Raw genomic sequence first — 144,179 nt, 5'->3', positions numbered from 1 at the left:
AGGAACTCCAGAACTGGACACAGTGCTCCAGGTGAGGTCTCACAGAAGCAGAGCAGAGGGGGGAGAATCACCTCCCTCAATGGGCTGTCTGTGCTTCTTTTGATGTGTCCCAGGACCCAGCTGGCTTTCTGGGCTGCAAGCACACATTGATGGCTCATGTTGATCTTCTGGTCCAACACCACTCCCAAGTCCTTCTCCTCAGGGCTGTCCTCAACCCTTTCTGATCCCAGCCTGTATTCATGCATGGGGTTGCCTCATCCCAGGTGCAGAACCTTGCTCTTGGCCTTGTTGAACTTCATGCAGTTTGCACAAGTCCACTTCTGAAGCCTGTCAGGGTCCCTCTGGATGGTATCCCTTCCCTCTAGGGTGTTCAGTCCAATGTGACTTCATCACACAATTTGGTGCCATCAGATATATTGCTGAGGGTGCACTCAAACCCACTGTCCATGTGTCCAACGAAGGTGTTATTATTAATAATGTATTACTTTGTTTTTGACCCCACGTTGTTCTTCCCACCCCCCCCGTGATTCTTGTTACTGAAAGGTACTGATGCAAGAGTCCACCAGGGAAACAAGACTTTGGCAAATGCTTCATCATTTGCCTTAGCTTTGTGTTATTTAAAACTGAATTTCCACCCAAGGAGAAGCATCACTGGTATTACACATCTCTGCCCAATCCTAACAGAACAGCGGGAGACAAGAAAAAGACCTGGGAAGGAGCTTATGGTTCCCAAGATGAGGGGAAGGAGAAGAAGTTAATTGATCTTAGATCATCTCTGTTATTGGAGATCTGACATTTAAAACAACCCCTGGGAAACAGGAGTCTCAGAAGCCATTTGCAGAAACAGCATAGGGAGCAAATAGGAGACAGGGGCCTCCTTCTGAATGTGCTGTACTAGACCATGCCCCCTTCTCTAGGAGGTCTAGAAGCAGAAGTCCTCAGGGTATTTTAAACTCTTCATCTTCCTGCAACACCTGAATTCTGGTCAGCAAATACTTCTTTTCCTGGTAAAAGCTCCTTTCAGGAGATTACATTGAAATGAGGTAATGAGGTGATTAACCTCACTGTGTAGAGACAGCAGAGATGCTTGCCTACTTTGAGGAGTTTAACCTTCAAAATGCAGCCTCTGAAGATCATGGAGAGGAGCCAGCTTTTCAGTAGCTGGAAGGAATGCCTTTGATTTTGTTTTCAGCTAATAGTGATGGATGTAGGACCAGACAACTGAAAAAGAATTAAAACATAGAAGATGAAGAATACACCTTCTCCCATAGCATTTATTCCATATAACTGAAAAGACTACAAATCAGTAAAAGCAGGCATTATTTTCCACAATATGTTGCAAAAATTTGCAAGAAATTTAGTGTGAGGAAGACAACTGCTAGGGACCGAATGACTTAGTAAATAAAATTCTTAACAGATCTCAAAGGACTGACATGAATGGCAGATGCAAAGAAAACCCTACAAAGGTTTGCTGAAGTTGCTGTGTTAACCACCATCCTTTGCCACAAAACCATTACATGCCGAGCTGAAATAATGCTCTTCTTAGCAGTGCTACACAGAATTATTTACTGGTTTTGTGCAGGAAATGTGATATATCCCATTGAAACATTTTGCAGCCCCATGTTAGAAGCAGTGTTGTTCATAAGGTCAGCTCTTGGCCTTAGGCCTGAGAAAAATGACCTAGCAGTTCATTTGTAAACAGAGGAACATATATCTCAGACTTGGGCTTGAGTTTCCCAGTATCCACCAAGATACCTCTTCACACCAAGATACCTCTGCATTGAGATAAATATACTGATTAAAGTAAGGCAACCTGCATGGCTGACAGGGAAGATGAATAATTTTGTTAAGTTCATAAGAAAATGCAGGTAATATTAGAGTTCCCTAAAATATCTAGAAAACTTTATGTGCTAATAGTACTGTGGTGGTGCAAAAACCCACTCACTGAGCCACACTGCAATGTCAACACTGGCCAACATTGTTCCTGCTTTGGTTACAAGGGTGGTGGGCCCAATGTTCCTCTTTTTTCAACAGCAAACGCAGTAGGCTGAGACAATCTGGAACTTTCTGACTTTGCCTACTGGGGCAGTGATTTGGAACAAGACCTTCTTGTCTTAATGCAAAAGCAGTGAGTTGGAGTGATCAGGTACTCCCTAACTGTACCCAAACTTTGTTGTCTGGGAACCATACCTGACACCCCACCTGCTCAAATCACAAGCTCACTCTGAAAGTTGCCAAAGATGACCTCATCTGAATTGTGGACACCATGGAAAAATGCTGACCAGAATCAATCATCTTGTGACCCTATAAATACCAACCTGTAAATGAGGCCCTTTGGAGCTCTTCGGGATTGCAGAGGGATGCTACACCACCTCTCATGAAGGAAGCTGGCCTGTCCAATGCGAAAGAGTGACTGTTTCAGAGGTTCTCATAATATGGCAAGGACTAGCAAGACCTGAGGTTGTTTGCATTGCTAGCACAACTTTGATTTGCTGTTTGTGCCCATTTCCTCAGGGATGGATAAAAATCTGGAGAAGACCGAATTTGGCAGAGTTGCTTTCTTAGCTTACCTCTTAATGCTTTCTGAGATAATCATCAGGGAGAGAAGAGCAGAAAAGCTTTTTTCCCACCCTAAAAAATGTCTTGAGCCTTGAAAAGTGCCTCTCTTCTCCAGCATACCCAGCTCTGGCCCCTGGCCAAGAAAGGGAGAAAAAACATGTTTGGAGGAGAAAGGGGAGTGGTTCTTTAGCTGCCCTACCTGGGACAGCCTCATCTTTTACGCAAGCCTAAGTAAACAACCATCCCCCATGGATGGACACCCCATGTGGGTGGCATCACCAGGAGCCACCTTGCAGAGAAGAACCCCAGGAGAGCTGCTGGTTCCCTGCATTGGGGAAAGTGGTACCTGGGGAAAGATATCGGTGATTTTGTGTGTGCTCACACAGAAATTTTTGGGCAGATGTTGTTCAAGAAGTGGGGCTGCTGCAGAGCTCGTGGAACCCCAGTAGCTTGTGGTGGGACCATGGCCACAGATCTGAGCCCCCAGCCCTGGTGGGACATGGCCATGAACCAGGAGCTCCAGAATTTAAAAATTAAAGTTTGCCATCTAGTGGCTACCCAAACCCCACAGTCTTTCGGTGATGATCACTTTGCGATTTCTGAAGCATAAATTACTTTTTTTGCTAGTTATGGTTGACTGTTCCTGCCCTCACATCCATAAAAGTGACAGAAGGAGGACATTTAACCTCAATACAGTTTCCACTGTGACCGTGCTGGTGATATGTGACAAGGATATGGTCAGTGGCACGGCTCCCTTGGTTGTCACACAGTGCAGTGTAGATGGTCCTGTGCAGTAGTAAATCCTGGATGATCTAAAAAGAAAAAAAAGTAATAAAAAACCTCAAAAACAGAACAAGCAAAACAAAACAGACCCAAAAGCTCCACAAGAAAAACCTTTTACTGTGATAAAAAAATGAAGCAATGAAATGCAATCATTTCCCTCCACTTTATTCTCTTGCTTGGGATAGTGGTAATTCTGAGGGGATTATCTCCCTTTTTACTTTTTTTTTTTTTTTTTTTTTTTTTTCCCAGAGCATTTATTTCCCATTTTAACTGAGCTGCTTCTGTTAGTGACACACTTGCTCTGTGTAAGCATGGCATTCCCTTGGCTCAGACCACAGCTGCCCCAAGCCAGCACATCTGCAGAAGCATGTGCCCCCCTCAGCAGAGTCCCTGTGAGCTTCCTCTAAGCAGCATGTGCAGCCTATATGGGATCATAAGTTCCTATAAGATCTGTGTGGAAACCTTCCCTGGCATGACCAGGCATTTATTTCCATGAGAAAGTATGATGCCAGGAAGCAAGAGTGTAGGCAATTTTTTTACAAAGGGAAGAAGAGGTAAAGAAGCCTCCATGGAGGAAGCCAGCAAAGAATGGCTGTGGATGGAGAAAGGGCCTGGGGAGTAGGGAAAGGGAAGGTCTGGAATGTGATGGGCAGTACAGCGTCCCAGATTGAAATTAAGGAGCTGCAGGCATCCAGCCTGATGCCTGCACAACCTCTCCTCTTCTATACACAATACTTCTATTAACAGAACTCCAGGTGGGATTAGTGATTTTTCCAGCGTAATCACATTGTTGATCATATTTAATTTATGAACCACTATACACACATGATCATTTTCTCATATTGACTCTGAGCTAATTATTTGCCATTTTGTATTTATGCACTTCGATATCTCCATCTGCAGTGTAGCACTTCATACTTGTCATTAGTGAACTTCATCTTGTTGATCTGAGATGATCTCTTCAATTTATCATTTTACATTCTGATCCTTTCTGCCAGACTGAGCTAATTTTGTAAGTGTACTCTATATTTATCTCCAAATCACTAATAAAAATATTGAATAAAATCATTCCTGAAGATCTCTGCACAGCTGCTCAGAATACTCTCTTGAAACTTACTTCTAGTTTGACATTGAGTCATTGGCAATAATGCTTTGAGAGTTCTTTCATCTATTTGTATAAACACTGATAATCACAGTTTTGCATAAACTTCATTTTGCTAGCTTGTGTGTGAGAATTCCAGTTACTAGTGCCAAAAGTCTTCTTAAATATATTGTCTACTGTTTCTTCCCCTCATCAGATATTTATGCCCTGCTACAAAACTGTATCAATGCACCTATGTCATAAGAAGCAGTTTTTACTGCCTCCTTTGAACGTATTAATTTAAAAGAATGAGCATTAAGTCGTCCTCTTTAATGAACTGATGAGGAATAAGACACTCAATTTGTGTTGAGTCCAGGAGAAAAATAAAAAAGCTCTGTACCTCTGCTAGACTTTGTGTGCAGTATCAGCACAAGAAAAATATTTGCTAATGATGTAGACATTCCTCAATATAGCACATAGGACAGAAATTATGGAAGTGTCTATTAATCCTAAAATGGACTTCCTGGTAAAACATGAAAAAAAAAGAAAAGGACTTAATGACCATAACTATATCGATTTCACCACTACCACATGATTGCATCAGAAGAAGGTGATTTTAAAATGTCCAGAGCATAACCATTTAGATGGTATGTTTCTGATTCAGAATATTAAATTAATCTTAATTTTTTAAGTGTAAGAACCGCTCCAGGGTCTATGTCCCCAGAGTGGGAGGGGGAGAATGCTCCTTCCCAGCCTCCATATTTTGTAGTTTGCAGAGGAAAAGTACTAAACTTGTTTAGTAGGATACTAAACAAACAAAACCACAGAAAAGCCTGGTTTGTGCCACAACCCATGAGGAGGCAGGACAGATTTGGGTCCTGCCCTAACATCAAGCAACACTGCTGGGTTTTGGGGGGATGAATAATCGCACTGCCTATCTTTTCAGGCTTCCTATCACTTTTTCTCCTGAAGCCATCCCACTAAGAACAAGAGCAAATATTGTTTTGTAGGTGTTTGCAATACAATAAAAGTGGTCCCAATGCAATATAGCCCATCAAATGCATAACAGCAGACAGAGATGAATCATGCCACCACAGAGTCAGCTTTTACATATAGCCAGTGTAGGTGTTATTATGACTGTAAGAGGCTTCAAAAAAATAAGTCACACAAGAGCTAGCCTGGCAGTGTTTCCTCTTTAGGTAACGTAGGTGATGCTGCTCAGCTCCCCTTCTCACATTACAATCACTGTTCCTTGAAGGTTTGACTGTAAGCCCCGCCGCTCGGTGTTAGTTCCACGGGATAACATGAGGGTCAATTAGGCACAAACATGACTCAGAAGATGAAATATTGCCCTTGGTGGGAAGTCAAGAGAGCGTTTTTTTCTCTGTCTCCACCGGCACACATTGCCCTCCCCACTAGGTGTCCCTGCCAGCCAGGGAAACATCGTGCTGCAGCCAGGGCAGCATCTGCTTCTTAGTGCCTTTCGGCTTCGGATGAAATACAAAAACCAAACACCTCCCAGGAAACACGTCTGAAATAAATTCTATCACTTTTTTTTTTTTTTTTTTTTTTTTTTTTTTTCTTTTTTAAACTTCTTTTTTGAAGCAGCTCCAAATTCATGCACAATGAACAAAATGGAGAAGGCAACTCTCTACTTCATCACAGAGGGTAATGGGAAGGTTTTGGCCCCGAGGAGAATGATTTCCCCTTCCAGGTACCACTGATGTGATGGGCTGCTGTGGCACAAGCAGCACCAGCTCCATATCTCCAACCTGAATTCTGAATCTCTGAATTCTGTAGGAGCCAGACCAATTGTACAGTAGTCCCTTACATCAAATTTGCTCATCTTCTCAATAGACATTAGTCTAATTTGTCTCCTCCACGATGGAACTGTAAGATTATATGAAGGATGATGTTCCTTTTGTTTCCCAGTTAAAAACTTGGTAAATGAATAAATAAATAAAATCAGATTACTATCAATGTGTAGATGTGGAACTCTGAAAAAAATAAGCCTAACTCTAAATAGGGCTAGGTGTACACAGGTATTTCTAACATCAGCATGGATTAAGTATGACAAACATGTTCAGTAGCTGTCTCTGTAAAGAAGAGACCTTTTTGCACAACTAATATTTGCTCCAGCAGCCCCCGGAGAGTTTCTAGAGGTCAGCAAGTAGGGAAGAAAGTGAAGACCTCAAAGGAAGCGCATACTTGCATATTTGGTGGCTTCTGACAGCCAGGGAAGAGGAAGCAGAAGGTAAAAAATTGAAGATATGGTGGGAATTTTTCGTTTAAAAAAATGTTTTGCCTCTTTATATTACTGAATTTGGGGAGAGAAAACAGGAAAAAATACCCCAAAACAAACAAAAATCCCACAACAAACCTGATTGCTCTATAAACCAGATTAACAGAGACAGTCATTTCACATTTCTGTACTTCTGTTTCCTTATCTGTCGAACAAGGGCAACATGGTTTCCCTGTCTCGAGGTCCTCAGAAAGCAGAAGTAAACCACAGCAGAACCGGGTTTTCTGAAGCCGTCTCACCCGACGATGCCATCAGAAGTCTGATCCGAAGGCTCTGAATTTTGGAGCAATCAGCGGAGACCGCGGCCGATTGCGCTGTGCATATTGCAGACACTCAGCGAGAGACAATCCCTGTGACAGAGGAGGACTTGCTCTCGAAATAGAGACGAGGGAGGAAAAGTAAGGGGTGGATAAGAAACGAGTTAACCAGCTCAGGGCTGCAGAGCCCTGGTATTCTGATTTCCAGCCCAGCAATCTGCTCTTATCTCACGGATAACCACCTCTGGCTGCTCCAGTGCTTCGGGGGTGTTAAGGGCACTGAAGATAATTATATATGACTTGGTATTTTTAACTATCGGGAGCTTTACATGCAGGCAGACACCACGCTGAACTCAGCTGCCCCCAGGGACAGCCCCTCCCCTCCGGCCCCAGCAGGGGACTGGAAGGTGACCTTCACAGCAGAAATGCCATGCAAGGAAAAGGAAAGGAGGAGGGCCCGATTCTTGTGAAATCTGCCTGTCGAAACACCTTTACGTCTTCAACACAAAGTCCCAAACCCCTTTGTCTTAAAGATTCAAGAATAGACATAGGAAGAGCTGTATTTATCTCATGTTAATCACCTAGGCAACCAGGAAAGCAGAAGTCAACTTCACTTCCTAGTGGGTTTTACAATCTGCCAGCTCCTTCAAACGCCAGCACACCAGAAATACATGTGGTCCTGCTGCAAATCTGCATTTCTAAGAAGAAAAACTGTATCAACAAACAACTAGTTTGGGCTTGCAGCTTTTTCTTTAACCCAGGCATTGTCTGCCCATATACCCAGGTACTTTGTGGCCCTGGGTCCGCATTAGAAGCAGAGCCTCTCTCCTGATTTTAATTTCTCTTTGGGGTCTTGCCATTGCTGCAGCAAGGTTTTGATAGAGACCATAGCCAAGGAATGGGCTGGGAACTGCCCTTTCCTTTCCCATTTGGTAGGGAACAGCTAAGAACTCACGTCTCAAGACTGAAAGGTGTTGCAAAGGATATATCCTGAAAATGAAATAACATATGGATATGCAGACTGCAAATTCTGTCCTAACACAGCTTTCAGTAAGCAAAAAACAATCCAGCCTGCCAGAGGGTCTTGCAGGATTCAAGTTTCAACTTGTACCTTTATCATGGGCTCAGTCAGGTAGGAGGCAGGAAGGCTGTGCCTCTTAGCAAGAGGGAACAGCTAGGTTGTATTTTTCTAAGCAGTTTACTAGAATCCAGTGTTACTTCCGTAAATAAAGGTTAGCATTAGCATCTGCTATTTTGCAGAAGCATGTAAAAAAGAATAGGTTGAAAATTCTCTGTTGGAACTGAACTTTTGTCAGAAAATGAGACCTCTAAAATGCAAAATATTTAATGGACAGTGTCTACAATCCTTTAAAAAAAAAATTCATTTTTTTGTTCCTATTCTTGTCCCAAGAGCTTTGCTTCTGATAGGTTTTGGTAGCTTTTTCACAGACTGGTTTATTTTCTAAATGGAAAAAATCCCTCCACCCTTGATGTTCCTTTCACAGAACAATATGGTTTTGGTAATGTCTTTATTTATATTGTTTCAAAACCTATTTTCTTTGAAAGGAAATGTTTATGAGGTTTGGCTTTTCTCCCTGTATTTCCTAGGCAGAATTACTGGTGCTTTGCTTTTTCCTGCCTAAGTCCAACATGAACTCCACAACATTGGTATTATTTTATGTAGCACAACAGATATTCTGGGGTTTCCAGGTCATTTACACCTATGCAGAGGAGGTGTGAAACCCTGATATTTGGCCAATATTTATAAAAACTTCCTCCTACTACTGACTTTTCAAAGTTATAAATAATTATACAAAAGGCACAAAGCTTTGGAGAAGCAAGCCAAGTTTATGAGGCCCAGATACCGAGTGATTTAGGAATTTTTCCATTCACTTGGATGAGTCTTGATTTAAACACTAGAAAGTCAGATTCATCTGAGCACTCTGAAAGACTGGAAAAGTTATGAAACTATATACGTCACGATGCAATTCACAGACTACTGAAGAATACAGAGAAGAAAAAGTGCATGATCAGATTGATTACCTATTCACTTTTGCAAAAGAGCACAAACCAAGGAAGAACAAAAAGGAACAGAGCAACATTGTTAACCCTTTTAAAGGGGATAAATTAATGATGAGGGTGACGGGAAGCAGTGTCTGTAGCCATAGCTCTGGAGGCAGAAGAGAGCAGCAAGCACAACCTGGAGGCTGCTGTGCTCTGGGGTATGCAGGATGCCAGAGCCTGCCTTAGTGTACATGGACAAAAGAGGAAACCCTCCTAGATCAAACACACAAGCTGCAAGGTTGGTTGGGGTTTTTTTGTTTCCAAGGTCACGAATGCAGAAGTGAAGGGAAAAGAACTGAAGGCTTGGAAAATTCAGAAATAGAAAGGAAGCAGTTTCGATGTTTCTTAAATTTACAGTTAATAGGAAGTAGAGATATACTGCTTACACACTAAGATGGAACTAAAAATTAAACAATAAAGGTTCACTCTCAGTTGTTTTCATTAACTAGAATTAATAAATAAAATTCCTAATCACGTTGCACCTGCCTTTAAAATATACCAAGGAGCATGACACAGGATAATGTCATGTGCTTTTTAGCATGTGATAGCTCAAGGAAGTATTGCATTCCAATTAATTGCCTGTGGAACACTTCATTAACATCTTAAAACAGGTAAATAAGACTGTCATTTATTCATTAAAAAGGATATGCCCTCAGGAGTCTGATGTAAGTCTCAGGACCACTGATACAAAAGCAAGTTGTGTGTGCAGAGTAATTGTCATCTCCAAACAGATTGGGTGAACCTGGGCCCAGAAATTAAGAATAACGGGGCAGTCTTATGTGCAAAGACAGCCTGACTGTAGCAAACAGAAAGTGGTGGAGTATAGGAAGGGGACATTGAAATAAAAGGGAGAACTTTGGCAAGGAGAAAGGTTCTGTGGAATTTGGGAGCTAGCTGCACTGTAGAAGTCTCTCAGGCTTTTTTTTTTTTAAAGAAAAAGAAGTGAAATCTGCAGGCTGCAAATGGATGTAGTATGAGACAGAAGCCATATGTTGTCATCCCCCCATCTGTCCAACACCCCACCTCCCAAAAAAAGAAAAAAAAAAGACAGCCTCACTAAAGACTTGATTAAGGAATGGGTTGTAAATCACAGCAGCAGCAGGATGCAGAAGTCTGTAATTTCCATTAACTGACACAAGGCTAATAATATAACTGGTAAAAAAGCAGTTTGGGCCAGTTTATTAACTTCTGTTTTGTTGTTCATTATGCTCACAAGTCTGTAACAGAGCACAAGGCAGTGAGATACCCAGCTGCCTATTAATAATAGATTTAATGTGGCACATGAAATGTGAGTAATCCATTTCCTTGTTCATTTGTTTAATATAATCCATGAATCATGGTGACCAGTAAAGAGGTTGATTGACCACATGATGCTAACTCTTTTTTTCTAACTCCATCTGCTGACTTGCATTTAAGAAAACTAAGTATCTAGTAAATACTTTGTGGTTGTAACAGAGATGCTGTGGAAAAGACAGACAATTAGTCATTGGAGTAAGATAAGGTTTGCTTTGGGATAAGCAAACCTGTCACTTTGTAGCTCTGCTGCTGTTTCTATCAAACAGTCCCAAGTCTGCCCAGCACTAGATACTAAAATAATTGCTGTCAAACATTGACCTCTCTCTTTTTGGCCCAGTGTTTTGTTTCTCTCAGACCTAACCAAATGTTTAACTTGCTAGGAGAAGTTCCTTTTATTCTCAACATATTGCTAGATGTATCCATACCGTGATATCTATCCACCCCACAAATCACAAACCATTTCTTACTTTCAGTACCTTTTCAAGGTGAGGAACTGCTACTCCTCTTTTACCAATAGGGAAATAAGGCACCATGAGTGTCTCGAGAACCTGGCTTTGTTAGGGCTTTTAATTATACTATTTCAGAAACTTCTGCTTGTGAACATATGTGTGGTTTTCACCAATATCTAGATTTTCACTCAGTGAGTGTCACTTCCTTTGTGAGCTCCAAATACACAGTTGAAAGAGCATCATTTCTAGTGAAAAATCTCTCAAGAACTTTTATAAATCATTCAAAATTCTGGTTGAAAATGTTTCCCTTCACACACTTCTTCATGCCAAATATAGGCCCATATGGTATCATTATTAGTTCTGTTGAACTGTTTAATTCCAAGTGAGCTTCTTGTTAAAGAAAGACTCAATTCTGGATATTATAGCCATAATTGGATGAGCACATTAAGAATCAACAGCTTATTTTTTCATTCCAGGAAATGGCAAGCAATACATCTTGTATTTAATTAGTTACATTAGTTGAGCAATGCTGAAAAATCTTGTACAGTGTAGTTAACCTCATTTTTTATTTTTCATATACATTCATTTTTCATACATGCAGAAGTTAAAATAGTGTTTGGGAGCTTAAGAAAGATTCCTCAACCGTTTGGAGGACTTTTCTATGCATGCTTCATTGCACACATCAGCCACAGAATTAGAAGAAGAGATGCCCAGGCACAGTGCAAAGCATGCAAATTCACATCAATATGGTTGTTTCTGGTTCACCATCAGGAATGAATGAACTATTAAATTCAGTTTGCAAGAATTGTCTCATTCACTTTTAAGAAAAGAAAAAGACACAAACCAATTAGTGTTTTGGTGTAAATCTGCTTACCTAGTTTATTTTTGCATTGAACGTTGCCCCAGGATTTGTATGTTTAAGGGAAGGGAACTGAAATCTTGGTGTCACTGATATCAATGTCACAATTCCCATTGATTCAGACTCAGGTTAGCTTGGAACTTCTCTGCGTATTTCTCTATCTTCAAGCAATGTGGGAGACACTTATGTTGTGTCTTATATGTTTGGCCCTTTGATGGGTGCACTGAAGAGCATCCATCCTGTGTCTTCACACACGTGTGGGGCTGCACAGCCTGCTGAGTGCAGCCAGGCAGGCTGGAAACACAAGAGCTCTGATGTGTGGCTGGTCAGTGAAGGGCAGAGTTTGGATGTAGCGGGAGGAGCCATTCTTGCTCCTGATGCTCGACGAGCTGCTGGTCTCTTCCAGGACTCCAGCCACCACACAGCGCTTCCAGGGTAGAAGTGTAGTGGGAAGAGCCTTTCTTGCTCCAGAGGCTCGACGAGCTGCTGGCCTCTCCATGCCTCGCACCAGAATGAGCTGAGCTTTTCTCTGTGGGTGTGTGTCCCACCTTTATTGGCCCCCTGGCCTTGCTCATGCCCAATAGGGGCCTGTCCTAATCAGGCACAGGTGGACTCACACCCACTCACTGGCAATTCGAGGCACCTGGTTTGTCTTCTCTACATTTGGACCCACCACAGCTTCTAGATTAAGCACCAGAAGGGTTTTATGTTCAGCTAGAGAGATCTGTAGGTATGGGCCCAGTCAGTTTATAGAGTTATACAACTACAGATTCATAGACAGACTGTCATGATACAAATGAGTACTGGCACTCATTTTGTTGGCAGAATTCCATTTGTTGTTGATGCCTGTTTGGTGGAATTTACTGAAGAATGAAAGATATCAAAAAAACAGATAAAAGGAGTACTTTTCCAAGTGCAAAATTCTCTAAAAGGGTTTGCCATAAACTCATGATAAATTAAGCTGGAAGGGAGCCTTCATGTCTCTGGTCCATACCCCTGATCAAGATAGTGCCAACTTGGAAGTGAGATGTGGTTTTTCAGGGCCTTATCCAGGTAGGTTTTGAGTACATTCAAGCATGGAGAGGCTACAGCCTCTCACTATTCTTGTGCTTGATCATCTTCACTGTGAAGCTTTTCCTTACATCTCATTGGGATTTATCGTGCTGCAGCTGGCGTTTACTGTCCCTTGCCCTTTGCTAGGAAAATGTTCTAGATTTGGATCACTATGTTAGTTAGTCTGACAAGCCCAAAATAAAATAAATTTTCATACAGAAACCATTAACATATTTGCCTAAGAAACAGCGTGCAGAATTCAAGCAAAATCAACACTTTATTCAAGTAAATGCATATTCATAATTATTCTATGTGAAATATTCCTCTCCAAGTTTATTCAGTGAATAACTACATCCCTAACAAATATACAAAAATAACTGTTCTTTTGTTACTATGGAGAGGAGGAAGTACTGTGCTTGAAGAATACTTGTAAAATTGTTGGAGTAAAAACAAGATAGTGTGAGTTCTTCATATACAGTAACAATAATTTAGCAGCCCAAGGTCTTACATTCAAAGTTTTGGAGAGATAATTTGAAAGTTTCTGATAACTTGGTCTAGTGACACACCAAAGAGTTGTTTTATGAGAGGGATATTGTTGATCATTCTGAGATGAATAAGAAGGGAAAGTAATTTTCAGCTGAAGTGAAAAAAAAAAAACCAAGAGAACAGATCTGGCATTACCAAATATGCCACATCTTAAATTTATTCCAGCTCATTGGACACAACCATTGCTATCACAGCCAATCCCTTTTATATCTCCTGCAGCCAAGCTAGCAAAGCCAAGAGAGGATACCTACACCTGATGGAATCAGCACACAAACTTACGGACATACATACCTGCAGACACACAACCATTTGATTCCTCATCTCCATAACGTGATTTTCTTCTAGCAAGGAGAATGCATTTGCTCCACTTCATTATGATGAATTGCAAGGAACTAGCACTATATGCTTTATTACCAAGGGTGCAGAAAAACTGGACTGCAAGTCACACTGATCAGAGAGCCAGTAAGGAGAAGAACAGTCCCTGAGATACGGAGCCTGCAGAAACATTGCCAAGTAATGATGGCAGCATTGCCAAGCGTCACTGCAGCCAGGCACAAAGAGACTCAAGAGTGCATTAAGTAAAGGACAAGGCAAGCTGCACTTCATAATGTAGCTAAAAATAATATTTTACACTTTATCACCCTTTCGCTGAGGATTGCTATGCACTTCATGCACATTAGTGATGTTTAGGTTCCAAACACCAATATATGGTAGCTTTCCATATGTCAGAGGGGCTTTTTCATCCCCAATAGCACGTTGCTCTCATTATCATGCAGCAGATTTTTCGTTTCTATACATAAGGCCCGGGTTCTTACAGGGAAGTGGTTATACTTACCTAAATGGAAATTCTGGTGAGAAGATAATTTACAGTGCTCTGTTGCATAATCATTGAGCAAAGGTCATGGAAACCATTCATATAGCAGAATCAGGGCAGTTGTAAATAAAACACACATCACTCTCTGTCAGAACATACAGAAAAGAAAGAACAAACAAGGAAGAACTTCCATTACTCTCCTCATGGCAAAATCTTATTCCTCTGCCTTGTCTCCAGAGATCCCGTAGCTAAGAAAAGAAAGAGGTATAACTATCAGTATATCTTATTTGTTCTCAAAGGTACATAATTTCTTTACTTGAGAGGCTGGTGAAATGAAACAGCACTACTAAGTTTTTCATTCATCAGCAGGAAGCAGAAAAACTTGGAACTGGGCTAAGATAATTAAGAAGCAGGATCAGGCTCTGCATGTATGCATCTGTGTCTGTACATGGACATACAGGCACGTGAGTGTTTACTGGAGGTAGTAGAAGTAACATGAGGTGGGGAGATACCATACCATACAATATAATACAATAAAATACACACCAATACACAGCACAGCAGGGACGCAGCTGGTCCAGTACCTCCTTCAAAAGGCAGACTGGTCACGATGTATCTGAGGAGCAGGCCTGGGATGGAGCATTGAACTAAATGAGTAACTCTTACTTGAGGAATCAGCTATCCAGCAGAACAACTTCTGAGATTCTCCAACATTATTATTAGTCAGTCTAAACATACAATTACAGAATCACAGAGCAGTCATTAGTCATGGCTGGACAGGATTACTCATCATGTTCCAGGAAAAGCCTGAACTACCTGGTTTGCAGCTCCTCTAAAAAGTGTATAAAGAAATCATCATGGGCCAAATCCTTAAGCCAGTGTAAATCAACACTATTTGCTTGCCTCAGCTGGAACACCCACTATTTCAGTTAAAGACCTAATAGACAGTATCTAAATATGCATTATGTTACTACTTGCACTTTGCAGGGCTAGGCAGATTGCACAGCTGGCACATGTCAGAGCAAATGTCACTTCCAGGAGCTAAGGGACCTCAGTGGAAACTGCCACTCAGAGTGACTTGCTGGCAACATGTGCAACCCCTGCAGAAAAGCCTTCCCACCTCAAGCACCTACTTGTGATTAATCTTTCACATAGACCATGCATACTACTATTTTTAAAAGCTTAATTTTTAAGGACAGAACACGTTAATGAACAGAGGAAAAGCTTAACAAATTAGCAACTTCAAGCACTGCAAGACACAGCAAAAGAATACATAGCCAGGTCCCTTCAGAGACCAGAGCTGCAGCCTGTGTCTGCAGCATTGCCTCCTGGCAGCAAGACTGGATCTAACCCCAGAATTCAGACACCGGGACAATCACTCCAGAGTATTACTAGGATGCTTGGCAGCATGGGAGAATTCAAATCAACATTTCTTCCTAAACTTTGGAGTGGGCTAGGTATAAAAGGTTGACATGAAAAGTGAGCAAGTTACCCAGTAATGATGAGGTTTTGTATCATGCAAGCTTAGAAAATATTCTGGAATAAAGAATGTGCATTATTGTCTTTCATATTGTACCTCATCTTATACCACTATACAACTTAAACAATGAGTATCTTGCAGAATTCAAGATCATTTCACAAAGATCTGTCATCCTCCTTTACCAGATCTCTCTCTCTAAGACATGATGGAGAGGGAGTTGAAATACATCATATTAGAATGAGTATAAATGATAATGACTGTGCTCTTCCCCAACACTTCCACTCTAAGGAATCAGCTAATTAACCCTGACTTGAGCAGCCTTGCCCGTCGGGAATGCAGCAGTTGAATTGATACCAGCATCCTGACTCCTACTTCTCAAGGACAAGATTTGGAAATCCTTACTTATGTTAAAAATTAGCTTACCCTGTGAGGAACCTCCAGAAATTAATGGGGATTGAACTACATGAGTAAGACAGGCAGAATCTGATAGCAATTATAAACTCAGATTGGCCCTCTGCTAGGTATTTTCGGTCTGCTTTTTTCTTTTTTATTATCTTACCATATTCTTCTTCCTGCTTAACTTCACCCAAAAAAATACAGAACCATCCTTCTTAAAGAAGGCGTTCAACTGGTTGCTTTCCCTCTTTCTCTTCAATCCAAGAAGTATGAATATTTCTTGTTACAAGAAGGTAATGTCTGACAAAACTTGGCAGATTTGAGTCTATTTCTAAACCTGGAAAAAGCCCCACCTTTTTGACAAAATGGAAGCAACAATTTGTGGCTTTTAAATGTGAAGTATTTTATTACTGCCTGAACAAAAAAGTGTAACTGAAATCACTAGAAAAAAGCATTAAGAGCTTAATCTGGGCTTAAAAAGGGGGATAGAAGATGTGCAGTTGTTTGTTTTACCAAAGTGTGTGGGGAAGAGGTGGGTAGAAACAAGGGGACATGTTTTCCATTTGCAGTTCGTTTTCCTATATTTTCTCAGAAACAGGACAGTGGGTAGAGGAACTGAAAACCTAAAGATACTGTCAAAGAACACATGATATAGAAGGGAGATGGGAAGAAAAATCCATCAGCCTTTTCTTTTGAGACAGCGCAAGGTTAATTTTCATCTCACTTTGCAGGGAAACCATGTCCCCTGAGAGCTGAAGCTTGGCTTTCTGTGTCTACTCTCAGGTCTGGCCTCCCACATAGGACTCCTTCTCCTAAAATGTCACTGACATATGCTGCATACAGCAGGCTCTTTGTCCCAGCCCAGCCAGAAAAGTACATTTTGCTGCTGGAGCAGTAGCTGGGACAGGGAAGCTGGAAGGCAGTGGGGGCAGCTCCCTGCTGGCCTCACAGAGAAGCAACTCAGATTTCCACTTTTTGGGTTAGCTCCATGCACTGAAGGACTTAACTTAGCTTATGTAACCCTAAAAGCAAGACTGTTTGTTTTTGTTTTTTTTTTTTTTTTACAGCTCCTGATGAAAGAGTTGTTAGTGAGTTGATAGGGTGTTAGAGTGTGGTAGAAACTATATTTTTTAACTCAAAACCATAGTTTTAATGGGAAATTTAGAAGCAGCCCTATTCTTATTGAAAAGGAATAGTCAAAAAACGAACCCCGCTTGGGGTCTCAGGAATTAAATCAAGCAGAAAATGTCCTTCCAATACTGACATGCTGGCACAGTAGATATCAGTATTTTCTGTTACTGAATGACTGTTTTTCACTCTGCCTTTTGTAAAGGCTGACTGAAATATTGTGCTGGAATTAGGTGGGAGGCATTGCTACCTCAAAGCTACATAACTGTCTGTGACTTTGCACCAACAACTAGTTTGAAGTCTCTGTTTCCCCCCAGTTTAATAGCTACTCTCCTATATTGATGCTTTGAGATTTTTGAGCCTGTTTTTTTCAGCAGACACTGTATGATTGCCTGAAACTATTGGATACCTAGCAAGCTGAAAAAAAAAAACGCTCTGTCTGGCTCTGGTGTTTTCTATCATCCTTCTTCAACAGTGTCCTGGTTTCCATGGAAAAGAACACCTGAAACAAGGGAATTGCAGCAGGGTCAAATAGGTCTCTGATATCGATGAGGAGGGAAGGTCTGCAGGCACCTACCCAGCTGTAGGGACAGAGTTAGCAAGTCAGAAGTGTTTTAATCTGTCTTTAGATACACATAAGATTTATAGTTTAGTGTAGTATTGCCTCTGGGGTTGGAATTGGATTTCTCCCCAGACTGTTACTTCATTTCATGTTTCTTTCAAGCTCCTCTTCTGTGCAGAAAATTTTAGAAGGAAATGCCACTGGATTACACAGCTGCTGTCTGCCTGGGCTTAAATGTGCCAATCTGCATCAATCTGTAGGCAGTGCTAAGAACAGGCTGGAAGTGACTGCAGACTTCCTATGTTACTAGTGGCATATTGCTTGTAAAGCTGAAGCAATTGAGGGGAAAAGTAGAACTAGAGCCATCCAGCTCTAAGCTACCAAGAAAAAAAAAAGTAAAAAAAATCTTTCTTTTATTCTGAGAAAAGCATATGTGAAACACAGTACTCTTAAGGGATGCCCTACAAGATGTGAGAATGAAGCTACAGGGGGACAAAAAGAGATTAACAAAGTAAAAATGTCCCCATTTGTGTAACTGATTATGCAGATATTGTTGAAAACAAGCCCTTTGCTAAACACACTGAAAACATTTTAGAGATAAATGGAAACAGTCTCTTGGGAACCAGACAGAGATGCTGGGCAAGGATTCCTACATGAACGGATTGCCTTGCATGTTGGCTTCACATCTTGAACTGGGGACTCATATATATGTGGTAATAAAGCAATTCACATTTAGAATATCCTCAGACTTCCTTTATGCCCAAAAGGATGGTGTGAGCATCTGCTTATACGTATGCTGGGTAGAGCACTCAGATGTTGGAAAACAAGGCAACAAAATTATTGTAATTTGTCCTTTGTATGAGATATTTCTTAAGAGTAGCATGCTGGAAAAACACTGTATTTACTTCCTTAAAGGTAATAAACTCTAAGACACATACTCTGTTGAATCAAGCTAGGAAAGTGTAAGATTACTTAGTAACCAGCACTGTAGATGTGCCAACTTTTACTGAATGGTAACTAACGTTATTCAAGGCATTTCTAAATATATGTATCAATAATTTAATTACTGCAATACTTGCTCCTCTAGAGTACCTCACTCCTCAAGGTTACATACGTCATTTCAGCTGGCACAGCTGAGGACCTTAGTGGTCAGTATCACAATTTGAGCATAAGTTGAAGCACTAAAAAGCCTGAACAAGTAAATTAGCATCCTTGGTTTCCAATGGGTATGTGAGAGGAATAAAAAGGCAGGCTCTTAAATTAGCACTTAAAAACGTAAGTTATATAGATATAGAAGGAATGAGTGAGAAGATAGAGAGGAGATAGAAAGGATGAGAAAGTCAAAAGGGAAAGCACCAAATTAGACACCTGACAGAAGAGCATTGAAACAAGAATATTATATTGCTTGTCATCATGGAATTATAGAGCCCAACCTTCTCTCTTTTGTTCAGGATTCGTTAGGGATGACTGGATAGGGCTGCACCTTTCACAAATGCATGGAGCCTATTAAAAAGGTAGGATGCATTTAGTCCTGTATTTAGCATGCTAATAACATGCAAGGTATAAAAATTATTCCATGAACAATGGAAGTTTCTATGGATTTGTATTTTACATCTCTCCCCCTCATCCTATCTGGATACAACTTTTCCATGTAGTGAGTTCCATTCTGTGAATGGAGCTGTGAATAATCCCATGAAGATGCCACTAAGCATCCTCATAGCTGCTTCACAGGCATTTCTGAAGCCAAGGCATGCATGATCCTCGTGCTTACTTTATTACAGGAATAAATGGATTGGGTGAAAATAATGCATGCATTTTGCTCCTCATTTGCCATTCAGCAGCACTCAAACTTAAGGTGTGGACCTTGCTGATGCAAGATCAGAACATTATGTTTCTTGAGAAAATGCTTGCAAGCATTCAAGATACCATTAACAATTCAGACATATTCCTGTCTTCCTCATTTATTCCTGAATATCTACCAGCCACATACAAGAACATTTCTTTCCATATGTGGGCTGTAGGAGGTAATGCTCAAACACTATGATGCTGAAGAGATTCTAAAAATACATAAAATCTGAGTAGATTAGACTAAAATAATCATGGATCAGGATGTGTTGGGAGATGATTCTCTTACTTTAAACTTTCACCTTAGGGTGGGAAGGATTGAGATTTTTTCTCTCTTTGTGCCTTATATATCCTGCTTTTCTCTCTAGGCAAAAAGATATATTGAGAACAGTGTAAGTAAATGAAAAACAGAAAAACTTGCAGCTTGAAGAGTCATGGAAATTGCTCTTTTTGCCATTGTCTTATGTGAATGGTATATTTGGTTTTGTGCTGGTTGTGTGCCTGACAAAGATATATTTAGTAAATAAAAAGATCAGAAAAACCCATACATCTTTACCTACTGTATGTAGGGAAACTTTCCTTAGGAACAGGCTCAAAGATTCTGAATTGTTTTAAGAAGTTGATTTTTACCTTTAAAACCAATTTTAGATGTATAGAAATTTTGAAGCTGCACTGATGAGTTGTGGAAATATCATGGTAAGTGGACTGACTGATACAATATATAACTATCAGGAACCAGCAGGGTTTTCCTCTTTTCTTTCCTTTCCTTTTTCCTACCCTTTTCTTTTTCCTTTCCCTTTACTTTTCTTTTTTCCTTTCCCTTTCTTTTTCCCTTTCCCTTGCCTCTTTCCTTTCCCACAGGTTTGTATTGACTGGCATATCGCTTTAAAATTTAGCCTGACATAAAGCTCAGTCAAAAACCACTCTTACTAGAGTGAATTCCAAATGGTTTGGAAGATGGGTTTGTATCCAAGTGTCTCCATTCTCTCAAGCACTCCTTTCTAGAAATAAGAGATTGAGTTTTAAATTAATCAGAAACATTAGACAGGGTTCCAATTAATCTGATTTTCTTTCATAAGATTTGATCTACACCTCATAATTTCTCCAGCACATCCCTCTGCATCAGCAATATGTCACATTCCTGTTGCCATGCTGCAGCTGTGGGACTTAATAAGTAAAACCTTTCAGTTATACAGGCATTTTCAGCCTATTCCACTCATTTCTATTTCTAACTCTACATTCATATATATTATATATATATATATGTGTATATATATATATAGATACATACATATTGACAGGAAGCTGAACATGAGCCAACAATGTGCCCGTGTGGCCAAGAAGGCCAATGGCATCCTGGCCTGTATCAGGAACAGTGTGGCCAGCAGGTCCAAGGAAGTGATTCTGCCCCTGTACTCAGCCCTGGTGAGGCCACACCTCAAGTACTGTGTCCAGTTCTGGGCCCCTCAGTTTAGGAAGGAGATTGAGGTCCTGGAGCGGGTCCAAAGGAGGGCAACCAGGCTGGTGAAGGGACTCGAGCACAGATCCTATGAGGAGAGGCTGAGGGAGCTGGGGCTGTTCAGCCTGGAGAAGAGGTGGCTCAGGGGAGACCTCATCACTCTCTACAACTCCCTGAAAGGAGGGTGCAGCAATGGGGGGGTTGGTCTCTTTTCCCAGGCAACTCTCAGCAAGACAAGAGGGCACGGTCTTAAGTTGTGCCGGGGGAGGTTTAGGTTGGACATTAGAAAGAATTTCTTTACGGAGAGGGTGATCAAGCATTGGAATGGGCTGCCCAGGGAAGTAGTGGATTCTCCATCCCTGGAGATATTTCAAAAGAGACTGGATGTGGCACTCAGTGCCATGGTCTGGTAACTGCAGCAGTAGTGGATCAAGGGTTGGACTTGATGATCTCTGAGGTCCCTTCCAGACCAGCCAGTTCTATGATTCTATGATTCCTACTTGATTTACCAAAGGCTGCTCAATGGATATCTACCCAACCTGTGTCTGAACTAGCTCACTGGAAATAAAGTTCTTAGCATACATATTAGAAAAAAGTGAAAGGACAGTGGAAGGAAACTGATCAGAGAAAAGGCAAAATAAGTGTTCTGTACCAGTTAATCTCCAAGACCTTTCTCTTATCTTGTAATTTGTCACTGTGTACCTCTCAAATACTTAACTACTCCAAAATATTTTTCCTTGCTTATTTCCATGTGCAGATTGATCTGGAGGATCTCTGTTTTGGATGCCATCAAGTAAGCATTATCTGCTCATTCTGGCAGCTGATCTATGACAAGAAATAAACTGGTATCATTCTCCTAACTTTATCTTGGGTTCACCTGAAATATTCTCTTTGCAAATTTCAGAACTTTTCTTTATATCTTATATTATGCCACAGATTCTGCCACTCTGAAAAAAAACACAAAAAACAAAATAAAACAAAAAAACAGCTCAGGGTTATTTTGAACATCTTTCATTCAGCCTATTCTTCAATAAAAGTGAAATGTTTATGTATTCAGTGTTTTTATTTAAAACACATCTATACAACAGGAAAGGGCAGTTACAAAGGTGCCACAGTAAGGAGGTTACATTTCAAAAAACGTGCCATGTCATGAAGACTGACTTAGTGTGGTTCCTTTGTATGTTCCTAAAAGAGTAAGTTTATTGCACTTTCAGAACACCCTTATCTGCTATGTGATCTGAACTTATCCTCTCTTATGCCACATCTTCTAATTTGCCTTGCCACACCTTCTATTTCTTTGGCTGAAATAGTTTCCTTGAGAATCACAGTAAGTCTTGTTTCTTTGCTGCTTATCAAGGCCACTGTCTCTCTTGGAATCAAAATACCATAGTGAAATTCTCTGGCTCATTCTCTTTTAGATCTATGTGAGCATCAATTTATAAAGATAAAAACCCCTTTGCCCATTACAGCATGTTTCCCAATCTCCTGAAATGACACTGGGAAAATACACACCGCCCAGCACAGCCTCCTGGCTTCTCTCCAGCTTTCAGCTACATTTTGCAGTTATTCACAGCTCTAGATCAGCCCCACTTCCATCCACAGTCACACTCCTTTCTGAGCTGGAAGATAAGGATGGAGAGCAAAACAAAACCTCACCCCTGAATACAGGAGGAAGCAGTGAACAAATTGCTACAACATCTGGATACACACAAGTCTATTGGGCTGGATGGGACCCACCTGAGAGTATTGAGGGAGCTGAGAGAGGAGCTCCCCAAGCTTCCCTCCATCATTTATCAGCAGTCTTGGTTAGCAGGGGAGGTCTAAGACAACTGGAGGCTTGCCAACGTGACACCTATCTATAAGATGGTCTGGAAGGAGGATCTGGGGAACTACAGGCCTGCAAGCCTAACATCAGTGCCTGGAAAAATTCTGGAGAGGTCCATCTTGAGTGTGCTCACATGGCAAGTACAGGACAGGCAGGGCATCAGGCCCAGCCTGGATGGGTTCAGGGAAGGCTGGTCCTGCTTGACCAACCTGGTCTCCTTCTGTGACCAGGTGACCTGGGAAAGGCTGTGGACATTGTCTACCTGGACTGTAGTAAAGCCTTTGACACTGCCACAGCATTCTCCTAGAGAAGCTGGCAGCTCATGGTATAGACAGGTGTACTCTTTCCTGGGTAAAAAACTGGCTGTATGGACAAGCCCAGAGAGTTGTGGTGAACAGAGTCAAATCCAGTCGATGGCTGGTCACCAGTGGTGTCCCTCAGGGCTCAGTTTTGTCTTGTTCAGTATCTTTAGCAATGATCTAGATGAGGGGATTGAGGTCTTCCTCAGCAAGTTTGCAGACAACACCAAATTGGGTGGGAGATCAGCTTGAGGGTAGGAAAGCTTTGCAGAAGAATCTGGACAGGCCGAATTGATGGGCTGGGGCCAAATGTATGAGGCTTAAGAAGGCCAAGTTCTGGGTCCTGCATTTCAGTCACAACAACTGCAAACAGTGCTTGGGAAAGAGTGGCTGGAAAGCTGCCAGGCAGAAAAGGACCTGGGGGTGGTTGAGTGACATATGGTTGAACATGAGCCAACAGTGTGCCCAGGTGGCCAAGAAGGCCAATAGCATCCTGGGCCAGCCGTAGAAGGGAAGTGATGGTGCCTCTGTACTCAGCACTGATGAGGCTGCACTTTGAGTCCTGTGTTTAGTTCTGGGCCCCTCAATACAAGAAGGACATTGAGGTGCTGGGTTTTGTCAAGAGAAGGGTCTGGAGCACAAGACTTTTGAAGAGCAGCTGGGAGAACTGGGGTTGTTTAATCAGGAGCAAATGAAGCTGAAGGGAGACCTTATTGCTCTCTACAGCTGCTTGAAAGAAAGTTGTAGTGAAGTGGAGGTTGGTCTCTTCTACTAAACAAGCAGGAACAAGAGGAAATGTCCTCAAGTTGTGCCAGAAAAGGTTTAGATTGGATACTAGGAACAGTTTCTTTACTGAGTCTCAGTCACTGGAAGGAGCTGCCCAGGGAGGCAGTGGAGTCACCATCCCTAAGGGTCCTCAAAAAACATGTAGACATGGCACTTCAAGAAATGCTCTATTGGGCATGCTGGTTTTTTCCTGGGCAGATGGTTGGACTTCACAGTCTTAGAGGTCTTTTCCTATTGTGAGCTAATTTTCCTATTCTGTGATCCCTAGCACTGTGATACAAACCTACCCCATCACATCCTCAGTCACTTAAAGGTCACATCCCTCCCAAGACATTTTAACACCTCAAGTGTCATCCTTGTCTTCAGGGAAGACTTCAAAGCAGTGATGGGCTCACGGTTCAGATCCTTCTCTGGAAAAACAAGATTCTCACTGTAGTTTATGAGGATTAATGCAAAGCAACTGACTGCATTTTGTAAAGGCAAAGAGGCTACCCTGTAAACAAATGATTAAAACTATTTGTTGCCATACTGACTCCATGTTCTTTTAGGAGGTATCTTGAAAGATTTTAGGGAGAGACCCATATAAGAGTTGTACCTACCAGGAAAAAAAGCACTGGCTCACACGCTAGAAGACTACCAAGGAAATCTAAGCAGTTCCATATTGGGGACAATTTTTTTCCTTTTCTTGAAATGCATAAATCCTTCTGATGCCACGTGCTTACAAAAATAAGTATAAAAACATCTTGAATTCCTTGGACAAAACCCCTTGACTTCATGCCAATGACATGCTCTAATGGCCTTAAATCTTGTTTTGAAGCTGATGAGTTTATATGTGTTAAGTGTACAAACTAGATCCCTATTCAGGGAGATGCTTACAGTTCTCCAGAGGATGCCAGGTAGTAATACTAAAGGAACATTTGCTTTCTTGCCTTTCAAATACATCAAAATCAAGTTGGAACACCCCAGGACAAGTTAAAATAAGATGTATTTCAGAGAATCTAAATGCTACAATACCGTTAATACCAAAACCAGAAAAATCATGACATTTCAAGAGAAATTAATTCCTTTTCATTGTGGGATTTTTTGGCACACTGCACTCATGTTTTCCAACTTCACGACTGCAGATACAAGAGCTTTTTTTTTTTTTTTTTCTCCAAGAAAGCAATATTCTAACTTTAAATTACTGATGAAGCAGGAAGCTTAGTAAAGCATGAACACAACATTTAGTAAAAACACCAACACTGAGACAAATGCCAATGTTGGTGATGCAAAAAAACCCACTAAGCCATTTCATCTGACTAAACAGTGTAAGAATCCAAGGCCTCTGAATTGCTAACAAGTTAATTTGCAAATTGTAGGTTAAATATTAGAGACCACAAGAAAGATTATTGCAGACTATTAGAGCCGGCATTAATTTGTGCTCAGCTTCTATGGCATAAAGCCAAAGTGCACCCCTGAGAGGGGAAACCCTTGTGCCTGCAAAAAATAAATGTGAACTTTGCCCTGTGGTAAGTTTGCAAGAGGCTGACACAGGAAAAAAGAAGTGAGTGGAAAGGATCAGACTGGAAACACAACAGCAGACTTAAAAGGCTCTGATAAATGAAAAATCATTCCAAGATTACCGTCTCATTCAAAAAAACAAACAAAGATATTTTCTGGTATGAGGCTGAAAATAGATTCCATATGAAAACTCTTAGTAGAGCTTATCAATGTTTTTAATTCTCAGCCCTCTTTGAATAAATGCAGCATTTTTAAAAACTAAAATGGCCTCCCTAAAATTTAGAGTCAGGAGCTACACAATTATTGTTTTCAGTTTTTTAACTTTTAGTTTGAAAATTCTGATGTTGTAATTCCTTCACACTTTTTTTCATTCCATCTGCCTGATCTTGTTCTTACTGCTTGTAAAAAATACAAGTCAGGAAGAAGAAAACAAATTTCCTTTCCTGAAAACTGAACTGACTTAATAGGCAGCTAATTCAAATGTTCCAGAAGCTTTGTGGAAAATTTAGGAACAAAACTGAGAAATGCCGACCATTTTCAGACCATCTCTAGTGTGCAATGAATTAAGGCAATCTCTTATTTCATGAATCTCAGCCAAAATAATAATACCCAGGCTCCCTAGAACAATTTTATTTAAAAATTCACTCCAGACCAAATAGGCAGGAGATGTTGCTGTCTAGCATTACAACTCCTATCATTTCCTTGCAAACTGTACTCTGGATTAAAACTTTGAGCCCGGGTCACTCGCATCCTGGAAACTAAAATAGAGAAGACCGAGTAAGAGAGCACCACCTAGTGACTAATATTGCAAAAATATCACTGGTGAAAAGCACAAGAGAAGAATAAACACCCATCAAACTTTTAAAAGCAGTTGTGCCATGTCCAGTCTCAAAAATATTTTTGTGTCTCTTCGTCCTTGGCGAGATCTCATTTTGACCAAAAACTCTTTTAAGTCAGGAAGCAATTCAATTTAAATTGAAAACATTGGGATTTGGGAAAATAAAACCCCTGTTTTAAAACAGGCGGAACTTCTAGTAGAACTTGCACTTTAAACACAATAAATACACAGTGTAGGAATCAGGGAATCCAAACCACCAAAAACTCGATTCTGCAACCATGACTCAAGTGAATAATCATGAGACATCTATGGGACTACTGCCAGAAGCAGGGAAAGTATATGTCTCCCAAAATGCTTAAAGCAGTATAATTGTGCCAATTTTATCACGAATCTCCTATCTGCTAGTTGAAGCCACAGCTTCTGGAGTCAAAGGCTTCCCTATGAATCTTAATTTTAACCTAAGAAGAAACATGAATGTCTAACTCTGAAGTACAGAGAAAAGCTTAGGAAAGCATGAGACACGTGAATCCCCCAAACTAGAAATCACCTTAAGTAATAAAGTGATTATAAAGTAGCACACTTTAAAATCAGAATGCCACTGAGAGAGCATGCCCATAGGTGTCTGGAGACACCAATTCTGAGCAGACTCTCTGAACCTCTCTCTTGGGTGCAGCAGCTCAGGCAATCAGGAAAGACCATCAGACTCCAAATATAAATTGCCAAACAAACTTAAAACATGGCTCGATTCTTTCATTTCCCCAATGATCCCTGGTTTTTTTTAAGATAGTAGAATGAAGCAACCTGAAGTAGCAAATTTTACGTCTTCACTGTCCTATATCCATCAGGTCTTATTGTTGTAACACATCACAGAAAACTTACTTCACTGTTTCTGTCCACGTTTTCACCATCATGTGAATTTTTTTTCTTGCTGTTCCTACCAGTCTGTATCCTTTAACTGGAAGTCAGCATAGCATCTAGACTGCATCTTCAAAAAAAGGAGTTTTGCAAGCTGATGCCCACTGGCTCTATTTAGAGGTTTGTTCTTGCAAGGGAGCAGGCAGGACATCCTCCTGTTTGCTTCTGAAAGCATCTTCCTTCACTGTACCTTCCATCTGCACTCTTATGTTTATCATTAAGGTCAGTTCTCTGTGGTTTTTTTCCACTCTGTTGTATTAGTGGCAACCTGAAAGTGAGACTTTCTCTGGACAGGAAATGTTTGGTGAATTTTTAAATACCATTATTGATTTCACACTTATTTTCTTTATGAACTAGGAAAAGCTCTTACACAAGGCTGTAAGACCCAACAAATACTTGACAAGTTGTTTAAAATCTATTGCCTGGAAGCAGTCTGACAGATCAACTAACTTATTTTTCTTATTTGTCTGTATATTATTCAAGCACACAATATCTTTACTGATCAGTTATCCACCATCCAGCACATAAGCAATCACATATTAGCTGCAGCAGAGGTGACTATCTCTTTGACTTCACCTGCAACAGGTATGGATATTTTGCCTCAAACTGTCCTTCCTGTCTTTCAACGGCACATACTTAGGACATAATGATGTCCTCTGCATGAACCAACATCACTTCCACAGCTTGTTTTTTAGGGCATCAAACCTGCAAAAGGGCAGGTTTTTTCATATAAGTAAACTTCTTGCTGCTACATCAGTTTACTTCACATCCCTCATCCACAAGCCTCATTCTGACTGCTCTTTGTAACTTTTTTGTAATTTTTTAGCCTCATTATGCCAGAGTATTCATTACAAAAAATTAATGTACTTAAAAAGTCAGCACCTCATGAAAGCACTATATAAAAGAAAAGTAAATTACATTCACACATCATTCAATGTCTAGCATCATAGTACAACAGCTTATATAAATTTTGATGACCTCAATGGAATAATGTCAAAACTGCCTTATTGTGATTTTAGAAAAGGAAAGAAATGTGTTCTCTACCACTGTTCTCAGATAAGACACCTGGCAGCTTGATGGTAATTTGAAATACTTAACCTGAAACATCTTTGATATTTTCTAGTCACAAGCAAAAAAAATGCATTCATAAGGAGCTACAGTCTACACAGAGACATTCATGTAATGTGAGAAAAGTCTTGTGTATCAACTGGGAAAGGATCACTTGTATCGACTTATCCTGGTATTTATGGTGTTTTAAAATGTAGTGCAATATGAATTTCAACCTGAGACTTTTCCATTTCTCACACAGAAGTTCCTCAGACTGTTTTACTTTGTTTAGTAAGGTTAAAGCCTTAAAAAGACTGCATGTTTCACATCACAGGCCAAATGCTCTAGAAAATATTTTAAAGATACTGCCAGCTAATTAAAAAAATCCAGGAGCAGCAGATTCTAATCTCATTTACAGTAACATATGAAGAGCATCAGTCACTTAATCTCATAGACTCAGAGAATGATTTGGGTTAGAAGGTACCTTAAAGATCATCTTGTCCCAGTGTCTCTGCCTGGGAAGGGACACCTCCTATGCCACCAGGTTGCTCAAAGCTCCATCCAAGCTGGACTTCAACACTTTGATGATCAGGCCTCCACAGATTCTGTGGGCAACCTGTTTCTGCATGTTGTCTTACTACCCTCAGAGAAGAGAATTTCTTCCTAATGTCTACTCTAAATCTACTCTCTTTCCAATTTAAAGCCCTTATGCTTTAAATTATGAAATTAAACTTAAAGCCCATTATGGTCTCGCTACCTGCCCTTGTAGAAAGTCTCTCCCCAGCTTTTCTCTTTGCCCCCTTCAGATACTGGAAGGCTGCTACAAGGTCTCCTCAGAGCCTTCTCTTCTCCAGGCTGAACAACCCCAACCCTCCAAATGGCTTTGCAGAAGAGGTGCTCCAGCCCTCTGATCACCTTCATGGCCCTCTGGACTTGTTCCAAGAGCTCCACGTCCTTCCTGTACTGGGGGCTCCAGAACTGGACACAGTATTCCCAGTGGAGTCTCATGAGAGTAGAGTAGAGGGGAAGAATCCTCCCTGGACCTGCTAGCCATGCTTGTTTTGATGCAGACCAGGACATGGTTGGCTTTCTGATCTGAAAGTGCACACTGCCAGCTCATGTTGAGCTTCTCAACCATCACTCCCAAGCCCCTCTCCTCAGAGCTGTTTTCAATCCAATCTCAACCCAACCTGTATTTGTGTTTGGAATTGTCCTTACCCAGGTGGAGGACCTTGCTCTTGGCCTTGTTGAACTCCATGCAGTTTACAGAAGCCTACCTCTCCAGCCTGTCAAGGCCCCTCTGTATGGCAACCCTTCCCTTAGTGTGTCAGCTTTACCACACAGCTTGGTGTCAGCAGCAAACTTGCATTTGGTTTGAGCTGCTGGAAGGGAGATGGGAGCATAGGCCACTCCACAGGCACAGGTACCACATACCTCTCCTCATGTCACAGCACCACATCAGGTAGGTTAGCAGAGATGCTCAATGGCTGGTTCCTCCTGGCAGGAACAAAGTGCCCCAAAAACCCCTTCAGCTCTGAGCTCTCCAAGTCATCAACCAACTTCCTTTCATGGTTTACAACATGACCACAACACAAGTGCCATCTTTCTACCCTTTTAGGGGGAAAGGCACAAGAAGGCTTGTGTTCACAGGCAGGCTTATTGACTGGGCTTTATAAATATTTTGCCTGTCAGAAATAACTGCTAAGTTTAATTCTGAATTAACTGTAGCATGAATTTTAGATGAAAGCATTACACTGCTGACAGATTAGGGATAAATATAATACCAGTTGTAAATCTCTCATGCACTACAATAAAGGAAATATTGTTGGAATAAGGTCTATAGTTCAATTAAATTATATTTGGCAGGCCAATTAGAATTGCTTACTAGCTATAATAGCTAAAATTTTCCCCTCTGAGTGTGCTGCAGTAATGAGTATTTTCCCCTTTGTATTTCATGATATGAGTGATGAACAGGACAATTCTAATTAAAACCAATGCCGAGCATTCCATTCCCCAATCTTCATCTCTTTATGTTCCTTCACTAACTACTCTCCCACACCTTCAAGAAACTTGACTCATAGATCAGACTGCTACCTTCTTTCTCCCACACCTTATAGGTTGAATATGGAAATATTAACTATACATACAACACAGTGTCTTGTAACAGAACATAGTTAGCTGTCAAGACACTCATTCCAGGTTGTGGAAACCGTTGCTGTGAGAGCTGAACCTCCCCAGTCCACCCAAACATGTTCAGAACAAAGCAAAATCACAGCACCGGGCTTCCACAACCCAGCACTGACTAATGCAAGTATTTGGAACATGATTTATGTAAAGAAAATTTTATTTGATGCTTTTCCTTTGCCTCATTTGTTTTCTGCATTATGCATCATTGAAAAAAAAAAAAAAAGAACTAAAATGCTGGCCTCATTTTTTTTAAGTGAACAATCTTGCTATGCTAGTCTATGCTGAAAATGGTTCACAAAAGTAATCTACACAGATATAAATCTAAACAAAAAAACAAAAACCCACACAAACCCCCTAACACTTTGAATCAAAATGTGCCTAGTTTTGCCAAGCAACATTACAAAGTCATCCATTTAATCATACACAGTAATAACATTACCAGATCTATAAAAAAAGACAAAGATCTTAAAGTCAAGAAATTAAGATTACTAACAATGAAGGTTGAACATCTATAAACTTCTAAGCAACAGCTAGTCTGCCTGTCTCAAACATGGAGTTTCAGTGACTATCAATAACCTGTATGCATAGAACAGCAGACACATGACTTCTCTTTATCCCAAACCTAAGAGCAAAATAATCTAAAACATTAGACTGGTCTTGTCTTACTCAAGTTTTCCTTCTTATCTTAGCTGAGGCCTGAAAAGACATTACAATCTTGATTTTCCATTTTCTTCTTCTGCTGTCTATGAAAAAAAGCTATAAAAAAATTGAGCTGAGGAATGAGGAAAGACTTTTAGTGACTCAGTAAATCTGACTTGGTGGTACTGGACACAGAGAAGTGGAGGAAAACAGACTTCATTTAGCATACTTAAAGCGGTTGTTCTTTAAGCTGTCATTACAGTGACTATACATTTATCTATATCACATAAATTTCTTCAAGGCTGAGATCACACTGATGCTCATCACTAACAGTCAGTGGAGAGGATTTTACAATGCTATTGATCTCATTTTCACACACATTCTTCTGAATGGATGATCTCCATCCCTGCTTGTCAGCAAAAAAATGATGGAATAATTTGCCACATACAGCACAGTTATCAGTTAAATTGGCTGAATTCCTGTTTTCATGTCCTTCACATTAATGAAAAGGTCACATACCTTCTGGTATTTAAGTTCTCATGCTAGGTGACATACATCAAGATAAGAAAATATACACCTATAGGGCATATACCACACACATTGCTAAGGAAGCAATGCAAGCACTCAGTTCCCTTCAACTGCAAAATCCTTGAGTCTTCCAGGCATGAAACCTACCACTCACCTTAGGAACCACACACCCATCATCTCCAGATTAGCTAGCTGGTGGTAAATGTTCAAGGCTCATTACAAAGGGCATCACCCTCAAAATGAGGTAAGTTAATATTCCACACAGAATAGCCTTTACTCTATGTCCTGAAGTGTCAAGATGGATGAGGGTTAAAGGACTATGCTTCAAGCAGCCATAGTGAAAGGCATCAGAAGAGTTTGGAGAAGCTGAGAGCTGAGCCACTGAGGACAAGAGAACAGAGTTCAGAGCTCACCAGAGAAAGAGCGATTGGGAAGACAGATCACAACCAAGCCTTTGATGTGTAAGGAAGGAAAACCTTCTAGATCTGGACTAATTTAGGATGACAGCTGAGCAAGAATTAAGATGGAAATACCTGCAGCATGGTATGTATTTTGTCTAAGTCATAATTTGTGAAATACTTTCTGCTGTTGATTAGCTGACTCTTAGGTATGAATATGCTCACATGAAAAACATAATGCAAATAGAAACACAGAAGTCCTCACCGTGAGGATAACCAGAAAAAACAGACTACTGAGTTCATGGTAGGTGTTGACCTGTAAGACATTCCTTGACAACTTACCTGCCTCTTGCCCTCAGCAGTGGAAATCCAAAGCTTCTGGAAGGCGGCATCCAGCATCACCATCACATGGCAGTGAAGAGAAACAAAAGTGCTTAAAATAATTACATCACTTAATGTGTATACTCACTGTGAGATACCAATTTGGTCATCTTTTACAGATATTCTTAAATGTCAAGAAACACAAGGCAGTGCTTCAGCAGCAGCAGACAAAACAGAAAGCAGCTTTGTCTGAGAGCACTCCAGTAAAATATATATAATTAAAGGTGCCTTTCACCCAAAGGCCCAGGGAAGTGCTAGTGGCATGCTTCCAGGACCAAAGGAAGGCAACTGGTGTACAAGTCTCTTCTACTACACAGGGACCATCCTTTCCCAATACTTCTCTGCACTAATACCTGCACATATGCCTGACAAATACCTGTGCTTTCAGCTGGATTACTTTTCAGTAAGATTACCTCCTTGATCTGCCTAACAGTGCTGCTGCATAGATGTTACTTGACAGAATAAAGGGCAGGGGAAAGACAGCAATAAGATGCTTTTCAAGAGCAGGATTGCTTCTCAATGGCAATGACAGTTTAGACCCTAACTGCACAGGGCATTTAAAAAAACCATTCTGAGGAAGTATAGTGTCACGAGGACAACCAGAACTTTTTACTCCCATTAATCAGGTTAAATCACACTGAGAGATCCAACTGAGGCTGTAAGATGGACAGACTCCTCTCTTATAGCTGCCCAGCCTAGAGAGCAAACTGACAAGATGTACACATAGGATGAGTTGCTTTTTTTTTTCTGGGTGGGTTCATGGGAATTAATTTCATAACCTTTCTGCACTGAAAGAACTAAAGAACTGTAAAATAGGATACAGTTTTGGAGCAGGACATTTAAAACTACGTTGGTCTACCAGACAGGAAAGTAAAAACTGTAATATGCCTCATATTCTCTCTTTTTAGCATGAAGAACTTGTTCCCACCAGTAAACAGGATCAGTTGTCAGTAGGGTACAATTGTCAGATAATGCCAATTACACCTATACTCACCTGCTTGCCCCACATGTATTTATGTGCTGATGGTGAGACTACAGATGCTTTCAGTTTCTGGTCTCCTGTACTGAAAGATTACTTCTCACAGCCTACCTTCTTCTGCATGAAGCTACCAAATCCCAATTGGTAAGTATCCTTTGGATGCTCTACAATTCCACCAATTTGACACATTGAAAGGTAAGACTGGTATTTCTGGTGCCCATTTCAGATTTAGCTCAAGCACCCTTAACTGCTCCTGCCCTGGCCCCTCTGTATCTGTGTTGGATAAGCATCAGATAGCGTAAGTGCTTTGTAATGGGGAGCTCAGAATCCCATTTAGAGAACTATCCCCCAAACCAGGGAAAAATTTTTCTAAATAAACATTTTTTTCCTTTGGTAGGTTTAAATCTGGAGGCAGGCCCTCATACAAGCCCAGCCTCTTAGTACTAAACGTGTGGGGTTTTTTGTGTGTTTTGGTTTTGTGTTGGTTTTTTTTTTTGTATGGGAGGTATTTCTTGTAAACTTGTGTTGTTTGGGGTCTGGCACAAATAACTATGTTCAAAGATTTATTCAGGCCGTATCTTCTCCAAGGCAATGTAACAACAGAACACTAGCCATACTTATGGGCAGGAAACCCCAGCTCTAAATTGTCCTATGAATGTACTGCTAAAGCAATGAGCAAACCAAAAGTAGACACTGAGAAATAAACATTGAGTCCAAGGCTAATATAAACCAGAAACTAACAAGATGTGGGGAATATTCCAAAATCTGAGCCACAAACTTGAGAGGAACAAGTATAATGTCTAGCACGTTATCATCTCTGTACATTCATGCTTAAAAAGGAGCAGTAAGAAGCAAACCTTGAATGCAAACACCAAGTAAAAATAGTATCTCAGCATTAAGTGTCCAGGCAGTTCATTCCAGAGAATATGGTATTTTGACAGGCTACTCTCAAAATTAAGTGATTAGTAAAAAACACATTTTAATTTTAGCAATCAAACTTTGTGTCAGTTCAGACCACACGAAACATCTAAATTCAGTACAATCCAGAGGACCTAGTTTGGGAACATCAGTGGAGGGCAGTGGGTGTTGCTGGGAAAACAAAGCTGCAAATGTAGATTCAATGCTTGAGACAGTTCCACCCTCACATGCAGATGTCAGCCACTTTACAACATGAATTTGTGTTGACTGTACACTGGTCTGCACAGCTATCTTAAAATTGCCATCCATGCTTCATGTCTAGTGTAAATGTTGCTCCTTTCACTCTGAGCTCCAGACCTGTTACACTCCTGATACACAGCTGAAACTGAACACACGATTTTTTTCAGAATTCCATTGACACAAAGGTAGTTATTGAGCCCATTTACCACATGCTCCCATATACAACACACCAGGATACACAACCATGTCACCCAGCCCCACTGCAAGCTGGCTTTCGACTCTCAAAGAGCAACAGGTTCCTGTGCCACATCCCTGCCAGAGCCCAGCACCTAGAGCTCTGTGGTAACAGCTCACAGGACCACTCCCAGCCCATCTCCTTCCTTGAACAGTGACCCAAAAAATTAAGACTGGGCATTTTTCCCTATTAGCTGACATCCCTTAGATGGAAGGCGTTTCATAGCCTCCTCTCCCTCCCCTGAAAATACTCCCCAAAAATCCATAAGCAGGTGATGTGTATGTGTCTATCTAGTTATAGTATTTCTACCAGGACAGCCAATAATGCTTTCAAACTCAGACACCATCCCTCCAGGCCTTTTTTTAGCACTTAAATTTTATTTTTAAGAAATAATAACTGAAGTACCATTCAGGCTTCCAGCGAGCTTCTGTTAGGGCAGAATCAAAATGAACACGTTAGATAAACATGTTACAACAGACAGGCAAGCTTCTAGGAAACAAGACACAATTCCCCAGCCCATGTTCTTTACTCTTACTATAGAAACCAGGTTGGTACAGCAACAGAAAACATCCCAGCCACAGACATTTACCCAGAAGGCAACCCACTAAGGTCAGCTACCATCAAACTAGATTTCAGAAGATGTGGATTCCAGGTAAATGCAGAAGAATTTTAAGTCTTTTTCTGTAAAGTGGGAATTTCTAGCTGTATTAGATGTGATGCAAAACACAGCTGAGAGGAACTGAGGGCCAGAGAAATCAACAAAATATTTTTAAGCTGCAGAGCAAGCAGGTTCAACCAGTTCTAGGTATCACTGTTTCTGAAAGGCTCACTTTTCCCAAGGTTCTTACAAACAACCCTCTAGGCTTCAAGAATGTAAAGTCAGGAGTCCACACTGGCCACATCTCAGATCTTCAATGCACTGTTTTTAGTCCAGGAATATATTAACAACTTATGAGATGTTTAGAAATAGGTGAAACTCCTCCACTTTTGAAAGCAGTCATGTGACACTGTGGAGAAGGCCTTATAGGTAAGGACTCCTGTACCTTGGGTTGTATTCCTGGCCCTGTTAATAGCCTGCAAATGCTCTTGGGCAGGTCATTTCAGCCCTTTTTGCTCCATTTTCACCTCTAAGGAGAGCATATGTAGCTCCTTTGCAAAGCTGTTTGAGCAGATTAAAAAGCACAATAAAAACTAACTTTTTGTATTTCTGGTTCAAATTCCTGAGCAGTAGCTAAAGGGTCTGTGGTGGGCTTTGTGTACAAAACTGCAACTGTGCTCTCAAAGTATTTCTTCTTGTCTCACAAATACAAGGAAGCACAAGTGCACCTTCCACTGATTTATGTACCAACAGCTCAGTGGGTTTTACTCAGTTTGCAGTTTATGAAAATTTTTAAATGGAGCTTTAGGCCATCACATACAAGTTGAAGTCTGTTCTTAGTTCTTTCATGAATGCCCTAGCAGTAATCCACAGATCAGCAGTGACTGAAATCCATTACCCTAGACTTATTCTGATCAACTGTTAAAGCAATACTTACATACTCAAGGCAAGTTAGTACCATGATTTACATGAATCTGTCCCACATTCAAAGTGTTTCTAGCAGCCTCTGAAACAAGGCTTTTCAGGTTGCTAGTGGATGTGTACAATAAAGGGAATAAAATAGTGGTCATTTCAGCAGATGAATGGCCTGAATCAGCCTTGCTGACTTAACAGTTTACCCTGCCCCACACCCATTTCCCTGTCTTGCTTATTCTGTGGCCCCCATCATCTCTGGTCTCTCCTCTATTCTATGCTAGGATTCTAGGAAATGAATATTCAACAGACACATTACCTTGAACAGATCTTTGTTTTAATTATCTTCTTCACTTTAGAGAAGCTCAGCAGAATAAAAATCACTAGTCTGTCTCTGCATATCACCCTCACAAATACAAAGCCCCGTATCAGTATTTTCTCCTCTATAACTTGCACTTTTTCTATGAAGTTGCCTTGTTAGCTACAAAGCTCTAACTAATTTTTATGTTAAGATAGTTAACAAGTTACTGTTATTATCACTAAGCATTCTGTAGCAGCCTTTCTTCCATGCAGGAAAGTGATCTCCTCAAAGCAGCAGCCACCTCTTTTGTACATACAGAGCACCAAATATGATTAACATGTAAATGCAAACACATTTGAACCACAGTTCAGCTTAGATGCCACTCTTGTATGATGAGCTAGCACTTGACAACTCCCCAAACTGATTATGCTGTAAATGGTGCAAGTAAACTCTTCACCCTGGTCTTACATCTTTCTGTTCCTAATGCTGTTCATGGGTCACCAAAAGGTTGTGGCCAACCTAACTAGTCTAGCAAGCACTTATATTGGAGACAATTATGTAAAAAAATCTCAGTATAGTTTAGTTCCACTTTCCATTCACTCTCTGTCCAATTTAAAGAATGAAAACACTGTCTTGACAAAGACAAAATTATTTTGCTAGTATAAAATGCAACCACAAATTTATTACTGCACCATACAGGATGGCTTGAAGCACTTCCAGTCATCAATACAATGAGAACTTTACTACTAATTTGGACTGCCAGTGCCATTTCCATCATAGGACAGTTTTTCCTCTCAGAGGCTATACATCAGCAACAGGGGCATGGGATGTTTAAGTATAACCTTTTAAAGAGTGACCTCCAAAACCAAAGTTATCATGAAGTCCCAGTGGTCACAAAGCAGAAACATGTAACATTCCATTCAAAATTGTTCAGATGAATCTTCAGCCCTTCTAAAATGCAATGAAAAATTAGACAAGAGCACTGTAACTATTACTCTATTCCATGTCTCGTAACCTACTAAGGAATGTTTACAGGTATCACATTTTCTCCCAGTAATTTATTTCATAACTTAATCAAGTTTGTCTCACTCAGCATGTGAAGTTCTCATCAGATCAACTGAGAGCATTTTTTCAGAAACTCCTGCATCATCTTCTACAGATTGCTGTCAATCCATTTTGTTTAAGTTGGTGAGACCACATTGGACGTGCTTACACATACTCACCTTTTCCCCATCTACAGGAAGTTTTGGGAGACTCCCACCATCATGTTCCTAACACAAATTACTACCTTAAGAAACCCATTACAAAAACTGTTGCTTTTTATGGTTTGTTTTTTGTTTTAAGGCCAAAAGATCATTTGGTTTCAAACTAGTTCAAGACTTTAAGAAAGTCTAAAGCCTGCTCCAATTCAAGTTTTATTCTCATATCAAAATCTTTACATTTCTTTTATGTTTTATGTAAAAATTAGCTTGCCATTCATCTTGAACCTTGAAAAGATTTTCAAAGATACAGGCAGATTACTAAAAGTTAGGAGTATGCCAATATTGAGCAACTGCAGGTAACCTTGTAACACTAAGAATTAATTTGGTTGTGATCTGTCTTCATTGCCATCTTGAGTGATGAGAGCACAACTAGAACAATTGAACAGAAATGCAATTAAACTAATAAAATACTGTATTTTAAATATAATAGGTTTTTAACTATGTGAAAATTCTTAGCTCAGTAATTTTGAGAGCTATTTGGTACGGTCATTCTTCTCTATCAAGAACTGAAACACAGTACCACAATGCTGCTATTAGAAGAAATATTCTTATGGTATGTAGCTGTAATTGTGTAGCTCTATGGAATGTTCAGTTCACTCACCTGGTAATTGTTTTAACAGAAACTGGATGTAAACAGAATGACATTTATTCTCTTTCCCTATCACAGGACACTAGCTTTATTATTTTTTTCCCCTACTATTAGAGAAAGCAGTAAAAGCTACTTTTCTAAGGCATGGAAGATGATCCTTCACCATTTTTCCAGTCACTCCTCAAGGCCACAACATGGTAAGTTTAAGAAATGTTCCCTAACACCTACTATAAGATTTCTAATGCACTCATTTCTAGTCTGATACAAACTTAGAAGTACAATTTTACTGTAATTTACTTCAGAAGAACACAAATATTTTAAAAGTTGCTTTTGTGCTTGTTTGGTTTTAAGCTGTTCTTTTTAAGCAAATTACAGCTTCATTTGTCAGCTTTCAACAAGCTCCTGCCTAATGGGTTTTTAATCACAACTCTTTATTTACATTTTACAGCAGATAACACTTTTGCTTTTCTGGCATGAACACAGACCCTACTTTCACAGCCTCCAAGTGCACTTTCAGTAGCACTCAACCCAAACCCACCTTTGGAGCACCAGAAGCAGATTCCTTAGCAACCCTGCAAGGAAACGGTATTTTCCTTACTGCTTGGACTTTGCCATCCATTTTATTAAGTGCCTTCTGAAAAAGGAAAGAGAGCACAATTGAATCTTCTCTTACTCTCGGGCCCCCAGCTGAGCACCAATATGACAAACACACGAAGAAGTCTTATACACAGTTTAAATCGCCGGTCCAAGAGAAATAAGGTATTTATTGCATTAGCAAAAGGTAACGCGAACGCGAGTGCGCACACTGACGACGGAATAGACAACATCCCCGAGAAGAGTTGGTAACAACCAGCCGGGAAACAAGCGCCCAGTGCGTGGAAACCAAAACACGCCGGCCCGCCGGCTCCCGGCGAGAAGCCCCCGCCCGAGGCCGGGTTACCAAGGCACGGGGGACACACACGGTACGGGCCGCCGCCGACACCCTCCCTCCCTCCCTCCCTCCCTCTCCCTCTCTCTCTCCCCCCCTACCGCCACGGCTTCAAGGGAGGACACTGCTCGGGCCTTCCCCCGCTCCCTCTCTCCTGCTGCCCTCCCACCTGGCTGCCCGCGGGTGGTCAGGCTCCGTAGAGGTTCCGGCGACACCCGTAGTGCGGGTCGGCCAGTGACAGGGACTCAGGCTGCCCTCACCGAACCGGCTCGCCGCCTCCCTGGCCCACCAACCTCATGCAGATCCGGTGGGACGTGACGCCAAGGCCCCTCCTGACGCCGGCGCCCGCCATTGCCGCTCGCACTGCCCCACGCAACCCGTCCCCCGCGCGGCCACCGCCCTTCCCCCCCATACCCGCAGCCCGACCTTTATATCCTCCTCACGAGGCCCACCCCGCGCCGCGCAGTTCGCCCGCCCCTCCTCATAGAAGCGGCACGGGGATTGGCAGCGCCGCCGCAGCCCGGCTGTGTGGGAGGCGGCGATTGGCGGAGCACGGCCGCCAGCCGCTGCATCCCCGTGAGTGTGTGTCTCTGGCAGTGTCAATGGCTCCTCCTGCCACGGAGCAGCGACGGGCTTGAGACGGGCAGGACCGCGGGGTGCCTTTAAGAGAGGGATTTTCGGGGGGGCCGGGGAGGGGGGTCGCGGCGCGAACGTCCCTTACAGCCAACGCTCGGGAGAGCCAGCGGCTCCTCTGCCTCTCGAGCGAGCCGGCGCGGAGACGGCATCAGCGGCGGTGGGACCCCCGCCCGGAGACCTCCTCCCCCCCCCCCCTCCCCTCCGCCTTCCCCGCTTCCCGCTGCTGTGAGGCGGCCGCTCCGGGGCTCCCTCCTTCTCCCTCCTCCCCGACGAGGTACCGGTTGCCGGAGGATTGCCCCCCTCCCCTACCGCCACCCACACGAGTCGGCAAATGAACTCGGTCCGAGCCGCCAACAGGAGACCCAGGCGAGTGTCCAGGCCGCGCCCGGTGCAGCAGCAGCAGGAGAGGAACAACGCCGCCGCCGCCGCCGGGGATCGGGGTAAGTCAGGCGCCGCCGCGCCGAACAGGGGCCTGCGCGGGGTTCGCCGGCGGCGCTGGGCCCCGCCGCGCCCAGCCGGGCACCGGCAGGAAAAGCCCAGGCTGCTTCACCCTTGGCTCCCGCTCAGGCCGCGCTTTGTTTGGCTTGGGCTCTGCCGCGACTCGGGGCCGCTGGGCCCTGCCGCCGAGCGGGGAAGGAGGCGGGGGCTCGGCCTCTTCCCCGGCCGCGCTCCCATGCTTGCTGGGGAGGGGGGAGCCGATCGCCGCCGACCCCGCGGGACGGAAAGGGGCGAACGCTCCCCGAAACCCCCGCCCCGTCCCCGGGGGCGGCGGGGAGGCGAACCGCCTTCTCACGGCAGAGCTAGTGCCTACCGACGGGCTGGGCCCCGGGCCGGCGGAGGTGAGAGGTGATGAGGGGAGAGTGGCGCCGGGAGGCTGCGGGACGGCGGAGGGGGAGGGGAGACACCGGTACCGGGCAACTTGCGCCGACACCTTCCCCTCCGCCGTCGGCGAAATGGTGTCCGGGGGCGGCGGCCCGGGTCTCGCCGAGCCTCCGCGGCCCCCAGTGTTTGCTGCGCAGTTCGGCGACCGAGCTTCGGTTACGGCGCCCGGCAGGGTGGCGCGGGCCGCGGCCGATCAGCCATTTATTTACCTCCGCCACACCGCCCCTCTCTTCCCCCACCGCCCCCTCCCCGCGCCGCGGCACCCGGCGGCCCCGAGCCAGCCGGAACAGAAAGGGGGCTCCGGAACGCGGTGGCTCCGCGGTGCCCGGCGGGTCTGACCGCGCCGGTGGGGCCTGGGCCTAGCGATAAAATGTTGACAATTTGGAGCTAATGGGGGAAAGCACCATTGTCTGAGGGGATGAGGAAGCGGTGAGGTGGGATTCCTTCCCTCATGGAGCCCGGAGCGGGGCGGCTTAGTGCCGGGGTACGGGGTGTGGGGGTGAGAGGGTGGCGGTCTCTCACCCCTGGCACTGCCGCCCCAACGATGGCTCTCGGGGGTGCGAGTGTGCGTGTGCTCCCGGTTTGCTGGGCTGGCGTTTTTTGTTGGTGGTGTTTTTTTTTTCCTCGTTTTTTTTTTTTTTTTTTTTTTTTTTCCCGAAGGCGAAATGGGGGTGGGATTGGAGGAGACATTTTGCATGTCTTATCTGGTGGATTGGATTTTAATTTTTTATGCATTGGCTGTCACAACTCTGGCGTGATAAAGGGGACTGATCTGTGGTGCAGTTTTAGCTGTACAAATGTACAGTTTTAGCTGTACAAATTTTTAAAATAACAAAAACCCTCATTGTCATCTGAATGTCTTTTGTTTGAATATCTAGGATATCACATGAAGAACAAGGTATTTTAACAACGGAGATGCATTGTGATGAATATTGTAGTGTGTTTTATGGAATCAAAACATTTTAAGCAAATGGAGAAAATTTAATCTGAGGAAGTATTTTTTTATTCTCCATTCCTCCCCCTCCCTTTCCCCCGCCCCCCCCAGCACACATTGGTCAGAGCAAAGAATGTTACCCAGACCAGATTGCTGTGTATGTAACCAGAGGATGTGATGTCTTATGCCCAATTATGGGTCTTGTGTAAACCTTCCAAAATATTTAGTAATTATATAATTAATATGACTTCTCTGGTATACTCACATTTAAAAACATAAAAAACCAAAACCAAAACAAAACCAATCAAAAACGTAAAACAAAAACACAATGAAAAGAACTACGCAATTAGACGTACTGAGGATTGTAATCGTCAATACACCATTTGCAGAATACAGATTCCTTTTTGACCTCACAGTTTACTTTTTCTTTCAACCAGTTGAAAATGTAACCTGTAAAGGCACCTGGAAAGGTGTTCTTATGGATTAAACGCTGTGATTATGCAGTTTTACATTGGACTGCCTGTCTCAAATTGCTCACGTGTTATTAATTTTGCCACATATTCAGGCAGAAACTTTTTCAGTGAAAATATGAGGCTGCAGTTTGTTTCACACTTGACATTCTGTGGAACTCTGCACCTATTTTTTTATTGGTTTTTTTACATTGTTCATTGCTGTTTACCACTCCGTGATGATAAAATTATAATAAGATCAAGTTCCACAGTTAGATGAAATTACTGTTCCATATGGATCACTGCTAGATTTTTTCCTGCATTTTTGAAGGTCATTTGCACTAGGTCTGAATTGCCCAAAGATGTATCGATGGCATTAAGGTCTTGTGTTACTAGTGTTACATTTACATTTGGGGTGTCTATACTGGAGATCCTATTCCTGTCTCAGAACTTCCAAGCTCTGATCCACTATCCCTGGAAGCTAATGCCAGTTTGGCCTGTGACTTGGATCACTTTGTGCGGGGCTGTTAAAGCATGATGAATAACACTAATAGGCCAATATACTTGGGTTAAACTATATCACACAAGTCAGTGGTGACTTTTTTCACCTTTATTCCTAAACAATGCAGGTTGCCTTAAAAAGAGCTGTACAAAAGAAGCAGTGTAAGTTATTAAGAATGTGTTTCTATTAAAGTCAGATTGAAATTTCATTTTAAAATTGGTATTAGATAATGTGAGTGCAGCTGTCATTAAATTAAAATTATTCTTTGTTATTCTTGATTTATTTCCTTCTTTATGTTACAACATAGTAATTAAAAGTACAAATATCATGAAACAGAGTTGATAATGTAGCACATAGGTAATCTTGGGAACTTATTTTTGTTTCATATCATTAAAGTAGATTGCTTAGTAAAACGTGTACAGGGTCTTAAGCTTTGTTTATTATTTAATGCTGCGTAAGTAGACAGTGTTTTGCAACCATGTAACAGCTGTTAGATTTTCACCACTAGGTAAGAATCAAGTTATGATTCTTGTTATTAGTAAATAGATCACTAGGAAAAAATGGCTTTATAAAAATCCACCATCAAGGGTACCTTGTAAGGCTTTAAATGTAATAGAGCTATGTTTTGTACTATGAAATTATTCTTATTTTAATGTATTTTGTGTATGTAGTATGAATAGATCCAATGACTACATAATCATGTTATCTGTATCGTATATTGATAAACAATGGTTGTATACCTGTATTCTGATTAGTGGGGAAGTGAGATCATAAGTGATTGCAGAAAAAAAAAAATTCCCCCCAGACTCACTGTGTCGTGCAGCCAAGATAAAATGTCATTAGGATATACTTCCCAAGATGTTTTGCCTTATGTTCTGCTGTTCACACCTCCCTCCATCTAAATTAGCCACTCTGGCTACAGTATGCTACTTCTGTTTTACCTTCTCCCTGCTGATCTCTACTCAGTCACCATTGGGGCTGCCAGTGGTTTATTCTGTGGCTTTGGAATTCTGCATGAAGGGTAGATAGGTCTTAACATTCAGTCTTTCATTTTGTTTGGGACAATGATCTGCCCACAAGGAAATCTGGACTGGATGATGTCTGTATTTAAATATTCCTGTGTTTGCTTATACTACTGTTCTTTTTTCCTTTAGAATACAGTTTTAGGTAGAAGGCAAGGTTGACCACTTATGCGTGTAAATATATATTTGTGTGTGCATATATATATATATAAAAGAAAAATTAAAAATCTTGTCTAGAATGGGGCTAAACCAGTCAACCTCAGAGCCATCGTGATATTTTTTTCAATGTTTCTGTTCATTTCCAAACAATAATTGCATTAGTGCAATGTGCTTCTTTACGATGTCAGCACATAACTGGATATGGTACTATTAAGGTTCTGGGTTTTAAGTCCAGTATTAAGTGCTTTTAGGATTGGATCTTACATACTCGTAAGTACCAAACATGTAGCACTATGGCAGCTGTGTCTGTCACAATCCTGTGTGTTCCTTTTAAGTGGTGGCAGTGTCCATGTGACAAGGCAGTGTGCTGGCTCCAAGCTGCCTGGGCCAAAAGGCAGCTTTCCTCCCCCCTCTCCCCTCCTTCCCTCTACCCCCACCCTTCCGCAGTTTGATTTTTAGCACAAGTGTCGATACAAGGGAAGGGATAACACTGAGTGCCTGTGGGTGTGGTGGGACTGTGGCAGTTCAATGTAGATTGGGTTAAGATGGATTAATACTTTTGGAGTAGTACAGTACAGCCTGTAAACGTACCTCGCAAGTCTGCTTCCCCCTCTTACCCCAGTCTGTTTTCCAAAGAATACAAGACTTAAACAGGCTGACTGTGTAGCTGTCACTTCTGAATTTGTTAGCTCATTTCAACCATGTTTGACAAATGCCTGTGAAGTTTTTAAGGTTTGTGCTGGTCAGAGAAAGCAGACAATGAGGGAAACACGTTTATAACTTATCCTCTCTAGCCATGCCAAGAAGCAGCAACCAGCTGGCCTGTCAGCACACAAGGTAATTGAATTAGTCATTTGTCTGTGTAGGGGACGTGAGGTTTGAAGTACTGGGAGAAAGAGCAGGTTAGACTGTGTAAGACACAGACATGTAGAAACTAAGCTCCCCTAGATTTCTTGCTCACAGTGCTTGAATTTTGTAATGTTGAGATATTTATCTCAGTAAAGTTTAGGAGTCATTGTTTGGCACTATTTCAAGTGCATATATGTAAGCACATGCATTATTATATTTATTTTTTTTAATATATGCACCTTAATATGGGCTTATATTAGTGTGTGCTGGGCTGCAACAGTAACTAGATTAAATAACTTTTAATTTGAAGCAAATGTCCAGATCAAAATAACTAAACTAGTTTCAGTTTTTGTAGGGTCATCCTTTATGGCAAGGAGTCAAGAAGTCATGCATCACTTGCTCCAGGTAGAAAGAAATCTATTTCAGGCTTTTCCATATTCCTTAATAGAGAGTCCTAGTTTGGAACAACATAGCTTTACACAGGGAGATGTATTGCCTTGTTTCTCCAATGGTAACTTTCTAAAGTCTGCCTTACAGATAAAACTTCAGGATTTCTATAGTTGGTACTTGAAGTGTAACTTCTCTTTGCCAAAACCTGATTCTGCACCATGAGTATAAAGGAATTTCTGGGTGTCTCTGTTGTCCTTCATGTAGGACAACTGCCTAAATTTCTGCTAAAGCTTTCTGTCTGATCTGAAGATATAAAAATTAAGTATATTTGTTTGTGGTACTTACAGTAATGTTCATTTCCTGTAGTTGTGGTTTATTTTGATAATTTATAAGACTATTAACATCTGTTACAGTTTCCCAGAAATACTAAATCTTTTTTATATTTTGTTTTGTGTTAACAAAAACTTGAAGCCCAGTGGTTTAAGTAATGAGGTAATGAAGTCTTATACATTGTTCTATTTGATACCATTCTGCTTTGGAGGAAGGTTATGCTCTGTGTGTCCCTCCAGCTCTGGTGTTCCCTCAGAGAATCACAGTTATAGATTAAACCAAAGCTGTCCAGGCTGTATGTCAGGCTTTTACTGCAGGTGTGCAGGGCTTCAAGCATAATAAACCTAAGGTGATTGAAGCTTGTTTTACTTTGGCAGTTTCCTCACCAGCACTGGTAAGTCTGGTGTGCCTAGCAAGTGCTGAATTTAATCTGCCAATGCAGAGTGACTGCTGCACCTGTGTTTATTCAGCAGGTTAAGCACACGTACACTGCACACGCACTGTGGCACTGGGGAGCCCAGGTGGCAGCCAGGACAACTCATTTGGCCCACCCTCCACTCTGGGTCACTCTCTGTAAAGAGAGTGGGTATGCACCAGGTGTATTGCAATGTGGGTCACCTGTGGCAGCACTTAAACTTTGTCTTACGGCTTGAGGCTATGAACTGTTTGGTGTGCTAGGAAGAGGAGGCAGTGTGCATTTCTAAGATTTCTAAATTGTGTTGACTTAAATATGTTTAGTCCCATTTATTATAACAGATGATATAGGAGAAGTAAATTAGAACTGGGCAATGTATGGACAATAAAAGTAAAGAAGAGAGAAGGACATGACCGAACGAATAGGAGTTGAGAAAATGAAAGGTTTGTTCAGTTGACTTTGTCATTATCTAATCCTCTCATGTTTTCTGGTTGTTAAGTACTTCTGCTTGTTGTGTTTGTTTCTCTCTTCAGCACTTGAATAGGAGGGGAAGCATCCTTGGTGATTTTTAGTATTGATCATGGTACTAACCTGCAGTGTTTCACTATGGCCTAGGATTTTAGTCTGAGTCTTTTAGTTCTTGATGAAACGGGGAGTGGGGACAGGCAGAAGAAATCAAACTAAAACATACTGTGAAACAGGACATCTATCAAAATGCTGCCTTTATAGTAGATTGCCACTTTAAAAAAGAAAAAAAAAAGAAAAAATACATGAATGCTTGTAAAATGAGGAGAGCAAGATCTGGATGTAAATTCTAAGTAAAGATGATACTCTAGAGCAATCTCCTATTAATTGAAATTGTACTTCCTACTAGAAAGTTCAGTGAACCTTTTAAGCTGATTAAAATTTCTGAATCTGGAATGCTTCTTAAAAGATAAGGTGCATAGCGGTTATTGTGGTTCTTCTCAATAACCTGAAGTTCTGCTGGTTGTAATGTTGCTTGTTCTTAAGATGATGTTCATTCATACATAGAAGGTTCATCCATACATAGAAGGTGGGAGAACACGGACAAGCAGCAAATGATCACTTGTAAAACATACAGTTCTTTCAGCAGGTTTTTAGGGTCTGTTTTTTTATGCTTTCCTGAAATACTTCCTTCAGTTGCATCTCAATAACTAATTTTAGAGCCTGGATGCTAGAGTAAGGCATAATTCCTGTATTCCAGCTTCTTGCTCCATGCTCTTACCTTGCATTGCAAGCCTAGCATTATAACTTGTAGTTACCTAAACCTGATCACCATGGCAACTAAGCATCCAGAACATCCTGAGTAGTTATTTGCTGGTTTAGCTCTTGGAACTAACTAACTGCAGAATTATTGTGTAAGAGAAGTGGTCATCAGGTGTGCAATTGGGAGTGGAACGAAGGAACTGGGACCTCATCCCCACAAATAACCATCAGATCAGTTTGGCTGTTGTATGAGACTGGAGCTGAGCAGGGTGAATGGTGATGGTTTTCTCCATTAGAGAGGAGATGTCAAAATCCTGCTGTAGCTCTGTTCTATAATATGTTTTATGATATGTACAATGAAACCTGCTGTTTGTTGTAACAGAAAGCTGCAGTTTCTATTCCAATGCCAGGTTGTCAGGTCCCTCCTGATTTGTTAAATGTGAGAGTTCAGGCACTGTGTTGTTCTAGGAGCAAAAACTGCCCCATTGTTTTCTACCTAGAAAAATTGTTGCAGAGGCTCCTGTGTTTATTTCTGGTAAGTGGCTATATTTTCTTGAGTCTACTTAGTTTATTCAGCAAAAACACATAGAAATATAATTCTAATACTTACCAGATATGACTAGTATTCCAGTATCAAAATAATAGTAGCGTTTGTCTTCTTGCATGACAGTCTTCCAAACAAGTGATCGAGCTGATTAATTTTTTTCTCAGCTTTTCTGTCCTGTTTGCCTTCACTGAACTTGGTAGGTGTGTGGATTAGAATTGTTTGCTTTGCAATTATTAGTGACAATGGATTTTAAAAATTAAGTCTCTTAATAGAAATTCTTCTTAAGATAGAAAAATACTGGGGTTGAATAGTAAATCTAGCTGTAGGCCACTGGAAAACTAATCCTGATATTCCAGAGAACTCTTAAATTCCTAGCTCCCAAACACAGCATGGAGAAGCCATGGGAATAGGGTTGGGAAGCAAAACTTGAGTTTTGTCATCATGCTTTGTGAATGCTTTTATACCAAAGGACTGGTTAGCATGAATAGGTCATGTTACAGTAACTATTTCCTTTTGTTAATCCCAGTTTGTAGTGTTTGGAAACAGACTGTTTGCCTTAAGGGCTCTGGTCTGTGGGTTGTCCTCTGTTTCTTTTTACCAGTTTACACATCTAGAAGCAAAGATTCGAAGGTTTAGCCTCTTGCTTTCTTAAGAGAAGTGAGTTGAAGCCAGTCTAAATTTCAAGCTATCTTTCCATTTGGACAGGTTATTGTAGGATGACAAGTTGCCATATGTCAGCTGATCTGTGGTATCTGATTCACAGTAATTGTTCATGTGTATGCTCTTAGTCTGTGGCAAAAGGAAGGTAATTTGAGTTTGCTTGACCCTCTTTCATTATGCTCTTTCAAGGTACTCAGTTCTCAATACAGATTGTTAGACCTGCTGGAGTGCTTTGGCTAAAGCAATAATGCAGTTTTTGTCCCCAAGCTAGTTTGGGTGTATCTACACAACAGTAACATGAAGACTTCACCTCAGTTTCCTGTATTGTTGCTGTTCTGAGACATTGCCTTCCTGAAGGAATGGATATTACTAAGATGCTACCCTGACTGCTGTCAGTCAGATATTACAATGACCAGGTGCATTTTTCTTTAACAAGACTTAAAGAAACTATTAGCACATTTTGCAATGCCCTCAAAATTATTTATTTCACAGTATCTTGGCATGCTTCTTGTTTTTAAAGAAAGTTTTATTTCAGATTCTTTCAGAAGATGCTAGGTAATTGAAATAATTCTAACACTTCAGTAATGCTTTTGGATGTTCCGATTCAAAGCCCACTGAAACTCTGTCTCACTCAAAGATTTCCAGTGACCACAAATGGCACTTGAATTTCATCTGAATTGATCTGAAAGGTTAAACAATTTATTTTCTTTTTAGTGCTTAGTTCTTAATTGAAATTTGATTTTACAGCAGTAAATGTACAGCTATCCAGTTTGGTTCATCAGTAATTATTAAAAATATAAATATTCCTTAAATGCATATGGAAAAATACTTCCTAGTAATCAGATATTGTCACCCTGTGTTGCTGCCTTATCTGATGTTGAAGGCTCCCAAAGAGAAACTTAGAACAGCCTTTTCAATCTGATTCATTTCCCATTTTCCCCACAGATGAATCCTGGTTATTAATTACTCCACTACTGGTGCTATGTATATGTGACCAAATAAATAAAACTTCCTTCCATTTCTCATTCTTTTCTCAACCACTGAGAGTTTTTTATAATGTGTTGGCTAAAATCACCAGTTTCCAAGCTGCTTGTACTTCAGAAACTGGGTAAAAAGTGTGATCCCTTTTTTACTTGTATTTCAGTCTTCTTAAGATGTAGGCCTTGGTGCACACTTGTACATATGTGAAAAATAGCAGTGAAAGTTTGTCAAAAAGCCTTTAGAGAAAACTTGATGCTTGCGAAATGAAAGCTTCTGATTTCAATCATTTTTCTAAGACCTGAAGACCAAATAAATGCTTTTTGGCTAAATAAACCTTCCTGACTGCTGGGAAAGCAGGGGACCAGAAAGATTACTTGAATGCTGTTGGATCATCAATTTAAATTATGTGTAGTAGCTGGTCAAATTAATGGTTGCTATTTCCTGAATTGCTGCTGTTTTGAAGGATAAAGGACAGCAACTTTCTAAGTGATTACTACATTGATCTTTGGTAAAATGTGACACTTTATCTTTCTGTGAAGATGTTAAGATCTGTGACTTTTTTTGACTAAATTGTAATGCTCCTTCACCTTTTTCAACAGTCATTGAAGATTGACTTTTTCAATATAAACCAGAGTTTACTCTGGAATTTCACTTGCTCCACTTTGATCTGCATTGACTGCAGCCACCCAAATTGAAACTGTGGATAGGGACAGTATATAGCTTAGTTCCATCCTTTATGGCCTTGGAAGTTGCAAGACTGTAGGTGGCTGCAATATATGAAAAGAGTAATGGCTTTTCTGTCATGGAACAACCATTTTATTTAGATCTATTTTGGAGCTTCCTCTCTGGCTCCATTTTTTTACTCAGCAAAGTCATACAGTAATTGAGCCTCTAAGGCATATGCTTCAGATTGTTGTTGAGAGACCTTGTGTCCTTCAACACAAGTTGTGTAGTCATTTGGCTAGCTAAGCATCAGTGGGAAGGCAGGAGATAAGTGCTTTGGGCTACTGTTGCTGTCTGGATGATTAGAAGAATGAGTGTGATTGTGATAACAGACAATACCTGAATGACTTTAGGTGGCCTTTGGTAGTGAGTTTAGATCCTTTCATTTCTTGCCAAATTTCTTACCAGCAGCTGCTCATTGATCAGCAGCTTGTGATTGATAATCTGCTGATATACTTACTTGACAATGTCAGTATGGATGCTTGGCATTGTCAGATTTTACCCTAATTTAAATGGTTTAAGTAATTGAAAAAGTCATACCTGATTATGTTCAGTAAGTGTGTCCTGGTTTGGGTCAGGATAAAGGTAATTTTCTGTCCTGTACTTCTGCTTTCAGCTAAGTCTCTTGTAAGTAGCTGCACTTGCTGAGATTAACAGCAAATTTCTCAGACAGTGTCTGCTTCTAGGACTGATAACACTTGATGATTATAGTTACAGGTAGAGACTGGTGTGCAGAGCCAAGGACACTGCTTAGTTCTGAGGAACATTTTGCCCTCCAGAAGGAGAGAAGGAGTAAAAACGTCACACCTGAAGTCCTCTTTTGGGGAGGAACAGACAAGACAGATGGCCAAAATTGACCTAACAGAGTATTCCATGCCATACACATCATAATTAGTATAAATTTGAGGGATCACAAGGGTCAAACCCCTTCCTTGCCTTCCTGCTTCCCCTTCTTCACCTGTCCCTGTTTGCTTCAGCATCCTGGAAGGATCCCGTCCATTCATCTGCCTGTGGTCCTGATCCGTGCCAGCCCATATCTGTGTGTTCCTGCCTCCAGTTCCCAACTGCTGCCGACTCCAGGAGTCCAGCCTGGACTTTCCCAGGGCTGCCCTGCAGCCTCGGTGGTGACATGAGCATTACTGGCGGAGATGGGGGGAGGAATGTGGTATCAATTTTCCTGTATATTTGTATTTATTTAGTAATCTTTCCTATTTGTCATTACTGTTTCATTAAAGTTGTGTAGTTTAGTTTCCAATCCGTAAGTCTCTCTCCCTTATTCTCTCTCCTTTCTTTATCAAGGAGGGGGATTAATAGAGAGCATCTGTCATTTGGTTTAATTGCCGGGCCAGTGTTAAACCGTGACAAAGTGTCTAATGAAACTCAGTTCTGAAAATAAAAATATTAGTGTATGTGTCCTTGTGATGCTGGATTTCTGGTTTTGTTGAAGCCATGTTTGAACAACTGAGCTTGTTAACATTACAAGTGTTAACAGGAAAAAATGTTTTCTGACAGCTCAGTTTCATCTAAATCTATTTTTTAAATGCCAAAGTTGTTATTCTGATTTTCAGGAAGAATCAAAATAATAGTTTAATTTTAAAATAATTGGTCATGCTACCATTAAAGTAAGCACTTTATCTTTTAGGGACTTCTTGCTTTAGTATAGCTACAGCTGTAGTTTCCGTAAGTGGGCTGAAAAGAAAAACTAAGTATAGAGCAACTATTACCTTATTTGTAAAAATGTGAATAATGTAGGAAAAAAAGAATTGAAAATTTTTTTAAAAATATTTGAAAATTTTGATACTGATATTATGGGATAGTAAAAATATCAGGTTTTACATTCACTTGAGTTTTTCAACCTATGCTTTTCTGGGTAACATTTTTCAAGAAAATGTAGATCTGAGCATGCACTCTGCTGTTTGTTGCTTTTATGCTGATTAATACTGCGAAAATTAAAAATAGGTAGTATATGGAAATATAATGATTTTTAACTTCTGTATTTGAAAGGCCTACCAAATAATACCTGCCACGCACTAATACTGTAAGAATGGATTTGTTGCCATGTTCTTGGGTAAATCCCAGAAGACTGTCTGCATAGTTTTGGTTTATATATTTCGGTGATCTTAATGACCATATCACAAATAGTGCTGTGAGGTGCAGTGTATTTTTTTGTGCAAGATTTAGAAACGGTATACAATCATATGGAACTGTGAACAGTTGCTGAAACACTGAGAATGTTGATACCAGGGCAAGTTGAACACAGTGATTTTTCAGACTAAATATACTTCAGGTGCCATCCTAGTGCTTTTTCCATTAGCAGCAAAGTTGGGCCTCCAGAATTCCTCTGAACTACCAAATATTAGCAATGAGCTAGAGTCTGTTAAACTAGTGTTGTAGTGACTGAGGAAGTCAGAATTTTTAAACTGTTCTGTCAGTTGGTGGAAATACTTAACCACTTTCATAATGAAGAAATTTAATGAGTTTTTAATAGTAAGAAAAACAGAAGAAGTGGTCTGTTATCTTTGATGTTTTGGATGGACATGCCAATAAAATTGTGTGTATAGGCTTCACCATGATTTTTCTTAATATTTGTGTGCTGGGTCCTGTTGGCAGAAAGTTTGTATTTTTCGGCACCATATAGTCATTGTGCATTGTGGTGGCTGGGGAAGCTGCTTAAGCCTAGTTACATTTTCTTTGTAAGATTTATGTGATATGTATTTTGTCTTTTCTCCCAGGTTCCTTGGGACAGCAGAAGTGGCCAGTTATATTACAGAAAAAGAATTTTGATTCCTCTAGTTTTTGAAATCAAAATATGGTTTGAGAAAGGGGCATAGAGGATCAGAATAGCAAGATTTGAGAACTTAGTATCACAAATCCTGCTTGTGTTGGTTTTGTAGATGTTAAAAAAAACCCCTACCTAAATAAAAAAGGTTAGTTTAACTGATACATTTCCTCCTGGGGCATGGCTCTTCCTCCCCCTCATCAGATACTTCACGTGTATTTTTAGGTATTAGGTATCCCCTTCTCCAAACCTAGAGGATGAAGTCTCCCCATCTAGATAAAATTTCTCAGTCAGTGTTTCTGTAGAAGACTTCATGACCTCGGTTTTGAATCAAGCAAGAAATTACTTTTATTAGTGTCTTTCTTTTAAGAATAGACTCAGATGTATGTGTACACATTTAATATTTTCCTTCAAAGTGAGAGTAATTCAGTGGTTGTTTCCTCTTTCAGTATTTCTAGTAACAGTATTGCAGTAGGTGGAGTGAGACTAAGCAGAGGTTTCTAATCCAGAAGGTTCCTGACTTACAGTTTGCTTCACTGAAGTCCTTATTTTTGTATATGCTAGAGAGATGACTTGGGAAAGAGCTGGTCAAGCTTACATCAAGTGATGTAAAAATATACTTATCCAGGTACTCAACATTAACCCCTTCATTCTACCTGAAGGTCTTGCATTGAGGTTGCAGTAAATATGGGAAATGTCTCTTATCCTGACGTTTCTTACACTGATTTTAGTGATGGCCTAGAGTCTTTTCAGGCACTGGTGAAGGTTCCCCTTTGTTTTACTGATTGTGTACTGTTGTGTCATGTAGGTTTTCAGTTGTGTCTGTTGCTGTCCTCATTGCACACCTGGCATGTGAAGAGCTGTTGTTCTGACTTCAGTTGTGGGAAATGAAAGCATAAAGAAATGACATTACCTGCCCCAACTCACCAGGGAAGTTATTAGGCATGGCTTCACCATTGGCTTACGCAGTGTAGTTGCAGATGGCCACCAAAAAGGATTTTCTCAGAGGTGCTTTGCTTTTTCCTTTCTTGGTAGTGACAGTGCACCTGTACAATCATTGGCTGTCGGGTGTGGGAGTTGGTGGGAAAAGCACACTCCTTTCTGGCAGTGTTCTAAGTTGGTTTAACTTTGTCATGCAACCACATCTATGGAAAAGCTATTGAGTTTTTGTGGTTGGCAGTCTAGTTATGAACTATACAGTCTCCCTGGGTGTGGCAATTGGTGAAGATGTTATGAGAATGGCAACTCTGTAGAAGACCTTGGAGTAAAAGCAATGATCCTTTGGAGATCCAGGGAGTCTGTGTTTCAACACACCACACCTTGGTACAATATCCATTTTGTCCAAGGCAAGGATCACTGAATAGCTCAAAATATGGTTGTGGTGATGGTGCTCTTAGGGCAGTAAGGTAAACAGGAATTGCAGTTGGCTGACTTAATTATGCTGGGCTGAAAACCAGAGCCTCTCTTAAATTACCACGTGAGCTGTGCAACCATCTGTCATCAGGGCAACAATTTGTATTTTAAGGGGCAGCTGGCAGCGTTGAGGCTTGCTTCAGCTGGCAGAGTTGTTTTATTTTTTTTAAATTTGCCACCAAGTGTCAGAGCCCTTATTTGTGGGTAAGTGAGAGAATAGGGGTTGCCTTAATTTCGCAATTAGGGTTAAAAATCCCAAGAGGAATAGAGGGCATTTCTGTGAGAACAAATTGCATTTGGATAACTTGAATTTTGTGTTCCTTATAAACTGTTTTTGTGGGTTTGAGATACACCAATACTGTGAGAATTGTGAAGCCATAGGTATGCCTGTGGATGCACTGAACTGGACCATACATATGGTACAAGAAAATGGTACCTTCTTGCTAAAATGCAGTGTTATATTGTTACACACTGAAGGAATTGAGAAACAACCTACAGAAAAGATAATGCACGCGATTCACTTAGATTTTCCACTATTTCGTTAGAAACTGTTTCTTACAAGTTCCTGAGTAAGGACATAGGCACTCTGATTGGTTTTGATCATATGGACACATTTCTGTGAGCACAGAGAGAAAAAACACTAATAACATAATTTTAATTGAGGAAGACTACTTGGGTTTATGAAAGGTACTTGTTGGGAAAATGAGTAGTTGCAGAAAACACCGCAGTTGGCATATAAACAAAATATGGCTTTTACTTGGAAATGCTTTGAATATTTTCACTGGAAGAGGGGCTGCTGTTCCTTCTCTTTTTGTTTGGTTAGTTGGCTTTTTTGGTTTTGTTTTTTCAAGTTTTCATTAAATCTTAGGGTGCCTCGAATAGCATTTTATGTTGACTCTTGCATAACTGCTATTAGTTGTTCATCCCATACAGCCAACTGATACGCTGGGGGTAGAGGGAAGACATAATACTGTGTTCTTGGTTCTCAATCATAATCTGGACTGGTGCAGGTGATAGTCTGTTCTAACATAAACCACTGCTGACCGCTCTAAAAGAAAACCTATTTAAGGGTAGCTCACATGCATGCACTCTGTCCACGTCTCCCATTCCTCTAGCATGACCTGAGACTGTTAAAGGGACTGTGTGCAACATACATTTTTTGACTTTGTGATGGGATGAAACACTGGTTTGGTCTCAGAATCTTTTCCAGTGTTAGTTGTGCATTTCCAATCTTCAGAAATAATTGGCAGTACCCTCAGGCTATTAAGATTGGAGTCTTAGGGACATACTGTATGTAGGACATGTCTGAAGCAGCTCCTCATTGCTACACGCAGATCATGGAAGAGTCTGGAATTAAAACTTTCTGTAGAGCTGTCCTACTAAATTATGTCATTTGCTAGATGAGGCAAAGTTTTGATAGGAATTTTTTTTCCTTTCAGATCTAGTGGAAGCATTTGTCTTTAATAAATGCTTCAGATTTCCAGGAAATTATATGTAGTTCTCTGTACTTTTCAATCTGAAAGATAGAATTGATTTTAAAAAAACCAAACAAAACCTGGGAATAAATACTTAAAATTGTAAGTACAAGAAAAGGTCACTGACAAACTATTGTATTCGTTTATACGTGCAAAACAGAGTTCAGTAGAACTTCAAAAATTTGTTCTGTTGGAATTATTTCTGATAAAGGGTTTACCTGATACTTTTGTTTGTATGTTGAGATGTTCAAGTCCATGGCTTAGTTGGCTTGATTTTGATCTTTACTTTTGCACTATACTTCCTTCACTGATATATTAGAGGCAACTTTGTGTTAGCAAACTTTGTCTTGTCTGAGGTCGTCCCATTCTGAAGAGAGACAGAGTATTTGCATTGTTTTTTTAACTTGTGTTTTAATAAACATCTGTCTCATGTCTCCAGTGTACCTTTAGTGATGAGTAGGCAGAATGTGGTGGTGGGATGGCTTTTTCCTCCCCTTCTTTTTATTTAAAGTCTCTTCATTTTGGGGAATCTGGAACTCTTCTGTATTTACAGTGAACAATTAATTCACAGTAAGGTTTGCTTGTCTTTATAGAACACAAAATATCTGCAGGTCTGTATCTGTCTTCAAAGGACACCAGACCTTTTTTGGCACTCAAGTCATTGGCAACCTTATTGCTGTGTCATTTCTTTGTATGATTTTCTTCCATCCCCAACTCTGTTGTAACTGAAGGTCTGCAAATCTTCAGCCACAATACGTTACTTTTTGTTAAAGGAAAGCATCTATCCTTTTCCATTTGTTTTCTAAAGAATACAAAAGATTTTTTAAAGTTTTTTTTCTTGCCTAAAAATCTTGGCTGAAATAACCAAACTGGAGTTTGTTTTCGAAATGCATGTGACTTTCTTGATTTTACTTTTTAAGTTTGAGGGCAGCTGCTCTCAAGCAGCTCACATTATTAACAAATATTATTTGTTAACACATTATTAACAAGTTTTTCAAAACTTATGTTATCTCACAGCTCTTTTTTTTACTTTAAGGAATGCTGACGTTTTCTGAGTAATAGATGGCACCATGTAGAGCATAAATGGTTCTCTCCCTTGGAATGCAGAAGAGTTTGCTGCAATGAAAGATGGTTTTAACCTTTACTTAACTGCTGCTCTTAAAGTCTTGTTAGCATAACACTGTTTTGTGTATGCTTAATTATATGTATTCAACAGTTTGCTGCCCAGCAGTAAATTTAGTCTAAGCTCTAAATATGACTTTTATTCTCCCAGTCTAGGTTGTTATAAATGCTTAATGTTTAATTTTTTCTCTCTGGCATGTGCATTTGACTAGTTCACTTGATCTGGAAAGTATCTAATATGTTATTGCTGTGTGCTTTACTAGATGGCAGCTGAAATATATTTGAATTGCTTCTCTATATGTTTTAAGCAACATACATCTATTACTTTTAGTTAAAGGAGCTGTCAGCCTCTTCCTTGTAGAGAAGGCCCAGAGTTCCTTGTGGACCGTTTCTTGTACATGGTGCCTTTGTAGGTGCTTCTGCTGTTTTGAGTAGTATGGACTGATCTATTGACCACCTATCAGTCAAGGCATTGGTATGACACAAAGCTGTTACCTAGCACCAGCAGAATGTGGTTCATTGAGGGTGGGAGGATTGGGAATGAAGTATGAATAGCCAAAACTACAGAAATTACTAAAAAATAGAATTTATAAGTTTTTAAAAGATTTCTTATAATGATTTATAAGAATTCCTCTCATTCCATCCCCCATTCAGGAAAATTGAGGGGGTGTACTGGACAGAAGTAATATTTTTAATGTTTGTTTTTTGTTTTTTTTTAATGCAATAGATGTAGAGGTCCAATATATTTATTACATAACCTGGAAGGTTACTGGTTTTTGTGTTGCTTTTGTTTGTTGTGTTGTTTTTTTCTCCATTTCCAACTTAATATGTATGCTATTAGTCTTGCATAAGAATTCGTGTCCTACATGCTTCTCAGTAGGAGATTAAATGTCATAGTAATCATATTGATGAATTCCCTTGACTGTTGGGTTGCCTACTTGGTTGGTGTCCCTCCTGTTTCATATTTCTGTCTATACTATTTTATCTGCTTTTGTTGTCTTCATTGTTATAGCTGTCTTATTTTTCATGTGCTGTATGTGCATGATAAAAAAATAAGTGGATGAAGATATTTGGAAACTAAGAACTTTGAATACTTCATGGAAGTGAGGCAGATGATTTTTCTGCTGAAAAAAAGACTTGTGGTTTCCATTCACAGCTGTGTCTACAGAGGCTTATGGGCAACTGCAAGGAGAGAGAGTTTTATAATTCTGCAATTAAGTATGACAGATGTAGAGGAGAATTAAGTGCAAACAAGTATCCTGGCTCAGGGCAGGTGTCCTGTACAGGGGGAGAAACAAGTATATTGAGCTTTGCTCCATTAAATATCCTTTGTAACATATTAGAACAGTTAGAATATTTTTGTTTGCTAGAGGAGAAGCAAACAAGTTTTGGATGGAATACAATTAGTAGTTGACATGTATATTTTAGCTTAATGGAGAAAAATATCCACTCATTTTAGTAGGCTGCATTTAACTGTGTTCGTGACCCACGTGGCATACTTTGAGTGCACAAAATATGTTGCCAAAATGTTTTGAACATGTGTAATTTAAGAACAACTCTGGAAGGATTATTTTCTTTGAGTATTTAGTGATACGTGATCTGCTTGTGGCTGTGCTTGCACCTCAAATTTAACATAACAGAGTGGATGAATGTAATTGTATAGTGGGGGCTTTCTAAGCTTCCAAATGGGCTGTGCATGTGTAGGATTTGAAACTTGTGATCAGTTGACCTGAGGCTGTATTCTACTCTTGCTGTCCTGTGGTAGGCCACAAGTCTGCCAGGAAGTTGGATGTAGCATATGGATTGGCTGTATAGTATCATCAGTCTGTAGATGCTTTGCATGCAAGGTTTTCATCAGGGAAGACTTAAGACACTTCAGAATGGCTTTCTTTGAAATAAAGACATGAGATGGTTTATAAAAACACCTTGTCCCTAAAAGTAATGGTTAGTACTGGATTGAAGCTGAATTGCTGGCATTGGCCAGTCTTCCCACTGCAGAGCTCCAGGATCAAGTAATGTAGGAAAGGTGAAATGACAGGAGCAGAATGACTGGGCTCTCTCTCCAGTATTTAGGATTCTTTCTTTTTTTATTACCTACATACAGGCATAGCTTTTATTATGTGGCAGATGTATTTGAACCTTCCTTCACCAAAGGCAGTACCTCTTATAAGTTCTTAGAGAGCCTGCAGTATAAAATGGAACATTTTTTTTTCCTGGAAGTATTTTTTTTTCATACTTTGCAAACATATCTGAGAGGTGTCTGTTAATGGAAATAAATATCTATGGTGATATTTCAGGTTTTTTTATTTGTTAATTTCTGGTTCTGACTGGACACTTACAGCTACCATCATATTTTCCTAGAGTATCACTAGAGATAGTTCAGTACATGCCTGCTATTAGTGTCCATTGTGCTCATCAACTGCAAATAAAGTAACTTCCCATCATATTTCAGGCTCTGGCCTTTTTTTTATATTGTGCCAGTATCAGAAATTCACACAGCACTGACACAAGATAATTCACTTACTTCAAAGTATTATGCTTCAAAGATAACAGCCTGATTTGATAGAATCATAGAATCATTTAGGTTGGAAAAAGATATGTGAGCTCGTTCAGCCCAGCTTAACTCTGCTGACCTAGTTCTGCCAGCCCTCTGCTAAACCATGTCCCTAAGCATGGTATCTATCCAGTTCTTCAAAACATGCAGGGATGGTGATTCAACCACTTCCCTGGGCAGCCCATTGCATTGCTTAATAACCATTTCTTTAAAGAAGCTTTTCTTAGCAACCTAAACCTCTCATGGTGCAACTTGGAACAATTTCCTACTGTCCTATTGCTAGTGAGAAATGATCGGCACACCCCATACGTGCTCTACAACCTTTTCTCTGGTAGTTTAGAGAGAAATAAGGTCTTCCCTTAGCCTCCTCCTCTTAAGATTTAACAGTGCCAGTTCTCTTCACAAGGTTTGTTTTCCAAACTGTTCACCAGCTTAGTTGCTCTTTGGACCTTGGTGCGTCCTGAACTGAGATTTGCTGAACTGAATGTAGTACTCGAGGTGCAGCCTCACCAGTGCCAAGTAAGGGTGAATGTTGGCTTCCCTACTTCTGCTGTTCACACCAATTCTGATACAAGCTTTATAGTTTTTCAGGCATGGCTTTACTGATGCTCCTTACTTGTATGTCATCAATTGTCAGCATGTGCTCTGACATGTAAGGGGAAAAAAAACCTGTCAGTCAGCTACTGTACAGTTGACAGGCTTCTTCAAGCTGTAATCTGTATTTCAAAGTAATCTGCCGTCTAATGTTGCTGGTTGAAAACCTTAGGCTTCACATGGTTTGACCAGTGCCAGCTCTTACTTGGAAGCATAGAGAAGCCATGGGCTGTATATTTTCTTCAACTTTAACTGCTGTCCAAAGACCTTTTGGGCATGGTATGTTTCTGAAATACATGTATACTTGTATGGCATCAAGGTGCTTTAGTTTTATTTGAAATAGAGGGAAAAAGTGGCTATTCTTTCAAAATTCTTATAGCATAGTGATGAGCATGACTGTCTAGTTTGCACATTCGGTAAAGGAAAGTGGTATTTAAATTCAAAGAAGTTCATAGAAAATCCTTGTTCTAACCCTGCTGCATAGCAGTGCTGTCTGAAACAAGCAGTAGTTAAAAGAAGACAAGCAGCAACGTCTTGTAAACCCCCCCAGCCTACTTTTGGAAGACATGAATCATTTGTGTTTATGAATCAGGTAGAGTATCTCAAAATGCCAGCATCCAGTTCTAGATTGACTTCATCAGTAGTCAATCACTCATTGAGGGCACAGTTGTTAAACTATGTGACCATCATCCCAGATGCTCAACTAGGAGAAGAGGTGGCAGTAAGCAAGCCTGCAGAGATGTGAACTTTATTAGCATAACCCCAAAATACTGCACAGCCGATAGGCAGAAACAAATTTAATGTCATTACTTTTTGTGTCTTGCTTCCTCCTGTTCTAGTCTTGCTTGCAACCATGTCAGGGAGCTCTTTGGGTTAATTTTTTTCCCTTTGTTTTAAGTGTTTGGAGTGACTAACTTGGTTGTGTCTCCAGGTGCTATTGCAAATTGGTGACTAGCACAATTGAGTACAGGTGTGTCAGATCAGTAAATTCAGAATGGGTGCAACTGTGGCAGGATGACTTGGTGAAGGAAGCTGAAACCAAGAGGATGATTACAACAACTGATAGAAAATAGGGCCAGGAAAATAAATTGAGTTTGCTGATGTTATATAACCACCTTAGTGCAGTCTGTAGATTCTTTAGTTTGAGAACATTATAAAGGAGAGGGATTATGTGTGGCTTCACTTCTAGCAAATTAACTGTAACATAAAGTGAAGGTGTAGGAGGTTGAATATATTATTATTATTGTTTTCAAGCTAGTGTGATCTTGTCTAGTAGGTCAGTTTTTCGATGTGTTCAGCCAACATGTGTTTTAGCATGCTTCAATTTACAGTTGCAAAGATCTTTAAAACTGTGAATTTGCACTTCACTTTTTAAAATCATTTTTTAAACACTGAGAACCTGAAACAATTACATGTAAAAATAATAAATTATCTCATTTTATATCAGAGGATATTTACAGATTTGTACAAATTTGTACAGTAGTGAAAATATTTTGGGCTCCTTTGCCTCAGCGGGCATTACTTCTGAAGAGAGATCAGAGGTTATCACTGCTCTCTTCCCAAGCACTTCATTTTGAAATCTTACTTCTCTTAAGAAAGATCTTTTTGATTTCTTGTTTTTTGTTTTGCTTCCTTTCTCAACTGTGTAGCTGTAAGGGATAAATATTTTCTACACCACTATAATCAAAGCTTTTGTTTTAATTAAAGTTTGATCAGTGAGATCACACGATCATGAAGAAGTTTCTTTATTTCTGCATAGGTGTGTTTATGCCCTCCTTCCAGGGTAAACACAAATATGTCTATGTCTTTTGGAAAAGTCTTTAATGTGGAAAGGTTAGGAAGTCCTACAAATACCTGGTTGGCTGCTAGCCCCTTTAGCTGGTTGCTATTAAATAAACATTGTGTGTTTGTAAAGGCTTGGTGGTATTTCACTTGCCTGGTCAAGTGTGTAGAAGTACTCTGATGTTTTACAACCTAACTCCTGGTCAAAATGCTTGGTAATGGTGGTAGGGTTTTTTCCCTCAAACCCTGGTCCCAGAAAATGATGAAATCAGTTGGGAAGGAATGAGATAATGTATATGTTGTGGAAATCTAAGAGAAGGGAGTTTTTAGTGCTTTTAACCAAATCTTTAAATTACTGTTCTAAAGGATGTTTTCCTTTAAGCTGAAATATTCTTATTCCTTCATAAAAAATAACTGTTAACAAAGTATATTCTGGTAGTGTAATAGAAAATCTAAAGGGGAAATACTTGAAGTCTTGTTATGTTGGGCAGGAATGGGACAACTTTTACCTGCGTGATGAGAATGCTGAAGTCAAGGAGTGAATGAATCATTGTCTGATGGTGACTTCTCCCTTTAATGACTACGTGAGGAGTCTGAGCTTACTTAGGTCAGCCTTCAAAAACGGATGAATCAGTTTTTTTAGGTGGTTTTAGTTTTTATCTTACTTTAACTCAAGTAAACCATATTAGCAAAGACAAGGCTGCCTTGGAAAGGGCTCATGGGCTTTGGAGGCTCCACAAACTCACCAGGCAACCTGTGCCCATGTTCAGTCACCCTCATAGTAAAAAAACAAAACAAAACAAACAAAAAAAGAAAAAACAAAAGAAAACAAAAAACCAGCCCACAACCTTCTTATGTCCAGACAGAGTTTTGTATTTTCTGTTATGTATTTCCAATATTTATCTGGAAGTTTTGTTAGCAATCTGTTTTGTTTGTAATATGATATTCCTTCCTAATGTTAATACTCTATTCCTTCAACCTTTTTGGAATATAGTCAGATGACATAAAAACCACAATAAATTAATACTCTGAAGTGGTATCCTTTCTCAGCTAAGGTACTGTACATATAGACCTAATCTGTTGATGTACTAAGTAAAATTAGTTTGGCTAAATGAGAAGTGTTTATCACTTCTGGTGGATCAGCGTGTTTGGAACTGTTCCAGGGCTGTACACCTGTGACTCTTCTCTTGATATATTTTTGTATAGATACCAAAGAATGGCTTGACAGCTATGCATATGCAAACAGCTGCATTTCTCTTTTGTATGCATTTGTTTAACTTCCTCAACACTGAGAGGTACTAAAATGGACAGGATCAAACTTCTTAGGCTTGTGGGAATGTGGGGGAAGAAGGGGAGTCAGCACTAGTCATGGGATGGATAGGAACCTCCCCATGGGGCAGATGCTGGGGCAAATCTAGACAGTTGTCAATATTCGTGATCTTTCCTGCCTCCCCCCTCCCCCCCCCAATTTTTCCTCTGGAAAAAAAATAAAATCAGGACATGTAAGTAAAATAATTATGAATCACTCAATTCCTGTTATGTTTCTTCTTCATGTGTTTTGTCCACTGACTCTCCAAAGTGGCTTGATCTCTAAATATCCTGCCTTGTGAATATGCTTGAGGCATATAATATGTGAGACAGAAGGACAGTGATGGAACTATCCTCACATGAAAAAAGTTGGTATTAAGGTGAACAGTTTTCTAGATAATCTTTACATTTTTAATACAAGGATAAAGAACACTTCTTTCTCTTTAGGTCCTTGTGGCCTTCTGGTATCAAGGCTATTTCTTATTACTTTTGCAGTCTATATTTTAATGGCTCACAACACAGCTTTGCTGTGTACAGTGTAGGGCTTTGGGAGTCTGGAAGGGGCTATGTTATTGGACTTTTTCTCCAGACATACCATTTCCCTATTGCTTTTTGTTGCATGTGTTTAAATGGCTTTTACAGTAATGCACAATATCATAAAATGTTTTAAAATAGAAATGTACCTTACAGAGAGAGATTGAAGGAAGTGTGGTGGATCAGGACATTAAAATGGGTATGGAATAAATGACAATAAAATAATTATATTTATTACTATATTAATATATAGTATATAAAACATATGCAATATATACTATAAAAATAAATAATAAATACTAAAATAAATGTTCCTTTTTGTCTGGTCTGAAGTGGATGAGTAACTGGTATTGTGGAAGCTAAGCAAAATGCGAGTTCAGATGCATAATAATGAGGACATCCTTAAGAAAAGGAAAAGTTCAGGTGTCTGTTACAGCTATACAGAAGGACTGTACAGAAAAGGTAGTGGAGGGAGGAAAACCAACTCTGAAGACTTTATATTTTGTATATTTTATACAATATGAAAAATTGGTATTTCCTCTGTTTCGTGACTTGCGTTCACTCTTGGGTAACCAAGCTTACATGGTCTACATGAGTTTTATAGTTTCTTGATGTTGTTAGAATAAACTGAAATGCAAATACCAAGCATCTCCTTTATTAGGAAAAACTAAAAGGTTTGTGTTGGTTGTTGTTTTGGTTTGGTTTTGCTGGGTTTTTTTGTTTTTTCTCAGATCATGTTTCCACATCATTCAGTATAACAGAGCTTTATCCAGATTCGGACCATGAGAAAAACAGTTGCAAGATGCTGAGAGAAGAAGCTAGTTTCTTTTGTTTTGTATTTTAATGAAATTGTTCGTAGTTGGAAGTAGATCACTGCCATACAGGGCATCATCTGCAGAGTTTAAAATTTGAGAGCATTCACTGCAAAACACATCTTAATTTAAGCTGCCATTGCGTTTTATTTGAGAATTTCTCAGAAAAAAAAATATCTCTGCAATTAGTGTAGTTGGTTATTAATTTTTGTGGAAAGGGCTGGGTAACTAATATGTATAGAATTTACAGAGTGGTTAGCTGTAAGATTTGTTGTCTTTAAAAATAAACATGTTTTTCAAAAAGTTCTGCTTAGAAGGAGAGAAATGACAAATGACAAATGTTAGAAACTTGGATATCAAAACCATGCCATTTTGTTTTCTAATAAATAATCAGGATGCAGTGGTGGCTATTTTTCCCCGCAGTTGTCCAGGAGCAGTAGCTGCTGGATTGGGTTGCTTAGGAGCTCCTTACTCTACAGGGCAAAGAAGAACAGTGTCCTCCCCTGTGCAGTAATTTCCTTAAACATGTAATACAAAACTGTTTCCAGCTTTTCTGATGTTTGTTTTGCAACACGTTTGCAACATTGGAAATAGTCATATTCTTCCACTTTGTGTTTATATAATGTATTAATACTATAAAATTTGCTAGAAAACCTATTTAGTCTTAGTTCCCAGAGTAGAAGGTTGAAAAATGGGTAGTTGTTCTTTGCATAGGGTTTACTTTCCTATTGCTCAAAGCATCTTGGTAGGCTGATAGTCCCTTAGTACTGCAGTGTTTGATGTTGATAGCAACTTTTTATTTGTACTGTAGCTCTTAACAAATTCAGGTCTGAATCAGAAGTTGCCTACTACACTGGTGTTTTATAGTGATGACAGTGTGGTGGCAGTTTTCTTCACCCATCTTAATAACCTGCATGCTGGAAAAAAAGTGATGCTTGGTTTTACTCCAGTTTCATGTACTGTTATCTCAGTCATTTCCCTGAAGCTAAGCAGAGCGATACTTTCTTTCTTTTGTCAGACACGATACAGTTTGTAATTCAAGTAATAGAATAATAGGAATAATTTTTTAGAGAACTTTTTGGAGTAATGATCAGAAATGTCTGACTTGGTGCATGCAAATCTTTCCACAGTTGGTCTTTCAAAAGTCAACCTTGCTACAAAGTACATGAAAAACAACATACTATTGACTGATCCAAGGATAGTCAATGCTTGCATTCTTTTCATGTGTGAGTGTGTATTTCTGGCGTAATTATTACAGAATAGCCTTGCTGAAAGTCAGGCTGGAAATAACTATATACTTTAATAACAGCTCTGTCTTTTTGATGAACAAAAGGACAATATTTTGTGGGGATCTAATGGCTTAACATTTTTTTCCTCCCCAATCTGTGGTTCATATTTTCCGTGTACAGTTGCTAGTCATGTTCTTTATATAGTGGCATTTCATGGGAGGTTTTTTTGTGGGTGGGGTCACTCATTTGGTGTCGGTTTTGGTTTTGTTTTGTTTCATTTTAGCTGTAACATTTGATATATATGTGGAAGTGACAGTTGTAGTACTTGGGTGGTAGAGAAAACAGCATGTGTGTTTAATATCACTGTAACACTTAAATTAGGGCAAATAGCCAAAAGAGGTAGCAGAATTCATATTTTACCTTTTGAAGTTCAAAGTTGTCTTTTTCTAGTGACATGCTCTTGGATAGTCAAAATTATGAGTAGTATTAGCTGAAGGTATTCTTATTTCCCAGCTGTCAAAGTTGCAAGGTCCAACTTTTTACCTCTGGACCACTTGGTATTCCTCTTCTGCCTCTTTGGCTAGTGGACAGTGCAGATTGCCACTGCAGCTGAACATGATGTGGAAACTTTGCATGGTGCTGTATGTATTTGCCCAACTATACTGGTAGGGATTTCTCCAGAAAACTCTGCTTCATGGTTAATTGGTTTGCATTATTTTATGTCTGATATACTAGACCTATAAAAAGTCAAGAGCAAAATTAAGATTTTCTTGGTGAGCCTCTTCTGTATTAAATCTGTATTAAATCACATCAAGTGCTTAATTGAAGGTTCCTGATTTTTTATTATTATTTTTATTTCTTCCTCTGATATAATATGATAGTGCGATACAGAATGGGAAGAATGACAGCCAAGTGCAGTAAGCTTTGATGTACTAATGTACTTTTTCCTCCTCTTGCTACTTTCTTGGATGCAGTAGAACTGACTGTACCATTCTTGCCTCCCAGCACACAGAAAGAACTATTTGGCTCTTTATCTTGGTTGCCTTTTTTTTTTTTCTCCCTCCTTAGTGTTTTTGCCACTGCAAGACAGATACATGACTGCCTTTTCTTGTCATGATAGACATTTCAAAAACTCTTTTAATTCTGCAGAACCTTAGGAAATTCCTAGTTTAGTATATCAAAACTGCTTCTTGACATAACTAGGTTCCAGCTGGGCCAATGTATTGATAGATGTCAGTCATTTCTGATGTAGAGTCCATGCAAGGCAGATGGCTTTGCATGGCAAGTATCTCCAAATGTGCTACTGCTCTTAGCAGTAGGCATTGCATATATTTTTTTTTCCTGTCTGTATTGTAACAATACTCTGCAGATGTGGCTTATGGCAAAGAAATCTGTTGGAAGATCTAATTTCCTGAAAATTTAGTGACATGATCATACTCTGAAATTATGTTTTACAGGAGTTACGCTTGAATAATTGCAATAGTGCTTAGTTATAATGAGACCTGTAGTTATGTGGATTGTTTTATTACATGTAAACTTTCCTGCCCTTTCAAGGGGAGCCATGTTTTTCTGAGAAAAATTTCTCTTAGGTGCACGATCATCACAGAAAAAAACTCTGCAAGAGGATTAGCTATGGGCCCTAGAAAAATCTGAAGGGTAAATCACAGATGCATTAACTGAAATCTCTGCATTCTCACTGCACTTACAGGTACCCATACTGTGGCATTCTCTTTATTTTTTCAAAGATACCAGAAAATCAAATGGTGTAAATAAATGAAAAAATCATGCTCATTGTCTTGTTCCAGCAGTGCTGAAGGTGTGAATGAAGAACCAGAAGTTAGTAAAACCAGAAATTTAGGAAGTTCTGATTCATTCTTCATGGAGTTTAGGGGGTATCAAGAATATCCAGACTTACTTTAATTCAAGAATGGAATGTTTCTGCTTCATAGCTCAGCTACTCCCTGCTTACTAGAAGTAATCTGTCCTCACAAATATCTTGTATTTATTTGACATGTGCTGGCTCTGACATTTTTCTCAGAAAATCTAGCATGAGCCAGGCAGTCAGACAAGATTGAAATACTGGTTTGCCTTAATGGAAATTCCATAAGACCAATTTACTTAATTGTCCTAGCTGAACCCATCCAGAGTCTGCTCTCTTCCCACTATATAAATTTCAGTGGCTGGTTTTCATCCTGTCAGTGTCCAGCCATTTTGGTAACATCATAGTTAAGGTTAGCAAGGTCTATGATGTGTTTTAAGTGCCCATGACTGCTTGATTCAGCAGTTGCTCTGTGGCACCAAACTGTATGTGTTATGGTCTTTTTGGTATTCCTACTGGAGAACCTATCCTTTCCTCCTGTCTGACAGTCTTCTGGTAAGGTGGGATTTTTGTAGGGAGGAGAAGAAAGAAAAAGGGGGTTTTTTTTGTGGTGGTTTTTTTTTTTTTTTTTTTTTTTTTTTTTTTTTTTTTTGTGGTATTTTTCATCACAGTAGTTCCAAGGGTGTGGTCACTGGGTTGCCTTCTCCCTGCTTTTCAGGTACCTTGAAGTACTGCCTAAAAGTTCATGTGGTGGTTGATCAGAAATAAAATGGGAATACTTGGACCTTTTTCACTGTGTTTTATTACTGTCAGTGGCTGTGCTTTCCTAATGAGATTCAAGTTGCTGTATTTCAGCCAGAGCTGGTAACTTGACCATTCTAACAAATGAAGCAGTAAGATCAGGTAGAAATTTTAATTAAATTAGTCCTAGTTGGAAACTTGAACCAATGGTCAAAATAGATAGAAATAAAAATCAGCTTGTAGAAGTAGTCTGTTTTCTTTAATATCACTCAGAAATGTCATGAGGAAAGGCTCTTAAGCACTGCATAGGGAAGGCTGTGTAACACTCTATTCTTGAACCTTTAAAATCTACTTGATGAGCTTTTTCACTGTAGCATCAAGGCCACAAGTTTGAAAGTATTGCTTTATTAGTGAGGAATGCACCCAAAAAGAGATCCTTATCCCTTCTCAATGAAGGCTTTTCAGAGCAGGAGACAAGCTGCCTATTAAGCAGGAAGTGAAGTTCTCTTAATAAAATACTTGCAAAACAGCCACCTGGAGATTTGTTTATAGGTTGGCTAAATGTTATAGATGATGCTGTGATACAATTATCATGCATTTGGGAAAACAGTATAGTTTTAAAAGATAGTAAAGATCTATCTCCTTATTCTACTTTGTCAGTACTATTGTTTGAAACATGCTGGTGCTGATTTCTAGAGCTTCTTGTTCTAAGAGGATTGGTTTTCCTTCCCTTTCTAAAACAAATTACCTAACAATTATTTCAGGTATGCAGGTTCTTGTACAATTATTCTGTATATCTATAAAAATAGGCATGTTAATGTGGGGTTTTTTTAGAAATTCAGTCTTTAACCTGGTGTTAAATATAATTTTTGGGGGGTGGTGGTGTTTTTGGAAGGAAACTAGAATTTTTATCAAATCCTAGTTGCCACTTTCTGCTCCTGGCTTCTGAAAAGGAAACTATTCTTCATGGTGCATGGAGGGATTTTTAACTAGTGTTCACACATGGGTTTTGTGATAGATGGTTTTAGACTATGAACTCCCTAGTGAATGAGGTTGAGATGTGAGTAGCTGTGAGGGCTTATAATTTTTAAAGAAATACAACTGGGGATAAGTTTTGGGCTTGCAGTTTTGGGCTTTATCTTCCCTAGTTGTCTCCTTTTATTTTGTCTGTGTTGTGCCAACTTAAGAACCTAAGTTTTTGCCTCATATGCATAAGATGTATTTTTGTGTACAGCATTTTGAGGGTGCTAGTAGACCTAAAGGACCTCTGAGGTCTGTTTTTATCCTGTGAGTGGCCTGTGTAAGGATTGCTTTTGTGGTCTTCACAACGTGCTGAGGAGAAGAGGTCATATTCTTAGATAAATGTTAATTTCCAGTAGATTCTAGGAATAACATGAAAAATAATCTGAGGCTTATGAAACTTTTTCTATAGATAGTCGTAATTACTTTTCTTCTTGTAGAAAATATATTTAAATGTGTTGTAAAACATGATCTCTTGAGCAAATACACAGCTGACCAATGATCTATTCTTACTCTTTCTAAGCTAACATGACTGCATGACCTATTTCCAAAGAGTACAAGTTGTCTCATTCGGGGATTGCTGTTTAGAAGATTAAAATGTAAATTCTAAAAAGGTGCTTTTTGCTTCTTATGGTAAGGGATGATGTGGTTTTTTTTAGTTTTGCTCTAGACAAGTACATAAACTTTTAGCTTAAAGCAGAATTTTATAATTTTCCTCTATTTATGAACAAAAGATGCATACAGGAAAAGATTAGGTATTACACTTTTTTTTTTTGTTTACCAAATAAAGAGATTCAAAGTACAGTAAGCCTGCATATTGTTATGTATCTTTGGTTTATTATGAGTAAGGTATAACATGGATATTTAAAATATTCTAATAGTCTGTAATGGTTATTGTGTCTAGTTGTTGCTTCACAGAAGACATCTCTTTATTCCATATGGTGCTCAGTAATTTTGATATTTATATAGTATTTAAGAAAGCATACATTGTTTTATGTTAGGTCTGTCCCCTTTCCAAGCTGAAAGTCTGCTATTCTGAGTGGAGATCTGTCTCTCAGTCTTTGTCTTGCTGGGTCTTTTCCAGTTGCAGACAGCCTTGACTCCTGTCAGAGATTAATCCTTCTTTTTGACCTGTGCCATCAGAACCATACAAAAATACCACCTCTCAGATTTTATCTTTGTGAGTTAAGCTGCTTTGGATATTGCTTGGAAAATACTGAAGGGTTTCTTTCTGTAATGATATTTTAAAATATATTACAGTATCATAGAATCACAGAATTTTCAGGGATGGGAGAGACCTTAAAGATCATCTAGTTACAAACCCCTGCCATGGACAGGGACACCTCCCACTAGGATAAGGTTGCTCAGAACCCCATCCAGCCTGACCTTAAAAATTTCCAGGGATGGGGCTTCCACCATCTCTCTGGGAAACCTATTCCAGTGTCTCACTACCCTCATGGTGAAGAACATTTTCTTAATGTCTGATGTGAGTCTGCCTACCTCTAATTTTAATCCATTCCTCCTAGTCCTACCACTACCTGAGATCCAGAAGAGTCCCTCACCAGCTTTCTTGTAGGCCTTTTTAAGATACTGGAAGGCTACAATAAGGTCTCCTCAGAGTCTTCTGCAGACTGAGTACCCCCAACTCTCTCACTCTGTCTTCACAGGAGAGGTGCTCCAGCCCTCTGATCATCCTCATGGCCCTTCTCTGTAAGGGCCAGCACATCCATATCTTTCTTGTAACAGGGGCTCCAGAACTGGATGCAGTACTCCAGGTGGGGCCTCATAAGAGACTTGCAGCTTTCTGGGCTGCAAGTGTACACTGATGGCTCATGTTGAACTTCTCACCCACCAGCACTTCCAAGTCCTTTTCCTCAGGGCTGCTCTCAAGCCAGTCGTTGCTCTGCCTATATAAGTGCTTGGGATTACCTCAACCCAGGTGCAGGACCTTGCACTTGGTCTTGTTGAACTTGATGAGGTTGGCATGGCCCCACCTCTCCAGCCTGTCAAGGTCCTTCTGGATGGCATCCCTTCCCTCCAGTGTGTTAGCCACACTGCACAAAGGGCTGTCATCAGCAAACATGCTGAGAGTTCACTCAGTGCCACTGTCTATGTTGCTGTTGTTGCTGCTGTTAAACAAAATTGGTCCCAGTACTGATCCTTGGGGGATTCCACTTGTCACTGGCCTCCACTTGGACATGGAACCTTTGACAGGCACCCTGTGGGTGCAGCCATCAAGCCAGTTCTCTAATCAAAGAGTTGCTCGTCCATTGAACCCATATTTTACCAGCATGAAAACCACGGTGTCATGTGGGACAGTATTGAAGGCTTTGGTCATGCCTAGGTAAATGATAGCACTTGCTCTTCCCTTGTCTATTGGTACGACTTTCTCATAAAAGGCCATCAGGTTTGTCAGGCACAATTTGCCCTTGTTGAAGCCGTGTTGATAATACCAAATTGCCTCTTTGTTATTCTTTTGCCTCAACTTCCAGGAGGATCTGCCTCATGATCTTACAGGGCACAGAGGTGAGACTGTCTGGCCTGTAGTTCCCTGGTTCATCCTTCTTTCCCTTTTTGAAAACGGGAGTTATGTTTTACAGTATCTATTGGAGTCTTTCTTGTTTTAGTGGTAAATGAACTTACAGCTACTTCTTTTAATATAAGGGGGTTTTTTTGTTTTTTTTTTTTAATTAAGCATAACATGAAGGCAGTTGTTTACATGCGTGATCCTGTTTTGTGCTTTTTTGTTTGGGGTTTTTTTGGTTTGTTTTTTAAGTATGCTTTGGGGAACTAGAACTTCAGTGGAAGATCACCAGTGTGCTCTTGTCTTTGGGACATTCTGGATCTGTGTTCAGTGAACTTTGCATGTCGACTTTCTGAGTTGTTTGTATGTGTTAGTTTGGGGTGTTTTTTGGGTTGGTTTTTTTTTATTATTGTTTTGCTTTGTTTTTCATGTTGTGGGGTTTTTGTGGTTTTTTTGTTATTTTGTTTTGGGGTTTCTGTGTTTTGTTTTTGGTTGGGTATTTTTTTTGTTTTTTGTTTTTAATGGTGGCATTTCATCTGGTGGTTTTTGCTTCAGAGAGGTATTTAAAATAGAAATAGAAATATTTCTCAATAGAAAATGGTCTCCATTTCAAAAGCACCCTTCTGTCCCTAACTTAAACTAACCCTTAACAGCTGCCCTGACCCAATGGGGAGCTTCTATTAGTTCAAGAAACTTATCCTCTGGGAGAGAGAGTAGAAGTACATTTCTGTACTCCATATCTTTCACGTCAGGCACTTGTTGGGAGTGTTTGTGAGGACAAACAAATGTCACCTACATTTGTTTGATAGCTCACTCCCAGAGATTTTGCTGCTTAAAAGAAAGTGGTGGGTGAATGTCTCCTTTTTATGGGCTGACAATTAGTCCATGTTTTTGCAGTTAAGAGTATGTGCAAATACAGAACTTCTGCATTGTATTTCTCCTGTAAGTTATTTTTCCATTATTGCTGTATTTTGTGTATACCTTCCTTTTCTACTCTCTTCAATCTGTGTCATCTTTTCTTCTCCATTGCAATTTTAAGGTAATCCAGCAGCAAGATGGTTGCAGCCATCCTCTGGTGCAAGCAGTTTGCCTGTTCAGATACATGGCAAGTTTCACTCTACCCAAAGCAACTGAGCTCTGTCAGTTCACATTTTGTTTGCATTTCTCAGATTTTCTTCTAATTATGAATAGATACGGTTGTTGGATTTTTTGGGTGTTTTTTTGCCTTAATATTTTATTTCATTCTGAAATTGCATCAGTTCTGCTTAGACACCATGATAAACGTTTGTTACTGTTGCAATGTGTTTGATAGGCAAGTTGAATCATCACTGCATTCAAATAGGTTATATACAGGATAAGTTCACGTTTCAGAGGTTGTTTTCTAGACCTACTTCCAATTTGATATATGTTTCTGTATTTTGTTAAAACCAGTTGGTTATGTTTCTCACCTTCTTTTCCCCAGTTCTATAAGAACAATTTCAGTGCTGTGTACCTGCCACCCCCAGCACTTTGCCTCTCTTGGCTACAAATCTTGTCTTGTTCCCCCTTCCCCATTTTGGGAACATAGGAAAAACCATGAAATTTCAGTGTTAAAATTAAGTTATTAAACCCTACAGATTAGCGTATGAGCTGTCTCCCTTGAAACTTCCATTTTTGTCTTCTATCAGCGTTGCTGTCTTCACAACAGTGGTTATCAGTATTTAAGATGACTCTTGGAACTATATCTGAACACATGTAAGGTCAAAGTGAAACCATATGCATGTGTTTGTGTAAAGATAATGGTATGGGCATGATTAAGTTTCTCAAGGTGATCTCTGTGTATTGTTTTTTGACCATTATTTTTTTACCATTCAGACAAAGGAATGGTCTCCCAGGGGAAGTGGAGGATTTATCCACTTCAGAAAGTTTTAAGTCTTGGCTCTGTGGGGTGCTGGGACATATCACCCAAACAATAATGTTAGAAGGGTTGGACCAGATGATCCTTGAGGTCACTTCCAACCTGACGTTCTGTGATTCTATGATATATTCTAGGCAGTAGATACATTCTACCTACAGTTTTCTTTAACTTGGTGTCTTCGTGAAACAAGAAAAGGAGTGTACTTTTTAATGTAAGCACCTGAAAGTACCCACTTCATACTATTTGTGGAATTGCAAGACAGTTTTGTTTATAGTAGCTGACAGAGTGGCAGATTATTTGCCTTTCCCTCCTGGAAGTGTCTGTGCTTACTGGTCTTTTGTGGATGTTAAAGTTTGTATTGTTACAGTTCAGGTTTCATGAGCTGTTTTGAACTCTCTGACAAGATACTTCTTAATTTAAATCTAGGTTTTGACCTAAACCCTAAGTTTAACTGTTGTCACTAAGGTTTTAATTTTCAACAAACATGATTTTGTTTTAAATTATTTTATCTTGCTGTGCAATAAATTTGTATAAGAGATTAAGGTAAATGTTTACTAGTCAGCAGTCTCAGCTTAATTTATTCTCTGAACTAGCTCAATAGATCTGAAGTTTTTAAAACTGACATTATCTGGCAGTTATTTCAGTTAGTGTTTATATCAGAATATTAATATTACACAAACACACTCCCCCCAATTTGCTTATGGATTTTTATACTTTACCATCAGCAGATGCAATTATAATGTGTTCTATTTATGTTATTAGATGCAATACCTGATACTGTTATACTTCAGGGGTTTTAAAATGTTTTGGAGGTGCTGAGATTTAGTATTTTAAAACTGTTTTTTCTGCTTTAAAGCAGGCATTCGTCTGTTACATCAGTGTGTGTGTTTTTGGGGAGGATTTTGAAAATACAGCTCTTGGACTTCTCAGTCTGTGTTGAGTGTTGTCGTGTTCCTTGCTCAGGAAGGGTAATGTGCTATCTTGAGGAAGTGCTGCTTCCTTAGGAGTACTTCTCTGAAGGCGAGGGCTGTAGCTGGTACAGTGTGCTCCTCAGAGCTCACAGTGGAACATCCAGAAGGCTAAAATGCACTGAGGCTACTTGTGTAAGAGATGACTTAAGGCTTTCAGGTTTCCTGATCTTGTTTCACTTGACAGTAACGACACTGGCTGCTTTTGATAAAAAAAAAAAATTAAAATACTATCAGTTGTTCCTGAAAGACAGTACATCTATGTAGAAGCTGGCCCTGAGAAGTCTGACAAAAACTGCAAGTGACAAAGAAGTCCTCTGTCACCTGACTCTTGTTATCCTTCTATAGTCAGCAATTTACCTGCACACAGTGAGCAGGTTCAGGTCAGGGCCATACTGGAGCCTCTTGGTTCCTGGGACACTTCTCACTCACGAGCTGCTCTTGCAATGTTTGCTGTTGTCAGGAGATGCAGCATTCTATGGACTGGTTGGTGTCCCCAGACTGGGATTGCTCAGCAGTGGTTGGTACCTTGGCACATGTGTTCTCTTGCACCCTTCTGCTTCCCAAGCACTGCATGGATTTGTGCTTTCCCCTGGTGCCCTTCTCTCAATCTTCCTTGCCACACAGATGGAAAAAGATGATGTTAATTCTTCTATTACCTGCTGTGAATCTGAGTGAATGTGTGCATGTCCCTTAATGTCATCCATTCTAGAAAAGCAATATTCAAGCAGTACTCCTGCCATCCTCCTAAATCCACTGCAAAAGAAAATATAAATTTCTTTTCTGCTTAGCCAATCCTTCACTGTTTCAGCCAACTGACCTTTACTTCCATTTTCCCCCATAGGCTTCTGCCTTCTCTTTCCAGCTGAATATGTTCTGTCCTTAGTGGCCTCCACAGGCCACTTCTAAGGATGTGACTGGGGTTTGTCTCTGCCTTTTTCATCACCTATCAAAAGAGCAAGATTCTGTGCTTTGATTTTTATACTCCCCCCCCCCTTCTTTGCTTCTCCTGTGTTTCCTGTGGCAATCTTGAACTGCTGTACTGACCAGCCAGAACAGGGAGAAAAACCCCAGCTGTTCTGACACATACTAACATGTCTTCAATGCAAAATAAAGGAATGAGCTTAAGACAAGACACTTAAAATACTTGAGTAGCATGGTTCTGGGTGATATTAGCAAAAGAAATCATATTGTATCAGATGTTAAACAAAAATAAGTGATGCATAGTAGATACATGGTACAGTATTTGAATACCTTTGGGTGTTTTGCTGGAAGAGAGAATTGTTGCTGTTGGTGACTGCCTGAATCCTGGCTGGCACAGCCCCTTTTCTGCTCTGCTGTGTGAGGAAAGGCTGGGAACTCTTTAGTGGCTCCTGTCTTGCACCTGATGATATCTTGTTAAAGTGTTTTGGCATTTTAAATCAGTGATTAAAAGAAACGAATAAAATTGGGTAACTGAACTGGTAGTATGCAATGGGTCTGCTCTGGGATCAGTAGCCTTCTGCAGGTGTGCAGTGCTAACACTAGGCTAAATGCTTCTTTTCAGGAAAATGCACTGCAGATTTTTTTTTAATGGTTTTGTTTTGTTTGTTTTGGTTTTTTTTTTTTTTTTTTTTTTTTTGCATAATCCATAACCTTCATAGGTAGAGAAGTGCTTAGATGCTAGTGAGGTGTGTCATGCAAGCAGCCAAGTGAGCTGAAGCTATGAAAGTTACACTGGTCTGGGTAGAAGTTTCACAGTTCACTTGTACCCTTAAAAAAGGGGTTGGTTATTCCCAATCATGTGGTCTTGTCTCCTTTCTTGCTGTGCTGCATTGGCCAAAGGCTGGTGGTGGAGGTACTTCTTGCAAGATTAGCTTTCAGATGGGTTTAATGAGCTGATGACATTCCAAAACTGTCCAGATCTGACTGTGTGAAGTTTCACACACATCACCAGCTATCTTCATCTTTTTAGCTGCTTCTATCCTCTATTCAGATGTCCTGGCAGTGATTTGATATGTTGTTTTGTGGCAAAGTTTTCAATTTGTTGAATATCTGTCAATGCAGAGAAATTGGGACCAGAGGAGTAGAAGGGTGCTGAAATCACTTTTCCTTCAGAATTTTGTTGGCTAGCTGTCACTGATGTAGCAGCTTTGAGCTATTAGGGTATTCATAATTTTATATAAATGCAATTTTTAAAAATTTATGTTAAAAAACACTCCAAAACAAAACCTGTAGGAAGGTAATAAGACTAAGATCTTGAAATGTAAGGGGTATTTTATTGCCCAATTTTCTTTGTCTTCTAAATAGACTGGTTTTGAGTGGGGGGGTTGTGGTGTGTGATTTGATTTTGTTGGGGTTTTTTGGTTGTGTTTTTATCAGTCTCTCTTGACCCTTAATTAATTATTCAGGAAAACTGCTTACTCTACAGTACTGCTTTTCAGGCAATACTTTTACATCATCTTTTACCCAGTTTAAAAACTAAAAAAGATGTAAAATGACAAGCAAGTCCAAAATTCTGTTCTTAAGGCTAAGGATCTGCAGAAAGTATAACTTTTACTTAGGTGGAGTTGGTTTTAATTTATTTTCTGGATTTTTTTTTTTATGGCCTTTTCTGACTTCACTGTGTTGTGACACATGTAGGGCATGCAGTGATTAGTAATTATTCCTTGCTTGTTTGGAGTAAATTACATAAATATGAGCACCAAAATTGAAAATAATGACTCAAAACTTGAAAAATAATATTCACACTTTCTGCTCTTTTGTTTTTTAAAGGGCTGGGAGAGAAAAAACTCTTACTTTTCTAAGTATAATTTAGGCAAACACATTATATGTATTTAAAGCTACCTCCAGTTTTCAGAACAGTCTGTATGCTGGACTGGGTTCTTCCTGAAATATTTTGGGAAAACTCTGCCTTGAATTTTGTACTAAATGCCATTTGTACTAAAGGACTTATTGATAACATCTGGTTAATAATTGAAACTCCAGTGTTTCTTGTTATGCTGATAGTGTTAGGTGAAAAATTTGAGCTAATGAGGTAATGAGTTATGTGCTTGCAGAGAAACCAAAACCCAAAGTTTGTTTGGTTTCTTGGGGTTTGTTTGTTTGTTTGTTTGTTTAATTGTTTAATTGTTTTATTTCTTTCCTTGGCTTTTTAAACATTTTTTGGTACAGGTGTTTTATATATATAGAGAACATTAGTTAATTCATATGTACTTTCTCTTGAAATTTTATATATATATATACATATACTGAATTTTTAACTGAAAGTCCTCTGATTTTTCACTAAAAGTCTAGAACTTTCTCTCCATCCTCCTGACTGGATGTATTTATCTGAAAAAAAAATAGCGTTTTTCTGGTATAAAATGAAGTTACAATTCTAATTAAATTTTTTTCTGGTTGTTGACAGATGATGATGTACCTGCAGATATGGTTGCAGAAGAATCAGGTCCTGGTGCACAAAATAGTCCATACCAACTTCGCAGAAAAACTCTTCTTCCTAAAAGAACAGCTTGCCCTACAAAGAGCAGTATGGAGGTAACTGTTTATTTTTAATTGTAAAGTAAATTCACTGTTTCAAAAATAGGAAGCCAGTCAGTACTTTTCATAAGTTACCTAATGACTGAACTAATTCTTATTTATTTCATTAAAGGGTGCCTCCACTTCAGCTACTGAAAACTTTGGTCACCGAGCTAAACGTGCCAGAGTATCTGGAAAATCCCAGGATTTATCAGGTAAGAACTTATTTTACAAAAAAGGGGGTGGGAGAGAAGGGGTGTAGACATCATGCACGGACACAACACCTCTGAACTTACTTTTCCTGTCTGTTCTCCCAACTAAGAAACAGTAGTGAAAAAACAGCTACAAAGTTGCTCTGAAATTCAAATGTGAAAGCACAATTTTAATCTGATTTTTAGAATCTGCTCTTTCAGTCTGCCTGCGTCATTGAATGTGTGCTTCTTGGGTTTTTTGCTGTTGTTTAGATTTGGTTTTGTTTGGTTTTTATTCTCCTCTAAGTGCTGTGTAGTTGTCTCCATGCTGCTGTTGGAAGCAGTAATGGGGCAGCGTTCTGACTAGACTTAGTTACTGTTTCTCATATCGAGGTGTTGTTCCAGTAAATTGTTTAGAGGTAGTTTGGATGTGTCATGATAGCACTCTCCACATTGTGGAGAGAGGGAGTTTGTGTGTTTTTAAATAAAAACACCACATATATGTGCATACATACATGTAGCAGTATCTGTACATATATTTCACATAAATATGATATGTGTACATTGTATAACAAATGTGCAATACATGTGCATATAATAATATTGTGTGTATCAATGTATTTTTCATTTGTACACACACACATATATACACACACATATTGTACTTGTTCTTTTTTTAATGTCATTTGTCAATCTACCCTGCTGTTACCCCTTTTGTCTCCTGACACACTTGTTAGTTCCAGGAGATCTGCTGTCACTTTTCCTTGGAAAATCAACAGCAGTGCTTGCTAACTCCCATTGAATTGGCAATGTTTCTTTTTTTTTTTTCTTTGTTTTTTGTTTGTTTGTTTTTTGGTGTTCTGTTTGGTTTTAGTTTTGTGGCAGTTTCTTGTTGGTTTTGGTTTGGTTTTTTTGGTTTTTTTTTTGTTTAGGGTTGGGTTTTTTGTTTTGTTTTGTTTTATTTTGTTTTGGTTTTTTTAGTCCCTGTCTCCTTCTAGCATTGTGAATTAAAATTGAGCAGGTGGCACAAGGCTTTGGTCCATTCACATTGCTTGTGTTGGAAGTCTGCTCTTCTTGGCTTCTCACCTTCTCTGATTTTTTTTTTCTTTCAAGCCCTCTGTCTCTTTTCCCCTTTGCTTTATTCACCCTCCCACCCTCCTTTGATTATTATTTCTTTTAATTTCACCAATTGTTTAAGAGTTGTTCAACCTCAGATTTAAATACTTAGAATCATAGAATTGGCTGAGTTGGAAGGGACCTCAGAGATCATCAAGTCCAACTTGATCTAGCCAGAACTAACTGAACTTGAACCTGTGTCATTTCACTTCGGTTCCACTTCTGATTTGATATCTGAAGCCATTTGCAAAATGATCTCACCATAGACTTGGTTTTCTTTGAGAGTTCTCTAGTTTTCTCTTCAAGGTCACACATTATACTTGCGTTCACCACCTTGCTTTAGGGAAGGTATGTAACTACTTGAGGCCCATGGTACAAAATCCAGCATGAATGACACTCATTTCCAAAGGAGTTATCCACACTTTCACTGCACATTCCTTTTTGTTACATTCTTGAGCTCATGCGAGGAAAGTATTGGATTGCGGAGGCTTCTCCAGCATGGAATTACCAGATGAACTGTAAACAATGATTTATAATTGTACTTTTAGGACTGTATGCAGACCAGTCCCAGTCTAACAAGGGAGTGTCCTTCTCAATCCATTTTCTACTAATCTCTTTCCCACTATGGGTGGTTAGCTAGTTTTTCTTTTCCCCATTGAGTTCTTGAGATACTCCTCTCAATTTGTGCAAGTATTGATTGCAGTGATTTTTTTTTCCCCTGTTTTTTGCTAGCACAGATAATAATAGTTGTTGTGACTGAATTGTAAGCATGAGACTTTCTGGATTGTCATCAGTGGGGATTGTATATTGCTATCTGGAAAGTATAGCTGTTTATTTTAGAAAGGAAGGTGAAATGAAGGCAGAGGACTGGAAGCATAGGAAAACATCTTGGTGAAGAGCTGTTATTTCTTGTGTGGACTCTGTCTCGAGGAAAATTTGGCAGAGATAAAAGGAGAAACGCCAGTCAATTGTAGTTTCCAACTGGAGTGGAACCAGTAACTGGAAATACAGAGAACTGTTCCTCATTTTAATAATGATTCCCAAATTAGTGGTGCTGAGAAAGGGTTGCTATTGCAAATGGTAAGGAAAAAAAAATCAGTCTCAGATACTATCAAAAAGAACACATTAGAATTTTGAAAAATTGACTTTTTTTTTCTGTTTGTAACCCTGTTCTCCAGTGGTTTCTGCAGTGGACAATGAGTTCTTCAATCCTGAGACAGAAAGATTAATGAATGTTTAAGAATCTTGATGAGAAAGCAAGACACTGTATAAAATATGTAAACAGTTTTTCACTTTAACCGGTAGAATGCAAGTAAACTACAAGAGACAAACCAAAAATTCAGATACAAGTGTGATGAAGCTGTGCTGCGTATATCACAAGTGACTCTGTAGAAAACATTTACAGCTTTTAGATCATAAAATGCTAATAAAATTTCTTGATTTACAGAAAGATTTAGCTTCAGTATATTCGATTTCCTTATATTGCCTTATTGTAAATGTATGCTTCTGCCTGACAGGATACTTTAGTCTTCTGTACCACTTGTCATGCAATTTTAATCTAGGGTTTAAATCATTTGACGTACTTTTTGTTTATTACTGTGTAGGGGTTTTTTCCTTTCTTGTTTTAAGACCACCATATTTACATACCTTTTTTGTACTGGACAGTTTTTGCTAACTTTTAACAGTCTTTGGGAAGACTTCAGGGACAAGTAGTTGCTTTCTTTTCACTGAACTACAGAGTTGAAGAAGATACTGAGAACCCAGGTTTCTATATCACTCATTGATTGCTCTGTACATGAGGTACATGCACAACTTACAGTTCACAGAACTTACTGCCTTTTAAAATTTATTTTTTACTTACTGATTTATGTAAGATACTTTTCTAGGAACACTGCATGCTATGCTTGTTGACATATTTCTACTTCTTAACAAGAAAATACTTTTACTAAATCCATCCTTATAGAACAAAAGCTATTTGTCTCAATCTTAAATAGACACTTAAATATACAGAAAGTGTCACCATAGTAGACATAATCTACAGTTCAGGATTCATGGGACGGCATTCTTGGTCTTTGTAGAAAGAAGGTAATTCACTTTCGGGCAGCTTTTCCTGCCTTTTTCTTGTTATTATACTAGTTTCTATCTTACAGAAGATCACAGCTGAAACTGAATTAGCCTCACACATAGCCTGTGGAAGCAGAATGTCATAATCAGCTGTGTTGCTAATTTTCTATTGTCTGATATATTAACACTTCATTAAAATCATAAATAGTTCAACTGTCAACTGTTAGAGCAACGATAAAAATTGGTGATGACCTCTTGCACTTGGTTTTTATTTTCATTCTTGTCTGTTTTATTTGGAAAGCTGCCAACATTTTTTGTTGGTGATGGGGATTTGTTTTGTTTTGTTTTTTTCTTTTTAACAAGATTGTTTTGTACTCTACTGTCACTTTGTCAATAGGCATAAAACTGTCAGGAGTAGCAGCACGTGAATATTTCTAATTTTGTGGCCAGTCAAACCTTTTAAAACTGTTTCAGCTTATTTTTGTAAACTAGAAGGAAGAACATACTGAATCCTTGCTTTGACAGGTTACTAGAGGGTACACAAAATGTGAATTTATAAAAGGAAACATGGAGTCCTCTTGGACCTAGAGGATTCTTAAGTCACATTAAGAAGTGAATTCAGTCACATTAAGAAGTGAATTAAGTCACATTAAGAAATTAATCCCCCTCCACTTTGCTCTTGTTAGACTCCACCTGGAGTACTGCATCCAGTTCTGGAGCCCCTATTACAGGAGGGACATGGATGTGCTGGAGTGTGTCCAGAGAAGGGCCATGAGGATGATCAGAGGGCTGGAGCACCTCTTCTGTGAAGACAGACAGAGAGCTGGGGTTATGCAATCTGGAGAGGAGAAGGCTCTGAGGAAATTTTATTTTATCCTTCCAGTATCTTAAAGAGTCCTTCAAGAATGCTTGTGAGGGGCTTTTTAGGATGTTAGGTAGTGATAGGACTAGCGGAAATGGGTTCAAACTAGAGGAGGGTAGATTTAGATTTTATGTTAGGTAGAAGTTCTTCACCATAAGGGTGGTGAGACACTGGAACAGGTTGCCCAGAGAGGTGGTGGAAGCCCCATCCCTGGAAATTTTTAAGGCCAGGCTGGACGGGGCTCTGAGCAACCTGATGTTAGTGGGAGGTGTCCCTGTCCACAGCAGGGGGGTTGGAACTAGATGATCTTAAAGGTGCCTTCCAACCCTGAAAATTCTATGAATTAGCTTTTGTTATATTACTGGAAAACTTTACCTAGTAATTGCTATATCAGTGATTTGAGTGGATAAATCTTAAATTAACTCCTCCTTAACTGTGAAAGGCAATTTAATTTAAATGGGATAGGGCTTAGGGAAGAAAATGATTATATGAACTCCTGACCATTAGGAGGCACTACCTAGTGAACTGCCCTCTACAATAAAAACATTGATCAAGATCCTAACATAGATAAATTTAAAGGAAGCAAGATTTTTTTAAGGGAGTAACTAATTATCTTGAAAGAAGATTGAATCATGTGCCTCAGGGATTTGTGTGTTAAAAGGAGAAGACAGGTTGTGGCAGCCTTGTGAGGGTTTACTGCCTTGCATTCACAACATCACATCTCAGTTTGTAAGAGCAGAAGACTGTATCTCCATATGTAACTGGAAAGCTACCAGAAAAAGATGAACCAAGTGTGGTCCAATTATCCTATGATGCATTTCAAGGGTAATTAGGACTGTAGAATGAATCGCTGCTGCCTGCTTGGCACAGGAAGGAACCTTTCTGTGTCAAGTGGAAAAGGACCTTTTTAAAAAAGCAGCATTGATTGTGCATGTAATATGTTTTGGTGGTGCCCAGCCACACTCATCTGATGGGCTGCTGGTATATGCTTCTCAGACTGTGGGCACCTCAAGTGTCTCTTGAGCATAAGGCCTTTGGAGACTACTTGCATTTTATTAATTTTGCTAACTCACTGGCTTCAGCCTGGCTGGGAAATTTTTTTGGTTTTTAAATAAAAAGAAGGTTTTAATTAGGCCTTAATAATAGTACTGCATAAGACAACTCTTCTGGCTAGCTTTTGGACATGAATACCTGTATCTTCCTCTTACACATGCTAGCACTTCTGTATCTCGCAGTGAAGTACAAGGAGCTGATCCATTAAAAAATGGATTTGGATGAGGATGGGTAAGGATAAGGAAAAAAAATTTGATTTAATTTGTCCAAACTAAAGGGTACTTTGGGAGCAAAAAGCTATATGTATGTGGAATAGTGAGACTCATCCCTTTTGTACAGCAGAGGTTTTGCTTGGCTTAGTGGCATGTACATTTTGACTGTAAGCTGTGTTACTGTTGCAAGCAGCCATCAGTCAATTGGGTAAATGCCTTCCTAGAATCTTAGAGGAAATCAGAATTTGTGAATCACCAAGGTGGCATTCATACAACGGTGCAACAAGGAACAGACGTAAGGAAAGTCACTGCAAAGTCAGTAATATTTCAGAATTTCTGCTCACTGGTCTGACCACAGATGTCCACAGTATACTGTGGAAAAACTTTTAAAATCAGTTATCACTTAGTACCCAGGGTCTGATGATGTGGTCTGTAGACCACAGTTTAGCATCTTTGTAAAACCACAGTTATGGTCCTTTGCAGTTCATGTCTTCCCAGTCTTCTAGCTTGAAAGAAGTTATTTTGTGCTGCTTTGCCAGGGGTGAATTGGGGCTTATCCTGTATCTTTCTTTTTGTGTGTGTGTGTGTGTGTGTTTTTGTATTTGTTTGGGTTTTTTGTTTTGTGTTGTTTGTTTTGTTTAAACTGGGGGTTTTTTGTATGTATGTGTTTTTCAGAATGGTATTCCCTCAAATTTAGGAAGTCATCTCTATAAGAGCCACTTTAGTAGTCTTCCTGTAGTAGCCAAAATCAAGATCCTATTGCTCCCTAGCTTCAGATATTCTAGGATATAATGATTAATGCAAGGGGCATTAGACAGTTGTAATTTATCAGGAGCATACAAATCCTCTAAACTTTGGAAGCTATTCTGTATGTTTCTGCCTGAGAAATGATCCTGAAGACAATAACCAAATAATTGACTTGTGCAAGCAGAGCACTCCTGCTGTGAAGATACCTGCCACAGAAGGGTCTCATCAGAAAACAAATTTCAGGATTGGGTTTCTTGTAGAACTGTCCCATTTAGGGTGCACATGTGCACAAGAGCAGGGGTTTAACAAAGTGCACTCTTGTTTCCACAGAGTGATGTGAGAAAGACACTTTCTTAAGGGTCTCTTAAGAAATAACATCTGACAGGGCTAACATTTCTTAGTTTTTTGCTTTTAAAAGAAAACATAAATGGGAGTGAATGGTAGGTGAAGACTTTGGAATTATTGTTGGCTACTGTTTTCTTGCATCCCAGACATCCTTTTTCCTACTGTATTCATTGAGGGAGAACAAGGAAGTTTTACTAGTTTTTTTCCAGACAGAAACTATTTCTTAGTAAGTTATTTTGTGCTTGAAAACATTTATGTAGTTTCTGACTTTGCAACTGGATTGTTATTATTACAGGGATAATGTGGTTTAACTGAACCACATTGGAGCTAGAAGCAGTGAGGAGCCAGTATATATCTGGAACATGCACAGTTAATGTGGATGTGTAGTACTTCAGTACTTAATGTCTGCAGATGTATGCAGGTTGGTTCCTCCAATAGAAAAGGTGAACTTAAAAGTTTGGAAACAGGACTTGAAGTCTAAAACTTCAACTTGGCTCCAGGGTCAATCACTTAGCTCTTTGTTGCCTTTACATTTAGGTTAAATCTAGTTAAAGAAGGTTGTTTTGTTGGGTTGGTGGTTTTATTTTTGGTTTTTGAGATCACCGACATGTAAAATGGGAATCTTTCAAGTAGCAAGTTGGTGATCTATTTTGATCAGAATTTGTGCTGGCTAAATATGTCAAATCTTTTGTAAATTGCTATTTAATAGCAGCACCTGCAGAACAATATCTTCAGGAAAAGTTACCGGATGAAGTGGTTCTGAAGATCTTCTCCTATCTGCTGGAGCAGGATCTCTGTAGAGCAGCTTGTGTGTGCAAACGCTTCAGTGAGCTTGCTAATGATCCAATTTTGTGGTAAGTGAAAAGCCATTCTTCAATATCTTAAGAAATGTGCTGCATGAGATACCTGTAAACTAGAAAAATTGAAATACAGGTTGCAATTAATTGACTTAAAACCAATTGTGTTTTAAATATGTCAGGTTTCCTTAAGCCATATTTGGTATCTATGAACATCTGTTTAAATCTTTTAAACAGTAGGGTATTTGATTCTCCAGTAGTGTAGCTATTAGTTTAATAATGGTTATTTTAAAAAAGTCTGTGAGATGTTCATTCAGTAGCCACTCCTTTCATTCTTTCCATCTTTTTTTTGGGCTTCTGTGGGGATTGTGTTATTTTATACAAAAGAAACAACCCATTTCTTAACATTAAATGCAAGTTTTGTCTAGTGTCACTTAGATACTTTTATTTTTGTTCTATGAATCCTGGGTTATTAAGAGCCTGCATAAATGGGATCTAGATTGGTAATTTGTAATAAGAGAAAAAAAATAGGTTTTTTAGGCTTTGGTTTTTTTGAATGAAGATTAAGAATAAAAGAAAAATAATAACATCTGACTGTATCATCACAAATATATTTGGATGTGGGTTTGGATTTTTCTTTTCTTTTTTTCTCTTCTTCTTTTCCCCTCTGTTCTAAGGACAGTTTTGGGGATGTCTTGGCAGATGAATTACAACTTCTGAGTTTCAGAGGAATCTTGTAAGTCTGGGCTTCATATCAGCAGGCTCAGACACTGCAATTATTTGTATTTTGGCACTAATCAAAAGAATCCCAATTGTGTGCTTCATGTGCTGTTTTCTTCTTTTTAGTCATTGTAATCTGTCCACTGATTAACTCTTTGTGAAATACAGTGCATCATTTGTTCTCTGTGAATGCATTTCTTCAGCCTTTTTTATCATAGAATCATAAAATTATTAAGATTGAAAAAGACCTTCAAGATTGAGTCCAACCATAATTCAGCTGACACAGCCACTAAACCATATCCTGAAGCTCCACATCTAAACACTTCTTGAAAACCTCCAGGGATGGCAACTCCATCACTTCCCTGGTCAGCCCATTCCAATGCCTCACCACTCTTTCAGTAAAGAAATTTTTCCTAATATCAAACCTAAAACTCCACTGGCACAACTTAAACCCATTTCCTCTCTTCCTATCACTAGTTACTTGGGAGAAGAGACCAGCACCAGCCTCTCTACGTCTTCCCTTGGTGTAGTTTTAGAGAGCAGTAAGATGCCTGTAGCATTGCTTGGGGAGGTGGGGAAGAGCTGGTGGCAAGCTTTATCTTAAATGTTGTTTTTCTTAAGCTACTGTGATTTTTAACTGTTAAAAGTGATGCTGTAGTTAATATATAGTTAGACTGAATCCATAAGCATCATAACTGCTTAAATTTCTTCACGGAAATTTCATGTTGAGAAGTCTTTTGCTTGGATCCTGATAAACATGTCAGAACTTTTTTCAGAAAAGCACAGAAATCAGTCCAACAGAAAAAATGTTTTTGAAGTGTTTGGTACAGATCTTGGTCAAATCTACTGTCACAAACTGGCAAATGCTGTTGGAAAAACAGTTAGGGTGCTATATAAAAATGGAAGAGTAAGAAGAAGTACACTGAATTTTATTTTTTTTTTCTCCTTCTGCTCAGGAAAAGATTGTATATGGAAGTATTTGAGTACACTCGTCCAATGATGCATCCTGAACCTGGAAAATTTTATCAGATTAATCCAGAAGAATATGAACATCCAAATCCCTGGAAAGAAAGCTTTCAGCAACTGGTAACAGTAGTATTCATTTATAGTCCAATTAAAGATGTTTTTTAAAGGTAAATACTCCAGCTTCTGAAATGGGGCTGGCAATAGTAATTATTTTGGTTTTAGACTTTAAATAAGATGATGGGACTGAAGAGATGGGGAGAGGTCCCTGCATTGTATTACACATTAGGAGGATATCTGGAGTTATTTCCCATCTAGAGGCACAATTCAGGGAGGCACCTAATGGTAGTACTTGAGCCTCCAGCTCTTGTCTTGGTTTTTCTTCATGTTTTGCATCACTTCAATCCTGTGGAGGAGATTGGTCTGTGGCTTTCAATTAACTTCAGATATACTGGTTTTGTAATGTATTATTTAACCAGTGTGCATGCTGGTTATCGGGTTTAATATGCGTCTTCCTCTAGTAAACCAAACAATATATTGACAATAGCATTTGAGCTTAAATAGTGCTGATGTGGCTGGAGCTACAGATGTGGGCTTGTGATTGAACCTCTAATCCAAAGTGTCCCACGTATTATAAGAATGGCTGGACATGATATTTGAAAACTATAAGGGAAATAAATATCAAGTTCAGTATATGCAGAGTGTATCTAGTCAATGGAATTCTGAGGCTTTTTGAGGATAAATTCTTATCTGTTCAGTACTCAGTCAAAAGTGAAGGTATAGGATTCTTTTTCCCTCACCATATAAATGCAGTTTGTTTTGTTGCAAGTTGCTAGAAAATCAAAAGATGGAAATAAGAACATCTGTTTTGGAGTGGATGAGGTTTACACAGCTTTTCAGTCACGTAAGAGGCTTCTAAGCTTGTAAGTAGGTTAGCCTTCTTGGTTTAGTTGATCATGATCTTGGGCTCAGACTTCTTTTGGTGTTGCCATTTCAAATCGGAGGCCTAAGATGGCAGGTCAGAATATGATCCTTAGTTCCTAAAACAAACTGTTATCAACACATGGCTTGTGAATTAGAGGATTACTAGATCCTGTGCACTTGGATCCACCTATCTGCAAGCTTATAAACTGTTTTCCTTGTTTCAGTACAAAGGAGCACATGTAAAGCCAGGTTTTGCTGAACACTTCTACAGTAATCCTGCAAGATACAAAGGAAGAGAAAATATGTTGGTATGTTCTTGTGGCAATTCTTAAGAATATTTATATATCTCTGAATTGATATTTGGCTCTAAACTTGTCCAATTTCTTCTAGTATTATGACACCATTGAAGATGCTCTTGGTGGAGTCCAGGAAGCTCATTTTGATGGACTTATCTTTGTTCACTCTGGTATATATACTGATGAATGGATATATATAGAATCTCCAATCACCATGATTGGTGCAGGTATTTAAACTAAAGAAATCTTTGTCTCACAGTATGACTTTTGTTAATTTCTGCTTTAATTACAAACATATTCTGGTGTATTAAATATCCAGTATAAATGCCTTCCTTCATCATTCTGGTAAATGTTTTCTCTACAAGTGTCACCAACTAAAAAGTAGCTGATGCTTCAGACTGAAGTACGATTGTTGGTTAGTGCTTGGATTTTTATTGTTACTGGATTTATATCTATTTTTAGATATCTTATTAATTTATTTATAACTATATTATAACTATTTATAACTATTACTAGTTATAATTATTGGAATTTTTTATTCTGTTAGGAGAAAAAATTTGAATTTGGCAGAAAGTATACTTAAACTTACATGACTGCAGCTGAAATTTTCATGTGGTTCTTATGAAATCTGTTTATATATAAAATATCTCCAGAGTAGAATCCAGCAGTGGGAGCAATCCCAAATTAGTTCTGTCCCATTTTCTTCAGCATTATAATACCATCTCAAGGAAGAAAATGAGAGCATCCGGCAGAAAGATCGGGAGACTGGAGTTTCTTTCTCTATTAATCTCCCAACTGTTCTTCTCAAGAAGAACCTTTATGAAGCAGGAAATAAGACTTTCAGAATAGGAAAGATATAGGAAGTTAGTATAATAGTCTTGGCTACAAATGGTGGTACTTGTGGAGCTGTTTGCTTTTCCTGTCCTCTGAGCATGCTAATAATCCCTAGTAGCATGATAATGTGGTAAGAATTTAGACTGTCTTAATGTCTGGTAGGGATCTTGGTTAAGAGGTCTCAGACCTCTTGCTCCTGCAGTGACTCTGAAGTGAATTGTGTTCTCCCTGCTTTTTCTGAGATACTGTCAATCTGGGTTACTGGTTTTTGGGGTGGGGGTTGGGTTTTTGTGTTGGGTTTTTTGTGGTTCTTTGTTTTTTTGTGTGGTTTTGGGTTTGTGGGGTTTGTTTGATTTCGGATTTTGGGGTTTTTTTGGGTGGGTTTTTGTTTGTGGATGTCTTATGCTTTTGTGGGTTTGGTTTTTTTGGGGGTGTTTCTGTCATTTAGTTTTGGTTGCTTTGGTTTGGTGTTTCTGATGTTTTTTGTTTTTTAAAAAAGTCCATCTTTTTAGGTGTCTTTTCTGTTATGTTCTTGGGTAAACCAATTCTGGCACTTGTTGACTCAGTTTTGCCACCTTGGCAGTGGGAATGGCTTTGAGCAGTGCAGTCTGGTAGTTCCAGTGTTAAGTCTGTAGAACTTGTCCCTGTGTATTTGCAAGATGCAGCTGCATTAATGTGCTAGTTTGTCAGTTCACGACAGCATTTCTAAAGCTAGCATCCTAAACATTACCACTTCTAGTGCTTTAGTTTGTGTTGTAGAGACTTTGTAGTTCAAAGTAGATTCCTTTTGGCTGAAAGTAATCTAAGAGTTATTGCTCTCCAGTAGCTGGTGTATGGTCAGTCAAAGGGACCAGGCTAGGACTAGTCCAAAGTCAGTGTCTTCTGCCCTCCCTGTCCTGTAACATGTGGTATGGATGTCTGATCCTTTGTGCTGTTTCAGTCTGGAGTACCACTCCTGTTAGGTTTGTACCACTCCTGTGTGCTTGTTAATGCAGATACAGCCTTACACAAATCACAAAATACCCTGACTTCTTTTTCATTTATGGGATGACAGTAATAGATACCTGTACAAAAAGAGCAATTGATATTTGTGAAGTGTTTAAAATCCAGAGATAAAAATGGGTGAACTGACTGAAAGAAGTTTCTCAGTTATTTCGTGAAACTTGAAAGGACATCATTAATACCTGGATTAACTTCTGCATGTTCTCTGGCTCATTTTAAGTTTTGAAAGACCCTCTGCTTTCTCTTCCATTGCAATTAACCTAGGTTGTTCAGAAAAACTGTTATCTTAACTACAGTTGTTTAAGGATCTATGTTATCACACGTTAGGGGTTGGAAGGGACCTCTGAAGTTTATCTTGTCCAATCTCCCCTGCCAAAGCAGGTTAACCTACAGCAGGTCACACAGGAACACATGCAGTTGCGCTTTGAATGTCTCCAGGGAAGGAGACTCCACAGCCTCCCTGGGCAGCCTGTGCCAGTGCTCTGTCACACTCAGTGAAAAAATTCTTCCTTATACAGAACTGCCTATGCTCCAGTTTGTTGTAACTGTTGTCCCTTGTTCTGTTGTTAGTCACCCCTGAGAAAAGCTTGACTCCTCCTCCTGGTACTCACCCCTTAAATGTTTATAAACATTGATGAAGTCACCCCCATTCTCCTCTTCTCCAAACTGTAGAGCCCCAGCTCCCTCAGCCTTTCCTCATAAGGGAGATGTTCCACTCCCTTCATCAGCCTGATTACTCTGTGCTGGACTCTCTCAAGCAGTTTCCGGTCCATCTGGAACTGAAGGGCCCAGAACTGGACACAAGATTTCAGATGTGGCCTCACCAGGGCAGAGTAGAGGGGGAGGAGAACCTCTCTTGACCTACTAGCCACCCCCCTTCTAATGCACCCCAGGATGTCATTGGCCTTCTTGGCCACAAGGGCACATTGTTGGCTCATGGCCATCCTTCCATCCACCAGCACCCCCAGGTCCCTTTCCTCTGTGCTGCTCTCCAACAGCTCAGTCCCCAGCCTGTACTGGTACCTGAGGTTGTTTATTCCCAGATGCAAGACTTCACACTTGCCTTTGTTGTAATACATTAAATTTCTCCCCACCAACCCTCCATCCTGTCTAGGTTTCACTGAATGGCAGCACAGCCTTCTGGGGTGTCAGCCACTCCTCCCAGTTTTGTGTCATCAGCAAACTTGCTGATAATGCACTCTATTCCCTCATCCAGGTCACCAATAAATATACAGAATAGTACTGGTCCCAGTACTTGAGGAACTCCACTAGAAACAGACGTCCAACTGGACTCCCATCTCATTGCCTACAACTCTCTGGCTTCTATCCTTCAACCAGCTCCTGATCCACCTCACTACCCGATCATCCAGGCCACACTTCTTCAGTTTAGCTCCAAGGATGCTGTGGGAGATGGTGTCAGTGCCTTACTGACATCATGATAAGCTGTCTGCTGCTCTGCCATCATCCATCCACCTGGTTACATCCTCATAGAAGGCTCTCAGGCTGGTCAGACATGACTTCCCCTTGGTAAAGCCATGTTGACTGCTCCTGATAAGCCTCTTGTCCTTGATGTGCCTGGAGACAGCATCAAGAATGAGTTGTTCCATCACCTTTCCAGGGATGGAGGTGAGGCTGACTGGTCTGTAGTTACCCAGGTCCTCTTTCTTGAATTCTGGAGTGACATTTGCTTTTCCTCTACCTCTCCTGTTCCCAGTGACTTACCAAAGGTGATGTAGAGCAGCCTAGCAATGACATCCAACAGTTCCCTCAGCACCCGTGCGTGCATCCCATCATGACCCAAGGATTTATGGATGTCCAGCCTCATTAACTGATCCTTAACCCAGCCCCTCATCAACCAAAGCAAACTCTTCCTTCACCCTGACTTCCTCAGTGGCCTTAGGGGCTTGGGGTTCCTGAGGACATCCTCCAGCTGTATACACAGAGGCAAAGGCGTTCAGCAATTCTGCCTTCTTTGTATCCTCTGTCACCAGAGGCAGCTCTGTCCCATCCCAAGCCAGGACACCAGGGCACCCACCTCATTCAGCAGTGCCTACATTGCCTCTGGTGTTAGTTTTATCTTCTGTGTGTTTGAAGAAGCCCTTCTTGTTGTCCTTAATCTCTCTTGCAAGGTTTAATTCCAACGAGGCTTTAGCTTTCCTAGTTGCCTCTCTGCATTCTTAGACAACAGTCTGATTCCCAAGTAGCCCAGTGTTGTGTGTTTTTGTTACAAAATAGCTGTCTTGGGGAACAAAACCTCCAAGAAGAATCCAGGTATGCTAGATAATACTATAATAGTAAAATTTCTGGCACTGTTGACTCTTGGTGTCCTCAGACTTTGTCCACTGAATGGTGAGTAACATTATAGAGGAAGTGAATTTTCATTTGTCTGGAAAAAAAATTAAGTGAACCACTAGGTCTTGGTAGAATTTTTTTTTTAGACTATCCTCTCTTTGATCTGGCGTGCTTTTCAGAGAGGTTGGATTAAGGCATCACCAAATCTCTCCACGGTTCTACTCAAATTTCTTTAGTAGTTTCTTCTTCTGACTTCTGAAGAGCCACAACATTACTAGAAATGCAGCTTTGCATACCTAGAACATTTTTGAAACTTCTACTTTTAATTGTAAGCAAAATGTTCTTACAGAATGATGCCTGGTATTTTAGGTTTGTTCTGTTTAGCTTTGGGGTTGTTTCTTTCCTTAAACCTAGACTCAGGGTCAGAAGGAAGCCTTTGAGGAGGTAATATTAGTACTGTGGCTTCCTGAATTGTCAAGTAAGAAGCAAGAGTAGAAATCATCTAAGAAATTGATGCATCTGGTTCAGTGGACAGAGATACCTGCTCATTTCTTAAAGGAATCTGTTTTCCAGGGTTGGGGAGAGGGTGTCACAGAAATACTGCAGGACTGAGCTTTCAATAGACTGCTCATCTCATTCAAGACATAGAGTCTCTCATCTTAATAGCTGAGTTTCAGCAGTTTTACAGACGTGTCCTGATCTGATCTGACACTCTTCACCAAACATGGGTTTTTTTTTTTTTGTGTTTTGAAAGATAGATCCTTCATTTTTCCCCCTTTATTTTCCATTTGACTTAAATAATGTGCAAGTAAGTGAAAAAGGTGTTATAAAAGGATTTTCCAGTCAAGAAAATTTAGTAAAAGCAATAAGAATTCTTGTAATTTTAAGCATACAAAATCATAAATTGGTAAAGACTGTCATATTTAGATATTTTTTACTTTTGAGTTCAATAGAACTTTCAAATACCTGAATTCTGGTTTAGATAGGTTTTGCATCTTTGATTTGAAAATTTTATTTTGCACTAGTTTAGAACTATGTTTTTTGCTTTAGATTTTGATCCAGATCCAGAAGGCTGCATTTTTATTTGATATGATTGAACAGAGTCACAGTTATTTAATGCAGCATTTTTGAGTTAATGCTCTGAAGTGTGAAATTGTATTGCTCCTTCTGAGAAATAAAGAATTTTTGGGCAACATGCAGTTAACTTTTAATTATTTGTGGTCCCTTGTCATAAGCTTTCTGTGAAATTATTTCTGAATGATCTCATCTTGGTCCTTAAACTGAGTATGAATTCTGATCCCACAGAACATGACTCCTCTAGACTTCAGCATACAGACTCCTTGGAAACTATGTGTTGCTTGGTTATGAGATTAGTGGCCCTTTTTTTCCCCCTTTTTCTGTACTACTTTCTCTTGTCTAAAGTGGTCTAAGACAAAAGCTGAAATATAGACATTTCTCTGATTAATTTTGCAAAGATTCAGTAGAATGTCACAAAGCATTTTTTTGTATTTAGAATGAAACCCAGTGGCTCAGCAAGGCCCTTTCCCTCCTCAGCCATTTCCTGAGGGGGATCTAAAAGTAGAAGTTCTGCTAGTTGGGCTGTTCACATAATGGGCATTCTGTGAACTGCTGGAATAAGAGACCTGTATGGTAACTCATTTTCTGAGAGGAAGGAGATGTCTATAGAGAACCTCATCCAAGTGTGTGGCAACCATGTCCTAGCACAATTCCACAAATCTCTCAGCTTTGCTTGGTAGTGTTTCAGAGCATCCAGTGTGAAGTGAAATTTTTCTTCGCTCCCCTAAGAGGCAGCACAATTCTGATATTAATTTAGAGCTATTTTGTTTCCCACTAAGGACTTGATTTTGTTTTTGTGTTTTGGTTCACCTGCAAAACTGTGGTGCCGTTCTTTCCCAGATGCTGAACTATACTGGTGTTTGTATGCCAGTGCATTTGTACTATGTTGAACATAAACAAATGTTACTAGGCCACAGAAGATTTTGTATCATGATACAAGTCTCATGAAAGCCTTTTTTAGTTATCTAGAATTAAGTGAATTGTGGTATGCAGAAGAGCTCGACTACCTTAAAATACTTGCAGCTGCAGTAACTAAAGCAGAGATCCAGCTTTTAGATAGTGAGAACAAGCTGAATAATGATGTAGATGTTGCTTCATTCTGACTGGCACCTTTCTGCCACGGTGATAAAGAACAGGACATACCACTTGCCTGTACTGGTGTCAACAGACAACAGAACAAGATCTGCTCATGAGAAATCCTGTGTGAAGGCAGTAAATAAATACAGAATTTAGGGCAAATATATTCTCATTTGTGTATCTTGAGTTGGGGATGGTTTGAAATTGCTTTCAGATAAGTTATGTGCTCTAATATGTGAAACTTCCATGTTTATATTTTGTGTGGTGAGGATGGCTTCTTTTGTCTTACATATTTGATGTGTGATTCTGCATCATGTAAACTATCTTGCTTGTGAATGAGTATTACTGAGTTTATACCAATGTAAGACTCTTGTTAACGCTTGCTCCCTCTGCTGGCAACAATAATAATAATTTCCATAATAATAGAAATACCTCCTTCCCTTGGATTGAGGGATAAAGAATAGAGCAGAGCCTTGCTGTTAGCAAATTGCACATTATAGGAGCTTGAAAAATGAACCATTTAGAAACCTTCTGTACAGACTCCCAGAAGTATATTTCCGACTAGTTTTAGAAGATTTTCTTCTGAATAATAATGAGGATATCAATTCAAAACTCTGAATCTTACATCTGAGAACTGGGAGAGGTCACTTGTAGGTCATGGGCAGATTACTGAGGATTTGTTTACATTGGTTCAAATTAGTGATAGAATGTATATATTTTTTTAATAAAAGCATTTAGAGTATCAAAGTAAATTGTACTTAGTAACAGAATTACAGTCTCTGTAGAGTGACATCTATGTTTAAACTGTTAATTCATAATAAGTATTAGTAAAAAAAATAGCCCTGTACAAGAGGTTTTTCTCTTGGTACTAGATATTAAATTGGTGCAAGATTGTCTTAGTTAAAGATTAGTTTCTGCATTGTCTTTGAAACTTTCTGTTTTAATATTCTTCTGACATGACATGCCAAGAATAGTGTTCCTTTTCCTTTGTTGCTTTGAACAGAGTTGTGTAAGTCTGAGAATTCTTTCAGTAACTTAATAAATGTCTTTACAGCACCTGGAAAAGTAGCAGATAAAGTTATAATAGAAAACACTAGAGATTCCACCTTCGTTTTTATGGAGGGTTCTGAAGATGCCTATGTTGGATATATGACAATCAGGGTAAGAATCTCGAGCTTCAGCAGAGCTTTTAATATTTTCAATGTAATTAAATAAATACAACATTTCTTTTAATTTTCCTTTTTCAGTTCAACCCTGATGACAAATCTGCTCAGCACCACAATGCACACCACTGCTTAGAGATTACAGTGAACTGCAGTCCAATTATAGATCACTGTGTTATTCGAAGTACTTGTACAGGTTAGTGGGTGTTTTATTGTTTGAAATGGACACTGTTTTTAAAGTTATTAAACTAACCAGTGCACATGGAAGCAGCACAAAAATTGATTATAATCACTATTTGGTATGTTTCAGGTTTTGATGTAGGCTTTTAATACAGGTCTTCAAGCCTTTTTTGCCTTAAAATGGCATTACTACTGTGACTTCTTTGTGCTCAATACCTTTGTGATACTGTATACTTGGTTTTCTAGTTGAGTCAGTTGGGACTCTCTGGAATTCAGTTTAAAACCTGAAAAATGACGGTTTCTATGAACTTCCATAGCTTTGGAGGGGTGTATGTGTGTGCGCGTGTATATATATGTATTTGCATGTGGTTCTTTTACAGAATCACTGAATGGTCATGGTTGGAAAAGATCTCTAAGATCACCATGTCCAACTGTCAATGCAGAAAGAACCTCCATGCCCACTAGAACATTTCCTGAAGTGCAATGTCTATATGGTTTTTAATACCTCCAGAGGTGGTGACTCTGCCACCTCCCTGGGCAGCCTGTTCCAGCATCTGATTACTCTCTCAGTAAAGAAAATCTTCCTTATACTTGAGGCCATTTCCTCTAGTGCTATCGTTACTTGAGAGAAGAGGCCAATGCCCACCTCCCTACAGCCTCATTCAGGGAGTTGTAGAGAGCAGTGAGGTCTCCCCTCAGCCTCCTCTTCTCCAGACTAAACAATCCCAATTTCCTCAGCCTTTTCTCACAGGACTTCTTCAGCAGCTCCTTCACCAGTTTGATTGCCCTTCTCTGAACTCATTCTGGCACCTCAATGTCTTTCTTGGCCATACAGACAGTTTTTAACCCAATAAAGAGTGCACCCGTCTATGCCATGAGTCTCCAGCTTCTCTACAATGCTGTGGGAGATCGTGTCAAAAGTTTTACTAAAATTGGGGTAGAAAATGTCCACAGCTTTTCCAGCATGCACTAGGTGGGTCACCTAGTCATAGGAGATCAGGCTGGTCAAGCAGGACCTGCTTTTCCTGAATCCACACTGGCTGTGCTTGATCCCCTGGCTGTCCTGCACACCTCGCTGTCAATTGTCCAGGTGCTAAGGTCAGGCTGTCAGGCTTGTAGCTGCCTGGATCCTCCTTCTGGCCCTTTTGTAGATAGGTATCACGTTGGCAAGCCTCCAGTTGTCTGGAGACCTCCCCTGTAAACCAAGACTGCTGAAAAAATGATGGAGAGATGAGGGAAGTTCTTCTGCCAGCTCTCTCAATACTTTTGTTTGACTCTGTAGATCTGTGAGTGTCAAGGTGCCATAGCAGGTTCCTTCCTGGATTTTTGGGGTGTTGTTCTACTGTTCTCTGTCCTTATCTCCCAGCTCAGGGGGCTGGGTACCCTGGGGGTAGCTGGTCTGACTAATAAAACTGGAGTCAAAGAAGGTGCTAAGTATCAGCCTTTTCCTCATCCTTGGCTATAATGTTCTCCCCTCCACCCCCTCTGCCTTCAGTAAAGGATGGAGATTCTCCCTGGCTCTTTTTATTATTACTGTATTTGTGAAAACACTTTTTTATTGTCCCTTAAAACAGTGGCCAGATTGAGTACTGGCTGGGCTTTATTTTTCTAGCTTTTCCTCTGCATGACCTACAGAGATCCCTGTACTTAATCCTGAGATGCCTACCCCTTCTTCCAGAGGAGGTAAACTCTCCTTTTTTTTTCTTGAGTCCCAGCAAAAGCTCCCAGTTCAGCCAGGCCAGTCATCTTCCCCACCATCTCATTTTACAGCAGGTAGGGGCAGCTTCCTCCTGTGCTTTTAAAATTTTCTTGTTGAAGGGTATCTAGCCTTTCTGGACCCCTTTGTGCTTTAGGACTGTCTCCCAAGGCACTCGCTTAACCGATGTCCTGAACAGGCTGAAGTCTGCACTCTGAAAGTCCATAGTGGAGGTTTTGCTAACCCTCCTCCTTATTTCACTAAAGATCAAGAATTTTAACAATTTCATGGTCACTAAGCCCAGACAGCTTCTACCCACCACATCGCCCACCAGTCCTTCTGTGTTTATGAACAGCAGATCTAGCAAGGCACTTCCTATGGCAGAGTCACTCACCAGCTGTGTCAGAAGGTTATCTTCCATACACTTGAGGAACCCCCTAACCTGTCTCCTCTCTGCCACGTCAGATTTCCAGCAGTCATCCAGCAGGTTGAATTCCCCTGACAGAAGAAGGGGTAGCGATTGTAACATCTCCCCTTGATGCTTGTAGAGTGCTTTGTCTCCCTCCTTGTCCTGGTTGGACAGTCTGTAACAGACTCCCAAAAGGATATCTGCCTTATTCACTTTTCCCCTCAACCTTATGTATAAACACTTGACCTTATCATCACTGTTACCAAGCTCTAGACAATCAACACTCCCTAACACATAGAGCCACCCCACTGCCTCTCCTTTCCTGTCTATCCTTTCTGAAGAGCTTATAGCCATCCATTGCTGTCATCCCACCGTGTTTCTGTGATGATGACTGTGTCATAACTATGTTGCCAATCAGTGGCTTCTAGCCCCTCCTAAATATTGCCCCTCCATGCTGCATGCATTGGTGTAGATGCACGTGAGGTGGGCTATTGGTTTCACCTCTAGCATTGCTTTGCCACCCCATGGCTCATCTCTAGTGACTCATTTCCTTCCCCCTTAAAACCTAGTCTGAAGCCCTCTTTGAACCCCACCAGCTTCTGGCCAAGAGTCCTTTTTCCCCTTGTGGGAAGTTCCACTCCATCACTTGTAGGTGATGGTCAGGTGCAATGTAGATGTTCCCATTCATTGGATTCATTGCTGTATTGAGACTGATGGTATTAAAGCAACCATGAGCTGTAACTGCTAATCCAAGTTCACTTTCTATGAAGAGTAGAATGATTTGACATACTCAAAGTATGGTTTCCTAGCTAGACAGGCAGAAGAAATGCATAGTTTGGAAAGCTTAGACTCATTCATCAGAGATAAGGATGAATTTGTACTGCCAGATTTTGGAAACATTGGAAGTCTAGATTCAGGAAAGAAAGGGCCAGAGGCAGTGGAAGTGAAAAGCTGCATGGCAGTTCACAGTCCTTGTCTGAAGACATGGCAATGTGTAGGCCAGACACAAGACGTGGATAGTTTAATTTGTTTGAGCACAAACCCAATGCAATGGAATGTCAGAAAGAAGAGGTACAAAAGAATTATTAAGATGTTGAGTCTTTGCATGGAAAGGGGATTGTGAACTTTAGATACAAGTTCAGGTAGTGAAATGGAATAAATCTACACAACAGGCTGTGCATAAAGGTTGCTCTGCTGAACATAAAGGCAAGGAAATAAAGAAATCTTCAATAGATAGAGAAACTACACTTTCCTGGTGTGAACTGTGGAGGAGGGAACTCTGCAGAGAACTCTAATAAGAACAATGTAAGGATCCCTTGCCTGTGACATGTAGAGGATGATAGGCTCTTTTTTGGAGGTTTCAGGCTATGAAATACTAGTTTACTTCAGGTCAAGGCAGCTCCATGCTTTGTATCACCATCTGTTCTATTGGCAACATATGAGTTGGTATGTGGAAGTGTTAAAAATTAGAGGAACAAAGGACATCTAGCTGCTCTCAGTATTTTGATTTCTTTGTATAATGCTAAATATTGGGAAGCTGAAGTATATGAAAAAATTTTTTTCTGGAAATTCCTATATACCAGGACTGGGGACTCTGAGAACAAATGAGAAGCATTAGTTTCTTGGACTACATTCAACTTGGTCATAAAAGCAGTTTGAAGAGCTGCATAGCTGCACATTGAAAGTTGCTTATAGATAAACTAGTAGGTCTTGATGTTTTTGTGAACATTTTTTATTAAAATTAGGCTTTGAGGATTTTTTTTGCGACTACTTTTAACTACAGAAGACTATTTTTGAGAATTTTGGACTTCTGCTCTCTGGGTTTCTTAAAGTTTCTTGCATTGAATTGTTGGTTCTCTTCTCCAAATTTAAAATTTCTGGTCAATTTTGGAGACTGTCTGTAGGCTATACTATGATCACGTACTGGTTATTCATTTCCATTGATTTTTTTTTTAATCTTGCCAAGCTTTGCTATAACCTACTCAGGAAGCACTGACTGTGTGTAAAAAGGAAGAATGGCAGTCTGCCAAAAAAGGCATGTATGGTTTCCAAGTCATTGACACTTCTAAAGTATTGATCCATAAGCATTCAAAATGTCTTTCCTAGCACAAGCTTGATAACCTTTCTGTAGAGCTCCTAATTGCATTAAAGCATATTTCTACAGTATGTCATAGGTGAAGTTCTTAATGTAGATAATATGTAATGATGGGAGCTCTATAAGTGTGAGTGACTTAAGCTGGAGATCTCTTCCTGCCAGTCCAAAGCATCTTTGGAATATTTTTAAATTAAGTTTAAATGGCAATATCCTGAATATAGAGGTTCTGTTGAATCTCTTATATAGGAAAACTGTATTAGCCTTCACCTTGATAGATGAAATAGTGGTTGGCAGAGTGCCTTCTTGCTTAAGTGTATGTAGTCATTATATTCTGAATAAACAAAATAAAGCTTAAATCAGTAATATCTGTGCTTAGTATACTCTTAAAGTACCAACTTCACACAGTCAACAATGAAGTCCAGTGAAGCGAGTCAGAATAAATACTACTTTTATTCAAACAAGCAAAACATGGTAGAGGTATGCTTTTAGAACATAACACTGAATTACTAAAAATTTATGTTTCCTCTGTAAAAGAGGTAGAGGAAAGGGTAGTAAAAGCCATTGTGAAATACAGGAAATGAGAGGTAATTGGTAATAACATAAATAGGAAAGTAGAAATTGCAGGTACCTATGGGACTTCCCCCCAAAATACAAGCACCCCAACAAAATATCCCCTTACTCCCCTGAAAGCACTTGATAAAACAAGACAAGATATAACATCTGTCTACAAGATACAGTGCTTGTATCTTAACTCGGGGAGCAAAGGGAGTTCTAGTAGTGATGCTGATCCATCATAGAATGGAAAAATTTGAATAGCAAAATGTTGTGTAATTTTTGTTCCATATTTTATAAGAATAGGCAGGAGAGATAAATGTGCTCATACCCTGGAGGGATAATGAAATACATTGTGCTCTTTACAGTAACCATGGATGGGGTTAAACAGCTGTAAAAACAGACATTCTAAAATCATAGAGGAGTTTAAAAAGAACTGACCAGGAAATCTTCTGAGTTCCTATTCTGTATCAACAGTAACTTGAAATGTGGTTGAGAGGGTGTTATGTCCCTGGGGGGAGGTGGGACAGGGTAGGGGAGACTGAACAGGATAAAGTATGGCAAGTAATACTGCCTGCTGGTCCTGGGTAGAACAATGAGGTAGTAAATGCAGAGGTTTGGTCAATCAGGAATTTCAAATTTACCACTGAAGTGAATTTGTGTGTATTTACAGGAAGCTGTAATGGTTGCATCACACTGCTAGCATTTTTTATTGCTTTCTTTGACTAAAAGAAGGTAGCAGTCCCAATATAATTACATAGATACTTGAAAATATTTTGCTTCAACATATAGTGCTTTAAGACACTAGAATGTCACAGAACTACTGGGAGACGCATTAAATTGATGAAAAATAACTTTCAGGGTAATTTAAAAGTTTTTTTTTGGTGGCTGTTTCAAAGATGAACTCTTGACTTCATGTATTATAAATAGCAATGTGGGTTTTTTGCTGTGCCCTTCTTGGAAGGTGGACTCTTAAACAATATTCACATTAGCGTGGACAAGTGTGAAGTCATACCCACAACTCGCTTTTGTTCCTAGTTTAAGTGATAAACCTCTCCTTGGAAGCTGGATTTTTGGGAAACGCTTAAAGAGCAATTGTGTAACAGCTAAATATGAGCCACCGTGTACTTAAGTGGCCAAAAGAACTGATATGATCCTTAGTTATACCTGTGGGATTATTGAGCAGAAGTACAAACTGCATTATGCCTCTGCTTAGCCCTGTTCCAGAATAAAGTGCACTTCCCTCGTGTCCATAGCAACGTGTTGAAAATTTAGAAGTGGTTCAATGAAAACTCCTAAAAATAAAGCAAAAAATTCAGTTGTGATGAAAAACATACTGACTGCAATTTGTTAATGTTATTAAGGAGAAGGCTAAAGGAATAAATTGCTTGCACTAACTACATGCATGCATTGGGTATGGCATACACTGGTATCAAGATAATCAGTAACTGGGTGCTAAAGATGGAAGAATTTAGATGAGCAATTAAAGTGCAGATTAACATGGTAACAACTATATAACTGGCTAACAAGCTTTCTGGTGCTTTCACACTCAAATTAAAATCAAATGTGTTTCTAAAAGATATGTGCTGAAGTTCCTGCTATTATAATTGAAGCAGGAATTAATTTAGGGAATTATTATAGCCTGTATTATTCATAAGGTCATACTGTGTCATCAAAATAATTTCTTTAAGGTTTTCGTAATTTTTTTAAAAAAAGAGCTCTGTGCATGAGTGTTACAAATTTTTAAAGTGTAGCCTTTGTGGTACTATGTTAGAAGGTAATATGAAAACTTTGTAATAGAGTGTGTACTGGCTTACTTATTTAGTCATGTTTAATTGCAGGAAAAATGTGTGTTGTGTAGGCCAAATACCCTGATAGGAGGCCTTACCTTTGTGAAATCACTATGAATCTGATGTTGATTTTTAGTGGTTGCAGAATTTGTTTTCATAGTTCGTGGAGTTAAAGGAATTCAGCTGATCAGATGAAGTCCTGGACATTTTGGTTCCTAGTTGCCTGAAAGGAATGTTTTCTGTATGATTTCAGCTACCAGACTATTACCTGAAAGCTGTGGCAAGTAATTCAGCTGGGAAAAGACCTTTTGGTTTCTGATAGCTATTTCTGTAGTCAAGATTGTGTTGTTTGTCTCCTGCTCATCTTTAGTAAGGCAATGTGTCTTCATATGCCACAAAATTATTATTTTGGGGGGGCGATTTGAAGTACTGGTTCATGAAAGTTTAAAGGGAAGTAAAATAAGGCAATAAATAGCATAGAATTTTAATATAAATCTTTTGCCCTTTGTTGTAAACAGTCGGTATACAGTGATGCTGAGGCAGAGAACTAAATGAGTGAGAACTATTATGAGCATGAATTAATATATAAACTGTTGTCTATTCTGCCAGTCATACACAACTGTGAAACCTTGGCAGAGTGATTTTAAAACAACTCCTACCTTGGGTTTTTTTTGCATCTGTAAAATTATTACATTAGTATTTTTCTGCCTGTGGCTTGCAGTGCTTTGGAACTGTATGTGCTGAATCTTTCTAAAATATCAACTCACACTCACTTTTCTTGCAAAAGCACTGCTAGACTATTTATAAATACACTGTGCTTTGAAACTATGGTAACTGTACTGTTTTCTTCCAGTTGGCTCTGCAGTATGCGTTAGTGGCCAGGGAGCTTGTCCTACTATCAAACACTGTAACATCAGTGACTGTGAAAATGTTGGACTTTATATTACAGACCACGCACAGGTATTTTTAAATATAAATTCCTTTGGTTTTATTAAATTGATACTGTTTATGATGCCCATCTTAACTTACGTATTTATTTCCAGGGAATATACGAAGACAATGAGATCTCCAATAATGCTTTAGCAGGGATTTGGGTTAAAAACCATGGAAATCCCATTATCAGACGCAATCACATTCATCATGGACGTGATGTTGGAGTATTTACTTTTGACCATGGCATGGTAAAGTATACATTTTCTTTTGAAGTAATCGATCTAGATGTTACAGAGGTAAAATCTTCAAATTTTTTATGTCATTGAAGGAAGTGTTTCAGAAAACATCCTTTTACATGTGAACAGATATTTTAAAATACGCCTACTATCCTTCTCTTGCCCTTCAGGGGGCACCTTCAATTCAAATCTAACTTTCACTGAAAAAGGTTTAAGCAAGCTTTTTGCTGTTGTTTGGCAGCCTGTTACATTGAATTGTGTTGCAGTCACAAAACACCTCTTGAAATAGGATGTAAATTTTATAAATTCTGTGATTCTGTAAATGGTAGGCTTATATTTATGCTATTGCTTCATTCTTTTAAAACAACACAAAAGATGCTGGAAGACTTCAATATTAAATCTTTAAAACATGGTAAGACTAAGTCTCCATCAAGAATGCAATTTAATTTTTAAGTATTTCCATTTTCTGGGGGAAGAGGGCATTTATACTATGGAGTTCACTGTGGAGTTTTAACATAGAATTTTGTTTCAGAATTCAGGCCCTTAATAGAAGTTAATAACTTCTTTGTACCTGCGAAGTAATGAGTAATCCATCTGCATAGCCCATGAATTAAGTTGAATGGAATTTTGCCTTGAATTAGAGGATGATTATTTACCAGTCTTTTTTTAGCAAAATATTCTGCATGTCTTCCAAACAGTGCCGAATAACCTTTTTGTCCTGCTTGAATTACAAAGCCCTAATTTCCCCCACCCACCTGTCAAAATGATCGGGTTTTTTTCTAATCACTCTTAAAATGGAAGATATTAGAGGATGCTCCCCATGAAGCACAAGAGCTCTTGGTTTCCAAGTGTAAGAAATCAGGGAAGGGAGGCAAAAGACTGACATGGCTGACTTGAGATATTCTGGTCAAATTAAAATGGCAAGAAGGAAATGCTTAGACACTGGAAGCAGGGACAGGTATCCTGGGGAGAGTATAGGGACACTATCTGGTTCAGTAGGGATAGGGTCAGGAAGGAGCTAACTTGGCAAGGGATGCAAAGAATAATAATTAGGGCTTCTACAGGTGTGTCAGCCAGAAAATGAAGGTCAAAGAAAGTGTGCCCCACCCCCCACCCTGATGGGTAAGACTGGCAAATCAGTGGATGGGGAGAAGGCTGAAGTACTCAACATTTTTGTCTTGGTCTTCACTGGCAACCTCTAGCCTGCAAGGCAGAGACTGGGGGAGCACCCCCATAAGGGAAGGTCAGGTTCATGACCTGAGAAGCTTGAACATGTATAAGTCTATGGGACAAGATGAGATGCATCCCAGAGTCCTGAGGGAATTTGCTGGTGAAGGTGCTTAGCCTCTCTCCATGATATCTGAGAAGTCACAGCAGTCAGGTGAAGCCCATGGTGATGGAAATGAGGACCCTGGGAACTACCAACCTATCAGCCTCATCCCCATGCCTGGGAAAATCATGGAACAGATCATGGAACTAGCAGCTTTGTGAAGGCTCATGGAGGACAAGGAAGTGATTGAAAACAGCAAGCATGGTTTCACCAAGGGCACTTAGTGGCATTCTGTGATAAAGTGAGTACATCAGTGGACAAGGGAAGAGCTACAGTTGTCATCTGTCTGGACTTCTGTAAGGCCTTTGACACAGTCACCAACAACATCCTTCTCTTTAAATTGGAGAGATATGGATTTGATGGGTGAACAGTTTGGTGAATGAGGAATTGGTTGGATAGTCACACCCAGAGGCTGATGGTCAGTGACTTGAAGTTCAGCTGGAGGTAGTGACAAGTGATGTCTCTCAGGGGTCCATATTGGAACCAATACTGTTTTATTATCTTCTTCAATGACACACTGGGATTGAGTGTACCCTCAGCAGATTTTTCAGACAACACCAAGCTGAGTGGTGGGGTTGACATGTGGAGGGATGAGGTGCCATCCAGAGGGACCTGATCAAACTGGAGAAGTAGGCCCATAAAGTCCTTGAGAAGTTCAGCACAGCCAAGTGCAAGGTCCTGCACCTGGGTTGAGGTAACCTCCAGTATCACTATAAGCTTGGGGATGAAGTGATTGAGAGCAGCCTTGCTGAGAAAGACCTGGGGTACTGCTGGATGAGAACTGGACATGAGACAGCAATGTGTACTCACAGCCAGAAAGCCAACCATACATATCCTGGACTGTGTTAAAACAAGCATGGACAGCAAGTCAAGGGAGGTGATCCTCCCCCTCCATTCTGCTCTTGGGAGGCTCGACCTGTAGTCCTGCATCCATCTTAGATCTCAGATGCCTGTTCAATAAAATAATTCTTTTAATAAAACATTTCTTTGGGGAAAAAATTTCCATAATTTTGGTAAAAGATTAATGCAATTATAGCTAATACATAATGTAGTAAGCTTTCAGGAAAAACAATACAAAACACAAAACATGTAGTTTTATCATGGGTAAGAAGAGAAGCAGAAGGTTTTTGAAGTTTGATATTTTGATCCCCGATGAGGTGGGTTTAAGCTCTACTTAGCTGTGGATATTTTTTTCCTTTTATTCGGATATTTTCCTTACCTTGTAGGTAGTTACTCTGTTGCCCTAGTTCTAACCCAAATCCGGTTGGGTTCTTGGTGAGTATTCACAGTCTGGAAAGAGGATTCACAGAAAATCCACTGTGGATACAAAGTGAGGCCTCTCTCCTTTCCAACCAAGTTGCGGGGAAGATAGAGGTAGAGGAGCAATTCAGTACTTGTAGCTTTTTGATATGCAGTTTCCTGGTCTCAGTGGAAGGTAAACAGGTCATGGAGTGCTGTTATTTTTGTTGCTGATGTAAAATCATCTTGCTAGTGGAAGGTCAAACATGATGGGATTGTGCCGTGTTAGCTGCTTCTGCACCGCTCTCTTAGTTACATACTAAGGAGCATATTTATTTTGTGCTGGAAAAGATTATACCAGCCCAGAATAATGGCCTTTTAAGAGTTCTGACAATTTTATTCACATCATTTTATATTCTCTCTAAGTGTAATTGGCCATTTTGCAAAGAGTAGTGGCAAACTTAAGACATCATCTTTATTTTATATTATCTGGTTCTTTGGACACTGCTACTGTGTCCTTTAAGCTGTATTGGCATTGTATAAGCACTCGTAATCCACTTCAGGGGATAAATATATCCTTAAATCCACTCAAGACTTAAACGGGCTCAGAAACATGTAATGAAGTCGTTTCATCTATAGAAAAGATGGTAAAGGAAGGGGCTTCAGTAACTCCTGGAGGGGAGATGTCTGTACATAGGCTTCAGGGTTAATTGGCAAGTCTGGCTATGAGCTGCTTCTTCCTTAAGTATTGAAGCATAAATATTAATGTGTGAGTATTGAAATATTTAAAAAAACAACCAAACAAAAAATAACACACACACACACACACACACACAAAAAAAAAACCCACAGACAGAATTCACTTGATTTGTTTTAAATAAAAGTGTATTTGATCTGTTTTCTTACTAATGGAATGCCTGTTATAATGCAGTGATCACTGTGTAATAACAAGCAAAATGGAACAGAAGTAGGTTTCTTTTTTTTGCTTAGAGGAAACACCAGCACATTAAAGAAAACGTGAATAGTATTTATCTCAGCTGCAAATATTATTTAAATCTTTCTTAGTCATAAAATCCTTTGAAAGATTTTTCTACCACCATCCATCCATCTCAAAGTCTGCTTTTGGCAAGATCCTCTATTCTGTATCATGACAGTGATAGAGCTGATGAAATGACATCATTGGCAATATTTATATTCTCTGTAATAAAGTGACAGAAGGGAAGTTTTACATACATAAATGAAGTAATGGATTGTCTGTGTTCAATTCTTTCACTTCCTTTCTGTTACTTTTTTCTGGTTTTTGGTTGGTTTTGTTCAGCTTTTTTCTTTTTTTTTCTTTTCATTTCTTGTGACTGTGAAATGGAATAAGTCATTCCAGTTCTGAATTCCTACCCTATACATTCTTTCCCCACATTTCTTAAAGCTTTCCGTCCTTGAGTGCTGGCTCTGAAAGGTTCAAGAGTGCTTTGTTTTACAGTGCCATGCTCTCAGACTTTTATTTGTGTTTTGGTGGTTGTAGAAATTTAACCTCTTTTTTCTGAATTGGCAATATTCTGACATTTGCCTCTGTGCTTGTGTGAAATGTTTAACAAGCAGGCATTAAAAATGGAATATGTCATGTGCAGCTCTCAGTGCCTTACATTGACATCTCTTGCCAGTTGCTAGAGGTGAACTACCAGACATTTGTCATAAATCAAATAAATCATTTACTAGTTTTATGCAAACAGTAGAGAAGTTACAATTTACTTTAAGAATAAGCATAATTAGAGTCCAGCAGAGGGCAACAAAGATGATTGGAGGATTGGAGCATCTCATGTGAGGAAAGTCTGAGAGAGCCGAGACTTTTTAGCCTGGAGAAAGCTGAGGGGACACCTGACTGAAGTCTGTAAGTATCTAAAGGGTGGGTGTAAGGAAGATGGAGCCAGACTCTTCTTAGTAGCTTCCATTGGCAGGATGAGGGGCAACAGGCACAAGCTGGAACATAGAAGTTCCATTTCAACATAAGAAACAACTTCTTTACAATGGGGGTGACAGGCAGCCCTGGAGATTGTGGAGTCCCCTCCTCTGAAGATACTCAAAACCCACCTGGATGCAGTCCTGTGTAATGTGCTGTGGGCTGCAAGCTGACGTTACCAACTTGTGCTGAGCTTCACCTCAAGCAACATCCCCAAGTCCTTTTCCTTAGGGCTGTTCTTAATCCATTCTCCACAAAACCTGTATTTGTGCTTGGGATTGCCCAAGTCCAGGTGCATAACCTCGCTCTTGGTTTTGTTGAAGTTCATGCAGCTTGCAGAGGCCCTCATCTCCAGCCTGTCAGTCTCCCTCTGGATGGCATCCCCTCCTAGCAGCGTGGGGTCCTCAGTGAACTGAGGGTGCTCTCAATGCCACTGTCCATGTCTCCAACAAAGATGTTAAAAAGTGCCAGCCCCAGCACTGGGCTTTGAGGAACTCCACTCATCACTGGTCTCCATTTGGACATCAAAGCCATTGACCACTACTAGGAATTGTTAAAGTTTGCATAATTGTATCTTTTTTTCTTTTTTTCTTTCTTTTTTGAAATGCCCATATTGTTTCTGTAACGTTCTGTAATGACCTTTGAGACAGAAAAAGAAAAAAAGGACTTTAGAAATAAATACATGGGGAAAAATTTATTGAAGAAAAACACTGAACAAATTCTTATCAGTTACAAGTTTTAGCCCTGACTTACTTCAAAGTGGTACTTATTAGACTAGATAAAATGCAGAAAACAAAGGAAAAAACATCCCATTTGAAATTACTGAGGTAGTCTAGAGGTAAAAAAGTCTTTTGAGCTTGTCCAGCTGTGCAGGAATCTGTCTTTGTCACCACATCAGCTTTCTCAGCACACCAAGTATTGTACAGAAACATCAACATTATCATTGCTATGGGTTTTTTCTGTTTGTGATTACTTTCTTTGCTCACTTCTTAACAGGCTGCAGCAATGTTTTCTTGCCCACACTTCTTGTCATTGTAGCTGTCATCATGCCCATGGCTAATGCTTTGCCTGGTATTTTAAATAAATTTGGTGTACTACTTTTTAATATTTAGGATTTTTCAAGCAGAAAGCTACTGCTAAGGTATATTGAGTCTCCTTACACTGGGTTGGGTTTTTTTGTAAGCTTGTGTTATTTTTCCACATACATCACTTCCTCTGTATTAATCACACCAGCCTCTTTTTCTTACTAATCACTGCCAGGTGCTGCATCCTTCAGGTTCTTCTACTACTGTTTCATGAATTACAACCAGAAACCCTCACGAAACACAAAACCCACCACACATAAAAGTTATTCTTAGAAAATGGTGGAGCCAGTATAATGCTTGCAATTGATCTGTGTAGAGGAAGAGTATTGACCTTCCTGACCTTAATAGCTGCCTGGTAGGGGCTTTGTAAAGGATCTGGGCTTCATCTGCCTGAGATAAATATAAAATAAAAATTAAAAATTAATAAAGAAATCAAAAGGGACAACATCTTTGAGAGGATGTAGTTTAAAAGGCACAACAGTGTCTTTTGAAGGGGAGAAAGAGGCTGTGGAGGTGGGAAAAGATACCAGGGATTGTCTGAGGGCATTTTCAAGACTGAGATAAGTTCAGCACTTCTCCCTAAGGGGTGAATTTGTGCCAAAGAAGGTGTTGGCTTCAACAGAGAAGGACATAGCTTTTTTTTTTTGATTTTTTTTTTTGGGGGGGGTGTTTAAAATAATTCAGTTTAATAATTACATAAGTCATCTTCAGATGTTATCTCAACAAGTACAGAAATACACTGGGTTAAACTGCATCAGCTCAAAGTCAGCAGTTCAGCTGACTCTGCTTGAGGTGGATCGGATCCTTTAATGCAGCTTTGCTTTATGAATATTGAATGTTATTTGATCTTACCTAGCAGAAGGCCTTGATTTTCTGACCCAGCAGTCAGCCTTATAAAGGAATCTGAGATACAGTTTATTCCCTTTTGAGAAGGAGTTCCTTCACAGAGGTTTACAGTAAATTTTTTGTTTCTTCTGATTTGATGGTCCAACTTTTTTCGAGAAGGTAGAAGAACAATCATTTTGAAGGCTCTATTTTATGTTTTTTTAATATAAGACACTTCTACTTTTCTGTCCAGTGATGTTACAGTATCTAGGAGCTAGTGGGCAGAGTACAAATAATCTACAGGTACCTTTTCTGTTCCTCTCTGAAAGTGCATGTTATTATAGTGTCTAAATACACCATTTAAAAAATGGGGAGAGGGTGGGGGAAATTTACTGGTTGGCCACTCAGAACAATCAAGCCCTGGAAAAATTACTCATCTCCCACATCCATAGGTATCCAATTGTTTCAAAGAAATTTAGAACAATTCTTCCTAAATAAATCACATTCTCACCAAAGAGATATGGTTTGGGGTCTGGAAATAAGTAGACAGTCTTCTCTGTAGCACCGTCCTTTTTATATGGACCTGTGGGCTTTATGGCCTTTGAAAGGAGTCTTTAGGAGCTGCTAAGGGCATTTGATATTCAGTCCTCTTTGAGGCTCTATATCCAGAGTTGCCATTTCTTTCTTGGTATTCTGTGGGTAGTAATAAATAGCAATGAGAACAGTGTCTTTGAAACAGTGCTTTATTTTGCAGAAAAATAGATACACTGGCAATAACTGTTTTAAACTGCTATTAAGTACTTAGGTATTTCAAATATTTGTACTGTTTCTTTTCAATTTATTCTGTTTGGGGGGAAGGCTGGGAAAAGCCTTCATTTTATAAAGGACTTTTACAGAAAACTGGATATTTTGTGTCTTAAGGGCTATTTTGAAAGCTGCAACATACATAGAAACAGGATAGCAGGTTTTGAAGTGAAAGCCTATGCCAACCCAACAGTAGTTCGGTGTGAAATCCATCACGGCCAGACTGGAGGAATCTATGTTCATGAAAAAGGAAGAGGACAATTCATAGAGAACAAAATCTATGCAAACAATTTTGCAGGTGTTTGGATTACCTCAAACAGTGACCCAACAATAAGGTACTGTTTTTCTCATTGATATTCTACTACTTAGAAGAACAGATTTGGTGGGGATGGGAAAGGTCCAATTATATTTCATGTATTTATAATTAACTACAAATACTCCTGTAGATCTGAGAATAAGATTGCTTTGGGTTTGGTTGAAATGTATTTCTAATTAGTACGTATATTTTGAAGTATGTGTTTCTCCAAGCTACAGAACATAAATTCTCTGTTTTAAATCTGAATATTGTACAGTCCTAAATGCTACATACATGTATAATATTGTACAAGTGTATTATAACAATTTCATACTGTGGTTAACTTTATTTCTTAGGGGCAATGCAATTTTTAATGGAAATCAAGGTGGTGTTTATATCTTTGGTGATGGAAGAGGCCTTATTGAAGGAAATGACATTTATGGTAAGCTGAATTGCTTATCACATCTTGAATTCTGAAAAAAAAGGGTATTTAAGTTCTATTAAATAATATTTTTGTTAACAGGTAATGCATTAGCAGGAATACAGATTCGAACAAACAGCTGTCCCATAGTGAGACACAACAAGATTCATGATGGTCAACATGGTGGAATCTACGTAGTAAGTACTACCTACAAACAGCCATACAAACTTGCTTTCTGTTCATGTGAGCATTGGAAAATGTTTGCCAAATGAATTTCCTATGTTACAAACTAGATTAATTGTAATAGACTGAAGCTGATGCTAGTATTTAAAAGATGAAAACTTTTATGTCACTTAATTATTTTTGTTCCAGAGGGGGAAAAAAATGGGATAAATGACAGCATTTCACCATTTCTTGGTTAAAGTATCTTCAAAAACTTAGTTTTCATATAGTTTGTCATTGCTAAAAAAACCCAAACCCAACATAAATTAGAAATGTGTTCAGATTTTTTGAGTGTAATGTGTTTACCAGTAACCCGAGGAAATGTATCTTTTTTTGCCCTCAGGGTGATACACATTGCAATTGCTCTACAGTCAGGTATTATAAAAGTGAGGAATAAAACACAATTTCCAGCCTGTACAAGGGCTCTGCTAACTGAACTGGGAGAGCTGTCAGTTTCCTTAAGCAATATCATAATCTGAGGAGTATTTGTGTATCTTTCTGACAAAATACCTGAGGTTCAGCTAATGGTGCTGATGTGCAGTCTTCTATTCCTATGTAAATGTAACCAGAAAAGCCTACCCTGACCAGCATTACTGTTGCTTTACTTTTAAGTTCAGACACATGGTAAAGAGGAAACATGCTAATTTTTTGTCAGTCTGGTGGATAGGGATGGATATAGGTTTAAGTGCCAGGCACCACAGTTTATATCTAATTTCATGGCACTGGGGGGGGGAGTTCCTCTTCTACCAACAGTTAGCAGGGATTTGCAGAGCCTTGTATTTACATGCAGAGTGTTCTTTGTGTCATGGCAAACATTCAAATTCACAATTTACAGTTATTTAGAAAATGAGAATATGTACTCAGAGAAAAATTATTTTGCTACAGTAAAGAAGCCATGTTTGGGACAGATGGGTACAGCCAGAAAGGCAGTATTGGCAGTTACCTGGTTTCCTCAACTCTTAAATTGTCTTGAATTTAGCATGAAAAAGGACAAGGTGTGATTGAGGAAAATGAAGTTTACAGCAATACTTTGGCTGGGGTCTGGGTGACAACAGGGAGCACTCCGGTCTTGAGGAGAAACAGAATACACAGTGGGAAACAGGTGAGTTCTGCTTTTGTGATTGCAAGGGTGCCATAGAGAAGAAAGTTCTTCCATTGTGTTTGAACTAATAATTTAATTCTTGATCTGCTAGGTTGGAGTTTATTTTTATGACAATGGACATGGCGTGTTAGAAGACAATGACATCTATAATCACATGTACTCAGGGGTTCAGATAAGGTAAAAAGTATTCTGATTTTATATCAAAGCAGAAGTAGCTTGTTTTGTGCTCTTTTGTGTCTTTTTAACAGTTTCTGTAATTTTGTTTCTAAAAATTGCTTGCTTTTTTTTTTTTTCTCAATTATTTATGTCAAAATATCCTCTGCTTCAGCTTAGAAGAAAATTATTGCTAATACAGCCTGGATAATTCACTAGAATGTGTGGTCCTTGAAGTCTGTAGAGCTACGTATGTTTGCCTTTTGGAAGTAACCCTATTTTAGTGAGATGTTTAAGCGGTGAGATCTATGGGGCACTTCTGTAGAGGTGTTTTTAAACATTTGCCTTTGGGACAGAGTAAATTGTTTTCAGTGTCTTCTTTGCTTACATTTCTCTCTAGAACTGGAAGTAACCCCAAAATTAGACGCAACAAGATCTGGGGTGGTCAGAATGGTGGTATTCTAGTCTATAATTCTGGTAAGTTTGTTTTTCATGTTTATCCCATATGGTTTGTGTTCTACAATATTACGTCTTCCCGTTTATTATCCTTTTTGATTTTATTTTTTTTTCCACCCTTCCTTCAATTTTAGGGCTTGGATTTATAGAAGACAATGAAATTTTTGATAATGCAATGGCGGGTGTGTGGATTAAAACAGACAGTAATCCTACACTAAGAAGAAATAAAATCCATGATGGAAGAGATGGAGGCATCTGTATATTTAATGGGGGAAGAGGTAGTTTTTTCCCTTACTGGCATATACTGATTATTCTGGATAAGAGTTTAATTTCAGATTCAGCAGTGTCCTTTTAGAAGTGCTCTTAGAAACCTAGTTCTTGTCTTCTGAAGCAATGAAAAATAGTAATGAAATAAAATTAACATAGACTGATGCTTTTTAGTCTTAATTAAATCAATAGTACTGAAGACTCTGTGAGACAGAGAGATAATCTCATCCAAGATAACTGTTAGATTGCTGCTTTGGACAGTCCTTTTATCCCACCGGCTGAAAGGGCAGTGTTAAACTCTGGTCATGTTGCTAAAGTCATGTATTTGAACAGCTCAGATTCTGCCAATGTCAAAGATTTAGGGGGGAAAAAAATCTTTAAGGAATCTCCTGTATATCTGTAAATTTAAAAGTTGTCCTTTTCAGAAATCTCCTGACTCGTGTGTCCTGATAGCACCTTTTGATTTTTTATAGATAATCACTTGCTGGAAATGACCTTTAAGTTGAGCATTTTAAAGTAATTCTGTCCCACAATAACAAAAACACAAGTTAAGCTTTGCTTTGCCAGGCTGCTTGCTTTAGAAGACAAGAACATGCAGTGGTTAGAAAAACTGAAAAAAATTTTTGAAAGTGAAAAGACTTAATGTTTCCTTACAAAGAAAAGCTTTCTGTTATGGTGCATACAATCTCAAATTCTTTTTTGTATACTGCAAAAACACAACATGACTGTACACTGAGAATACTTTAAACTTCTGTCACTAACCTCAGTGCTGCTGGTGGGTATTCCCCAAATGAAAAGAATGAGCAGAATGATGATACCCGAGATATTTTGATAATATTTCACAGAATGGTTACAGGAAATGTTAGCAAGTTCAGATGTCACCTTTGTTGGTCTGTCGTAGGTCTTCTGGAAGAGAATGATATCTTCAGGAATGCCCAAGCTGGTGTCCTTATCAGCACCAACAGCCACCCCGTGCTAAGGAAAAACCGAATATTCGATGGATTTGCCGCAGGTTTGTGTTGTTTAAATTTTGAAGCATTAGAGCTTAGAGTAAGCTCTTCTCAAAGCTAACTTAGAGTTTCTTTACCCCACAGTATATAGACATTTTGACACAGACTGGGATATCTTTAGTGTATTCTATAAATTATTTGAGAATTCAGAAGTGTAGCCTGAACATCTTTACAGCAATCTCTGGAGTTTCCAGTACGTTGATGAACAATGTGTATTCTGCCTTCTCATCTTTCTGCAAAATACTTTGTTATTATTTTATATTAGAAGTAATTTATAAAGTTGTCTAGGACATATTTACAGTTGACCTGCTGGTTTAAATATTACATCACTGCTTAAAAACCTACCATATGGCAAATATACATTTTAAAGAGTTCTGAATTGCATCTGAAGTTCAACTTTCTCACTCCACAAACTTGAAAATTTGTTAAAATGAGCATTTCATACTCCAAAAGACATGAAGAATGTTTATTAGTAATTTTTGTACATTTTTGCTGTTTAATGATCACAGTTACATACATCTTTCATTCCATGCCATTTCAACTAAAACTACATTCTTGAGTTTTCTCCCATCTTTCTTTCAGAAGAAGCAAGTTTTCTGAGAAGAGCCTCTAAAGGTGTTGTTTCAGTGTGGTGGGGGGGAAGGATAGGTTGCTGTCAAGAACAGTCCTGGACAAATGACTTGGAAGACACAGGTTACTGATAAAAGCTAAGATTTAAAGAAGTGAATTTTAGGTGCCCATCTTGAGAACTTTAAAAAAAGATATTTTTAAAGGGAAAGGTATGTGCACAAGAACTTTAAAATATACATGAGGATGACAGCTTTAAGCACCCAGAAATCTTACCCCTTGAAAATACATCATTGTACTATTTTATTCTCAGATAAAACAGTAGTGTATTGTTACTACCAGAAACCATGCATGCCAGCTGCAGCTCTTTGAAGGTACTCAATGATATATTTGAACCTCAGATTTCTAGCAGTTTATAGTACATTTTTCTTTTTCCCCCAGAGTGGTTTAAAAACTGAACAAACTATAGGTCATGAGAGAGGTACAAATGCACAATCACCAAGGAATTAACTTTCCCACTTTGTTTTCTTTTCTTTGTTCCCCGTACCCAATAAAGGTATTGAAATAACAAATCATGCCACTGCAACATTAGAAGGCAATCAGATTTTCAACAACCGTTTTGGAGGTTTATTTCTAGCATCTGGTGTCAATGTCACGATGAAAGGTGAGCCTGAGCCCTCATTGGTTGATCATTCACTTTGCATTTTCTTACTTGGTGCTGGATTTTGGGTTTATTGTGACTTTTTTTTTCCTTTTTTGGCTCAGATTTGGTACCACTTTAATCTGAGTAACTGAGTTTTAGCCAAAGCTAAAGTAAGCCAAGCTTAAGCTGTTTTAGATTTTTACACAGCCAGACAATTTCAAGGGTCATTTAAAGTTTTGTAATCATATGGTTTTCCTGTTATGTTAAAACTCTGTTATTAGCTCTGTCTCAAAATTTTGGTCTTTGGCCCATCTCAAATTCCAGTTCTAAGTTAGTGTAGTGGAAAGTCCTTTGTCACACATCTGAAAACAAGCGTCCAGTAAAGAAATATGTCTCACTTGGCTTTTTAGGGTCAAAAGCGTGAATATTCCCAATTCCAAATCAACTTTTTTAATTAAATAGGAAGTTTCACATAAAATTACCCTGTATAGCGGGGAAGCGTGCACAAGACATGATCCTCTTGGACGAGATGATGGTTTGAATACCAGACAGCTTCAGGAGGTTATTCTAGAACAAAACTGTTAGCAGGTTTTACCTACTTGGCTCTACTCTTTAAATGCTTTTCCCCTTGTATTATTTACACCATTTAGAGAGAGGAGCTTCATGGCTCCAGGGCTCACTTAAATGCTTCTGTCAGTGCTGTGATGCTCCTTGGAGCAGAAAAAACTTTGAGGTGAACTCTGGGACTTGACAGGAGAGTTAGTAGTTGAATTAACAGAGAGGATTATCAAAATCACAGTGTCTTGGACACATCTTTTGAATGCTGGAGATGGTCAGACCTAATTCTAACTTCTGTTGGGTTGAGAGGTGCCGTACTCTTAAAACTCCCTTGGGGGGAGATCCATGCTTTTCTGCTCTCAGGAATGTGTGGAAGTCCTTACAATAGACCAGAAGCTTTCAAACATTTGGGTTTCAGACTTCTCAACAGAAAACTTAAGCCTGATAGGGAGGCTTGGTTCTGTAATAATTTATTCACAAATATTATTTAAATGAAGGCTTATCAGTTACTTTATGCACTGCGTGCAAAGAGGAGCAGCCTTTCTGATCTGAAGAGTGAACTGCACTGACTGGGCATCTTCCTTGTAATCTGGTATTGAGTATTTGATATGCTTAAATGCCAAAACCAAAACGCAGGTATAGAACTAGGCATTTCTAAAGTATTTAGCTTTTAAAAAGGGGGGAGGCCTTCTGCTTTAACACATCAAGAAAAAAAAAGTCATTGATCCGGATATAATTAGTTTTTGGCTTTTTTCTTCCCTAACAGATAACAAAATAATGAACAATCAAGATGCTATAGAAAAAGCTGTCAGTAGAGGCCAGTGTTTATATAAGATATCAAGTTACACCAGCTACCCAATGCATGACTTCTACAGGTAACAGGTTTTTTCTGTCACCTATGGCTGTTTCCAAGTAAACAAGCACGACCTCTGAAACAGTTGCCACGTCTGTTAACACACAAACATGTGCTTTTCCTCAGCTGAGGAAAAAAGTTTAAAAAGTTCCCATTCTCTTGAATTTACTGTGGGCTTGAGGCAAATGTACAGTTTCTGTGAACCTGAGCCTATGGGATTACATGGTAGAACTGCTTTTTTCAAAACAGGCAACCAAAAGTATGCCATGAAATCCTAAGTTCTTGCCAAATTGAGCAGTTTGGCACCCATCCTTTCTTTGGTGCTTTCCTTCCCCCACATCACCCCCAAGCACTCTTCTTAGCTTATCAAGTTGTTGATTGATGCCTAACGTGATGCATTTTGCTTTAGATGTCACACCTGCAACACCACAGACCGTAATGCCATATGTGTGAACTGCATTAAGAAGTGCCATCAAGGACATGATGTAGAATTCATTAGACATGATAGGTACGTGTCAAAAAAGTACACTGAGCCATTTTTACAACACGAGTGAAGCAGAAGCTAAAGAGCTCTCTTTCTTCCTAGGTTTTTCTGTGACTGTGGTGCTGGAACACTGTCTAATCCCTGTACACTTGCTGGAGAACCTACACATGATACAGATACACTATATGACTCTGCTCCACCTATAGAATCTAATACATTGCAGCACAACTGAATTCCTTTCAGAAAGAAAGTCCTGCCATTCTGATATCATAACTGTTAAAACTTTTTTTTTGGAGGAAGTTATACTTGCCCATTTCTGCAGAAAGAGACTGTATTAAAGTGGATGTGTGAGGTGTTGACACTATGGAGCTCAACCTACCAAAAAAGAAAGTGGCAATATGTTGACTCAGGATAACAGAACTGGGCGTTTTAGCATTACTGTGTAAACAAAAGACTTTGAAGGGACAGAAGTGAAGAAAAATAAGCTGCAATTTTGTACAGATACCAACTTCTGAAAGCTGGTGTTTTTACAAGTAGCATTGAAACGCAGTCCAATTTGCAGTAGTACTATTCTGTAGACAAGCAGCATTCTTTGTTGCTGCCTTTATGGACATGGGTACCAATTGCTTTTGTAACATGGTAAAAAATGTGAGCTAGCACTTCTGCATTTCTTTTGATTTTTTAACATTTATTCAGATTGAGAAATATGATTTTAATGCTTTAATCTCATGTAGTTTGTTTCTAATTTCAAGCAAAAAAAATCTTATTGTACTTGAATGTGTCCTGTTTTGTTAGCACACCTAGACTTGCTGTACCTGTACTCATGTCCCAGTATGTACGTTCTTTCTATGAAAGAGAAAACACTAATCTTAAATTATATCCAGCAATTTTTCTGGTGTCCTCTGAAGTTAGAATAATCTCCTTTCCTGCCCCAGCAAGTCTGTACTCAAACCACCCTAACAAAAAAAGTGAGTGTTTTAATGAGACTTCCTAGACTATAATGCACTATAAAACAAAGTACCCATGTAACTAAGTTTTGTGAATGAAATTATACTATGTTTTAAAGTACACAGTAGAAAGTCTCCTCAAAACAGTCTTGTACTTTACTCTGTTCATAGTTTTTTTTGAACAGTCCGGACATTACTTACATAATCTGCTGGAAATCACAGCAATTTCCTGCTCTAATGAAGCTGAGACAAGTATATATACAGCCCTATACAGTTTCATAGCTTTTTTCCATTTATGTGTATTGGTGACAGTGGGTAATCAACAGCCTGAAAGTGTATGCATGTACCATAACATCTAGACTTAATATATTGTGGAGTACTCAATAACCATTATGTAGAGAGTAGGTATGAATTAAAGGGTTTAATTTCCTAGGAAAGACAATGGAAAAATGGTCATTTTTAAAAAATAAAGTTTATTAGATCATAATGTTGTCTGATACAACCTTTTTGAGAAACCGCCAGTACAAAACCACTTGTGTTCTTAAAGTTGACTGATCATAGTGGTAAGTTTCTGAACAGCATTTGCATCACTTGTTGCACCATCCACCACCAGGCACAGATACCTGAGGAGAACAATGACGTCAGCTTTATGGAACGAACACACAGAGGACAGAGCCTAACACACCAACTTGTGTGTTACCTGTACAGCTCTACAAGACATAGATGCCATTTCATTTCTGGTGTATGGGCTGCCAGGGGCCCTCGGTGCCTGATGCAGAGGCAGCCACTGGGGATTCCAGCATCACTACAGCACCCCACCAGCAGCCAGCCCAGCACCTCTGCAAATTAAAGGCCTTAGCCCTAGAGACCAACCAGCACAGTGACCCAAGGCTTAAAATACCACATTAGTCATATCTGCCACCTTGTAGTCAGACTTTACTAATTCCTCACCCCCTGTGAAATATATTTGGTATTAAAACTATTAAAATAGTTTTATCTTCCCCCTCTGCTTGGAGACTATGAGCAAAAGCCACTCTAAATGTTAACAAGATGCCCGCTAAGCAACGTGCAGGTTAAAAATGGGAAGCCTTACCTAAATGCTCTCAGGGAAATGGTCATCTTTTCAAACTCTTTTGCTTTTCTGTGCCCCTTCTGAATAACCTCCTCCGGGATATCAGCAAGTCTTGCTGCATTGAAGCCATAGCTCTTTGGACATGCTCCTTCAATGAACTTATAAAGGAAGGTGATTGTTTCCTGGCTTGGATCTTCACTCTCATTTTCAACCATACAAGCCTAGAGACAGAAAGTTACCCCTCGGTGTATGGAAGTTACAGAGTAATAAATCCAGGAAACATCACATCTTAAGGCACCTCTGAGACTTTGGGCCCAAGAGTTCAGAAAAACACGCACAGCATGAGGTCTGCCTGTCCTATAAAAGAAATCCTATATACACCAGTGCCCACAATAGGTGCGTTACAGCTGACACATACCATGTGCCCAAGCCTCACAGCTGCGTTGTGTGAATAATCCTCCACCAGTGAGTGGTAGTGAGTGGAGAACAGTGTCCGACACTGGATTTTCTCTGCAAGTTCTTTCACAACTGCACTGGCTATAGCTGTTCCATCAAAGGTAGCTGTCCCTCTGCCTAGAGAGGAAAGGGAAAAGCAAAGACAAATGTAATGCATTGTTTGTGTCAATAAATGGTGTTTTGCTCTCACTCCTTGCTGTGAGAAAGGCTGATAAACAGCAGCAAGAGCCACCAGCATCAGGGTGAAGTAACCCCAGTATTTCCACTCCAACAATCACACACTCTTCAGCACTGAAGAGAGCACAAATGTCTTTTGCTGGAGTCTTGCTCCTGGCTTGGTCAAGGTTTGCTGCAAATAATTACCCACAGGAAAGCAGGAAAATGCAACTAAAAATAGACAGGGGGGCATAGGATGCTGTATTAGCTCCCAGGGCACCTAAAAGCTTACACAGTTTAAAGGTATTTCTGTAGATACAGTCCACTGCACACTAGCGACATTAAGATAGTTACCCCTGTGTACTTGTTTGCCATTTAGACAGCCCAACAGCTAATTTTCAATCTTGGATTTAATTTCCATCTATTACATCTATTACAAAATAACTAATTACCTAGTTCATCCACAAGAACAAGGGAGTGCTTTGTTGCATGCTGGAGAATGCTGGATGTCTCACTCAATTCAACAAAGAAGGTACTTTCACCTTTAAAGGAAACAAAAGCCATGAAGTATTATTATTCAAAGATAAGAAAAGCACAACTAAAACCGGATTAAATCTGCACTTGAGCCTCAGTCAAGCCAAAATGAATCTTGACAGAAAACTAACTTTTTTTCAGCATGAAAACAGCAGGATTCCAATGTGCCAGGAAAGGCAGGTTTTGGTTCTTTATGAGTACAGACGTGGGCACAAATACAATTAATTCAGAAAATAAGTTTTAGGCCACCTTATCTGTCTGCTTTTAACACCACTGGTCATGTGTACCCACTGGACAAGAGGGCACAAAAGACACAAGAGGGGGAGAATCTTCTGCCCCTTCTCGCTCTCAAATGCACATGGCAAGCTTAAAACATGTGGCTTTTCAGTGTGAAAAAGCAAGCAGAGAAACTACAGACTTACTGGCTTCGTTGTTGATGTCACAAGGCAATGAGTTATTCAGATAATTAAGCCAGCAGTAGTATGTACTTGAGTGAAATAAAAAGAAATAAACTGCTGCTAAGGATTGAACATCTCACAGGATTCCAGCAACCCAGATAATAACAAGGCTTGAGTTTTAGACCCTAAATCATTTTTTAGCAGATTACAAGCACCAGTACATAAACAATTATCCAGACCCATGCACACAATAAATCCACCTGTATATGAAGTCCAGATTTACTAGGTCTTTATAAGGTTCATCACAAATAATCACATGCTACAGCAATTAATGTTATTCCAGGGCAGGCAGGTATTCCTGTACTCACACTGCATGAGCACTGCTATTCTCTAAGTTTTTCAACATGGATTATTAAGTTGTGTCTAGCAATCTGGGTTTTCTGCATCTGTTTAAAGAAGTGTTCAGCACTGAATATTTTTAACAATGTTTCAAAATAACCATTTATTCACTTTAGAAAATAAATCCCTACAATTACATAGGCAATTTTAGTATTACATTACTTAAAATTTACTTCATGAATGCCCCATTGACATCCAAATCAAATGACTGCTGTGGTACAACCTGCCTTGTGCTTAAGTTTTTACACAGTGTGGAAACTAATGCCTCAAGAACAAATTTCAAAGAAGTGCTCAGCCTCGTAGTGCAAAATGTTAAAGGATTTCTGCACCTATTTGGAAGAGAAAAAAATCTCTCTCTGTTCATAGAAAAAAAGTTGAAAATGCTGCATTTTTTTCTTGACCATCACTCTAGCAAGAAGGGCAGTTTTTATTTCTACCATAAATGCTAAGGTAATATACTTCAAAAATATATGGGCAAATAAAGACTTAAAATACTATGGCTACTAAGAAAACCCTGAATTTGGGAAACTGTAGATATTTTTTTAGATAAGAGCTCAGTGATTCATTTCCAAAGTCCTTCTGTGCAACAAGTTCAGTATCCGCTGACCCACAGTTTTCAGAAGATACATCTCAGAAAATACACACCCAGTGATGCTACTTTTATTCCCACAAAAAATACTTTGTTTTTCTAGTCCTGCCACACTATGCTTACCACCAAAGCCAGACTTTCCCATTCCACTCTGTGTCATCCTCCACCTCTGTCTTCCTCTCCAAGGAAGAAACAAAATACTCCCAACAGTTGTTAAAAACTCCTTCCAAGAAGGGAGCCTGTCTCTCATGATCATCTGAAGAAATTAATTTCAGGCATAATGCAGGTATTCTGTACAAAAAACAACTCCAACCTGAACATCACTCTCCAATTCTAGAACACTTAGAAAAAGACACCTGTGTAAGTAGAATACAGTCAACCATAAAAGACCCCAGAAGATATTCCTCAGGCTTGCATCCAGCTGGAAGGCAGGCTTTTAATATTAAAAATCATTAAAAAGTGGCCCAACTGTCTGTCCAAATTAATGGAGGACAAGCATATCAAACAAATCAAGCATAACTACATAATCCTGTTTCTACTCTGAACAATTGAGAGACACCAAATTAGTTGCCCAGCTCTCCCTGTGAAATCCACAGACTGTCCCTCTCCAACTTGCCATATAAAGCAAGAAAAGCAAGAAAAGAAAGGTCAAAAGCCCTTTGGGCATCTGGATTTCAGAAACTCACCTGACATAATTCTGTCTGAGGCTCCAAGCCTCGTAAATACTCTGTCAATTGGTGTAAGCCTGCAGACTTCAGCAGGTACGTAGCAACCCAGTTGAGCCATTATAACCAGGAGACCAGCCTGCAGAACAAAGATTAAAATATTTAAATTTTTCCTATGGGCTTGGAATCTTGGTTCCATACAGGGAACGAAGGTATTAAACTGTATTTCCCCTAAAACAAACACCAGACCACACAGGGCTTCCCTTCCTACTGTTTTAACAACTCCAGGCTGCAGTATTCATCTCAAGTAGGTCTCAACTGTTCTGAAAACCTTCAAAACACAAAGTATCACAGCAAGCAGGTTTTTAAAGCAAATGCCCTATTGTTTTCCCAGTTGCCCCTGATCTGTTTGCACCTTGTTCAACCTGCAAAAGCATCTTTGCATCTTTTGCAAGAGGATGTCATGCTGAAAACAATAAAAGATACTCTCACTTTTTCCCAACCATCACTCATAAGAGAAGTAAAACTTACTCTAAAGTAAGTAGAAAATCTGCTATCTAAACATGGGCATGTTCTGTCAGATTTTATTTGCCTTTACAGTCTAATTGCTGTCCTGGAGCAATTACACCCTGAAGACCCATGCTGGGACATCCTTTGATGTTTAGTTATGTCATTCCTTTATGCAAAAAAGAGGTACTATGGAACATTCAGTCCTAGGCAGATAGTCAATCACCTGTCTCATCAGTGTAGATTTGCCACCCATATTTGGGCCAGTTACTAACACACAGGAAGCTTCACTACTGCAGTTTTTGTTTTTGCTGCCTATCATGATGTCATTAGGAATAAAATCATCCCCAAAGAGAGTTTTTGTAATGCACGGGTGGCGTGAATGCTGAAGTTCTAGGAAGGGAGGAGCACTATCCACAGGCAGTACAACTGCAGGTCGGCACAGGGGTCCATCACCATCTTGACTGTAGTTAGCAAGGGACATCAAGACATCTAAAAGATACAGAGAAATTCCAGTAAGTCACACTTTCATCTTTCCTTACTCATTCCCTGGAATGTATTTACTAACTGGAAAGCATTTTTGGAAACAATTTTCCATTTTTATTCAATTTTCTTGTTATAGAAATAACCCAAAAAGTACTCCAGAAGAACAAGGAAAAGGTGGATATACTCACAATGTCACTCCTCTATCCTTCCAGATTTCTACTGACATCAGATGAAAAATCCTCTCTAGTTTTAAATTATGTCATTTCACTTTAAAAGCTATTTTTAAACTTACATGCATAAAATACTGCTTTCTTCTATTGATGTTTGGGATAAGTAAAGACGAAATCAACATCTGTGACAGTAAATTACTTTGTTAATAATGATAAATACTGCTAATTGCCAGTGTAAGTATCAAAATTCTGTTGAAAGCAGCATGAAACCCAATTAGCATAGCTCTCAGGTCCTAAAAACTGATTACTTACAGAAGTGAGACCATGTTATATGATTTTAGAGACTTTATTACAGCTGCACGTAAAAAGCTCATCCCTCCCCCTGGATTTTCAGTTCTTACCCTGGCTAATGTGCCTGCTTCCCATCTCTCTCAGCCCACTCAGAATTCTTTCCTAGACAATGCTCCCTGTCTGCCAGTCCCTGCCCCTTTTCTGCTGCAGTGGCATTCAGACAATGCTTTCATTTTACCTTGCAGCAAAGACATCTCAGAGTGCCTCCTGCTAGCAGGTAATTCACAGTACAAGAGTATGCAAGTCACAATAGCAAGGAGACTATTCTACCTGGAAAGTTATGGAAGATTTGGGGAAGCCTTTTTAGAGAGAAGAATGTTCCTACAAGACTATCTTCTTCAAAGCACTGACAGTGACCAGTTTTATGTATTTTTCAAGGCCACTGATAAAACAGTCTGCTCAGATGTAAAAGAGATGACTAGCACATTAAATTTTTATACCTCCATCTGCATCACTGCCTTAATTTACTAAGAAGCTACAAATCCATACAGACAAATGCCAGACCCAGTGGGAGACCCACCAGGCTACACTGAACTGTGAGAAATACTCGGCTGCACACCTACAGCCACTCACCAGAAATTAAGAGAGAGCTTGCAAACATCAAGACCCAGCAACCTGCCTCTTCTGCCATTTACTGTCAGAAGGGAAACAGTCCATCACTGTTTGTTATCAGTTCTTTTACCACAATCACTTTTAAAAATATAAATTAGAAGCTGGAAACAAGCCTTTTTTGCTTTTATATGAGGAGAGGCTGAGGGAGCTGGGGGTGTTCAGCCTGAAGAAGAGGCGGCTCAGAGGAGACCTCATCACTCTCTACAACTCCCTGAAAGGAGGGTGTAGCTAGGGGGGGGGTTGGGCTCTTTTCCCAGATGACTTTCAACAAGACAAGAGGGCATGGTCTTAAGTTGTGCCAGGGGAGGTTTAGGTTGGATATTAGAAAGAATTTCTTTACGGAGAGGGTGATCAAGCATTGGAATGGGCTGCCCAGGGAAGTAGTGGATTCTCCGTCCCTGGAGATATTTAAAAAGAGACTGGATGTGGCACTCAGTGCCATGGTCTGGCAACCGCAACGGTGGTTCAAGGGTTGGACTCGATGATCTCTGAGGTCCCTTCCAACCCAGCCAATTCTATGATTCTATGATCCAGATTTCATCATTTATTATAATGTATTACTTGTAATCTATGTCAAAATGAAAGAAGCTTCTTACCTAACACAGCAATGCATTCCACAGCTGTCCTCCAGGCTTTGCTATTTTTATCAAAGTTGTAAAACAAACGCCTCATGCAGTCTTTTAGTGCTGCATCTCTGCGCTCTTCAGCATTCACCAGTGCAGCCAGCATCTTCTCAATCTCCTTGGTCCAGTAGCGCTTGTATCCCTTCCTGCTCGACTTCAGCTGGTATTCTGCAGGCAAATTACGTGATATTGCACTTTCTGGTATTTCCATTTGGTACCGGTTTTTGCCTACCCCCCAGTACAGCAAGGATCTGAATCCAAGCAGTTTGCGTTGCTTATCCAGGTAGCTTTGAAGATCTTCCTCAACAGCTTTAATATCCTGTAGTGCTTTATCGTAATCGGGGTCAAATCCCACCTTTGGAGTAATCACTCCTGTCTTTCGAGCCTGGTTATGATCAAAAGCAGTATTCCACCTTTTCAGCTCTGCACTCAAGTCTGGGAAGTGGCCACCCAGATTTTTGCCTTTGCGAGTGGCTATCTGCTTAAGGACTTTGGATTTGAATTCACTGGCAATTTCTTCCATTGTAGCAACAATTTCATTCATTACTTTAAACCCCTCCAGTGCAGACAAAAAGTCAGCAATTTTTTTTTTGCTGTATTTGACTTCTTCATAAAAGATGGCCCTGCTGTCAGGATGGTTCTGACTTTTAAGTGGTGATCCAATACTGTGAATTTTGCTGAGCAACCTTTCAAGGTCAGGAAGTTTCTTCAGGTGCTCACAAACTTCAGTCATTTTATGTGGAACTGCCATAAGGTCCTCAACAGCATCTAAACGATCATTGATGGATTTAGGGTTACAAAGTGGGGCACACAGCCACTGTTTCAGAAGCCGCTTCCCAAATGGCGTACAACAAGAATCAATCCTTTCCAGCAGAGTACCTTCTGTGGTTCCGTTGGTTCTGTTCTGCAGCACTTCCAAGTTCATCAGGGTGACTCCATCCAGCACCATCCGCTGGTCAGTTTTGGCAAAGAAACTATATAAGCTCACGTTTTTTGCAGTACTAATATCCACAGGCACATACTCCTCAAAGTTTGCCAGTGATAATAGCTCCTGATCAATCAGACACTTTTTGAGATAAAAGACACATCCCCCAAGAGCTGACAAAGCTAATTCACTGTTTTCACCAGGAGTTAATCCCAGTGAGTCACTCTCTGAAGTCAGAGATTTGATAACAGAGGGCAGAAAACACCCTTCAGAGTTCTGTTTCTCCTTGAAGTATCCCTCTTCAAGAAGGACTTTCAGCGTTTTAGATGCATTCCAGAACTGGGAACCAGAGATCAGCCCTTCCTGAATGCAAGAAACAAGTGAGCCCTTCAGTATCTTCTGTGTATCCACAGACAGGTTCCCCTTCTCATACAGCACCTGCACAGGAGTGTAATGTGCTACTAAAGTCCTAAACCTTGAACAGTGCCGGTCATCTGAGAACTGGCCTACATAAAACTTGCCCACCGATGTGTCAACAAAGCAGACCCCATAGACACGCTGTCCAGAGGAGGCATCTTTCTCCTTGACACACAGAAGGTATTGGTTATGGTTCTCAGAAGGATCACAATCCAGAATGCTGTAAGTCTGAGTGCCTTTGGTAATGATTCTGCATATTTCTCGGCGTACAACCCTGTCAAATTTTGTTGGGTGGGCCATTGCCTTGCAGCGGGCTTCCATCATTTCAGGAGTTTCTGTTTGTTCAACACGGGCAACCTTGTAGCCCTTCTGCACTAGAACATCAGAGAATCTGCCAAATGCAGTTTCTGGAAAACCTGAATGAGCCCAAGTACCTTTCATGAAGATCAGGCCCAATTCATTTACACCAGTGACTGCATCCATATGATACAACTCGTAGAATTTTCCAACTTTGTAGAAAATCACAGCATCAAAGTTTTGACTTTTCAGCTGCCACCACCTCCTCATTCCTGGCGTACACTTGTTGAGATAGTCCTCAGGTACATAGAGAGTACATGGGTCATAATCAGGGTCACCCTGCCGTCTCCTGTGTACATCTTTTTTTTTCCCTTCCTGCAGCCAGTCAAGCTTTTCATGTTCCCAAACTGCAAATTCACCGCTGCCTCCACTGCAAGGATTTGCTTGAGATTCAAAAGTTTCAGGTGCTGCGAACAAAGTCAGCTTAGACTTGGCTTCTGAAGAAAGAGTTACTGGTCTTTTGGGCTTGTCAGAACATTCCTTTTCAGAGCTCCTCCTTTTAGCAGGCTTGCTTGTCTCTCTTCTCTTTCGTTTAGAAGGGACTTTCACGGGACTTTCTGCAACACTCTCTGTGTCTGTCTCTGTGTCAGCAGATTCATTTTCATCCACCCCACTACTAGCTTCCTCACTGCTTGCTGCTTCTTTCACATCAGGCTTGAACTCTGTGTCAGAACCATCATGATCACTGTCAGAATCCAACACTCTTCTTCGTTTCACTTTTACGGCACTTTCACGGCTCGTTGCTCGCTTATTATTCTTCTTCATATCCTCCTCACTGTTGTAGTCATCACTGTCACCCGATGAACTTTCACTCGTCTGCTGAAAAATTAATTATTTAACCTTTAAAAAATTCTGAGTACAAAAAGCAAAGTATTGCTGCTGCAAATAGACACAGAAAAATGTGCAATAATGCAGTAGCAATAACACTTTTAGCAAGAGACAGAAGAGCCACAGCCAATTCAGTTTACCTCAATTAAATTAAGTCACAGAATTAATTTTTTTCTGTGTAAGAAACTGACACCAGCCGGTGCCATAATTACCCCTCTTTATATTCTTTACAGCATCATTCATGATTTTAAAAAGTGAGACTGATGTACAAAACATAATCTGGACAAAAAGCATAAGGCATATGAAATGCAGCAAAGGAAAATGCCTCCATAAGCTAACTGTGCTGAAATTTTTTCCTACTTACGTATGTCAGAAACATAATTGTGTTTTGCAGCCTTTCTGTGCTATATGAGTTTTGCCCATAAATTTCTTATTTGAGTTATTATCTATTTCTACCTACAAACAGGATAGCAGAGTCTACTCATTTATAGTAACATTCCAGAAGATTGTGCATGTGTAGGAGAAAGAAAAGAAACTATTTGCCTTTTCAGCTTGAAACTTGAAGAACTCCATCACTGGAGCTGGAGAAAAAAAGCAGTGGAAAGACTGTAATGAGTACAAAGCACCAATGCCCACACTGTTGCCACAAACATAACACAGTGCTTGGACTGGCAGCTGTCCCTTGGGTCAACATCACCCTGGATAAAGAGTAGATGCGCCATGCTGACAGAGGAGGTAAGGAAAACCACTATCCCATTCACAGATTCCTCATGCCTATCCAAAATAATTTATTCCAGTGCATGTGGTGGTAACTGAAATAATATTTGAATCATTCACGATACATCATGAATACAACAAAATAAAAATCTATTTTTAATTACCTCACTAAGAGACTGGTTTTAAAAGTACAAGGATTTTTGTTTCAGTGCTACTCTGTAAGATGAGGACAGGCTTCAAAAACCCAACTGAAAGCCTTAGGACAAACACTCTGAAAGTTAGACATTTCTACATTATGAGAAATAAAAACTTCCAATTTAGAACTTAGGGGAACATGTATTATGAATATCAGATACAGAAGATCAAAAGACGCACCAGAAATGCAGCACTAACCTTATGAGTGACAAAGTAGGCAATCTGGGCTAACAAAGGAGTGATCAGTGAAGAGGGATTATATACTTTGTAGAGAAGTTAACTAAGTTTTGAGGTCAGGCCTTACCATACAGAACACTAAAGAGATACTAGATCTGTCTTTCCAACTAGAAAAGGTAAGACAGCAGCATATGACCTGACAACACAGAGGCAGTACAAAAAAAGAAACAAGGACACATGTGCACGCATGAATAAAAGCAGATAAGCTGTAATCACTGCACCAGGGAACCGCAGGATATTTCCTGCTTAGCTTCAGGAGGCAATTTCTAAATTCTAGCATTGTATCTGAAAATGACAGCAATTAAAAAAATAAAAATTAAAAACAAAATCTACCTCCATTTCCTCCTCTTCCTCCTCAGTGTCTGACGGGTCCCTGCACACTGCCAGTTCAAGCCGCTTGGTTTTATCTTTACTCATGGCATCATCTGCGAGCATCATCGCTCTTTTAATTTCAGGCTTTGTACTGTAAAACATACCTCCCTTCAGCATCCCCTCATCTGCTGAACCTGTAAAACCATTAATAATTTTGTCAAAAATTGAAGCTGGCCCCATTTTTAGCCAGTCCTTTAGTTTATGCTTATTTTAGATGTATTCAGACAAGAACATAGTTATCTAACAACCTGTGCTGTTAGAGGTAATGTTTTTTTTCTTTTTTCTTTCATTTGGTAAACAGCTCCATTCTCCTTACCTGCATTTGCTTCTAAATGCAACTGCAAGCTGTTAAACTACATTTGATTCTTTAAGAATACCTTCAGGGAAGTTACACATAAACCACGAGCTAATTCATTTGTGTTAAACTATGCCAATGCTTATGGTAATAACGTTACCTTTTTAATTTAAAACTAAACGTACTGCACTTAAGCCATACTTAAGTATAAATAAGGTAAAAAAAGACTACATGACTACATGAGATGAAACTTTGATTTATAAAGAAGTTTAAATTCAGTTGTTACACTGAAAACATCACCTTTATTAATAATGTGAGAAATTTATTATGTAAAATGTTGCTTTAATTCTTTCTTACATTTGATTTTCACTAGTTACCTATGTCACTTATTCAAAAATGACAAAAAGCAACTCTGCTCTGTAACTATGAGCACTACCCTAACAAACACTGAATTCTTAAGTTACATACTTTATTAACAAAACTGAGCTACACTGCTTAAAAGAAATAACACCACAGTAGAATTAATTTTAGTTACCTAACAAACATTCTGCTACTAGTCTTCTGATTCTGGACAAACTGTGGTCCCTAAGTACCTCTTTAAAAACAGAGTTTAACATTCCTTATTAGGACTTGTGCACTGTCCTAAACTGAAATAGTGGATTTATCTTTTTGGTCTCTTTTATATTGATGAGGAAAAAAAACATAAGCAAGCTTTCAGTTTGCATTCTAATCTAACAAATAAGAAGGCTTAGCATTTTATGTTCAAAGAATTGTACATAAATACAAGTGTATTTATGTACAAAAGTGTATCTGTACACAAACGTACAGATATAAATATATCTGTAACCCTCAAAAACCTGTTTTCTGTCACTTACAAAGCACAGAACATGCTTTTCCACTCAATATTAATCTCTGTTTTGCTGCTCTTTCTCCATGAAGAATACCATATCCTATACTCCATGCCTACTTTCCCAAAACAAGTGGCATATTTCCATTTCAAAAAGCTTTATTTCCATTTCTTACCTTTATATGGCCTCACATATTTAATACTGACCCAGCCCCTTGTAGGGCTATCATCAAAAAACTGTACATGGACACGAGTGGATTTTCCTTTTCCTCTGACAATTGTTTTTTCAGTCGGATGGTTGTATATGAGGCATGGCCACCAAGGATAACCTTCCATCTTGGCCCAAACCACGTCACCAGGTGAATATTCACAGGAGACACTGCAAAGACAACAGATGTGTAACTTATGGAGCATAAACATCTAGAACAGCTCTCTTCATAAACATAACAGCGCTCTACTTCTGAGCAGCTTGATCACTGAAGGTATTAGAAGGCTGCACTAGGTGGTGCAACCTGAATTATACAGTTCATCTCTATCACTACTTCTCTTAAAATGGGTCTTCTGATTTACTCTTCCAGGTGCTACCTAATCCCCACACTGACAGTCACAAAAGACTGTTTGAGGTTGGGAGTGACCTCTGGATGTCACCTTGTCCAACCTCTCTGCCCAAGCAGTGCCAGTGATCCATGTGTAAATGGACTCTGAATGGATTTTGTTAAGGTTGGGAAGAGTTAACTGGGTCCAACCAAGCACTAACTAAAAGAGAAAGATCGCAGGAAGGGTTCATATTACAGTCATTCAACCTAAGACAAGTTTTCCTGTAGAGACTGATTCTCAACACAGCACCTAAAGGAAATAAGTAAGATTCAAAACACCCTCCAGCTACGAAAAATGAATTAATAAATAAAAAGCCTGTCTCCACTGCAAACCACTTGATACAGCCTTAATTTGCTCTCTGCTTCTCTCCCGAGATTTTAACCCAGACACTACCGGACTCCACCCCTTGACGTTCCCGTGGGCTGCAACCAAGCGATCGGCGACACTTGCTCAGTTGATGACTGAGACACCAACCCCATAATAAACCACAGAGAGAACACGTGGGATATCCAAGCCAGAAAAACTGAAGATGGGTCCCTTCCCGCTGCAGCTCTCGGCGCTCCCTCACCAGGATCCCCCTCCCGCCGCCCCGTACCCCGGCACAGGGGAAGCCGGCGGCAACGCACGCCGCGGTCAGGAGCGCCTGCCCGGCCCCAAGGTGCTTAACCCCTGGGCCAGTAATTCAGACTGACAGAGAGACAGACAGACAGAGAGACAGACAGAGAGACAGACGACAGCCGCACCTCCGGCGAGCACTGCCCGAGCGGAGCAGCCACCGCCGGCAGCCGCCGCGGCCTGAGGCGCGGGGCACTCTTCACCACCACCCTCTGCCCTCCCCACCCCGGGCCGGGAAGGCCCCGGCAGGCCCAGGCGGCGGCGGGCAGTCACCGTCTGCCGGAGTCGAGGACAGACACAGGTCCCGAGGGCTGCTCCAACCATGACGGCAGCCACCGCTCCCGCAAGAGGTCCCCGCGGCGCTGCCGCCCCCTCTTCCCTCCCGCCCCATCCCCTCACGCAGGCCGCGCTCCCGCCGTTTCCCCTCCCCCGCGCCGGGTACCCGGGAGCCTTGGCGGCCGCGCCGTCCTCCCCCTCCCTGCGCTGGGACGCCGATCTGCCCGCTGTCCCGTTGCTAGCTGCACCGGCGGGGCGGCTGAGGGCCTGGCGGCCATTCTGTTCGCCCGAAGTGCGGCGGCGAGTCGCCACAGCGGCCTGCGGAGGAGAGGGAGAGGGAGAAGGGGCGGGGGCGGGGGCGGGTGCAGCCGCCCGAGGAGACTCCGAAGCGGCCTTGGGGAAGAAGCGGAGCAGAGTGCTCTGCCGAGACATGGCCACGGCGGGAACCGGGACCGGCAGCCAGAGCGCCAAGCGCGGCACAAGCCCGCCCCGCTAGCGCCCGGCCCCGCCCCGCCTGCTCCGCGGCCTCCGCTGGCGGGAAGCGCTGAGGGGGCGTTGCGGGGCTGTCTCCCGCCCAGATCCGCTCCACCACCCAGCCAGGCCCCCGGCCTCCGGAGGTGCTCATCCAATCGCGTCTGCCTTGGACTTCCCGCTTCCCGCCACCCCGCTTCCCGCCTCTCGCCTCCCCGCTTCCCGCCACTGGCTGAGGGCTTGGGTCGCCTCAGGGTCGCCTCTGCTGCCTTCCGTCGGGCTGTGCCGTGGTGGGGCGGTCTGTCCCTCTCCGAGCTCTGTAGCTCACGGCAAGGTCTGACCTAAGCAACTGCTGTTCCTTGTCTGGAGTGCGGCCACAGTGATTGTTACAGTAAATGTTGAGGTGGAGCCGTCCCACAAGGACCTCAGGGAAGGGGGAGCTGGAGCGCCCGCGTTGGAGAACTTCCCACCTCTGCCGCAGCTCTCTGGGAAGAGGAGAAGCTTGGAGGAGCTGCTGGCCCTGCTGCCAGGTTGCAAGGTGGTACCTTTCAGCCAGCTTTACTGGGCAGATCCACAGTAAAGCTGAGAAATGGCAGCTAAATAATAGGGTCCTTTACCTCTGCTCTCCCCATAGTTTTTCCTTACTTATTGTTGTCTTTTTCTAAAGTTGTCTTTTAATATTCGAGCCAAAATGCCTCCTACCGCTCAGTACAAGTAGCCAAAAATGTCACAGGCTCGCTCCCACAGCGATTTAAGTGGAACCGCATGACAGGGATTTGACCACAAGAGGTCACGCAAGCCTAAACGGTACTGAAGGATTTTAAGTGTTCGTTCCAGGAGAGTTTTTTTCTGCTTAATTTCAAAGCATCATTTCCATTTAACATAATCCTCTATAGCTTTCATATACCATTTGATATGTCCTTAGCTACACACACCTCAAAAAAAAAAAAAAAAAAAAAAAAGTAGAAAAATAACTGCATTTAGTTTCCTGACAATAGTCCAGGGGATTCCAAATCACATGGTCCGTGCCGTGGAACATGCTGCAGGATAACCCCCTCAGCAAGTACTGCTGTTCCTATCAGAAAAACTCACCAGGATGCCACCTGCACAAATGTATGGCACGTTTTTGTCTGTTGTTCGCAGGAAATAGGTAACCCTACTTAAGTTTATAACTGGGAAATTACACTCTGATCATCCATCTGGCAGACAGAAGCACAGAGATGGGCTGAAGGAGGGAGGGGAAAAAACCCAGGAGAATGCTGAAAGCAGGCCCAGTCTTTAAAGACTGAGCCTGTTTTGAGCAGACTATTGATAGATCCTGGTAGCTTCTCCTAGGAGATTACTTGCTAGTTCATAAGAGGAGTGGAAATGGCAGAAAATTATGAATGGTTGTCTGAATTTGGTGGCCTCCTGAGCCAACCGGGTATCAGTGCCACAGAAGTCACTTTGGTGCTGGGGACTGTTTTGGTAGCTTTGGGATTTGGGCAGGCTGGCAGCAGCAGTATGTGAGTTACTCCTAGAACACTGGAAAAAAATTACTGCATGTTACTGATTTGGCACAAGTGTGGAGGTCTGGAAAAGAGATTGTGGTTCTAGGATTTACATATCGTATCCAGAAGCTTGAGTGAGGAACCTGGAGTATACACCTGTGAGAAGATTAATACTTTGTTTTGCAGGTTTTTAATTGGTCCCATGCAGTGGTAACAGTTCTCCAGGTCTGTGGTGTCCCCATGTCTGGACATTCCTGCTTTTGTGATGATGACCACTTAAGAAATACCACATTGCAAATATACCTGTGTTTTAGAAAGTCTGGGTCCAATGTCAGGCCACCACCCTTAGAGTGGGGTAGCTCCACACTTTGATATCTACAAAACTATGAGTTAAATTTTGCAGTGCTGGATTATTGTACATCCCCTTTTCTCTGGTGGGATCAGGCTGGGGGAAACAGAGATTGCACCACTATTTACTAGGTGGCTTTCTACTATGCTGTTATTAATAGCAAGGTCCTCAGCAAGCTGGGGACTCATTGCACACTGCATTCACTTAATCCCTCACACATTTCACAAATGTGAACTAACAGCTACCCACGTGGAACAAAGGTTGTGGAACCAATGCCAGCTATAACTTAAAACAGAGGCATGTATTTAAGTACCAGGCACCCTGAGGTGGTGTTCAGGAAGTCCCTCCAGGTGATATATTTTATTGTGTATATGTATGTGTGTGATTGTATAATAGATAGATAGATAGATAGATAGATAGATAGATAGATAGAAAGAGAGATAGAGAGACAGACATAAATAAACTTGGAGGTTTGCATGTAGCCTGGGTTATACAGTCTGTGGTTGATGGTAGTAGATTTGGACAGATTTGGCAGTCTTACTGTTCAGTGTTTATCAGTTTTTATGGATTCAGCATGACTGATGTTCTCTGGAGCTTATTGGTTCTTGCCAGACTGCCACATGCTACTACTGCTTGGCATGCTCTTTCCCTCTCTTCAGCCAGCTCTTCCCTGATACCTGTTTCTCCATCCACACATGCCTGTGAAGCCATGGTTTTCAGTTTCTCTCTAGCAAACTCTATTAAAAGATCCCCTCATTTTTCTACCAATCTCAACAGGTTAGGCTATAGAATAATTAAAACATCAAAATCCTTGATGTTGTTGGGAGTTTATAAAAGGTGACACTACTGAAAACGTTATGAACAACTCTGTCCTTCCCTCTTTTGATTTTTAATATCCTACTTCAAAGAGAAAGCCATAGTGAACTGTTAAGTTGCTGTAGTACAGACTTTACACCAAGCTCGTCTTAACGCCAAGAAGTGCTGTATCTATCTTAATTCTTTTCCTCCCCTGCCCCTGCCAATGCCTATGTAGCAAATACTCCCACACAGCCTTCAACTGTGCTTTACAGCACTCCATAAGGGTTTTTGAACAGTTTCCATTCTAGGAACACTGGAAATGGCAAGGATTTGGCTTCTGTCAAAATAATATCACAAAATTGTTGAAACTGAAATAACTTTGGATATACCTTGCTTTACTAGATTATACAGTAGCTTCTCCACAGCTGATATGGAAAATTATGCAGTATCCAAGAGCCAGTTTGCAATGCAGTGATTCTGTACTCTAGCTAAGCTTTCCTATAGAGTTTGGAATTAATTTCTGTCTTGTTAGATGTCAGGATAAGGGAAATTATAGCCACATAATTTTGAGATGTTTTTATGAAAAATGGAATACTGTAAATCAAGAAGGATACCTTGAACAACAGCCACAACAGAACAGCAAAGTACACTTGAGACAATGTGTCTGGTTGTTTATATTCTATAGTGTTTGCTATCTCTGATATTCTCTGATATTCTTGGAAAGAAACATATGACAGGAAGGGTCATTCCTCAAGTGAGGGATCTTGTTCTTGAACTTGCCAGGTACAGCCAAGAGTAAACTGGCTTAGGGAGCAGCAGGAGCAAGAGTGCAGAGGCAGTGCTCTCGCTGACCAGGATGTACACCTATAGTGTCTGTATCATAGAACCACAGAATTTTCAACCTGGAAGGGACCTTTAAAGATCATCTAATCTACCCCCCTGCCAAGGGCAGGGACATTTCCCTGGATCAGGTTGCTCCAAGCCCCATCTAACCTTGCATGATTCCAGTGATGAAAGTGATTGCCTTCTCAGGGCAATCTGTTCCACTGTCTCACCACCATAATAGTAGACAATTTCTTCCTTATATTCCACCTAAATATAGCCTCTTTCAGTTTAAAACTATTGCCCCTTGTCCTGTCACTAGAGGCCCTGCTAAAAAGTCTCTCTCCTTATAAGTCACATTTCTAAATCCAAAAAGGCCAAAATAATGTTTCCCTAGAGTCTTTTCCAGACTAAGCAACTCTCTCAGCATTTCCTCATAGGAGAGGTGCTCTATTCCTCTGACCATTTTTGCAGCCCTGCTCTGGACCTGCTCCAACAGGTCCATGTCTTTCTTGTGCTGAGGACTCCAGAACTGGGTGCAGGACTCTAGGTGAGATCTCACCAGGGTGGAGCAGAGTGGCAGAATCACCCCTCTCAGTCTGCTGCCCACACTTCTGATGCAGCCCAGGATACATTGGGCGTTCTGGCCTGCGAGCACACAGTGCCAGCTCATCTACAGCTTCTCAGCTCCCAAGCATCCAGTGACAGGACAAAAGGGCATGGCTGCACCAGGGGAGGTTTAGGTTGGATATCAGGAAGCACTTCCTCACAGAGAGGGTGATCAGGCATTGGAATGGACTGCCCAGGGATGTGGGGGAGTCAGCATCCCTGCAGGTGTTTAAGGAAAGGCTAGGTGGGCACTTAGTGCCTTGGTCTGACCAATGTGGTGGTGTTAGGTCATAGGCTGGACTTGATCTCAGAGGTCTTTTCCAGCCTCAATAATTCTGTGATTCTCACCCTCCAATAACCCCAAGCTTTTCTCTGCAGGGCTGCTCTCAATCCCTCCATCCCCCAGCCTTTACTGATTGCCCTGACCTAAGTGCAAGACCTTGCACTTGACCCCATTGCCTATGTCATTAATGAAGACACGAAATACTACTGGTGCCAGTTCAGACCCTTGAGAGACACCAGTCCTGCTTTTCCCCTGGATGCTGAATTGTGTGGGCAGAGCTCTGCCACAGGAGCACAGGGAAACTCCAGGGCTATCTGAGGAATGCCTGATGCATTCATTCATTGCCACCTAGGACTGGCCTGCTGGCCTACCTAGGACTGGCCCACCACACCAGGAAGAAGGACCATCAGGACGTTGCAGGATCCTCAGCTGTTGATACTCTTACCTTTCTTTTTCTCTCTCAATATATTTGCTAAATCTTTACTGGGTCACTTCACATTGCTTGTGGTATTTGTTATCCACCAAATAAAACTCTTATTTGCACCTGATCATTTGTCATTGGACTTTGTTCTTGCGGAATCCAAAAAATAAGTTACATTGACTACAGGGTGGATGGATCATAGACCTGTCATTGGACATCACTGAGGAGAGCCTGACTCCATCCTTCTCAAACTTAGCTTTACATATTTATGAACAATGAGGTTGCCCCTCAGTCTCCTCCAAGCCAAAGAGCCCCAGCTCCCTCAGCATTTCCTCATAAGGGAGATGTTCCACTCCCTTCATCATCTTTGTGGCTCTGTGCTGGGCTCTTTCAAGCAGTTCCCTGTTCTTGAACTGAAGGGCCCAGAACTGGACACAATATTCCAGATGCAGCCTCAGCAGGGCAGAGTAGAGGGGGAGGAGAACCTCTCTTGACCTACTAGCCACCCCCCTTCTAATGCACCCCAGGATGCCATTGGCCTTCTTGGCCACAAGGGCACACTGCTGGCTCATGGCCATCCTTCCATCCACCAGCACCCCCAGGTCCCTTTCCTCTGTGCTGCTCTCCAACAGCTCAGTCCCCAACCCATACTGGTACCTGGGGTTGTTCTTTCCCAGATGCAAGACTTTACACTTGCCCTTGTTGTAATACATTAATTTTCTCCCTGCCCAACTCTACAGTCTGTCCAGGTCCCTCTGAATGGCAGCACAGCCTTCTGGGGTGTCAGCCACTCCTCCCAGTTTTGTGTCATCAGCAAACTTGCTGAGAGCACACTCTATTCCCTCATCAAGGTCATCAATAAATACATTGAACAGTACTGGTCCCAAGCCCTACCCCTGAGGGACTCCACAAATAGAGGCCTCCAACTAGACTGTTCCATTGACCACAACACTCTGACTTCTTTCCTTTAACAGTTAACTATCCACCTCACTCCCTGATCATCCAGACCATATTTCCTCCCTTTAGCTGGAGGGTTCTGTGGGAGACAGTATCACATGCTTTACTGAAATCTAGATAAGCCACATCCACTGCATTTTCATCATTTATCCACCTGGTTATGTCCTCATAAAAGGCTATTGGGTTGGTTAAACATGACTTCCCCTTGGTAAAACCATGGTGAGTACTCCTAATGACCCTCTTGTCTTTGGTATGCCTAGAGACAGTGCTGAGGATGAGTTATTCCATCACTCTTCCAGGGATGGAGGTGAGGCTGACCAGTCTGTAGTTACCCGGGTCCTCCTTTTTACACCTTTTGAATTCTGGAGTGCCATTTGCTTTTCTCTCGTCCTCAGGCACCTCTCCTATTCCTCCTCTCCTATTCCCCACGACTTACCAAAGACGATGGAGAGCAGCCTAGCAATGACTTCTGACATTTCCTGCCAAGTGACATTGGCACTAAATCTGCAGCAGCTTCACTAAATCTGGGAAATGTTTTTCTGAGGAAGGTGTGGATCAGGACAAGGATGAGGTGACATGGGATGAGGTGTTCTGTTCTGCTGTGGCATGGAGCTTTGAGTTTCATATTGTCCATGCTGGATCCATCTTCTGAGTCAGACCTCAGCTGTTTTTTTGTAGCCAGAGAGATGTATAAAATCATAGAATCATAGAATTGGCTAGGTTGGAAGGGACCTCAGAGATCATCGAGTCCAACCCTTGAACCACCGTTGCAGTTGCCAGACCATGGCACTGAGTGCCACATCCAGTCTCTTTTTAAATATCTCCAGGGACGGAGAATCCACTACTTCCCTGGGCAGCCCATTCCAATGTCTGATCACTCTCTCCATAAGGAAATTCTTTCTAATATCTAACCTAAACCTCCCCTGGCACAACTTAAGACCATGCCCTCTTGTCTTGTTGAAAGTCGTCTGGGAAAAGAGCCCAACCCCCACCTGGCTACAGCCTCCTTTCAGGGAGTTGTAGAGAGGATGAGGTCTCCCCTGAGCCACCTCTTCTCCAGGCTGAACACCCCCAGCTCCCTCAGCCTCTCCTCATAGGGTCTGTGCTCGAGTTCCTTCACCAGCCTGGTTGCTCTCCTTTGGACCCGCTCCAGGACCTCGATATCCTTCCTAAACTGAGGGGCCCAGAACTGGACACAGGACTCGAGGTGTGGCCTCACCAGCGCTGTAGTTTAACTGTGACTCTTTCCTGATGGTAATATCAGAGTGAGGGCCTGCTACAGGCAACCTCACCTGTAAGACTGAGCAGATAAGGCCCTCTGTAGGTAGATAAGAGCAGCTTTTTGCTCACAGGCCCTGGTACTCATGGAAGATTTCAACCACCCTAACATCTGCTGGAGGAACAATGCAGCAGGGCATCATCAGTCCAGGAAGTTCCTGGAATGCATTGATGGTAATTTCCTTCTACAAACGGGAGACAAACAGATGAGAAAAGGTGCTGTGCTGGACCTTGTTCTCAAAAACAAGGATAGGCTGGTGGGCAACATGAAGCTTAAGGGTAGCCTTGGCTGCAGTGACCATGAAATAGTAGAATTCAGGATTTTTAGGGCAACAAAGAGGGTAAAAAGGAAGCTCACTACCCTGGACTTGAGCAGACTTTGACCTCTTCAGGGATGTGCTTGGTAGGGTATCATGGGATAAAATACTGGAGGGAGAGGAGCCTAAGAGGGCTGGCCAATAATCAAGGATCACCTCCTCCAAGTCCAGGAGCAATGGATCCCAAGAAAGAGGAAGGCAGGCAGGAATGTCAGAAGACCTGCATGGATGAACAAGAAGCTCCTGGCCACTCTTGGATGTAAAATAAAGACTACAGAGGGTTGAAGCAAGGACAGGTAGCCTTGGAGGAGTACAAAGAAGTTGTCTGAGCAGCCAGGGATGAGATTAGCTGGGAAAGCCAAAGCCCAGATAGAATTAAATCTGGCCAGGGACACCAAGGGTAACAAGAAGGGTTTCTACAGGTATATCAGTGATATAAAGAAGACCAGAGAAAATGCAGTCCCTCTCCAGAAGGAAGCAGGAGGCCTGGCCATGCAGGATATGAAGAAGGCTGAAGTATTCAGTGACTTCTTTGCCTCAGTCTTCACTGGGAAGGGCTCTGGCCCCACCACCAAAGCTGCAGAAGGCAAAGGCAGAGACTGGGAGAAGGAAGATCAGCCCCCTGTAGAAGAGCAGTTTTGAGACCATCTAAAGAACCTGAAAGTGCACAAGTCCATGGAACCTGATGAGGTCCATCAGCAGCTTCTGACAGTACTGGCAGATGAAGTTGAAAAGCTGTTTTTCCATTTGAAAAAGTCATGGCAATCAGGTGAAGTTCCCACTGACTGGAGGAGGGGAAACATAACCCCCATTTTCAAAAAAGGAACAAAGGAAAACCCAGCAAACTGCAGGACAGTAAGTCTCACCTCTGCATGGCAATATTATGGATCAGATCCTAATCATTTTGCCCTAATCATTGTTACATTCTATACTGATCAGTATGAAACAGCATACTTTTCTTGTGAGTATACCTTCAAGCTTTCAAAAATCACATATTTTTGCAGCTTCTTTATTTCAATGAAGAGTATATTTCCTCATATTTGATTTTAGAAAATTCTCTGAGCTACCAGTATACAAAATGCAGCTTGATTTTGGCATATTTACAAATAGACTCTTCCACTTACCTATTGCTAACAGATATATGACATGGAAGAGGAACATGGAACATTCATTGCACAAGGTAATTGAGGAATAAAAGTATACAACTTAGAGCTGCTTCTAATTCTGAAGCCAACAGAAAGTGTGCTTATTTCTCATGTAGAAACTCTATATGCTGATGATTTGCAAGGACAAGAAGGATTTTATGAAGCATATGAAAGATGATTTTCTAAAAGCCTTTAATGAGATTCCTCATGACAAGATGTTAAGGAAATTACATTTTCATGGGGTTGGAGGAAAGATCCTCTCATGGTCTGACGTCTGATTGCAGGGTAAGATGCAAGAAGAAAAGTAAAACTATTTTTTCAGGGTGAAGAGTCAACAGCAGTCTCTCACAGGAACTGGGTGTGAGGCTGTTTGCATTCAACATTTTCAACAGTGACCAGGAGAGGGCAGCAGACAGCAAAATCACCAAATTCATGGAAATGAGCACTCAAAAGATGCATTGACGGTAAGGAACTGAGTGAGAGATCAAAAAGGTGGCAGGTGGGCCTCAGTGCAGGCAAAAGTGTAGTTAGTATATATAAGTCACACTTATACAATATTGTGTTTAAAACAGGTGTTTAGAGCACTCAGGAAAGGTCTCCAGCTGCCACCATCAGTAGGTCCCTGAAATCATTGGTAAAAAGCAAAAAACCACTTTTAGTGCACCATCAGGAAGGGTTCTGGCAACAAAACAGATGGCAGATTGGGGTCACTGTGGAGGACTTGAGCAAAACCACAGCTTGCACATTGCTTGCAGATAGATCTGATCCCAAGGTCCTCAACATGGGCAGAAAGGCAATGAGATGGAGCTACTGTCTTGCACAGAAAGACCAGAAGTCTGGCACTGTTTGATATGAGGAGGAGAAGGTGGAGTGGGATATAACTGAGGTTTACAAAGTCACAATCAGCTGAATGGGGAACTGTTCACCAAGTCTGGCTATGAGCTGAGGGTCACTTGATACTAGTAGGAGATGAGTTTCAAGAAATGGAAAGATGTACTGTACTACATAACAAGGTTTCAGCTTCTAGAACTTGCTGCCCCAGGACATTGTGGTTCTGATGCCTCAGCAACCTCTAAAAAGGCACAGGCAAACTGTCTGTACCTGCATCTGCAGGCACAAAACAGAGTTACCCTCTCTCTAACACTGCCAATCAAGCAGTCATGGATACTGTGGGAACGTGCTGCAGAAAGTGGCCAAGCTCAGGTGCTCTCCTTACGTGGCCTTTCCCATTGCCAGTGCTGGAGATAAAGCATTTGGTCTGGATGGCTCCAGCAGTTGGACCCATCAGGGATCTTTTTCTATTCTTATATGCCTAATTTTCAGTGAAGGATGCACTGGTCAGTTCCTGTGGTACTAGAAGTAGTTTAGCAGAGCTGCCACTCTGGGGCAGGAGGGGTTCAGTACCAGACTAAGGGGCTTTACAAGTAGGGAGCAGAAGAGTGTTGGGAATTGCTTACCAGCATGGCAGCTCCACATGGGAGGTGGGCATAATCTAAATTTTTCTCATTTTGCCTTTATTTTATAGGGGCAAGGACAAACTTTTTGCTGAGATTGTGTGTGAGAGTCATAGGGTGACAGTGGTGTGATCATGGTAATTTTTGCTATAAAGGATGAATTTTGCTGTCACTTCTCAGAAGTCCTTTCTCAGAGACACTGGCAGTCCCTTCTGTGGTGCTTTTTTAGATACAGAATAAAATGAGAATTTAGGAAAGACACACTCCTTTCTGAGTCACCAGCCCTGTCCAAATGATAGCTCAAAGCTGTATTGTGCTGAGAAGGCTCATAACTGTGGAAGCCAATTACAAAAGTACTGATTCCTTCATAAATAATGATGAGTAACTCCAGTGGAAAAAGACTGGGCTGGCACAGTACACCTACCTTCTTGGTGTAAGAGCAGTCCCACAATGTCAGATGCTTTGACTGCCCCTGGGGTGCAAATACTGCCTGTAGGAGATAAAAGCAAATGTGTACTGTGGGCACAATTACATGGAAAAATAAGCTGCAGAGTCTTTATATGAGTAAGACAACCAAACCCAATCCACAAGCCTGTAGAAAAGGACAAAAAAATACTGGGATTTATGATGAAAAATACATGTCAAAGGCTTAGAGATCTGTTATACCTCAGTTTTCCACCATAAAGCTATTTGAGGGATTTCTGGAACATGAAGTCAGATGTTGCTGCCACAGGGGGCTCCCAAGGTATAAAAACAAGCTCTTTATTCCATTAATATCTTTGGATTTATAGGATTACTGTGCTGGGGACCAGCTCGATGCTAAGCACCCTCCCACAATTGGACTGGCTTTTGAGAGAACAGTCACTGGTTGTTTCCCACACCAAAACAGGTCTCTCTGAAAATGTCATATCTGCAAGACTTCCTACTCAAGTGATCTCAGTGCCTCACCCCAGCACCTTCATTCACACTCCTCTGTGCTGAGTGAAATGAGGGATTTCACAGTTTATCGACAAAGCTGTGAGATCCACACTCAGGCAGACAAAAGCCAAGATTGCTTGGCAGACTCAAACTACATCTTAGGGTGGAAATATTGATCTGGCAAAAGGAGTAAGGTGTTTCTTATAGCTTTTAAAGTGAAAAAAAAGAATATAAAAAACCTTCACCTGAGACGCACCTGAACACTCACTAACAGCCCATGCAGGACAGATCACTGCCAAAGACTCCTCCCAAACAGG

The 144,179-nt window shown here is 40.2% G+C and overlaps 2 protein-coding genes across 5 annotated transcripts; one reads left to right on the top strand and one right to left on the bottom strand.

Moving 5' to 3' along the window:
- The first annotated feature begins 39,772 nt into the window (after nt 1-39,772).
- Nucleotides 39,773-119,341, top strand: FBXO11 (F-box protein 11). Of its 2 annotated transcripts, none has more exons than XM_030446672.1 (23): nt 39,773-40,314; nt 77,904-78,031; nt 78,147-78,228; nt 85,313-85,457; nt 87,077-87,206; nt 88,232-88,315; nt 88,398-88,530; nt 95,640-95,746; nt 95,833-95,944; nt 103,324-103,430; nt 103,514-103,651; nt 110,994-111,211; nt 111,528-111,613; nt 111,695-111,789; nt 112,794-112,916; nt 113,008-113,093; nt 113,470-113,546; nt 113,660-113,803; nt 114,694-114,804; nt 115,926-116,033; nt 117,337-117,445; nt 117,833-117,931; nt 118,010-119,341. In XM_030446672.1, the coding sequence occupies exons 1-23, from the start codon at nt 40,206-40,208 to the stop codon at nt 118,137-118,139; spliced, it is 2,661 nt and encodes an 886-aa protein (XP_030302532.1). In that variant the 5' UTR covers nt 39,773-40,205; the 3' UTR covers nt 118,140-119,341. The 2 variants fall into 2 exon arrangements, with proteins under 2 accessions (XP_030302532.1, XP_030302533.1); XM_030446673.1 differs by having other exon boundaries at nt 39,785-40,314; nt 85,316-85,457.
- MSH6 (mutS homolog 6) lies at nt 119,308-133,073 on the bottom strand. Of its 3 annotated transcripts, none has more exons than XM_030446669.1 (10): nt 132,717-133,073; nt 131,239-131,441; nt 129,882-130,054; nt 125,846-128,390; nt 123,857-124,122; nt 123,145-123,262; nt 120,991-121,080; nt 120,345-120,499; nt 119,948-120,147; nt 119,308-119,477 (listed from the first exon to the last, which is right to left on the bottom strand). In XM_030446669.1, exons 1-10 carry the CDS (start codon nt 132,980-132,982, stop codon nt 119,396-119,398), a joined length of 4,098 nt encoding a protein of 1,365 aa, XP_030302529.1. In that variant the 5' UTR covers nt 132,983-133,073; the 3' UTR covers nt 119,308-119,395. The 3 variants fall into 3 exon arrangements, with proteins under 3 accessions (XP_030302529.1, XP_030302530.1, XP_030302531.1); XM_030446670.1 differs by having other exon boundaries at nt 119,396-119,477; nt 125,846-128,387; nt 132,717-133,018; XM_030446671.1 differs by having other exon boundaries at nt 119,396-119,477; nt 132,771-133,018.
- Nucleotides 133,074-144,179: the final 11,106 nt, after the last annotated feature.

Source organism: Calypte anna, chromosome 3 (assembly GCF_003957555.1).
Source record: "Calypte anna isolate BGI_N300 chromosome 3, bCalAnn1_v1.p, whole genome shotgun sequence".
NCBI classification, from domain to species: Eukaryota; Metazoa; Chordata; class Aves; order Apodiformes; family Trochilidae; genus Calypte; species Calypte anna.
Note: the sequence above shows the minus strand (reverse complement) of the source record. Positions and strands in the feature narration are given on the sequence as shown.

What these genes read in the sequence shown, in the direction of transcription:
- FBXO11 (XM_030446672.1), top strand. Translation starts at nt 40,206, where the DNA reads ATGAACTCGGTCCGAGCCGCCAACAGGAGACCCAGGCGAGTGTCCAGG. An exon ending in AAGAAAGCTTTCAGCAACTG is followed by an intron (nt 87,207 to 88,231) that starts GTAACAGTAGTA and finishes TCCTTGTTTCAG; the next exon opens with TACAAAGGAGCACATGTAAA. An exon ending in AACATGGTGGAATCTACGTA is followed by an intron (nt 111,790 to 112,793) that starts GTAAGTACTACC and finishes TCTTGAATTTAG; the next exon opens with CATGAAAAAGGACAAGGTGT.
- MSH6 (XM_030446669.1), bottom strand. Translation starts at nt 132,982, where the DNA reads ATGTCTCGGCAGAGCACTCTGCTCCGCTTCTTCCCCAAGGCCGCTTCG. An exon ending in GCGGCCGCCAAGGCTCCCGG is followed by an intron (nt 131,442 to 132,716) that starts GTACCCGGCGCG and finishes TTGTCTTTGCAG; the next exon opens with TGTCTCCTGTGAATATTCAC. An exon ending in CTCAGACAGAATTATGTCAG is followed by an intron (nt 121,081 to 123,144) that starts GTGAGTTTCTGA and finishes TTTCCTTTAAAG; the next exon opens with GTGAAAGTACCTTCTTTGTT.